The following is a 121,896-nucleotide window of genomic DNA, read 5'->3' as shown; positions in this document are numbered from 1 at the left end:
CACTACCATTCGCCTCCCGGCAACACGCGCTGCGGGCCCTTGTCCAGTGAAGGACACCAGACGTTATCTTTACCTCCGGCCGACGGGACCCGGCCCATTACTCATTCACCATGATGGTGCTAGGCTTACCCGTCAGCAATTTACCAGGGTACTTCGCAAAGCCATTGCATCTTGCGGGTACAACCCCACCGGGTTTTCTGCCCATTCCTTTAGAATAGGCGCTGCTACTTCTGCCATGCACCTAGGTTTGTCATCAGAAAGGATCCAGGAGATGGGGAGGTGGAAGTCGAACGCCTACAAAAGGTACATTCGCACGTAGGTCGATTCTGGTAGCAGTGCTGACCCCGGCCTTTTTTCATCTCTATTTTTCAGGTTACCGTTTCATCCGGGTTTGGATAGCAGGGCACAGTATTGTGCATTGGGCCCAGAGAAGGGCAATCGAAGTTGGTCTGGGAAGCGGCCTCGGCCTCCCAGGAAATGTTGAGGTGTCCTGGATATCCAGAAGGGGCATGCTGTGGAGCGAGTTGCTACCGATTATCCAAGCCCGGGCTGCTTCACTTGGCCCCCCAGATTTTCTTATTGTTCAGCTCGGTGAAAACGACCTAGCTTACCGCAATGCGGTCGACCTGAGGTTAAATATATGCAAGGATTTTGATGTTATGATGGACAGTTTTCCGAGGATGACGATACTGTGGTCCTCCTTGCTGGAGAGGCGCTGTTGGCATGATGGACGTTGCCCAAAAGCCTTGAACAATTCCAGGAGGCTCTTGAACTCATTCGTGGCCTGCAGAGTGTTATCATTGAAGGGCCGGGTTATACAGCACCCCACTTTGAAACGAAGTGAAGCAGCCCTCTATCGCGATGATGGCGTGCACCTTTCTTCTATCGGGAATGACACCTGGCTACAGAACGTGATTGCTGGCATAAGAGATGTCCTGTATGAGGTAGATTTTAATTAGGAGAACAAGAGAGTAGGGCCACACCTCTAGGTCAATAACTAATTAATGATTTGATATCCGATAATAAACTGACTACTAAACTACTAATTAGGGTTACGCTAATTTAACCATTTTGTTATTATAACATGTGAGCGGATTGGCGGCGAGCCTGGGGGGGCTCGAGTGGCGGTTAGGCGTTGGAAATTTGCATAACAATAAGATGGAGGAGGGGCGGATTGCGTCATCGCCTGCCCAAATATGGAGAAGTAATTCCGTTAAAGGATTCCGGGGGCGAGGCTTGGTCCAGAGCCGGGAGTCGCCAGGGCCGTAAGGCACGCCCCGTACGGTGGCCACAGGAGGAGTTCCGGTTGATCTGCATCGCCGGGTTCCTTCTGGTGGCTAACTTCTCACGGACTTCAACACACGGGTTGGAGTCGGATTTAGTCTGATAGGTTCCAACGCCTAAGCCAATTCCGCTCAACATGCATAATTAATAAAGTTGTGGCCTGAACCACCCAATTTAACCCTTAAATTCTGTGTCACGTGTCAATTATTTCACTGATCGGAGGGACTTGCTACACAAAGCCACTTCCGTGCTTTTGCCAGAGGTGGAATTGTGGGCAGCCCGACGAGCCCATTGCGTGGGGGCCGCAGTTGCAGCCCCCACGCAATGGAAGCCTCCTACTGCGTCACCCGCGCCCCTGTCCAATAGGGACGAGGGGGCGGGGCCGCGGCCCTTAAAGCTCCCGCGCGGCCGGAACTCCGTCTCTTTGTTCCAGTTCGCCGGAGGAACAGAAGCACCCGCCCACCCGCCCCTTAAAAAGAGAATAGGGGGCGCTGCTGCGGACCTGGTCGGTTGCCTGGTTAGTCAGTGGACCGGGTAGGACTTTTCCCATACTGGGCTAGCCATGATGGGTTTTTTGCCTACCTCGTAGCATGTCGTCACAACTTAGGCTAGGCGGTTAGGCGTTGGAAATTTGCATAACAATAAGATGGAGGAGGGGCAGATTGCGTCATCGCCTGCCCAAATATGGAGAAGTAATTCCGTTAAAGGATTCCGGGGGCGAGGCTTGGTCCAGAGCCGGGAGTCGCCAGGGCCGTAAGGCACGCCCCGTACGGTGGCCACAGGAGTAGTTCCGGTTGATCTGCATCGCCGGGTTCCTTCTGGTGGCTAACTTCTCACGGACTTCAACACACGGGTTGGAGTCGGATTTAGTCTGATAGGTTCCAACGCCTAAGCCAATTCCGCTCAACATGCATAATTAATAAAGTTGTGGCCTGAACCACCCAATTTAACCCTTAAATTCTGTGTCACGTGTCAATTATTTCACTGATCGGAGGGACTTGCTACACAATTTCTGTTTTTTTGGAAGCCGCCCAGAGTGGCTGGGGGAACCCGGCCAGATGGGCGGGGTATAAATAATAAATTATTATTATTATTATTATTTCCTTTCCCAGATCACAGTGTCTCTCTGTTACGTTCAATGTAAGACAATGTTGTGGCACCTTCATTTTTGATTGGTTTATGTGGAAATGATTCCATTTGGCTGTGTAACATTTGATGTTGTATTTGCAGTTCATTACTACTTTTGTTGTCGTTATGTGTTCTTTAATGTTGTCAGGTGTCTCGAGCATGGTTTGAACCAGGGCAGCCCAACTTTTCACACCAAGTCGGCAGCAAGAGCTCTTCAATATGGAACCTGTGGGCCGCACCCTGTCTTGCAGTGTGTGGGGAGGAGAAGCAAGACCAAACTTTGAATTCCCCTGGATAAGCCAGGTAAGCAAGGTGCCAGGCTTTAGGAAGAAGGCACAAGGCTCAGGCAGGGTCCTAGAATCCGTTCCACCTCCTTCCTCAACCTGGGAAAGTGCGAACTGGGTTTTGGGAAGGCAGTGGGAGGACTCTAGGACCCTGCCAGAGCCCTCACCTCTCCTTCCCAAAACTCAGTGATTACCTGGCTTTGGGAAGGCAGTGTGAGGGCTGGGGGGGGGTGTTGCCAAGGGCCACTGGAAAAGGCCTCGAGGGCCGCATGCAGCCCTTGGGCTGAGTGTTGGAGCAATCTGATTTTAATTATGGAAAGGCAGCATACAGATAAAATTAGAGTCGTACCTTGGATCCCAGACGCTGCAAACCGGGAAGTGACGTGTTCTGGTTTGCGAACTATTTTTGGAACCTGAATGTCCGGTGGGGCTTCCAATTGGCTGCAGGAGCCTCCTGCAGCCAATCAGAAGCTGTGCTTTGGTTTCTGAATGTTTTGGAAGTAAAACGGACTTCCGGAACAGAATCCCTTCAACTTTCAAGGTACAACTGTATATATATTGTGGAAATACCTTAAAGAAAATACAGAACAGAGGATGCAGAATCTGCACACTGTGCACATTATAAGAAACTGTTCTTTTTCAGATTTCACTTATGGATGACGCTGTTTATGGAACCCAGCGTTTTGGTTCATCTCTTGTGAATGACGCTTTTCCTCATTTATCCTGCTGTCAGGAGCTGTACCGAGGAAACATTTCTGAGCTAGATCATCTCATCTCCCTGGATCCAACCCCAGCACAGATTAACCCACGTCTTTCCAGTGGTACCACAACCCAGGCAGAGATCAAGGCGAGATGGGGGAAGCAGCATCTCATTTCTGCCTTATTATTTCCCAGGATTAAAGACTACGACAAACACAAAGCTTTTCCTTTTTCGGAGACGGTTCCCCGTTTTGAAATAAAACACTTTATTATTCCGCAAACTCAAGATGGAAAATAAAAGCACAATTCTTCAGAAAGAATGTTAAAAGAAATTGTTTCGTTAAGCCTCGTGAATAAAACTTTACTAGCTAAAAATGGAATAAAACACATTCTTCTTTTTTATATATAAAAAGTAACAATTAACATTAAACATGATTTAATGAGCAGACTTCGTTCATCCTTTAAGCGAAACTAGGCTACGTCTCCACAGGCCCACATCAAAGTTATTAAGCAGGCAAATCCACCGTTTGCTTCCATGGCCTTTACTTATTTCCGGATGTCGTCCGCTTCCTCCAGCTCTCTTTCCTGATGCTCTCTTTCCCACCTCATTTCTTTAAGCTCTTGCCTGTACTTCCGCTCAATGAATCGTTTCTGATGGGCCATCTGAGGAAAGTTATCTGAGACGAGAAGAAATGTTTCAATAAAGGCCAGGCATTCCAAGGGTTCATTATTCTATTACACGAGGCAGGATAAGGAACATTTCCAGCTACGGTCAGGTAATAAGTTTACTTATCGCACTCATGGTCAAAATTTCTGTCAGGGATGTGGAAATAGGAGACTTCACCCAAGGCTTCCCAGAGAGTTTAATGAATGAATAGGGTGCTAGGAACATTCTCCCCAGCCTAGTACAGATTGTACTTTGCCAAACCTTTATTAAGCATTACAAATACCTTGGAAGTCGAACAGAATCTGTTCCAGAAGTCCATTTGAGTTCCAAAATGTTCAAAAACTAGAGCGTGGCTTTTGATTGACTGCAGGAAGCTCCTGCAGCCAATTGGAAGCTGCGGAAGCCCCGTCGAACTTCCAAAAATAGTTTGCAAACCGGAAAACTCACTTCTGGGTTTGCGGCGTTCGGGAGCCAAAACGTTCAAGAACTAAGCTGTTCGGAAACCAAGGTATGACTGTATAGGCCACCATCAAACATCCATATATAAAAAATTTAAAAGAAGTGTGCTGGTTGTGCCAAAATGGTTGGGAGCCAGTGGCCTAACAAACACAGGACTTTGCCTAGGGACTCAGCATACAGCGGTACGGTAAACGTTTTAAGTGCATTATACAAATGTGCCCCTAGATGGCGCTGGTGAGCTAACGGCAAATTCCATATATAGATTTTAAACTTAATATCAACAATTAGAAACTGGCTATTTATTCCTCCATTTGAATATGCTACCCAAATGTACTTGTTGAGCAATTTGTGAGGCTCTACCATGAAACATTTTAGCGGGGGGCGAGTGGGGGGGGAAATGGAGTATCCTTATGAAAAATTTGTAAGAGATCAGAACTATGCTGGGAAAGTCTCCGTACTTTGGGAAGCTATCATTTTTCATCAAGGACAAGAAGGACTCTATCTGGTGCTAATCAAGATAATCTCCCCCATTACCACCATAATGGGCATCAGGGAGGGGCGGGAAAAAAAGCTGTTGAGCTCTTAAAAACCAATATATACAATCGAGAAGCCAACGGGAGTTAATATATACTGCTCGGCAAGAGCGGTGCGGAATAAGGTAGACAAACACATCATCCGTAGTGGCGATGCCAGGTGGAAGGTCGCCGACGAAAGCGATGTGGTGCCAGATGAGAAATTGCTCTTTGTGACTGACTCGCTAGTGCTGACGCAGAAACAGCTGGTGTCCTTGGGAAGATGAGGCTTTCGGGGACTGTATAGGAAACACAGCTGATGCAAGAGGCTGAGGAGGAGGCTTGAATGAAGGGCTCGGCCACTTCTGAACCCAAGGCCATCTCCATAAACAAACAACCTCCTCTTGCAGAAGCGGTTCCATTCCCCTCCCCTCCCCAGGTCTCTCTCCTCAAAAGACTGGAAGATGCCGCCAGCTGCTAAGTCTTTGGTACTCTTGTGCAAAGTGTGGTCCTTTTGTACTCTTCTTGCAGATCTGATGTACCAGACTAAGTGCCACTTATGGATGACAAAAGTTCGGTGAAGTCTCCCGCTTGTGTTTTCCCCAGAATCGCTTGAAAGCCCTCGTCCTCGTAAGATCTGAGCCGTCCTGACACACACGGTGGGTTTAAGAACCTCTGATGGTTTTAGACAGAGGTCTTCTGCTATGGGGGAGGGAACACTCCTTCTGCTATTTTGTCATCTTCCTTTCCATATTTCAGAGGCTCTCAAAATAATTCAGGGGAGCACAGAAAGTGAAAATCTTGCACGTGGGGCAGAGAGGCGAGACCCCACATGCCACTGTTGTCCTCCGTATTCGTACAAAAAAGGAAATAATGGAAAGAAATCATACCGTAAAAACGGACCTCTCTCAAGAGCGCACGTTTTAAATGCACCTGTTTTTTTTTTTTTAAAAAAATTATATTAATCCTTCCAAGACAGCGGCTGAAGGCTACTGACTGTTTGGCTGATGTAAGCAGATGAGCTCAACTCTTGATAGATAAAAGTACAGTGACTTTTGCCAGAGATTTCAACGAGATTAAGAGTTATCTGGGGTTGTAGCATAAAGATTTAAGCCCCTGTTTGGCAGCAGCTTGTGGGTTTTGCAATCAATCCTGCAAGGTGAGCGCTCTGGCCCCCATCTAGCAAAGCGCTGACTTTATTTTAATCACAATGCCTAGATCATGAATGTCAGTGGAATGACTCGTGTGCCTGAATTTAAGCATGGGCTTAAGTGCTTCGCTGGACCAAGGCCAGAGAGCTCAGCACTTCACTTGACCAACTCCCCGCCAACTAGGCCTGAAATATTGTGACTTTTCGGAGGGATTATGCTTACAGAGGGAGAGAGGGCTAGACACAGAAAGGAACACAGAATGGAAAAGCTGCCATCACTTTGCTGAATTTCCAAGGCTGAAACTGCACGCTAAATCACTTTACCTTGAGCAAATATGCTCAAAGCAAACGCTTGAAGGCCAGTTTTGTGCTTACTTGCTTACTGCCACATCTCTTCTTGAGCCCATGCAACTGACACCACATTTGTTTAAGGCCAAGAGTGTAAAGCACAATGTGCTCAGACCCAAACTACATGACTTAAAGGTCCCCTTACCACAAATAACCTTTCAATTTATGTCCATATCAGAGAGGGAAAGCAAGAACCGTCTCTGCATTTTGAAAAATAAAAGTGACCCACACAGATTTCCTATATGTTTAATTATAGGTTTTTGAATAGCCTAGATGATTATATTATTATTATTATTATTATCATTATTATTATTACCCCACCCATCTCCTTGACATCTGATGGGAGGACGTTCCATGTGGCCGAGAAGGCATCTCCCTCTAAGTTTCTTAACACTATTATACAACTCCACGGTGTGACCACATCTGGAATAATGTGTACAGTTCTGGTCACCTCGCTTCAAAAAGGATATAGGAAAAGGTTTGGGAAAGGGCAAACAAGACGATCAAGGGGCCGCAGCAACTCCTCCGTGATGAAAGCTTTCAGCAATTGCGGCTTTTCAGTTTAGAGGAAAGGCAGGCAAAAGGAGGCATGGCAGAGGGTGTGCAAATTTTTGTGTGGCGTGCGTTGGGAGAAGTGTTCCCCCCCCCTCTCTCTCTCCTAACATTATAACTTGGGCATCGTCAGGTGAAGCTCAACATTAGACAATTCAGGACAGGCGAAAGAAAGTACCTCTTCGCAAAGTGCATAGTGAAACAATGGATTTTGCTCCCACAAGAAGCGATGGCTGCAAACTTGTGATGGCCTTAAAAGAGGACTAGACAAATTAATGGAGGGTGAAAATACTCTTTAGCAGCTTCTTGGCAGACCAAAAAAAAAGGGGGGGGGGTCAGCAAGGGAAACCACCGGGCCTCTTGGGCTTGCTGATCGGAAGGTTGGCAGTTTGAATCCCCATGACGGGGTGAGCTCCTGTTGCTCTGTCCCAGCTCCTGCCAACCTAGCAGTTCGAAAGCACGCCAGTGCAAGTAGATAAATAGGTACCACTGTGGTGGGAAGGTAAATGGTGTTTCCATGTGCTTTGGTTTCCATCACAGTGTTCTGTTGTGCCAGAAGCGGTTTAGTCATGCTGGCCACATGACCTGGAAAGCTTTCTGCGGACAAATGCTGGCTCCCTTGGCATGAAGTGAAATGAGCGCCGCACCTCATAGTTGCCTTTGACTGGACTTAACCACCCAGGGGTCCTTTACCTTCTTCATCTTTTACCTTACTGTCTGAGGCAGTCTGCCTCTGCAAGTCAGTTGCTGGGAATCACAAGTGGCCAGATTGTTTTTGCACTTGGGTCCTGCTTTTGGACACATCTGGTTTGGCCACTGTGAGAACAAGATGCTGGACTAGATGGAGGGGCCATTGGCCTGATCCAGCAGTCTATTCTTATGTCCTATCATTTTTTCTTGTCCAATTGACCAGGTAAGGGAACAGGATATTTGAACATCTGGACTGTCTGAGGTGCACATTAAAAAAAACAGAGCTGATTTACAGATTGCAATGCTATCATCTATCTATCTATATCTATCTATCTATCTATCTATCTATCTATCTATCTATCTATCTATCTATCTATCTATCATCTATCTAATTCAATTTTCTGTTTTATAATTTAAAGTACTCATTTTTACATCCTTACAATATCAATGACTTCCCTTCTCTTTCCGTGGTTCATTTTGCATATCATAAATCCCTGCATATTTTCCAAAAACTATACCATTCAGTATTCCATTATTACATCCATCAAGATTTATTTACACTGTTGAATTTATCCTAATGGTGCCAGCGTTTTCAGCTGTACACAGTTATTTCCCATATGTCCAATAAACGTTTTCCAATCTTCTCTAAACGTATGTTCTTCTTGTTCTCTTATTCTATATGTTAAGTCTGCAAGCTGCGCATATTCTGCCAACTTAAGTTGCCATTCTTCTTTGGTTGGGACCTCGCTCGTTTTCCATTTCTGTGCTAACAAAACACGGGCCGCAGTAGTAGCATACATAACCTTTTTTTGACACCTGGGAATTTCAGCCTGAATTATTCCCAACAGAAAGGATTGCAATGCTTTCTTGGCTATCCAAGTTGGGTCATAACAGAGTCTGGTTTATTCTCTACCTGGAAATGCGATCTCTCATTTCACACGGTGCCACATAGCCCTATCTGCTTCTAGCCCAGAAAATCTTGTCGCTGTGGTCTAATGGTAGAGCAATTTAAAAGCCCTGGCCATTATAATAATAATAAAGTATTTCCCACGGCTAGCTTGTTGAGACCCACTTGCCAGGAAACTTGTGTAATGGCTCTGCCTCAGTGGGGAGGGGAGCACTTCTGATTTAATCCAAATGTGTGTGTTATGTAAGCTAATTTTCAATTCAAAATCGTCTAAAAGAAATTGGGGGGGGGGAGGTTGATGGGGATGCTTGTACTGACCCCACTCTCATTTGCTTGTTTTATCTGTACACCCCCCCTCTCAACCATAGGCAACGCTTGCACATTCCCTGCCCCAACCCCCGGAACGAAATAATCCAAGAAAGCCTCTTACATTTTTCCAAGGCATCCATTGCTGCGCACATCTCGGCTTGCTGAATGCTGTTTTTTTAAAAAAAGAAAATAAAATAAAGGAGAGAAAAGGGGGAGAAATCATGGCAAATGTATTTATGGGGTAAACTACAGCTTCCGAGAAGCAACACTCTGATGGCTCTGCTGAGACTAATTCTTCAAATAATCATTGGGCACTTGTTCCCATAAAAACCCTTCATGCACAGGCACACACACAAACCCGTTCCAGCAAGCTGTTTTTAAAACTTCAGATCAATACCACTAAGATCTTCCCCTTTCATAATTCTTCGGCGAATTGTTTTAATGAAAATATTAAATTTAAAACCAACCAACCAACCAACAGGCAAGCTCTAGAAAAATGGATGGCAGTATTACAGCAAACAGAACACTTTCCCGCTAATATTTTATTAGGAATTATTTTTATCTTATTCTTAGAATCAGTGCAGTCCAGACAAGGAGGTGATCAATGGAGAGGGAGAAACTCTTTAAATTTTATTTATCATGCAGCTGGCCCCCTCGCTGTGCAGTCTCTAAGATGCTTTTCTCATTCATCTTCAATACAAACCTACAAAGTGTGTTGTTATTCTTCCATTAATGGAATCGCAGGCTGGGAGAGACTAATCTGTCTGAAGGTTGCTCAGAAAGGCCATGGCTGAACTAGAATTCGAACCCAGGCCTTCTGTATCTGGGACTCTAGCCATGGAGCTACAGAGGGTCTCTGCAACATCTTATTTTGGCCACATACAGACTTAAATGGGAGTAGTGGGAATTCTAGCATTCACTTTCTTAAGGAGCACCATCTACATCACCAAGGGATTTCCTGCAGCTCTCAAAACACCTGTTTAAATAAATGTGTATTCAAAAATTCACCATACCTTGGTCCTTTACCGCATCCTATTCGTTCGCCTTTAAAATAAACAGCTACGGTGTATGTCCTGGCATGAGAGGGTCCAACTGTTTGCAGAGTCCTAAGTCCCAGGAAAGACAGTAACAACAACAACAAAAAGGTCACACTTTTGAAAGCAGGACTTACTAAGGGCTCTTAACAGAAACGTCCCATGTTTGCAAAGATTAATCGCAGGATTGCAGACGAACAGCGCTTTATGGATTATTTTACAAGGCACTGCAAACACGTCATTGCTTTAAAAGTGAAGTATTTATGTATGCTTGGTGTAGAATTATAGGCATTTACACTTTTTGGCAAATTCAGATCTTCGGGATAGAAATATAAGGTACTGTGACAAATGCTGTTGCTCTAAATGGCAACTACTGCAAATTGCCCCATCAGTAACGGAAAGTTGCAGGATCTGTCACTACTAACTGGGCAGCTTTCCCTTTGGAAGAAGAGTTTGATATAAATCTGCAGCCATTTTAAGATGAGAAACGAGTTCTCAAACAAACGATAAATTTGCTTCTCTTTCCCGTCTCTCCCTCTGATCCATCTCCAATGTCACACTGAGTATTGGTTCTACGCGGTATCAGTGGTTAAGGTACGTTTAGGAAATGCTTTACAGCGAAAACAGACAAATGGTGGTTTCAAGTCAACCAAACAGCCCATCCCAAATTGCCTATGGATCTCTAAATTCTTTCCACCTGCCAAAAAACAAGACGATCCGTTGCAAGAGAGGCGCTAGACCATTTGAATGTCAAAGTTTCATTACTGAGCTACACATTAAAAACAGTTCGCAATAATCCTTCCATCCATGCCAGTTCCCAATTTTCTGTCTCTTTCCTGTGGCCACAAAACAGAGTCCAGGAGGAAATGATACAACTTAAAGGGTGGGACAGTTCTCAGATGGATCGTCAAAAGATGGAATCACCCATCTCATTGCATCTCCAACACTTATCTGATTCAGTCTTATACATCTTAGCAAGTCTACTCGGAGTTAGAGGCCATCTGCATCTGTAAATCATTTTCAGGTAGTTCTCCTTCAAGGAATAACATGCTGTAAAAATTTCAGATCACTTTTCTGAAGCCCGCCCCCCCCCACCCCCCCAGAGATTAAAATCTATATTTTATTCAAATATATAAAAGGATGTCATATAGAGGAGGGAGAAAGGTTGCTCTAGAGAAGCAGACACAGAGCAATGGATTCAAACTACAAGAAAGAAGATTCCACCTAAACATTAGGAAGAACTTCCTGACAGTAAGAGCTGATCGGCAGTGGAATTTGCTGCCAAGGAGTGTGGTGGAGTCTCCTTCTTTGGAGGTCTTTGGAGGAATGCTTTGATGGTGTTTCCTGCTTGGCAGGGGGTTGGACTGGATTGCCCTTGTGGTCTCTTCCAACTCTATGATTCTATGTGTCCTATATCTATTGCCCAGTGTGTCATGGAGACTTCGACAAGCTCGTCTTTTGCTTCCCAGTCTAATAACATTTTAGATGGAAGTTTTTCTTTAATTTGTAAGAGTTCTTTTTCAAATTGTGAGCTTTGCTCCAAAAAACCCAGTTTTCCAGTCTATTTTAAATATTTCATGGAACTGATGATATTGTAGCCAGTCTGTAACATGGCTCCTTACACTTTCCATTAATTCCAGTTTAGGTTCCCCCTCTGTAAAGTATAGCAATTCCCTGTAAGTTGCCCACTGTCTGTCCATATTAATTCTCTTTACTGTAATAGCCTCAGTAGGAGATAGCCACAAAGGTGTCTTCCTTTCCAGCAGATTTGTATGTTCCTCCCAAACTCTGTACAAATTCTTCCTTCAAATATGGTTTGTAAAACTTTTCTAAATTGTCGCCTTCCCATACCACAGACATGCATACCAGTAAAATTTTAAATCATGGCCTTCTAGGTCCAGGATGTCTGCATTATCCAATGTAATCCATTCTTTTAACCAACATAGGCAGGGGCTCAGAGCAGCTTAGGGCACACTCTAATGCTGTCCTCGAAGGCTCCCTTCCCCACCCCCCAGCCTTTTCCAACATGGGGCTCCCCAGATATTTATGATTACATCTCTGGCTATGGGCCATGCTGCCTGGAGATAATGGAGGTTGTGGTCCAAAATGTCTGGAGGACACCAGATTTTGGGAAGGTTGTTCTGCCCCCCCCCCCAGGTGAAGGTCTGTAGATCATTCACATCTGTGGGAAGAAGTCAAGGCACAAGAAGTGAAGGCAAAAGCTCTGAATGCCCTGGTCCTCCCTGTCAGGAATCCTTCTGTAAGGGATGTGCACATTGCAATGCATCTTTCTGAGTGGCCCACCCTGGCAAGCACGTCCTCCCTGCCTCTGTGCGAATGCTCTGGCATCAGGAGCTTCTCCATTCTCATCCTGCTTCAGCTCAAGAACGGCAGAAACGGAGAACGAGCTGGAAAAGGGGAGGGTTCACACTGCCTCCCTGAGTCCACCGAGAGATGAATACCTGCTGCACTCTGGCCCTCTTTGCCCTGTGCCAGAATATTCCTCTTGCCCACCACTACGGGCGCTCTGCACCAGCAGCAGGCAGAAGGTAGATCTGGAGATCCCTGCGGATTCCGACAACTAAACAGCAGCAAAATAGCTCCTTGCACCCCACTAAATTAAACTGTCGAAATGAAGAAAGATGGAGGTGGCCGTGAGTGGATCTTTGGAGAGGCCTGTGTGCTTTCTTCCATTAAGCTGGAGAGCTCCGTTGGTTAGAGCGTGGCGCAATAATGCCAAGGTTGCAGGTTCGATCCCTGCATATTCCTGCATTGCAGGGGGTTGGGCTAGATCAGTGTTGGCCATAGAATCGTAGAGTTGGAAGGGACCCTTGCAGATCATCTAGTCCAGTGTTGGCCAAACGTGGCCCTCCAGCTGTTTTGGGACTACAATTCCCATCATCCCTGACCACTGGTCCTATTAGCTGGGGATGATGGGAGTTGTAGTCCAAAAACAGCTGGAGGGCCACGTTTGGCCAACACTGGACTAGATGATCTGCAAGGGTCCCTTCCAACTCTACGATTCTATGATCATTCTCTCTCTCTCTCTCTCTCTCTCTCTCTCTCTCTCTCTCTCTCTCTCTCTCTCTCTCAGACATCTCTATTCCTGGGCTCTGAATTCTTTAATATGAAGTGTATGTCTTTTGCACAACTTCTAGTTGAAGGATCTCAGGGACTGAGTTAAAAAACAACAACACCCAACAAAGCCGATCCTGCAAGCCTGAAGTCTGCCCACTCCATCAAACATCATGCTCTTTGCAGACAAGCAGCAACTCTGCTACCGATCCCAAATGACTCCGGAGAGTAACACTTGCAGGAGTGACAGAGTCTGCTTAAAGTTGCAGTTCCCACCCCCTGACTTGCGAACTGAGGCACTGAAACTATTTTGTGGGTGGGCGAATGCGAACTTATCGGCGAGGATCAAATTATCAGCCACCCACTGAATTTAGAGCCATCCCATCTTCCACACGCAGCGGGTCTCTTGACTACATTTGCGGCGCTTGAAGCCGAGTTCGAGATCGAAAAGGGGAAACGGCAAACTAATCCCTTCTTTAAACAAAAGGCAGAGGGTGCTTAATCCGAGTCATATGGAAATGGAGACAAAAATGAATGCCAAGCGTGGAGCTGAAAATGAGAGACCGGCTCACGAAGTTATAATTAGTTTACGCCAGGAAGGAGGAGAAAGGCTTCTTACTTATAGAGAGGGATGTCCGGCTCCTTCCCTTCAGTTCGGAGAGTTAAGCAGCATTGTTGGAGCTGGGATTTGGGATCGTTCCAGTCCTGGTTTAAAATGAATTCCTATAATGTAGAGAAATAACAGCAGGCTCCTATGAGAGGAGCAGGGACAGGCTGGAAACAGGATTAAAAACAGGAGTTTTGTCCGAAGTTAGTGTTGTTTTTAAGTTTATACCAAAGTACGTGCATGCAACAGAACAGAGGTTTTAATTATCATAAAGATGGGACTCGGTGGCAAATCCAGATTTGTTGCTGCGTAGCGTGCAAAACTCCTACCTTTAGTCGTGGAAAAAAGCAGACGTTCATAAAGGTGTGGACGTATTCTAAGTCCTTGTCTATGTACAGAGCAGCGATAAAGGCTGGAGGGGAGAAAAACCAAACATACGAGTAATGTTATTCGCTGGGTAAAAAGAGTTTACACTTGCAGAGAATCTCTGGTGCTCTCGAGGTCTCTCGCGGCAAATATCTCTGAGCTAAGGAACCGGGTGGCTCAGCTGATTGAATGCATCTTAAGGGGGGGAAAGGTGGCTTGGCGAACACAGTTTTTGACCGCCTTGGAAACAAGGTGAAAAATTTAACAAAGAGTTAGGAGGTGTGATAAGGTCCCAAGCACAGAGGGCACCCGAAAGGTGAGTGTCTCAAAAAGGGAAAAGAAAATGAAATAACAGAGGGGTGGGACCACCGATCGTCTGTATCATCAAATAACGCAGGTGGAATGGAATTCAGTCTGTGAAATTGCATGTTTGGGGACGAGCGGAAGGAACTCAGCCCAGTCCAGAAGCACATAAAAGGCTTAGGGAGGTCATGTTGCAGAGGGTGTGCTTCTTCTAGCCACTTCCACGGCTGCGAGGGTCAATTGACCTCATTTGGGGGAAAGGTTCCTAAGGGTTATAGCTCCACAAAAGTGTCTCTTGCTTTTAATTCCAAAGTGGGAGGTGTGGGCTGGTCATTGTGGAGCAATCTCATAGCAGTGTCTAATCTGCAAACGTACAGCTTCCATTTAATGTGGGATGAAGACACGCGGCCACGTTGATAAGTCTGCGGTCGACGAATAAGCACATCTGACGCTCAGAGCAGGATGCACCCCCTCCACATGCTGGCTTGCTAAATCAGGAATTGGTTATGTGAAGGAGGTCACAGTCCCAACAGCCTCTCCCTCCTTAAGACCCTTTAAAGTTGCATTACGCTAAGGGCGTCCTTCGTACAATTGAGAAGATGGTCGTTGCATGGTCTCACCAAGAACAACATTGTCCCCCGATTTACATGTGTCCACTCTGCCCCCCTTTGCTTCAAGCTCTCAAAACATAAATCCCCTGCGAGACCAGACTAGAATTAACCATGTCGTGAGTTTCATTCATGAAAAATGGAAAGCAAATAAATATCAAGCTACGTTTCTTGGTTAATGAAGCATTATGGTATGAACTTCTTTTTGTTCGTTGTTGTTGTTGTTGTTGTTGTTGTTGTTGTTGTTTATCTATTTTTTTATTTATTTCCCACCCATCTGGCTGGGTTTCCCCAGGCACTCTGGGCACCTTACGGGATATATAAAAATACAACATTAAAAAAACAGAATATCATATACAGGCAACAAAACAGGACCAATAAATCAATAGAAACCAATAATAACAATAACAACAACAACAATGCCCTCTTTTTTATGAAACAGGAGACCTCATCTCCTCGACTTACTCCTAAGAACCCCATTCACTCTCTTCCTTAATCCCAGACCCACTAAATGTTTTAACCGGACAGATCCTGATTGCTCCTTAAAAGCAATTGCTCCTCTAAGCAATTCCTTCCTTCCCTCCCTCCAGCCATGCAGTTCACCACAGTTGGTATAATAATAATAATAATAATAATAATAATAATAATAATAATATGATGATGATGATGATGATGATGATGATGATATAATAGACAATCTGGTGCCCCCCAGATGTTGCAGGACTACAAAACCCATCATCCATGGCCATTGCTAATCCCGGCAGAAGCTGATTGGTGTTGTATTCTAGAAAATGTGGAGGACGCCAGGTTGGCAATCCCTTCTCTAGTACAAGGTCACCGAAGAGCAAATCCTGAGCTCTGCCAGTAACCTCTCCTTGACAAGAGCTGAAAACTGAGTCACTGAGTTGTCAACATCTGCACAAATTAATGAAGCATTCTGAAGAGCTTGGGACAGAGTCTGGACTTCTAAATCCTGTGGTTTAGCCAGCAGACTATAACTTCTAAGAAATAAATCTCTGCAAAGTATACACTCTCAGTGCTTCGGATATCAATCACGATTGTTTGTGAACAACTTCCATTTACTAAAAGGATTTGGCAAGAGACACGGGACCTGCTCAACTCACAAAATGTATTAAAATGCTCTGGATGGAGATTAACTTCCTTGGCCCATTATTTATTGCCACTTCACTTGCACTGGAAGGAGAACCTTAAAAAAATAATAACCTTTTTTTAAAAAAAATAGCTGAAAGGGGATTTAAACTTCATTAGGGGGGTTTACGCTATCGTACCTTCGGAAGCAATGCCATTCATGAAACTGCAAATTGACTGTATTTAAAAATAAAATAAGAAAGAACTATTTCCCCTTTATTTCTGTAGTTGCAAAGGGGCATGTAAAAGCAGGTAATACTGAATGTTTGCTTTCCTGCCGCATGCTATGCAATGCTCATTATCTCTTTAAGATGGAGATAAGCCAACATGGTGCCTGTCCTCCAGGTGTTGAACTACAATTTCCAGCGCCCCAACCATTGGAAATTCTGGCTAAGACTAATGGGAATTCTAGTCCAACATCATCTGGGGGGCAACCATGTTGGTTGTCCATCTTAAGAGACCAAGAACAGGCTGCAGAATCACATATTCCCCCTCTCCAATCCTCCTTCCCTCTGGTGTAAACTCCTGCACAGCCCTACCCCAATGTGGTTCACTATGGCCAAAGTTAATAATAATAATAATAATAATAATAATAATAATAATAATAATAATAATAATAATAATTTATTCTTTATACCCTGTCCATCTGGCTGGGTATCCCCAGCCACTCTGGGCAGCTCCCAACAAAATATTAAAAGCACAATAAAACATCACACATTAAAAACCTCTATAAACAGGCTTGCCTTCAGATGTCTTCTAAAAGTCAGGTAGTTGTTTATTTCCTTGACATCTGATGGGAGGGTGTTCCACTCGGGGGGGGGGGAGCCACTACCGAGAAGGCCCTCTGCCTGGTTCCCTGTAACCTCACTTCTCGCAGTAAGGGAACCGCCAGAAGGCCCTCGGCGCTGGACCTCAGTGTCCGGGCAGAACGATGGGGGTGGTGACGCTCCTTCAGGTATACTGGGCCGAGGCCATTTAGGGTTTTCAAGGTCCGCACCAACACTTTGAATTGTGCTGGGAAATGTACTGTGAGCCAATGTAGGCACCAACATAAATCGACGGGTGCCGTAACTTTATGAATAGATTAAATGTAAATAAGTGTACAAATGTAAACAAATGTAAACAAGTGTACACGCCAATACCTAAATACACACAGGACACAGGTGGCGCTGTGGGTCAAACCACAGAGCCTAGGGCTGGCTGATCAGAAGGTCGGCGGTTCAAATCCCCGCGACAGGGTGAGCTCCCATTGCTCGGTCCCTGTTCCCGCCCACCTACCAGTTCGAAAGCACGTCAAAGTGCAAGTAGATAAATAGGTACCGCTCCAAGTAGTAAGGTAAACGGCGTTTCCGTGTGCTGCTCTGGTTCGCCAGAAGCGGCTTTGTCATGCTGGCCACATGACCTGGAAGCTGTACGCCGGCTCCCTCGGCCAATAACGCAAGATGAGCGCCGCAACCCCAGAGTCACGACTGGACCTAATGGTCAGGGGTCCCTTTACCTTATAGCAACTTTACCTTATAGCACAGAAACTTGCTTAAGGACTTTCTCGCTTCTGCTATCTGCTGTCACCTTAAACGTCGCCCCTAATTTGCTTTGGGAGGAAACAGAAGATGGGGGCACTCACATTCTAAAAGATCCGCCAGCGTCTTCGTCCGTAAGGCCACGGGGCGCTTGGTCTTGTCGTTTGTAATGGCGAACTCCTGCATGCCCAGTTCTTCGGCGACTTTGGCCTGCGTTCTGTTGTTGACCAGGGAGCTCCGCAACAGCTACCGACACAACAGAGAGGGCTCAGATAAGCACACCCCCAAAATTCTTGGGAGGAACCATTTCCCCAGCCGTTGCTTGGCAAAACAGGAGAAACCGAGTCACCTCTGCTAGATTTTGTTCCTACACCAAGTTGCCGCTCATGCTAACCACTTAATACCGGGCACCTTCTCCTGATGCTAATCTGTATGCTCGGTCCTTCAGCCCCAAAGTGACGCGGGAGAAGAGTTTCTCCATCTCTCCCCCTCCCGGCTGCGCCACATTCCTGCCAATCGAATGTCTGCTTTCAAATGGGAGGGAGGGGCGCATGTCCCTCTAATCCTTTTCGGCACGTCCTGCTACAGGAATCTGGAGATCACTGGAGCACCGGGCAAGATTAGTAGGTAAACAAGACTTGTTGCAGCCCTGATTCAGAAAACCTGGGTGGCTGGGAAGTCAGGGGAAGAGCTCAACAAAGGCATTGTCGGTGGGAAGAGTAGATGGGTGTCAAAAGAGGGTTCTCACCTGGGCACCTATAAGGAAGACACCTGGTGAGGAACTTACTAGAACAGGACTAAGAACACAGGTGAGAGAGAAGCGCCAGTGTGGTCTGAGTGTTCAATTTCTTGCATGGAGAATTAGGTTTAATTCCCTATTTAGCCACGAAGCTCACCTTGAGTCACACACTGTCTTTCAGTCTAGCCTACCTCACAGAGTTGCTGGGAGACAGAGGAGGGACAACCATGTTGTTCTGAGCTTCTTAGAGGGAGGGCTGTATGGAAACCAGATTGATGTTTTGTGGGGTGGGGATCCAAAAGTGACCCACTACCGCCTCGTTTTGGGGAAGAGGGGTTGAAGCACAGCTGCCCGCTTTGCATGCAGAAGGTTCCAGGTTCAATCCCCAGTAGGGCTGGGAAATCCCATGTCGGAAAACACAGACTGAAGCCGCCAATCAAAGTTGGCAATGCTGAGATGGAGGGACCTGGCTTGCCCTAATGCAGCTTCTCCTGATTCTACAGTTCCCCCTACAGAGCAGGAGCGCCGGAAGGAGTCTCAGAAAGATGTCTATGACAAAAGTGTCTCTCGCCAAGCGTAAACGAACTGAGAAAATGACTATGAATTGAAAGTGGAGACAATAGATGTACCTTTCCCTGTTGATCTGTTTCCTTTGTAACACACACACAAAAACCTCTAATAAAAATAATAAGAAAGAGGCAGGCAAAACACACCAAAGTGGTTCAGATGTAACACCAAAACATGGTTTAGGGTTACATAACCCTCCTGTTGTACCTGTTGTATAAGGTAAAAAGGTAAAGGCCCCCGGACTATGGGGGTGGCACTCAGCTTTCAGGCCAAGGGAGCTGGCATTTGTCTGCAGAAAGCTTTCCAGGTCATGTGGCCAGAATGACTAAACTGCTTCTGGCGCAACGGTCCACCGTGACAAATGCCAGAGCGCACAGAAATGCCGTTTACCTTCCTGCCACAGCGGTACCTATTTATCTACTCGCACTGGTGTGCTTTCGAACTGCTGGGTTGGCAGGAGCTGGGACAGAGCAACGGGAGCTCACCCCGTCGCGGGGATTCGAACCGCCGACCTTCTGATCGGCAAGCCCAAGAGGCTTGGTGGTTTAGACCACAGCGCCACCCGCATCCCAGAAATGTTGGGTGCTCCTTCCTGCCCACAGCACACAACTATCCTCTCCCTCCTTTCCTAGCTTGAGGCAATATGTAGTTTATCATTTGGTCCAAACTGGAAAACCACGGTTTCCGCTTAACCTAAGATTATACTACAATTTGTCTTAGGTCAGAAGCACCCGACTCGTGTCCAGCTTTCTGTTGAAGCAAGCTAATGGGCAGAAAATATGCCAAGCTCAATTTCTCTTGCAGACAGAAGTGTGCTCTTGCTTCCACTGTGCATACAAAGCAGAGAGCGCTCCTGTGTAACTCGCTAATGATGGCGGTGCCTAAGGTGCTGCTTACATATAATCCTCTCCAATTGTCTAAAGGATGTTGCAAGAGCCCCGGTAACAGGCGGTCGATTTACTGCTCTCATCCCGGATCCGTGAATATTATTACGGCTTCAGCCAATTTAACGTAAATAGACTTGGCAGCATATAATCCTCTCACACCGGGCAAAGAGAGCTGGTCCCCGGTGTGTCCATCGTAGGAGGACTGCAGTCTCAATTGTCAAAAAACGCAGCCACCTGTGGTGGCAAAGAATTAAGTACTATGAGAAGCGAGAACTGGTTGACAGGAAGAGAGGAGCCCAGCACTTTAATTAACAGCAGCCACTTTCCAAAAGAACAAGCATGCAACTTATTGTTAGGGCAACGTCCGCAGCGAACCAGCGGCTCGGAAAGCAGAACCTAATGGCACGCTGAAATTTGCATAGGATGCAAAGGCTGGGTGAACAGCAGAGGAGGTGAAGTTTTTGTGATAGATGGGACGATATGGGCGGGGGCTGGCAAAGCACGAGAGGGGCGCGAAACGGAACGTTAACGCACGCCCGAAACATAAAAGCAACTTTTGAAAGCTTCTTTCAGTCCGATCAGATGAAAGGGAGCTCAGGAGAGGGGGCAGGCCTGCTGATAAGGAAATTTAACATGTCATATTTATTCATCAGAAGACAGAATGGAGATAGGCTCCAATTATGCTTAAGAGAAGAAGGTCTCGGGCAGAAGGCAGAGGAAGGGGACCGAGGGAAAAAGTGGTGGGGAGGGAAAATGCGCTCGCTGCTTAAAACGTAACTTTGGTTAAACATTAAAATGCCCTGCCACATCAGCTGCAAGTTCAAAGAGCGCTCGGATCTTTGAAATCAGGGGTTAGCCTTCCTCGGAGCTACTGGCCGAGTGGAAATATGCAGAAGAGAGCAAAGGAGAGGGGGACTGGAAGGGATGGACAGCATAAAGTCAAAACTGGATCTTCTTTGTGCCGCAGAACTCTTTACAAAAAATATTCGGTTGCATTCAGAAAGAAATTTCTAGGAGAGACTTCAACTTCTGGCTAGCACAAAGGCGAATGATATAACATCAATATCTGGGTAAATAAACGAGAGTTTCCTGGATTGTAGTCACACTCCAGTTAGTGTAGCAAAACGGTGCCCTAACTATGAAGAAACTCAGATGTATAAGTTTGGCGCCAAATGACTCCTTAAACTGGGGTTACAGTTGTCCAAACAAAATGCTTGGTTGCCATTTTGGGGCCAGGCAGCTCAAAAGTCATATCTTCCAAGACAACCTTAGGGTTCCTTAAAGTCATCCTGATTGCACAGATAACATATAACGGATAGTATTCTACAGGGTGGGGCATCAGTGTGTGAAAACAGTCAAGATTCAAGGATCCCTGAGCACGCATCTCCAGATGGTGTAGACGTCTGGTGCCCTCCTGGCCCCCGGGCATTGGTTGCAAGTGGCCGATATCCAGGTGCAAAATGCGCCTGGCGAATTTCGAACACTGCAACCACGGCCTATCTCTTTGATTTGCTCTCGTTTAATAACAATGGTACTTATTTAAAGATTGGTTTGTCGTGGTTTTAAGCGGCTTATCGTGCCGTGCCCTGGAACCACGTGTGATAAAGGGAGGGACAGAAGCATGAATAGAAAAGCCTTTCTATGGTGGGGCTATTCGGCTAGGGGAGAGGGATTGATTCTAAAGGGCTCCCATTAAGTTCTATGGGGCAAGGTAAGCAAGCAGCAATAAATGTCTAGTAGAACGGTCGAGAGACCACCCGACACTTACTGAAATGAAGCAGATATTCTTAAAAAGAAAGGCAAACTTGATTTGATCGTTGCTTTGAGCTACCTATTAGCCCTGAACAACTCCCCCCCCCCCAAAAAAAGCATTCCTACAGACCCCATGTTCATAGTATCTGTCTACTCCAAGTGTTTTCACACACTTGCTAATGAAACAAGCGCTACTTCTAGTTTTGAGGTGGAACAAGTTAATCGCGGCGGTTATTAAAGCTATTGATCTGCTTTAAGGAAGAGAAGACATCACGCCTGAGTGGCATGAATCAAAACTTTGTTGATAGCGGCTGAATCCACATCTTCAAATTAACAAAACCTTATTAAGAGCAGGCAGAGCACTGAGGCTGCGGGGATTCATTAGGCCCAGAATAATTCCCTCGCTGCTTCTACAATTCATTCTCTCTTTTCCCCTGCCCTCTGTCTCTCCTGCCCCCTCCGACTTGTCAAGTTCTACTCCCAGAGAAGAGTGACAGGTGGCAATCTCACCGTTAGGTGGCCTTCATGATGATCCGGGAAATGTATGAATAAATACTCTGTGGCCACCAGCTGCATTATGGAATCCCCCAAGAATTCCATCCTCTGATTGTGGCCCCTGAAACAGAAAGAGGTAGAAAGCAATAAAGTTGATAAGGTAGAAAAAAACAAGTCTTTCCTCGCTATAGAAATGCTTGTGCATTGGACTCGCTTTGGCAGCACGTAAGCTATAATTGGAACGATTTAGCATGGCTCCTGCGCAAGGCATTTAAGGAGGAGCAGAATTTTTTTGTCCAGTTGGAAACGCTGGCAGCATTAAAGTAAATTTGACAGTATAATAAATACTGAAGATAGGAGAAGAGAATTAGATGGATATATCAAAATGTGCAGGAATGGCGCGGAAGTTAAATGAACCTTGAAAGAGGAGGGAAGCCAATAAATGTATGGTAAAATAAAAAAAGTTTAATTTGTGATATAAAATTTGAAAATGTAATAAAAATATATTAATATATAAAATATAAAAGTATACATAATTATTATAATTATAATTATACTACATTTAATAATATAATAATTATATATTATATTACATATAACAATACAGTATAATGTATTTATCTATATTAATATTATAATATTATAGTCGTATCTTGGAAGTGAAACGGAATCCGTTCTGGAAGTCTGTTCGACTTCCAAAACGTTAGGAAACTAAGGTGCGACTTCTGATTGGCTGCAGGAAGCTCCTGCAACGAACTGGAAGCCGCAGAAGTCGCGTCAAACGTTCAGGTTCCAAAGAACTTTTGCAAACCGGAACACTCACTTCTGGGTTTGCAGCATTCGGGAGCCAAAACGTTTGACTCGCAAGGCGTTTGGGATTCAAGGTACGACTATATTATAATATATACAGTGGTACCTCTACTTACGAATAACTCTACTTACGAATGTTTCTACTTACGAACGGAGCTCCGTCCGCCATCTTGGATGCTGTTTAGATAGGATTTTTTTCTACTTACGAATTTTTAGATAGGGTTGCTTCGACTTACGAATTTTTTCTCCCAATGCATTCCTATGGGATTCAACTTACAATTTTTTTCGACTTACAAATGTGCGTCCGGAACACATTAAATTCGTAAGTAGAGGTACCACTGTATATACATATACAATATATATATATACATACATAAAAATAACCGCATGTGCTCCCACCCCCCGCCCAAAAAAGTGCTAAACAGGCGATTCATTTCAAATAGGTTTCAAATATTTCTACAATATTTTTGTCCTCTTAGATCAGGCATCCCCAAACTTCGGCCCTCCAGATGTGTTTTGGACTACAATTCCCATCTTCCCTGACCACTGGTCCTGTTAGCTAGGGATCATGGGAGTTGTAGGCCAAAACACCTGGAGGGCGGCAGTTTGGGGATGCCTGTCTTAGATCATCATTCCTATCGCCCAGCATGACTTGTGAGTGGAACCATGGTCTCATGTTGGTTTGCCTTGCATTTTATTAGAACTCTGCCCTTCCCGTCGCCACAAGAACTGGAGTCTCCCCCCTTCAGGAAGCCACCCCCCCCCAACTCATAGAGGGTGACAAGAATGAAAACTTGAGGGGAGAGGGAGAACAGGTCCATTTGTTGGCACAGCTCCTTTCTCGGCACTCTGACCGCCTCGTTCTGCACCGGCTGCTGCTTCCGGGCAATGTGTTACAGTGATCCAGTCATGAGGTTGGTCTACCATGGTCAGGCGATCTCTATCCAGGAGCATCTACAGCTGGCAAACCGGACAAAGATGCCCTTTCGGAAGAGAACGTCTGAGATCCGTTTTAAAACCACCAGCAAACTTTTCAACGCATTCTCCAAGCCTATTTTACAGTTGAGTTTTTCGCATTTTATTTTTTGCCACTTGCTCTGTTTCATACACCGTATTTATTCGGATGCAATGCACACCTTTTGGGGAGCCAAATTACACTGCGGAAATTAGAGCGCGCATGAGATTTGATGGCGCCAGCCAATACTTTTTTGGGTTTCAATGTTTTGAAAATTGAGGTGCGCCTTAGATTCAATGGCGCCTTAGATTCGTGTAAATACGGTACGTTCTAAAATGAAATAATCATAAACTTTACGGGGGGGGGGGGAGAGAAAGAAATGCCCAACAAACTCACAGGGTCAGGTGGTTAAATCCGACAGTTCTCAAAGTGAAAGCCCGGGCCAGAAGCCGAACGTGTGTGAAAATTACTCCGATGGCTTCCTCGAACTCAGTCAATTTCTGGAGGACAGGGGATGTTTCAATCAGCTGTCGGTCAGTAGTGGACTCTTGCAGCTGTAAAGAAATACAAACGTAGAAAACAGCGTGAGCTTAGAAGAAAGATTTAAGGCCCAATTTAGGAAGCTGGAGCTGACAAAATAATGAACACTGTGATATTTACTTTGCATATTACCGAGGAGACATGGGGCCGAAACACAACAAAGCAGATTTTCAGCGGCTACTGCACATTATACTGGCACCTCGGGTTACAGACGCTTCAGGTTATAGACTCTGCTAACCTGGAAGCAATACCTCGGGTTAAGAACTTTGCTTCAGGATGAGAACAGAAATCGTGCAGCGGCGGCGCGGCGGGCCCCATTAGTTAAAGTGGCACTTCAGGTTAAGAACGTACCTCCAGAACAAATTAAGTTCTTAACCCGAGGTACCACTGTACTTTAATAAAGCCTGGACCACTTCTTTTTTAAAAAAACAGGTTGAAAAGCAGCAGATAATTCTGAAGCAAAAAGATCAAAGTCACTAGGGCCTTTGAGCTCTCTGGCCTTTCCTGCATACATTCAACAGTGTTATTTTTTATTAGCTTTTCTCGATTGATTACACCTTTTGCTATTTTAGTGATTTTTTTATTTTAAAAAACTGGCCCTATTCATAGTTTCTGTTGTTCCACTGTCCTGACAGTGGCTGTATGCTGAGGATTAGAAGGATATAAAGATAAATAATATTTTTTAAAAAGAAAAAGTCTTGGTTCAAATGTTTCCTTTATATACAGTCGTACCTTGGATCTCGAATGCCTTGGCTCCCGAACAAATCAGCTCCCGAACGTTCGAAACCCCAAAGTGAGTGTTCCTGCAGCCAGTCAAAAGCCGTGCTTTGGTTTCCAAATGTTTAGGAAGTCGAACGGGCTTCCAGAACATATTCTGTTTGAGTTCCAAGGTACGACTGTCTCTCTCTCTCTCTCTCTTCTCTCTCTCTCTCTCTCTCTCTGTGTGTGTGTGTATAGCAAGTAACTTCAGTATTTCACTATCAACTCCTCCGCCTTCTTTCTCTAATTTAGTATTTTCAAATTAAATTATTTCAGCAAGAAGCTAGCAATGACAATACAATGCTCATACTTTGGGGTTTTGCAGGAGCATAGTTAACATTTTTCAAAAGGGTTTTGTCCCCTTTTGCTGAGAAGTAGCTTTTCCAAGGGCAGATCCCGAGTAGAGAATTATTTCAGCCATCTTTTAGATTGAGTTTTCGCAACGGGAAAAGGTAGGGGATTTCAACTTCTTTGTGGCCCTTTCACAACATTGAGAAAGTCACATGCGGACCACCTACACAGGTAGTTCAGAACGGTGGGATTTCAGCATGAATCACCTACTGTGCTTTGTTATGCCACTCAATTCTCACAAAAATACTGAAAGTAGTATTTGTTTCTGATACTATTTGGGGTTGGAGGAAGAGAAACCACTGCCAGATTTGCTGGTGATCTCCATAATGTACGTGAAGGGGTTTGAGGCGTTCAAAAAATATAAACTCCAGACACACTTATTATTTAATGGTGTTGATAAATTTAATGGTGTTGTCACCCTTGCCATTGTTCTCAATGAATAGGCATTATTCCCAGGAAGCTTACTGTCAAAAGCAAGGATGACTTCAAACTAAGAAGGCCTGTGGATCACTCACTACCAGGGCTGCTGTCCAGGGAGAGAACTGGATCCCTGGTTCACCTGGGAGAGTCACTCCACAGCCTAGAACGGTCCTGATGCTGAGAGGAATCAGGAAGTAAGAGGCCGACCACGTAATGCTGTCTGCTACAAAGCTCCCATTTTTGTTGCACTCTTCCACTTGGGGAGGTTTTCTAGCAAGGAAGAGGGCTGGGTTATTTCCCCCCTTTTGCCACTAGACTATAAATCTGCCGCTCACCTGGTCCTGAGTGTGCCACCCACCTGCCAAATTACTGCCTGCCTGTTGCCTGAGGTACTCTGAAGTCCTTGCCCACCCTTGAGCCGGAGCTCTCGGCAGTTATTAGCCACAAAAGGAATTCACAAAGGCCACATGCTTGCTAGCTGTTCAGAGATGTCAGCGCAGCTGAATGCCGCTAAAAAGGCATCCTTGGGAACGGGGGGGGGGGGGTGAGAAATAAAGAAGAAGAAGAAGAAAAGCACTCTGAAATTCCTTAAGGAAAAGGGAGACACTTACTTGGAGAGGGTGCAGCGGATAATTAAGCCATACTTCCCGCAGGTCCTGCAAACATCGAGAGACGCTTTTAAAGCTCACGGGAGCCGTTTAACAAATTCCACATTGCTAAATAAAATGTCATTCTGCGAAATACTGAAATGGGCTCAGATGCCGACTCTGCTTTTTTGCGATTTCAATAGTGCCGGCAAGCTAATTTTTTGAAAGCGGGCCCTCTCGGCTTAAACTGCCGATAGCACATCCATTTAGTGCGTATCCGTTAGGTGGAAGAAGAAAACAAACACACACACAATTCTTGAAACAAACACACACACAATTCAATTCTCTCCCTCCCCCTTTTTTTGCTTAAAAGTTTAGTAAACAGGTTAAGCACCCCAGCCTGAAAAAGGACACCTGACATCTCAAAGAGAGGGGGAACCTCAACACAAACCCAGAAAACGCAACCACATAATAGGATTCTACTATACTCGAAGGCAGATGTATGCACAAAACCAATTACATTTTAACACCTGTTTCAGGGCTGAGATGCAGGCAGATGAGTCAGTGAACAGCAGAAGCTGTGAGCCCTGGCAGGATCAGAGCCAGAGTAGAGCAGTGGTGATTTTTTTTGGGGGGGGGGAAGGCAAAAGGGTAGTCACCCCGGCACAAAATTGTTGTTGTTGTTTAGTCATGTCCGACTCTTTGTGACCCCATGGACCAGAGCACGCCAGGCACTCCTGTCTTCCACTGCCTCCCGCAGTTTGGTCAAACTCATGTTTGTAGCTTCGAGAACACAAATTTCGAGAACAAAATGGTTAGGGATCGCCAAATTTCAACACCCGGTGCTGCTTCAATACAGCTGTGTGCTTCTGACACTTGGATCTGCTGAAAACGTCTTCTGCGTGTGAACCAGGAAGTGACCTTTCCAGGCAACGGAATGACTCTTCTTTTCTTATATTCGTGTGTGCAATCTCTTGGGTGGCGCATGAGTGCTCTGTCCGCTTCCCTCCCTCCCATCCCCTCGGCCCCGGGCTCTGGCAACCCACGCTACACCACTGGGGTAGAGAAGAAGAACTGCATGTGTGTGGTGAGGAAGCTCAGGAAGGCCGGCTACCTGAAGAGTCTTGTCTCAGCTGATCCTTCTCTTTCCCCGTGCCTTTTGCTTTTCACTTACAATCCCCATCACCTCCTCGACTTCCCCCACTCCTAGACACTTTCCTACCCCAAATAACGTTTAAGGTCCTTCATAGTTTGGGACCAGAATATTTCTCCCCCTTCACTTATATCTGTTTGATGTTTTAGATCTTCTCTGGAACCCTTTCTCCGAGCATTCCCACTGAGTTAGGGGGCAGGGCCTTTTTCAGTGTGGGCTCCCCAGCTGTGGAATGCCTTCCCCAGAGACACTCACTTTGTGCCTGCCTTGGTGTCATTCGGGTGCCACACAAAGGCCTTTTTATTCTCCCAGGCCCTTTAGCCTGTTTTTAGCCTCTGCAACATGGGTTCCTATGCTGTATTTGTGTAGTTTTTATTGTCGCTGAATATTAAATAGCTTTATTTCTGGTTGTGATCCCAACCCCCCGCAGCTGATAACTGCATTATAGGGTGGCGTTTAGATAGTCTTCAGGGTTTTCCAAACTTGGGTTCCCAGCTGTTTTGGGACTACAACTCCCATCATTTCTGGGAGCTAAGGATGATGGGGTTTGTAGTCCGACAGCAGCTGGGAACCCAAGTTTGGGAAACCCTGCTCTAACCAACTGAACGAATGACTGAATGGGTGTTTGCTGCGGCAAGCGGGGGAAAGAGGGATTGTAAAAGAAAAGTAGTGCCCGGGGGGGGGGGGGACAAACACTCCCTGCGCTGCTTCTGAAAATCACCCCCCGCACATCCCTGTTTTGCAGCAGAGCACACTTAATGACAATAAAAATAAAGAAATGTTGTTGCTATAGAATCCAGGACGTTCTGAAAAGCAGGAAGCCTTTCCGTTTTCCTTTGAAACACTCCCTTTAATGAACCACAGCATAACTCAAATTGATTCTGTAAGCAAGAGACGTGTCGCAAGGCGCGACGAGGCTACGGATAAAGTCATACCTTGCCGTTAAAGAGCAAGCGTCCAAAGAGCTGCTTGGCTTCCTCCAGGCTGCCCTCCAAGTAAACCGCCCCTGCGTGACAGAATTTGCCGTGAGATACGCATTAGCCGTGAGGTACGCATTAACATTAACAATTCAAGAGATTGCCCGGGAACGCAAGCTGCGAGCCTGAGCCAGGAAGAAAGCAAATGCCTAGATGCTCTGGTGAGAGCAGGAGGACAGAATGAGATTATAATTATAATTTCTTGAATTTATATACCGCCCTATACCCAGAGGTATAGGGAGAGTTTTCTTCTCTCTCTCTCTCTGGCAGGATCCACTGCTGGGTTGAGCCTTGTCCACAGCCATCATACAAACCCCGACAGAATTACCCCCAAGGGATTACCCCTCTACAGGGGGAAAAAAAGTTCTTCATACCTGCTGCAAAGGGAATATTTAAACAGCTTGAAAAATAACCAAAGACTAACCATTTTTAGCAGATCCCCTCTATCTCATCTCTATCTGCTATTCCCTCTGTCTCACCTCCCTGCTAACTAACTGTCCCCCTTAAGGAACAAAGGGATTTAGACTGACACAGACACACACACAAGAACGCACCCGAGTGGCCCTTCCTTATTATTCGGTCCGGGTTTGTGAAAGTCTGCTGCTTTGCAACGACCCCAACAAATGCCAAACAAAATCCAAGCTTCCCTTTGCCATGTCTGGGCCTATGCTCCCCCGGACCCCCTCGTAGCACGGTGCATACAGATGACCAAAATAAAAATTAATAAACCACACACACACACACAAGATGCCCTGGCTTCCCTTTGCCAAATAAACGGCAGCTAGCTCCTAGGAGAGACGGCCCTGCCCTTCCTTGTCCCAAAAGTGCTGGAATCATACCGCTCTCTCCCCGCCCCGTTTGTTTTTTTAAACGCTGAACACCAAAGCGCGTGTGAGAAGCGAAGCAGAGTTGGAAAGGACAGCTTCCCCCACCCACAAGCCCCTCATCTTGATCTGATGAAATGCAATACAGCCCAAGGCAGAACCCAAAGAGCTAGAATCTATTTTCTAAGGCAAGGCAAAACGCATAAGGATAAGATTCAGGCTGTTCTGTTATGTGTCATCCCATCTCTTGTGAGTTCTCTTTTCGTTTCCATCCCTCTTTCTCCTCGTCTCCCTTTTCTGCCAGTTCCCTCTATCTCTGCTGACTACCCATTCCCTTGAGTATACCTCCAGTATACCTGAAAGAGCGTCTCCACCCCCATCGTTCTGCCCGGACACTGAGGTCCAGTACCGAGGGCCTTCTGGCGGTTTCCTCGCTGCAAGAAGCCAAGTTGCAGGGAACCAGGCAGAGGGCCTTCTCGGTAGTGGCACCCGCCCTGTGGAACGCCCTCCCACCAGATGTCAAAGAGAAAAAGAACTACTAGACTTTTAGAGGACATCTGAAGGCAGCCCTGTTTAGGGGAGCTTTTAATGTTTAATAAATTAATGTGTTTTAATATTTCTGTTGGAAGCCGCCCAGAGTGGCTGGGGAAACCCTGCCAGATGGGCGGGGTATAAATAATAATTATTGTTATTGTTGTTATTATTATTATTATTATTGAGGAACGAAGGGATTTAGACTAACAAGAAGCCAATAGAGTATCAAACTGGGAGGCCAAGACCAGAAGACGAGGACCGAGTGGATCCAGCTGCCGCTGCCATTCTTACTTGCAGGGGCAAGGTGTGATGGGTACAGCCCCTTCCAAGATAAGAGTGGGGGTACAGCAGCAGGCACGGGGATAGCTGTTGGGGTGGCCTCTGGAGGTCATTGGGCTACAACTCTCATCATACCTGACCACTACCTTGGTTGGGGCTGATGGGAACCTACCCGGACCCTGAGATCATCTTCTGAGGCCCTTCTTCGTGTGCCTCCTCCTTGAGAGGTCTGGAAGAGGGTGGCAACATGAGAACAGGGTCTTCTCTGCAGTGGCTCCCCATCTGTGTAATGCTCTCCCCAGGGAGGTTTGCCTGGCACCTTCATTGTACACCTTTAGGCGCCAGGCAAAAACGTTCGTCTTCAACAACCAGGCCTTTGGTTGATTTGGTTTACATCCTATGTGGCTTTTCTGAGGGGGGAGGGCTACCGGGTTGTTGTTTTTATTTTGATTACGCATTTTGAAGTTTTACATTTTGATTTTATTCTGTGAACCGCCCCGAGACCTCCGGGTATAGGGCGGTATATAAATTCAATGAATAAATATAAAATAAAATTTAAAAATCAGACACTTCCTTGGAGAACACCATCCTAGAGAACATATCGGATACAACGAGCCCCTTCAGGGAGCCAAAGTATCATTTATCAATTAGCATTCACCGTTTATCAATGAGCATTTCTCCGCCCCCACCCCCTTCATTATTCTGACCGCTTTGGTATCCCGGGGTGTCCCCCCCCCTTTCACTATTTTAGGAGTAATTGATCCATTCCGTTTCTCCTTTCCTTTGCCTGTGACCAGAGTCCTCCCATTTCTCAACAACGTTGCTATGCTAATCTACCTCCCCCTCCTTGTGTGGCATCTTTCCTTCCTTGCACTTTATTAAACCGTCGTCCCGCAGTTAATAAAGCTGTCGTACTTAATGATTTTGCTATCTCTTATCGTTTTTCTTGTTTTGCTCTTATTGAAACATGGATTTCCCCATTAGATGATGCTACTCCTGTGGTTCCTTCATCCAATTCCTTCTTTATTTTCCCACTCGGCTTAACCAATTGGTTTTCAGCAGCAGATATGATAGGGTTTTTTATTTCTCCCCTCCCATTTGTCTGTTTCTTCTATACTTGTACTTTTGATTTTTTTAAAAAAAACAAACCACAATTAGGCATTCCCCCTTTCAATCTCTACTTAGATGCCCCATGCTGTCTGTTTTAGCCCTGCTTCTTCTTCCCCATCTGCTGCTGCCTCTCTTTCTCTTATCTTCAATACCCTTGATTCTTGCAGAATCATAGAATTGTGGAATTGGAAGGGACCCCGAGGGTCATTTAGCCCAACCCTCTGCAGTGGAGGAATCTCAACAAGATCATACATGACGGACGTTACCCCACCCCTGCTTAATAATAATAATAATAATAATAATAATAATAATAATAATAATAATAATAATAATATATTATTTATACCCCGCCCATCTGGCTGGGTTTCCCCAGCCACTCTGGGCGGCTTACAACAGAAAAATGAAATAAAATAATTGAACATTAAAAGCCTCCCTAAACAGGGCTGCCTTCAGATGTCTTCTAAAAATCTGGTAGCTGTTTTTCTCTTTGACATCTGATGGGAGGGCATTCCACAGGGCAGGCGCCACCACTGAGAAGGCCCTCTGCCTGGTTCCCTGCAACTTGGCTTCTCGCAACGAGGGAACCGTCAGAAGGCCCTCGGTACTGGACCTCAATGTCCGGGCAGAACGATGGGGGTGGAGACACTCCTTCAGGTATACTGGACCGAGGCCATTTAGGGCTTTAAAGGTCAGCACCAACACTTTGAACTGTGCTCGGAAACGTACTGGGAGCCAATGTAGATCTTTCAAGACCAGTGTTATGTGGTCTCGGTGGCCGCTCCCAGTCACCAGTCTAGCTACCGCATTCTGGATTAATTGTAGTTTCCGGGTCACCTTCAAAGGTAGCCCCACGTAGAGCGCATTGCAGTAGTCGAAGCGGGAGATAACCAGAGCATGCACCACTCTGGCGAGACAGTCTGCAGGCAGGTAGGGTCTCAGCCTGCGTACCAGATGGAGCTGATAGACAGCTGCCCTGGACACAGAATTAACCTGTGCCTCCATGGACAGCTGTGAGTCCAGAATGACTCCCAGGCTGCACACCTGGTCCTTCAGGGGCACAGTTACCCCATTCAGGACCAGGGAGTCCTCCACACCTGCCAGCCTCCTATCCCCTAAGAACAGTACTTCTGTCTTGTCAGGATTCAGCCTCAATCTGTTAGCCGCCATCCATCCTCCAACCGCCTCCAGGCACTCACACAGGACCTTCACCGCATTCACTGGTTCTGATTTGAAAGAGAGGTAGAGCTGGGTATCATCCGCATACTGATGAACACCCAGCCCAAACCCCCTGATGAGCTCTCCCAGCGGCTCCATGTAGATGTTAAAGAGCATGGGGGAGAGGGCAGAACCCTGAGGCACCCCACAAGTGAGAGCCCAGGGGTCCGAACACTCATCCCCCACCACCACTTTCTGAACGCGGCCCAGGAGGAAGGAGCGGAACCACTGTATGACAGTGCCCCCAGCTCCCAACCCCTCTAGATTGTCCAGAAGGATGTTATGGTCGATGGTGTCAAAAGCCGCTGAGAGATCCAGCAGGACTAGGAAACAGCTCTCACCTTTGTCCCTAGCCCGCCGGAGATCATCGACCAGTGCGACCAAGGCAGTTTCAGTCCAGTGATGAGGCCTGAATCCTGACTGGAAGGGATCCAAATGGTCCGTTTGTTCCAGGCATGTCTGGAGTTGTTCAGCAACCACTCGCTCAATCACCTTGCCCAAGAATGGAAGATTTGAGAAACTCCAAGGAAGGAAAGCCCACCATCTCTCTCTCTCTCGCAGGAGTATGTTCCACTGTTGAACACTTGCCATCAGAAAGTTCTTCCTGATGTTTAGTCCGAATCTCCCTTCTTGCAACTTGAAGCCATTGGTTCGAGTCCTACCCTCCGGAGCAGCAGAAAACAACCTTGCTCCACCCTCCACATGACAGCCCTTTAGATATTTGAAGATGGCTATCACTCCCCACTGAAAGTTCGATTTCCTTTTTTTTTTCTCTGCTGGTGTTCCAGAAGATTTTGTTCTTAACTCCCGGCTATGTATTTACTTCTGTCGGACTCCCTTACTCGTTCCTTTAGTGTTCCTTTTTCAAGCTGGTAGCCTGCAACTGTATTTTTCCACTCCCAGCTTCTCTTTCCCAGTTTAAGATCTCTGCCTGCCTTTCAGCTGTTTCTTAATGAACGATGCCTGCTCCTTTTCTGAAACTGAATTCATTTAAAACTGAATTTTTGATTTACGCTTTTGAGTTCTGGCTTTGCCCCTTCATCTTTTCTCTTTATTGGTTCTGTCTCTATTTCTCCTGAAGAAGTATGCATTGGAGGGTTCTTTTCGACTGCTCTTCCTTGTCTTTTTGCTAGAGCTAATTCTCACTGGTCCCAACATTTAAGCATCTCCCAGCATTCCTTTATTTCCACTGCTATTGCAAATACTTTGCTTACTTCTCTTATGTAAACTAGGTTACCGGAAAACACTTGGTCACCCTTTCTCAAAACTCTGGTCACTCTCATTTATTTTAAATCCTGCAGCTCCTTTGGTTTTTACCAAGGGTTTTCCTCTTCTTCCTGGTCTATCATAAGGCCTATAGGGAAATGGAAGCCAATTTAAACTTCTTTTTGTGGATGTTTCCATGCTACGGCTCCGTCTCATCTTCCTGCTTCTCGTTCCTCTATACTCTTCCTTGTTCTTTATGTTCTAAAGGCACTTTGCTCCTCATCAAACCCAAAATCTCAGCAGTTTCTCCTCACCTACGCTGTTTTTCTCGTTATTCCAGATCGTTGCAATGCCATCCCTCTTGTTGCTAGAACATCTCCATCAGATGTCATTTTTTAAAATAGCTTTTTGAGTCAGGTGTGCTAACCTCTGGTCTTTATCCATTAGTTAATCCCCTCCCCTGTCAAAGTTTCCCTTCCTATTATGTTCCTCCTTCTATACTGTCCAAGAGACTGCAAGCCTGCAGACAAGGCCTACTTAATTCCGTATACCGAACAGCACTTCGCTTTAAAACCGGTTTAGAAACCATTCCATTACTGCTACTCAGAATACTGTAACAAGAGCTTAAACAGAGGTCAGTAGAGCCCAAATCCAAATAAACATGCATTGGGCTTGTAATCTTAAATTCCACCAGCATAATTTAGCTTAATTTCGTTCAGTTTAGCTCATAAATGTTTTGATGACCTAGTATTTGTACTTATGCCAGAAGTCAGGTGCAATTCATCACAGTAGGAACCGGAGAACTGACTTGATGGATCACACCTCAGTCATACTGGTCCATATTCTGTCTCAGGTTGGACTTTCTTTCCTGGCTTCATAAACCACGATTTATGTAGCTGGGAATGAGCACCACGGCTGATTGCTCCTCCTTCATCTCATCCCTTCTCTTTTCCAGACGGGCACCGACTTCAACACTTCTGACTAGGAATGGCCGCCAAGACACCAGTTCTGAAAGACCTGCATTGGCTCCCAGTACACCTCCGAGCACAATTCAAAGTGCTGGTGCTGATCTTTAACGCCCTAAACGGCCTCAAAGGCCCAGTATACCTGAAGGAGCATCTCCACCCCCATCGTTCAGCCCGGACACCGAGGTCCAGCTCCGAGGGCCTTCTAGCAGTTCCCTCCTTGCTAGAAGTGAAGTTACAGGGAACCAGGCAGAGGGCCTTCTCAGTAGTAGCACCCACCCTGTGAAATGCCCTCCCACCAGATGTCAAGGAAATCTTTTTAGAAGACATCTGAAGGCAGTCCTGTTTAGGGAAGTTTTTAATGTTTGATGTTTTACAGTCATACCTTGGTTTAAGTACGCCTCGGTTTGAGTATTTTCAGTTTAAGTACTCCGCAGACCTGTCTGGAACGGATTAATCCACTTTCCATTACTTTCAATGGGAAAGTTCGCTACAGGTTAAGTATGCTTCAGGTTAAGTACGGACTTCCAGAACCAATTGCACTCATAACTCGGGTTAAGTACGCTTCAGGTTGAGTACTCAGCGGACCCGTCTGGAACAGATCAATCCACTTTCCATTACTTTCAATGGGAAAGTTCGCTTCAGGTTAAGTATGCTTCAGTTTAAGGACTCCATGGACCGTCTGGAACAGATTAATCCACTTTCCATTACTTTCAATGGGAAAGTTCGCTTCAGGTTAAGTACAGACTTCCGGAACCAACTGTGTTTGTAAACCGAGGTACCACTGTATTGTGTTTTAATATTCTGTTGGGAGCCATCCACAGTGGCTGGGGAAACCCAGCCAGATGGGCAGGGTATAAATAATAAATTATTATTATATTATTAATCCCTGGGATGTATTAAGACCCTGTTATGTTCAAACTGGGAAATTGACTTAATGTCAATCAACAAACTAGGCTGATAAGACGTGATGTGATTCTGTTGCAGGAAGTGAGAAGCGCTTGGCCCAATGCTCATTCCTGGCTTCATAAACTGTGGCTTGTTTGAACGGGACTTCAGAGTCCAAGGGAAGCAAGTCGCAGGTCCAGGTAACCACACAAACAGGGTTCAAAGATGGTATCTTGTCTGTTGTCCTGAGAATCTGATATTCAGAACGACGCTCCCCTCTGAAGAGGGGAATTCCATTTTGCTACCACGGCAAAGAGCCTTTTGCGGACTTATTTCCAAAGCGGAAATTCATACAGATACGGGAAATTAACGCTGGACAAAACGCACAATTAGCACGACAAAAGCCGCAGCGCAGGTATCTCACCTATCAACGCTTCAAAGCAGTTGGCCATTGCATGACGCAGATCTGATTCTCGACAAAGATCAGGCCCGTGAGCATAAAGCATAAATCGATCCAGCTCCAGCTTCTACAAAAGACCAAGACAGTTTCTGTAAGATGAAAGAGGCCCCAAACTGCAGACCAAACACACTATGGAGAAACACATGGATATGTAAACATTAGGGCATCTTCGGACTTGTTTAGTGCTGAAGGTCAAATTGGAAACACACAATGGCTTGGAGAGCCAAAGCTAACTGGCAAATTTACTTGCACATAATTATTATAATTTGCATGACATTTTGATGAATGTAGTAGATGCCAAATTATAGTTGATGGAAATGTTGCATTAATCCCACAGTACCCAAGCTCTGTAGAACAGTATCCTCAAGAGTGAAAATTATGTCTTGCCTTTTAAAATGTCTTTAGCAGTGTTAGAAACTGAGATATGAAAGCTAGGAGCTAAAAGGAACCTTAAACCAGGGTTATGGGCACAACAACAAAATTTCTAGGCATGCTTTTTTTAATAACAAGAATACAAAGCTGAAAATAAATGAACTGCAGCTAAAATATTATGTTCATTCTTCTCATGGTCTAGTCCTTCCCCTGCCCACCCCCCTAATATTCTTAAGAGGGTCTCTTCTCCTGTCTTCAAAATGTAGATGGAAGTGGGGAGGCAGAAAAAGGTCCTCCTTTCCTTCCACTCTGCAGTTTTAATCTGAAATTTTAGGCTCAGTACTGCGCCCAGAGCTCAGAAACCACTCACATCGATGAATTTCCCTGTTGCAAAATGCGCCTGGAACAATGGGAGTTTCAAACGCTGGTCTTTAGAACAGGATACAGAAATTGTAAGGTGAAATGTATTTCATATAAACGTATTTTGAAGTTGCCTCCTGGGTTCTGATGTTAACCCTATGCAGAAATTCTCTACGCGGGTAGAGAATCAGGATCATACCATTCTGCCCCAGTCACACTCCCAGCATACCCACCCTGTTCCCAGACCCTCTCAATACTTTGGATGCTACGTACAATAGAATCCAGTATCCCAGAGACCAGTATCTACATCACTATTTGCACATTCACCAAAGTTTATCTATCTATCTATCTATCTAATAATAATAATAATAATAATAATAATAATAGAATTTCTATACCACCCTATACCCAGAGGTCTCAGGGCAGTTCACAGAACACATTTTTATGGGTAAGAACTGCACAGATCAAATTTATAGTGTTGTATACAATGTTAGTCCTACTGAGTGCAGACCCACTGAAACATCAGTCGGTCTAGTCCAGGCATCCCCAAACTTTGGCCCTCCAGATGTTTTGGACTACAGTTCCCATCTTCCCCGACCACTGGTCCTGTTATCTAGGGATCATGGGAGTTGTAGGCCAAAACATCTGGAGGGCCGCAGTTTGGGGATGCCTGGTCTAGTCTGATTGAAAATTAGTTAAATACAACTAATATTGAAGCTCATATTTGAAGCTGAGCTGGCATGAGTCTTTTTCCTCGGCCTCTGTCGACACTGAATACCTGCTAAGGACTTTAGAAAGCTTTGAAATCAAAATCCTTTCACTTATCCGAAGAAGAAAAGAAAGTGAAGCTCTTTTCCCAAGTTTTTTTTTTTTTTTTTTGCAGCTTTGCTCTCAGGGCCATTTCAGTTGGGATGGGTCACATTTAACTTCAGAACAGTCAAATTTATGTTGGTCTATTTCAGCGCCAAGGCACGCATTTAGAAAACAACACACTGCTTCCATAGCGATTTGGCACTAGAAAGAATATGCATTAAACTGTTATTGAGTTTAAACTAACACCCCTTTTAAAAATAAAATTTAAAAAACCTGTATTTTTCATTAAAGTTCCACTTATAGCGAATTTTACCGCAACAATTCAGACAAGAGTCAGTGAAAGAAAACAACAAGAGGTACATCCATATAAAATGTCTGAAGAAAATGCGTCCACAGAACAACCCAAACAGTATAGAAATTTATTCATGTATGTGACTACAGCGGCAAGAATGTTATTTGCCCATAAATGAAAAAAAGAAGAAGTCCCGACAAAAGAAGAATGGATACCAAAACTTATGGAATACGCAGAAATTGTTAAACTTACTGCAAAAATCAAGATGGCATTTTTTTTCTATAAAAGAAAGGAAATGGTTTACTGAATATTTACAAACAAACTGTAAACAGAACATTGGCAGGTTTACTGTAATAAAAGAGTACACATTTAAAGGAGATGAATAAATGATTCAGTTAATTTGTAATAGGCAGGAAATTATATATATATATATATATATATATATATATATATATATATATATAGGAACCGCAGGAAGAGGGGGAAAGGAAGCTGAGCTTTGAAATGTTAAAACGGCTATCGGAATGTATAAAACTGAAAATCGTGAATGAAAAATTATAAAGGAGCAGAAAACATGTCCACGCTCCCAGGCTTAGTGCAGACTGGCTGCTTACAAAAAGCACTGTGTCCATGGAATTGAATGGATTTGCACACCATGGTTATGAAGAAAACAGCCTTGGGGGGAAGCCAGGGCTTGCAGCGATAGGGATGTAATGTGAAACCATGTGTGATATTCTTCGCAGGGCCGCAGGGTTTTCTCGGTCCTCTGCAGGCTGAGAGCTGTTCTTTGACCTAAAATGCCCAGCTCACCATCAGGAAACATACAGGTCAGCTTTCCCTGCTCTGCAACCTCAAACTGTCCTCATGATTTTTCTTTGGCATGCCCTATGTCCTTCCCCCCTCCCCGCCCCACTCCTTGTTGAATTGAGGTTGAATCCTGACAAGACAGAAGTACTGTTTGTGGGGGACAGGAGGTGGACAGGTGTGGGGGACTCCCTGGTCCTGAATGGGGTAACTGTGCCCCTGAAGGACCAGGTGCGCAGCCTGGGAGTCATTCTGGACTCCCAGCTGTCCATGGAGGCACAGGTTAATGTCTCCTTTGGCCTCACCGCACCATGGTTTGGTCCTGGGAAATGAGAAGGAACCTCGCTCGAAAAAGGAGCAAGGAAGGAGGAGAGGCTCGTTCAGATTTGCAAAGCAGGGTTTGCAGGGAGCCAGTGACGTAGCTGCACAAGGCCCCGTACGCTTAAGGAGGAGGAGAGAGAAAATGGCCTTTTAACAGGAGAAGGAAGGAGCAAGCTTAGTTAGAATAATGTCTCCTGAGTGCAAGTTTTCGTTTTGCTTTAACTCCTGAAGAATAAGAAACAGAATATACACCACAACAGAGGAATAAGGAAAAGAGGGAAATCAGCAAAATCTAAACAATGCCCTATTGTGCCTGTAAATTGTCCCTAATGATTTTATTTCCCTCTGCCCTAACAACACACAGCAAATTCAAACATGCCTCTGAGCACAAGAGAATAAAGAGAGAGAGGGAGAGGGAGAGAGAGAGACTGGTTTGTTACTACACAGCTCCACCTAGCTTTTTCGACATGTGAATGTCTTCACATCAAATCATCTGCTAATCTTCAAGTCTTAAAATCAGAGGCGTTCTGTAATGATGCTAATTCTGGGGTGGCAATACATTCCAGAGTTATTAGACTTCTCCTTTTAATGCATTCATTCTGCTTGGCAGAAAGCAGCTGAGGAATTTTAAAAGCAAGGTGGGTTGAAGAAGAAGGGACAAGGGAGATTTCCATAAACCCCTGCTTGTTTCCGGGGCTCATCAGAAAAACCCGTTCTCCACCCATGGAGGCGTCTACTGACCAATCTCTCATTTATTTCCCCATCCGTTCCCCCAGATTTGAAAAACAGCAATGAATCCTGAAAGAGACCTTTGTTGAAACGCCTGTACACTGTGTGCAGCATAAATACATTCGCCTATTTAGTTAATTACAGATGGAAGCTAAGGATCTCAGGGAATCATCCGTGTCCAGAATTATGTGTGTTTCACGTTTAATTTAAGATTTCTGCCAATCCCACAGCCCATGAGAGGCCAATCCAGAGGCCACGGGATATATTGGACCTTCCTCTCCAAGGCTTCACGCACAGAGTGGCAAATTAACAGGATTATTTTCCATGCCACCATTGCTAGGAATGGTAGCTGGGTTATCAAGTCCAACTCACAAACAAGGTTTCCCTTTCCACATCCTGAATCAACCTTGAGAGCCAGTGTGGTGTAGTGGTTAAAAGTGGTAGACTCGTAATCTGGGGAACCGGGTTCGCGTCTCCTCCACATGCAGCTGCTGGGTGACCTTGGGCTAGTCACACTTCTCTGAAGTCTCTCAGCCCCACTCACCTCACAGAGTGTTTGTTGTGGGGGAGGAAGGGAAAGGAGAATGTTAGCCGCTTTGAGACTCCTTCGGGTAGTGTAAGGATGACTCTCCAAAGGGAGCCAGCCCCCATCATCCTAACGTCCACCTCACCAAGCACAGGGAGCAGCAGTGGGTCTGAAGCAGACAGGGGGGAAGGGAAGGACTCGGAGAAAGAGAGAAACCAGCGTGCGGAATGATGGGAAGGCTCAGGGGAGGAGAGATGTGGGCAAGGGCTCAAGGATGCTGGAGAGCCCTTCCACTGCCCTAACAGGGAGGAGGCTGAGAGGGCATCGCTCCTTCCGGCGCAAGAGTTAAGGAGAGCACTGCAACGCAGGTCAAGGGGGAGGCGTTTTGGGGTGCCCCGACTACTTTGCTGGCGTAAGAACAGACGTACGCCATTGACGGATTCTGATTCGGACTGAGAGGTCATGTTTTAAGCTGTCTCTGCACTGTAAATACTTTGCACAATAAAAGTCTTTAAAGACAAACTGGACTCAAGCGGAGTTACTCTAGAGTAGCCACGACGACCCTCTGACAGGTAGTGATAAAGCAGGATATCAAATCCAAACTCTTCTTCTTCTTGAGCGGCTTTCAAACAAGCCAGAAAGACGGACCCACAAATTCTATAAAAAGCCAGGGAGATACCTGTGCCTTCTCTCTGCACAGCTAAAGCAACAAACAGGAGGCAAACTAACAACAACAACAACAACAACAACAACAACAACAACAACAACAACAACAACAACAACAACAAGACTCTCTGGACTGCAAAAGCAATTCAATAAGGTGTGCCACTTCAGACCACAAGACCAAATCCTGAATTTGGGGGACACCTCTATCTTGAGAGCTTTTTGTAGCTGAATTGGAGGCGTATAAATCTGAAGGTTAAAGAGAAATAGAGATGACCAGACCATGAGGAAATGCAAACCTGCCTGCTTTATATTAATGGCTCGAGAGACGTCCAGAGAATGATGCCGCAAACGTGAAGCTTGGATGGGCATTGTTGGGGCAAAAAACAACAAAGTGTGAGCAATTGGACAATTAAAATGGAAGGAGAGGGACTTTTGAGGTCCCCAAGAAATAAAAGGGAGGGGAGTCCATGAACTATGCATCTCTGGGAGCGTTAAGTGGCACTGGTTAAAGGAAAGTAAATGGAAAGATCAATTGTAAGCCCTTGGGGCAGTAACTAAGTCACTGCTATGTTTCCAGCAGCATCCAGCACATCCCTAAATCTTTCAGTAGTTTTAAATACGAGGCAGGCTCTGCTTTATGGCTGTGTTCAGAAGCAGCACTGGCGAGGAACAATTTTTAAGCATACAAAAGAGAGGGTTACAAACAGAGGTCTGGATTCTATTTTTTTTAAAAGAAAGAAAGATCTAAAATTGAGAAGCATGGAAGAAAGACAGAAAGCATTGGCTAAATTATTATGCCACCAACTAAACTGTGCGAAACCAGCAAAACAGTCAACTTGTGGCAGCTAATTGGTAAGAGAAGTCTCTTTGTAAACTTCCTCTGAAGCCTGAAATATTAGTCATTGTCACCAATAGGGATGACTTTCCTATTGCCGAAACCCATTGCGGCGGTTCTGACCTTCTCAACCTGATCTGCTTCGAACAGGTCTTCCCTTCCAACGTGCCATGACTGCTTTGCAAGGTTCTTTAAAACCATCGTTTCCTTTCACGAGCCTGTGATAAAAGCAGCTTGCCTTTTTCAGAACAAAGGCCCACCCTTATCATAAGCCACATTGACATCCTTTTACTGTGCAATGACCGTTTTTGTCTTTCTCCCACTTTCTTCACTCTCCATTTTTTTTTAATTACAAGCCTCTTTAAACTATCAACTCAGACTGAGTTACGCATCCCATTTTGGCATAGCTGAGTTGGCAGAGGACGAGACACTCTTAATTTCAGGGTCGTGGGTTCGAGCCCCACGATGGACAAAAAATTCATGCATTGCAGGGGGTTGGATTAGACCAGGCTTGGCAACCTTGGCGCTCCAGATGTTTTGGAACTACAACTCCCCTGACCCCTGACCGCTGGCCCTGTTAGCTAGGGATCATGGGAGTTGTAGTTCTAAAACATCTGGAGAGCCAAGGTTGCCTATGCCTGGATTAGACAATCCTACTGGTTCCTTCCAACTCTGCAGTTCTATGACATTAATAATAATAATAATAATAATAATAATAATAATAATAATAATATCATCCTGCCCATCTGGCTGGGTTTCCCCAGCCACTCTGGGCAGCTATATATGTGGCATATTGTATAAATAAATAATTTTCCCAATGGAAGACCAACTGACCGCACGAGTTCATTTTTTTTCAAGAACTCTCGCAATATTTAAATGACATTTTAAAATATATTACTATGTCAGCCCGTGTCTTTAGGCTGAAGACCAGGGCTGGGGGTTAATTTAATTATATAAATAATAAACAAACCCATAATGCTTTGTTATTGTTTTTCCCCTCCATTGTCTATTTGCTCCGGTCCACTTTCTCTACCACGTTACATAGATGGGACAATTGAGTTGTTGATGCCCCTTTCGTAAGTTGGGTTTGAAAGGGGACATACGTAATGTGAATTGTGCCTAAAAGAAAACACTCTGTGTATATTCCGAAGTATAGCTGGTACAAGCCGTCTCCCACTGAAAGCTCCTGATTAAACTCCTAGTTTAAGTTCCTATTTTTAAAATAAAATAAAATCTAAAGCACATTGGTCGCCACCCAGACGGGTCGTTGTAGTACACTGCAAGGCCTCAGAAGAACAAAGCGGCATTTTCTGCCCCCAAATTGTGGCCACTCATTTGGAGGCTGCTTCTCAAAATATCTTGACTCCAAGGTGCGCCCACTTGGGTCCTGTTTCTAATAAGGTATAAAACTTCGGAAGCTCTGCTGTCTACAAGGAGATTGCACTGCAACCCCAAGAAAAACACAAGTGTGGATTGGCCACCTTCACTTAATGAATCCATATTGACAATTCAAAGCCAATTCAAACTGTGATTTTTGTTGTTGTTGTTGTTACCTTGGCCAGCATGGCAAGATGTTGGTTCTGAACGATGGCAGTGCGATATGTGGCTAAGCCTCCTTCCTCTAGACTTGGAAACAGGTAGTATAAATGAACGCTGGGAAGAAAGGAGAAAAGGCACATCAAAATCCGTAAATCTCTCGATAGCAGAGATCTCTCACTTAACAGGTTATTTCAGCAACTGCCTCTCCCCACAAGAAACCACCACGAGGCAAAAACATGTTCATTTACTTAGGTGTTTGGTCCTTAATATGACACAGGAGTGGGGGAAGCTTTGGTCCTCCAGTTGTTGCTGAACTACAACTCCCATCAGCTCCCGCAAGCAAGGGTGATAGGCAGGGAATGTGGGATTTATAGTTCAGCAATATCTGACAGGCAATAGCTTCCCCACATCTGATGTGGAGGATAATTAAGTTATGGGTCGTATCGGTCATTAGAGCAGACTCAGTGAAATTAAGAGACATGATTCATTTAGCTTCATTAATTTCAACAGGTCTACTCTTGAGTGAGGTGTAGTTGAATACAAAGCTAGGTCGACGGCCTCCTTTTTGTGTTCATCCTTTAAGTTGGTTATCTTGGCCACACTTCTGTGGAAGCACTGGAAAGCAAGTTCCACTGAGTTCATCCTAGATTTTTTTTTAAAAAAAGGTAAAGGACCCCTGACAGTTAAGTTCAGTCGCAAATGACTCTGGGGTTACAGCGCTCGTCTCGCTTTACTGGCAGACAGTTTTTCTGGGTCATGTGGCAAACATGACTAAGCTGCTTCTGGCGAAACCAGAGCAGCACACGGAAACGCCGTTTACCTTCCCGCCGGAGCGGTACCTATTTATCTTCTTGCACTTTGACGTGCTTTCGAACTGCTAGGTTGGCAGGAGCTGGGACTGAGCAATGGGCGCTCACTCCGTCGCGGGGATTTGAACCGCTGACCTTCCGATCGGCAAGCCCAAGGCTCAGTGGTTTAGACCACAGCGCCACCCAGAAGTAAGAACAATGAGACTTCCTCCTAGATAACTGTGCAAAGGATTGCAGCCACATGGCCCCACTGACTTCAACGTGGCAGACTATTTCTTTTGTGCGGACTCGTACAAAGACCGAGGCGTTTTGGCTGCCAGAACTGCCCCTATGAAGGAATCACATCCGGGAAAGTTCTATGCTCACAGTGCCAATTTTCGAGCCTCAGAAAGATTACGTGTAAAAATGCACTGCGGAGGTTTACGTAAATATAAGTGCTCAGAGAGCTTGTTTTTGAGCATTAAATAAATCTGTCCTCCTTCAGCTCCTGCTATTTTCAGAGATAAAAGCCCACATAGGGTTTTATGCAAACCAAACAAAGCAAAAAGCCGCTCATCCCAAAGTAGTTGTTGGAAGGCACCGATGGCATTTTTCTTTTCTTCTTCTGTAACATCTTAACACTTTTGCAGCCTCTCTCTAAATAAGTAGACCACTTTCCCCATTACAAACGGACACGCCTGAGATCTGGAAATGAGCTTCAAATCTCCCACCCTGGAGTTTTGGGTGCTACCTGCTGTCACAAATGACACTTACCAAGGAAATGGCTGCTGTTTTCGCTAGGCTATAAAAAGTCAATTTTACATTATTTTTGACGGGTTTTTTGTTTTGTTTTGTTTCTTTCTGAGAAGAGCCTATGCAGGAAAAATGAAAGCCACCTTCCATTAACCGGGAATATGTTAGTGATTTATTCCAAATACACGAGCACGAAACTGCAAACTACCAAAAGGCAAAACGCCAAGTGCACCATTATGAAGTCGGGATTAATGAGTAATAACCCCACACTTGGGAGAGAGAATTCAAAGTTTATTTGCAAACACACTTTTTTGCTTGAGATTACAGTCGGAAAGATGAAGGAGCTCCGTGACAGGAAGATGACACGTTCCAAAATGATGTATTCCTTTTATTTGCCGGCTATAAACTTTGAAGCATTTGGTCCTAGACTAGCCATTCTCCAGAGCTGTTATGAGCAACTCTCAATTACATCTGACAGGACACAGTCATCAGCTTTTCATCTCAGAGTATTACATTTTAGGCCCTCGGCTGGGAATGAAACTTAAAATGAAGAAACGAGGCGTAGGCAGCTTCCTGAGCTGCAGCGGGGATGTGAATTTGGCAGACCAAAAACCTTTTGCATCTACGGTGTAACCTTGGTTTTCAAACATAATCCGTTCCGGAAGACTTCCGAAATGTTCGATAACCGAGGCGCAAAGGCCTGTCTGCAAATTCAACTCAGAAAATTGAAAAACACGCAGCGGAAGCTGTCCGACCTCCGAGGCGCGTTCGGAAATGGAAGGCGCTGTGAATACTTGAAATAAATCCATCTTTAAGCCTGCCGGCACCTACGCTTTGGCATTCCCCACCTATGGTCCGATAGGCATCTTCAAATTTGGCCACATGGAAGAGGGGACAAGCTTGTTTTCTCCTGCTCTGGAGGGTAGGACTTGAACCAATGGCTTCAAGTTGCAAGAAAGGAGATTCTGACCAAACATTAGGAAGAATTTTCTGATGGTAAGAGCTGGTCAACGGTGGAACAATCTCCCTTGGGAGCTTGTGGACTCTCCTTCCTTGGAGGCTTTCAAGCAGAGGTTGGATGGCCATCTGTCTTGGGTGCTTTAGCTGAGATTCCTGCATTGCAGGAGGTTGGACTAGATGACCCGTGGGGTCCCTTCCAACTCTACAATTCTATAATTCTATTGACACCAGGCAGGCACCTCCACTGTATTCCTTTTGGTGCCTGCTTAAAACATTTTTATTTAGGCAAGTATGCTAAGCAAGAAGTTACATGTGGTTTATTTCTTTTCAGCCATTTACTCGTCATCTGACTACTTTGTTTCTAGCTGTTTTAGTTTTTAAAAAGCTGATAATGTTTTATATTTTTTTGGGGGGGGAAGCTTACGGGCTGTTGTTGTTATCAAGCGGTATATGAATTTTGTTCAATTAAAAAAAATCAGAGCGCAACCTGGAAGAGGAGTATTGACTCACCTACGTTTCCTCAGCAGCCTCAAAGGCGAGGCAAGAGAAGCAGCTTTAGCAAAAGCCCTGCTAAATTGGTACAAGTGGAAGGCAAATCACTGGGAGAGTCAGCTCTCAACACCAGCAGTCACCTCTTTGAATTCTGAGCATGCAGCAGCGTGAGGTCAGCTTCCTCCTGGACATACAAAATTGCCAGGAGGCACATGAACAGGATAAAGTCCAGTCATTTCCCCACCTCCTTTTGGGGCTGCTGAACAACTAGAGAGCAAAAGGTACCAGTTGATGACAGAATATCTAGAATTGGATTTGGGTTCAATTCTGTGCTTAGTCCTGAGTGAACTGAGATACAGACAGGAACGTGCTTGAAGCATTTTGAGCACTATTTAAATTACTTCTTGTTTCTTTTCTTTTTTTAAAAAAAGACTTTTGTGTGGCCTATTTGAACAACAACAAAGCCAAAAGTGTGCATGCACACGAAAGCTCATACCAAAATAAAAAAACTTAGTTGGTCTTTAAGGTGCTGCTGGAAGGAATTTTTTTTATTTTGTTTCGACTACGTCAGACCAACACGGCTACCTACCTGTAACTAGAACCAATAAATTAGTATTTTTTTCTAAAAAAGAAAAAGAAAGGAAGGAAGGAAGGAAGAAAAGAAAAAAGACTTGATTCCCTAAGGGCCTCACTTCCGCATCTAGAAAGCAGTAATGACGCCAATTTAGCTTGCAAGAATACGAGGAAGATGGAAGAAATGCAGATTTTTGGCATGTTTAGCACACTGGAAGTGACACATGAATGTCTACTTTTTCTTATTAAAAAAGCAGAGGTCTTTGGTGTTTCAGAACAAAAATAAATAAATGACATCAGAGTTTTAATTGGCAGAATACCCTTTCAACTGCATGATAGCCCCAAACCACCAGGGATTTTTTTTTAAAAAAATGTTCTTTTAATGAGGAAGGTATGATTTTATAGCAGAAGGTGCATTAGGAGTGAACCCAATACTCACCTAGTTAAAAATTCAACCACGGCATCTCCCAAAAATTCCAGGCGTTCGTTGTGGTTGATCCTGCAAACAGAAAAAATGCAAGGATCGTTACACGTGACCCATATGAGCAATTAGCGATGGATAAACAAGAGCCGGTCAATTCCTTGGGGCGGTAAAGCAAAAAGAGTTAGGCTCCCACTGCTTTCGGTCTTCAACACGCCACCCTCCGATGCCCAACAGTGAAGATTTGGGTTTCTTCTGTGCGGCACAAAAAACCACAGGCAGCCAGAAAGGTAATAAGGCCGATCGTAATTCTGTGTCAACTTATTAACCAAAGGAAAAGATAATGATGTGCAATGGCAAGCTGAGACCAGCATTCGCGTGCCCTGCCATCACCCTGAATGATTTAAAGAGAGGCCTCCTCCTAGGCCATCTACAGGATTTTGGCACAGTGCCTTGCAAGAAGAAAAAAGAAAGCATCTCGCAGAGAGTTTGCATCCTCTGTTTGGTACGGCATTGTGCCCCCTCCTGATCCTGCACGCTCTTTCGGCACTGGCACGGAAAGAGGCTTGCCGGGAGCGCTTGGGCATTTGCGGGAAAGCAGGCAAGCCGAGTGTGTTCTTAAGGTGAGAAAGAAATCACTAACAAATCAGCAGACTTCCAGGTGGTTACTGCAAAGAGGCAAAAGGTGCAGAGGCCACAGAGAGGTTTACTGGGAGCAGTTCCAACCGTGCGACACTGCAATAAATAGCCTGTTGCTGGAAAGGCACAGTTTCCCCCAACTGAAAGCTGGGGAAACCCAGCCAGATGAGCGGAGCATAAATACAAGTGTCGGTGCTGACCTTTAAAGCCCTAAATGGCCTCGGTCCAGTATACCTGAAGGAGCGTCTCCACCCCCATCGTTCTGCCCGGACACTGAGGTCCAGTGCCGAGGGCCTTTTGGCGGTTCCCTCGCTGCGAGAAGCCAAGTTACAGGGAACCAGGCAGAGGGCCTTCTCGGTAGTGGCTAAACCGCTTCTGGCGCAATGGAACACAGTGAAGGAAACCAGAGCCCACAGAAATGCCATTTACCTTCCCACTACAGCAGTGCCTATTTATCTACTTGCACTGGTATGCTTTCAGACTGCTAGGCTGGCAGGAGCTGGGGCAAAGCAATGGGAGCTCACCCCGTCGCAGGGATTCGAGCCACCAACCTTCCGATCGGCAAGCCCAAGAGGCTCAGTGGTTTAGACCGCAGCACCACCTGCGTTACTGCAACGAGGCGAAAGGTGCAGAGGCCACAAATAGGTTGACTGGTAGCAGTTCTGACCATGCACCACTGCAATATCCTGTCTTACCTTCCAAGTCCCGGACTGCAGAATCCGGGACCGGCAGCCGTGTGACACCGGAAGTTGCGTCGACGTAACTTCCGGTGTCGCTTTGCCCTTCTATGGGCACCAAAAATGGCCGCCGCCGGCTTCAAAAGTAGCTTCTACGCATGACCGGAAGTGTGTCGACGCGACTTCCTGTGTCGGCGGCGGCCATTTTTGGTGCCCATAGATGGGCGGGGCGACACCGGAAGTTGTGTCGATGCACTTCCGGTCATGCGTAGAAGCTACTTTTGAAGCCGGCGGCAGCCATTTTTGTGCCCATAGAAGGGCAAATCAGAAAAAAAGGCTGCCAGCAGGAGAAAATAACGGACAAAAACGGGAGACGAAGTGATACGGGGGACCACCCGGAAAAGGTAAGTAAAAACGGGGGTTTCCCGGGGAAAACGGGGTACTTGGCAGCTATGTATCCTGTTGCTGGTAATGCACAGTTCTTCCTATCTGAAAGCTGCCCAGAACGGCTGGGGAAACCCAGCCAGATGGGTGAGGTATAAATAATAAATTTATTATTGTTGTTGTCATTAGCAGTTCTGTTCTGATCCCACTTGCTGCAGTAGAACGACGAGCTTGTAATTGCAACAAGTACCACCCAGAAATTATGTTGTTTGCGTACCTGGAAGGAGTAGGATCATCTTGTCCAAGACGTGACATGATATTGATCAAGGTGTTTATGCCTGGGGGGAATACAAACCAGGTGTTATTTAAAAGGTAACCCCCGTGTAAACAGGCACGTTTTCTTTTAAGGGTTCAGCACAAAAGTACCCCTCCAATAATGTGAATTATTTATTGTCATCTGAACAGTAAATGATCAAGCTTATGACATAGGTTTGTAGCAAGGTTAAAGCTTACTGAGAAATGATACATAATGAATTGAAAAGGATGTTTAAAATAACGTTTGTAAAAACTAACAAACTCAGAAGCTTTTCTTTCGGGAATGATAGGGACAGAGCTACCTAAACTGTATAGAAACTTATTCATGTATGCTACTACAGCGGCAAGAATGTTACTCGCACAAAAATGGAAAGAAGAATAAGTCCCAGCAAAGGAAGAATGGATACAAAAACTTATGGAACTTTTAATAAAAGAATGGAAATGGTTTATTGAGTATTTGCAGATAAATTGTAAACAGATAAGAACATTGGTAGGATTATTGTAATAACCTGCACTTGTATAACCTGCTCCTTGTACCGTGTTTCTCCTAAAATAAGACAGGCCTTAAAAATAAGCCATGGCAGGCTTTTCATGAGTAGAATAAATATAAGACATACCCCGAAAATAAGCCATACCGGGTAGTGTTGGGAGCAGGCTGCGTGAAGCCCAGGACCCGGCGGTGGGCGGAGCGCGAAGCTGGCAGGAGCTTCAGCAGCGCCGCATCGCGCGAAGCAGGCAGGACCCAGCAGCAGCCTCAGCCAGCGGCTGCGTGAAAGCCGGGACCCAGCGACGGGCGGCGCGCGAAGCCGCAGGAGCCGGCAGCAGCCTCAGCCGGCTGTGTGAAGCCCGGGACCCGGCGGTGGGCGGCGCGCGAAGCCGCAGGAGCCGGCAGCAGCCTCAGCCAGCTGTGTGAAGCCCGGACCCGGCGGTGGGCGGCGCGCGAAGCCGGCAGGAGCTTCAGCAGTGCCGCATCGCGCGAAGCCGGCAGGACCCAGCAGCAGCCTCAGCCAGCGGCTGCGTGAAAGCCGGGACCCGGTGGCGGGCGGCGCGCGAAGCCGCAGGAGCCGGCAGCAGCCTCAGCCGGCTGTGCGAAGCCCGGGACCTGGCGGCACGCGAAGCCCACGAAGCCGCAGGACCTGGCAGCAGCTGTCAGCAGCCTCAGCCAGCGGCTGCGTGAAGCCCAGGACCCGGCGGCGGGCAGCGCGCGAAGCCGGCAGGAGCTTCAGCAGCGCAACATCCCACGAAGCCGCAGGACCCGGCAGCAGCTGTCAGCAGCCTCAGCCAGCGGCTGCGTGAAGCCCAGGACCCGGCGGCGGGCAGCGCGCGAAGCCGGCAGGAGCTTCAGCAGCGCCGCATCCCACGAAGCCGCAGGACCCGGCAGCAGCTGTCAGCAGCCTCAGCCAGCGGCTGCGTGAAGCCCAGGACCCGGTGGCGGGCGGTGCGCGAAGCCGCAGCAGCCGGCAGCAGCCTCAGCCGGCTGTGTGAAGCCCGGGACTCGGCGGTGGGCGGCGCGCAAAGCCGGCAGGAGCTTCAGCAGCGCCGCATCGCGCAAAGCCGGCAGGACCCAGCAGCAGCCTCAGCCAGCGGCTGCGTAAAAGCCGGGACCCGGCGGCGGGCGGCGCGCGAAGCCGCAGGAGCCGGCAGCGGCCTCAGCCGCGCCGCGTGAAGCCCTGGGACCCGGCAGCAGGCTCAGCGGGTGGCGCAAGAAAGCCCTGTACCATACTTACCGGTAATAATGCTGTACCCTACTTAGGTAAAAAAAAAAAAAGACATCCCCTGAAAATAAGCCGTGTTGTGTTTTTTGGGAGGAAAAATTAATATAAGACGTGTCTTATTTTAGGAGAAACACGGTATTTAAAGGAGATTAATAAATGAGCAAACTAAGTTAATTTGGATATGCAGAAGATATTAAAAATAAATTTAAGGAACTAGAGAAAGAGGGGGAAGGAAGTCATTTTGAATTGTTAAAATGATTGTGAAATTAGTGAAATGTATAAAGCTGTAAAGCATAAATAAAATTTAAAGGGGAAAAAAAGCTTATAACATAGGTTTGTATCCCAATAGCTACCGCTGTATCCCAATAGCCAAGTACCTCTGTAGAATCAAAATCCAGCTGCAATTTCTCCAGTTCCAACCCTGTTTGGCTATTGCCCAACCTTTTTTGGCTTTGGGCATTCACTATGTGTAAAGTCCATCCTGTCCACACTTTAGTCTGGAAAGTCTCCACTCTCTCTTTTTTTAAGCAAACTATCCATTCAACTCAGATGACCATCTTAACTCCACAAACTTGGGAATATGCCCCATTGAATTCAATGGGATTTACTTTACACAACCACCCTGCACCCAGTAAAATAATGGGGACTGAACTATGAAAAAAACAAACAAACAAACACCAACCCTTGGGCTTGTTGGGCTAGATTTCTACATGCAAGCAACACAAGAACTCTGCCTCCTTTTGCCACCTCGTGGTAGAACAGCAATTGACATTAGGGCGATGAGAACGCAGCATGCGAAACTGACTCATGTGAAGGCATGCAAGGCTGCCACCTTGCTGAAGCTCACTAAGCAGATCTGGCTCCTGTTGGCACCAGGATGCATGACACATAAGTACAGTGGTACCTCGCAAGACGAATGCCTCGCGCAATGAAAAACTCACTAGAGGAAAGTGTCTAGCAGTTCTTTGTTGCCTCGCAAGGTGAAGCTTTCTATGGCCGCGTCTCGCAAGAGGATTTTTTTTCAGACGAATTTTTTTTTGCTGTCTGCCATTTGTTTCCGCAAGACGAAAATTTTCGTAAGACGGCACGACCCGCGGAACGAATTATTTTCGTCTTGCGAGGTACCACTGTATACTTGAAGGAGCATCTCCACCCCCATCGTTCAGCCCGGACACTGAGGTCCAGCTCTGAGGGCCTTCTGGCTGTTCCCTCACTGCGAGAAGCGAAGCTACAGGGAACCAGGCAGAGGGCCTTCTTGGTAGTGGCGCCAACCCTGTGGAATGCCCTCCCATTAGATGTCAAGGAAATAAACAACTACCTGACTTTTAGAAGACAGCCCTGTTTAGGGAAGTTTTTAATGTTTTATCATGTTTTTTATATTCTGTTGGAAGCTGCCCAAAGTGGCTGGGGAAACCCGGCTAGATGGGTGGGGTATAAGTAATATATTATTATTATTATTATTATTATTATTATTATTATTATTATTATTATTATTATTATGCCATGGGTTCCTCTAGGGAAGAAAGGTGATATATACAGTAGAGGAAAGGAAGTAAAATAGACGAGGAGAAAGAAGTGAGAGGGGAAAATCACGACACCAGCAAAACGTACCTTTTTTCCTCATATGCATATGGTGAACTTTCCTATCTCCATATTTGGGCTGGCGGATGCCGCAATTGGACAAAGAATTTCTGGCGTGGTCTGGATTCATCCCGAAGTTTAAGTGATGGCTTGGGTGAGTCATGGCCAGCTGTAAACGCGGCAGAATCCCAAAGCAAAGACAAAAAAGTCCTGTAAGCGTCCGCTGCTCATTCCAATCACTGCAGAGCTTTAAAAGGGACAGCTGCCGTGAAATTGTAGGAGCGCAGGACTACCCCACCCTGAGTTGTTCAAGTCCTCCACGTCAGTAAGCGCCAATAGCTAAACGTTGCAACTCAGTTCCAAAGACAACTTATAGTCCAGGAACATGTGGAACCGTCACAATAAGAGGCAGAGTTCGAAACTCCCATTGTCATTGTTCCGGGCACGTTTTATGACAGTGAATTCCATGAGCGCGAGCAGTTTCTGAGCTCTGAAATTTCAGATTGAAACTGCATATTGTGGGGGAAAGGAAAAGGCATAGACTTTTCAACACTTCCCATTTTTGCTCTATTTGTTCACTTGAAAGACTCTCAGTAATAAGAAAAAAGCAACAGAAAATTGCACGTGAGGATCTAATTGCTGCAGCCAATAACCATGCAAAAATATCAGGCATGATAAAATCTTTGCTCTTTAATGGCATATTGTCTGATACCTTTGTTTCGTATTCACAGGAATGCAGGTAGACTAGATCTAGAATACTTGGGTTACCTCCACCTTATAAACATAAACAGCTCCTGCGTCCTTCTCCTTATATTCCACCCCTCTCCATCCTTTCATTGACCCCCCTCCAACCTAGACTCATCTACGTGGGTCAGTTAAAACGTTAAAAATACATTATAAACATGTGACACCAGAGGGCACTGTAGAGCAATGGGAAATGGCATTGAGAGCTATATTGCTTTTTTTTTAAAAAGCGTTTCTACAGATCAGTGTAGATCCAGCCCCTCTCTCTGCTCCAACCCTGACAAGGTCCTCTGTGCACAATATGATGCCAACAGTCGGTGCTTCCGACTCATTCTTTGGCTCCCTGATTGGCTGCCTCCATCAGCCCCCATCTCCAGGTTGGCCTGGTCAGTTCTCTGGCTCTGCCGTCCACAAGCTAATGCAAACTTACCAGTGCATCTATTCCCTGCTCCCTTTCCCCCCGCCACAATGCAACTTCAAACACATGGGACCTTCAGCATTTGCTTACCTGCAATAAGCAGCGATCTTTAAAAATGTATCCTATCAGTTTATCCAGATGCATTAGACATTGATGGTAGCGAATGTGATGAGTCAAGACAGGAAGCATCATGGCATGCTAGGAGAAAGAATTGCCATTGTTTATTTACCCGGAACTTTTAGCCCTATGTTTTTTCAAGTAGAGTCATACTTCATGTTACATCCGCTCATTCGCCACCCCTAGCCCAGCCACCTCATCCACACAACTCAGATTTTACACAAATAAATAAAATGCATACGCTTCGTTCGCTAGGAATACAGAAGGGTATCCACTCACCTGACAGACATCAGAGCGGATGCCCGTTTTCCAGAATCCTTGGCTGCTCAGCTCGACGGTCACTTCGCGACGCATGGTGTTCTTCTGCCTAATCTTCTGCAGCGCTTCCTTTAAAGCAAAAAAAGGGGGGATTATCTCTGCAGGACCTGACCTGGGATAGCTCAGCAGAGCAACCTAAATTGCCCCTAAGTGCATTCAGAAAAGAGAGTCTTGGGTCAATGGGGCTTCTCTTGCTTGCTGCTTGGGACATTGGAGCAAAAAACGCTGGGGGGAAAAACAAGAATACCTGCCCACTCCCATGCATGAAGTCTAATGGCATTTGGGCCCTAGTGCTTGGGAACGAGTTCAAACACCTTTCTCATGTGAAAACAATACCATACTGGTCTGCTCTTCCCCTCCCAACCTGGCTTGTATCAAACTTGAGTGTTTCCTGTCTTGAAAACCTAGAGAGCTGCTGCTGATCAATGTACAGTGGTACCTCTACTTGCAAATTTAATGCGTTCCGAACGCAAATTCGTAAGTCGAAAAAAATTGTAAGTCGAATCCCATAGGAATGCATTGGGAGAAAAAAATTGTAAGGAGAAGCAACCCTATCTAAAAATTCGTAAGTAGAAAAAATCCTATCTAAACCGCATCCAAGATGGCGAACGGAGCTCCATTCGTAAGTAGAAACATTCGTAAGTAGAGTTATTCGTAAGTAGAGGTACCACTGTAGATGGTGCTAAGATGGACCGACAATCCAGCTTGATATAAGGCACATTCCCACGTTCCGGGAAAATGACTACCAGGTTTGTGCAAATAACACACTGGAGGTGTGGACAGGAGCCACGCAGAGCACCTCAAAGGCTTAAGATCATACCAACACAGAAAGTGCCATGGTGTGTCAGATCAAGTTTCACTAAGTCCGGCATGCTTTAAGAATCCCAGAATCTGACACTCTCGTGTGCTGCCTGCAAGTTTGCCAGAGGTATCTGTTTAGCCACTGCGATAACCGGATGCTGAATCTGATGGGCTTTGGCCTGATCCAGCAGGCCTCTTCTTTTGCTTCTCTCAGATCCAGGGCTATCCACCAAAAATTCATCGTTCCAGAAGCTCAGCCCTCTGTAGAGCTGGCCGATATATTGATAAATTGGCGTTCAGATCGCGATACCCATTTCGGACCATTTGAGCTGACAATGCATTGTGCCAGCTCAAATTGCCTGCAGACACCGTCTGGACCTTTGAGGAAGCCCCCTGCCCCTTGCATGAGATGGAGCAGTAATGGGGGTTGCTCAGCTGAAGACTGCTCCCCACCCCCAGCTGAGCAGATACGCCCCTCCAGTTTGCATGAGCCAGAGCAATATCGGGGCTTCGTAGGGCTGGGTCATGTATTTCAGCTGCTTCTTGCTCCCCTAAAGTGTGGAAGAAGAGGCAGCCAGGATGCATTCCAGATACCGTGATATATCGGCATATCACACTATTAAGCTGCTGATATATCACAATGTCAAAAACCAGATTATCGCCCAGCCCTCGTCTCCTGTCTCTTGGGTCTGTTGTTGAAAAAAAGGAAAACCTATATCTGAAAATCTGTGGCAGAGAGCATGAGGCAGAGCAAAGGAATAAATTAAAACGCCAACGGTCTAAATTGCTTTGGAAACAAAGCAATGATGCATTGACGCTGTGCTATTTGCAAAGGACCGTGGCGATATTTTCCAACACCCTCTTCAGCCTAAGGTTCAGGGTTCAAGTTTGAGCAAAGGCAACAGCAATGTAAGGAACAAAACATGGTATACAGACACACAGAGAAATTAGGACAGAAATAAAATAAAATGAAATAAAGTAGCTGCATACTTCTCTTTGCACAAGTTTCTGCTTATCCGCTTGTTTCACTTTGGGGCTGTTAGCCAGCAGATGGCGCAATTTCACATAACTCTTCCAGAGTTTTTGGTACCTGAGAATTAAAAATAATAATAATAATAATAAAAAGTTGGATGGGAGATAAATCACTCTTGATCCGTTTCCTTTTTGTTTTTAGTTAAGACGGCTGCCTAGTAATTCTCAGGTCCATACTGGAAAGAAATCCTTTCCTATCCTTATATGGAAACTGGCATTATCTTGAAAAGAGAGCATAGCCAACCATTTCCCAGCTCCGCTTCCAGCTCAACAAAGGTTGACAGGCCTTGTTTCTTTACAAAAGGAAGAACACATCATTGCTTGGATCACAGCCCATGGACTCGGGCATTTGGACTGTTCCCAAGACCAGGTTTTTTTCCCCCTTTACAAGAGACAGTGTCTACGTGAGGCGAACTACAAGGAGCTGCAGGAAGAATCAAGGAAGGTGGTGGGAGATTTGCTATAACAAAATGCAGCAGTGATGGGCAAAAGCTTGAATGGTAATGGAGGGAAACTTGGGCAGCCATTAGAAAAATTAACAGAGGATAAGATAAGGCTATCACTGGCTACCAGGATGGCCTCAGTATTAAGACTGGGCGATATATCAATATATCGCCTCAAACTGGGTTGAAGTCCCTATTATGATATCAGTTTCGTAGTTTTTGACCTGGCAATATATTGTGAATCAGGATGTGTGTGCACTATGCAAAAATTGCAATGTGGGGGGAAAGGTGAAGCCAGCCAGTGCATCTACATAGCTCCATCCTAATTTTAGATATTGTAATATATCTGTATATCACAATGTTTAGCTGGGGATATGTCACGAAGTTGAAAACCAGCTCCATCCTTATTTCAGATATTGTGATATATCAGCATATCATGATGTTTAGCTGGTGATATCTCACAGCTGAAAACCAGATATTGTCTAGCCCTACACTTCACCTCTACAGTGGTACCTTGGGTTACAGGCACTTCAGGTTACAGACTCCGCTAACCCAGAAATAGTACCTCGGGTTAAGAACTTTGCTTCACAATGAGAACAGAAATGGCACAGAGGCAGCGGGAGGCCCCTATTAGCTAAAGTGGTGTCTCAGGTTAAGAACAGTTTCAGGTTAATAATAATAATAATAATTTATTATTTATACCCCGCTCATCTGGTTGGGTTTCCCCAGCCACTCTGGGCGGCTTCCAACAGAAAAATGAAATAAAATAATCTATTAATCATTAAAAGCCTCCCTAAACAGGGCTGCCTTCAGATGTCTTCTAAAAATCTGGTAGCTGTTTTTCTCTTTGACACCTGATGGGAGGATGCTCCACAGGGCGGGCGCCACCACCGAGAAGGCCCTCTGCCTGGTTCCCTGCAACTTGGCTTCTCGCAATGAGGGAACCGCCAGAAGGCCCTTGGTACTGGACCTCAGTGTCCGGGCAGAACAATGGGGGTGGAGACGCTCCTTTAGGTATACTGGACCAAGGCCATTTAGAGCTTTAAAGGTCAGCACCAACATTTTGAACTGTGCTCGGAAACGTACTGGGAGCCAATGTAGGTCTTTCAAGACCGGCGTTATGTGGTCTCGGCGGCCGCTCCCAGTCACTAGTCTAGCTGCAGTATTCTGGATTAGTTGTAGTTTCCGGGTCACCTTCAAAGGTAGCCCCACGTAGAGCGCATTGCAGTAGTCCAAGCGGGCGATAACTAGAGCATGCACCACTCTGGCGAGACAATCTGCAGGCAGGTAGGGTCTCAGCCTGCTTAGCAGGTGGAGCTGATAGACAGCTGCCCAGGTTAAGAATGGACCTCCAGAACGAATTAAGTTCTTAACTCGAGGTACCACTGTACGTTGTTCCATCATTATTTCAGACATTGTGATATATCAGTGTGTCGTAATGTTTAGCTGGTGATAAACCGCAAAGTTGAAAACCAAATCTTGACCAGCCCAACTGGGGAACACAAGGAGAGTGCTCATGTCCCAGTCATGGACATGCCAAAGGCAACTGCTTGGCCCATGTGAGAGCAGAAGGAAATGGTTCTTAAGACGATAACAGTGAATTGACAGCCAAACATTTTGCAGATTACTCCCCAGGGAACAAAACAATGTTAATGACCCATCATGCAATGCACAAAACATAAGGGAATTGAGTCTTTAGGGAACCCACAGAAATTAAGAGGGGAAATTGGTGCTGGTTCAAGATAAATGGTCTACGGTTTACAATATAAGGATTTCATTTTAAAAGGCATGCATGCTTTTGAAACAAAATTAAAGGAATGCAGAAAGCAAAACGTTTTCACTTAAGAGAAGGGGGGAAAGAAAGCATTTCAGAGTCCAGAATTTCACTGTGCAGCGCAGAACAATTACTGATTTTTCCTCCCCCACCCTTTCCATCTATTCCCCAGAGTACTATCGCAGTGGGTGTTCGTAACTGCTTTAGCAGAAGCATTTGCTTCTGCACCTGCCCATCAAGAGCAAGGCTGTTAAGACTGCATTCAACCCCAGGCTTGACAATAATTGCTTACTGTGGGTCTCCAGCATAACTGAGTTGAGCAGGTCGTATTCCAAAGTGGACAATAATGGGGAAAGTAATCACATCAGGGTTGAACTGCTCACGATCCAATTGGTCAATGCGAACCGAGCTGGGTTTCTGGAGCAAGCAGAGGGAAAAGATCAAACAATTAAATTTAGGTAACAATGGCTCTATCGCAGGCATATATACAGTAACTTTACGAAAACGGCCTCTACGCAGAGGAAGAGCTGGCCCTGAAGACAGTGGGGCACATTCCATCTTCCACTGGCTCGTTTCCGCTCGGGAAACGAATCTGAAACCCAACCGTAGTTTCAAATCCTCGTAAAACGAGAAGTCAAGCCAGCTGCGGGTAAGGGAGGAGGGAGCACATGTTGCAGAGACTGGCTCCTGATTCGTTAACCACTACTAACAGCCCCTGAACGGACCTGTTATGGACTAGCGGGGAAGAGAGAGTTGAATGACCACACCTAGGCTTGTATGAAATGCAGCCACCTTGCCAGCTGAAGGATTTCTGTGCATGCAACAGGACTTTCCCCAGTGGCATAGCGTGGGTTGCCGGAGCCCGGGGCTGCACAGAGCGGGGTGGTGGGAGGGAGGGGAATGGATTACGCATGCCCATTCAACCGCCTAATGATGACCACGTCACCTGGGAGATCACAGCCGCAGAGATAAGAAGAGTCATTCCGTTGTCTAGAGAGGTCACTCCCTGGTTCTCAGGGAGAAGCCGTTTTCAAGGGAGCCCAGAGACGGAAGTGCGCAACTGTATCGAGGCAGCACTGGGGGTTGGAATTTTGCGCCCTCTAAAAATTTTGCGTCCGAGGCAACTGTCACTCTGCCCCTCCCCAAGCTACGCCAATGCTTTCCCTGCCTCCTCCCGCCCCATATGTACTACATCCTTCCCAAATCTGCTCCAGGGCACTGAAGAGTACGGGTGTGCAAGTTGGAAGATTATCTAGCTCTGCATGGGATACAATAAGACACACCACAGACAACGATTTTCCCACTTAGAACTTCCCTGGAGTTAAAAGCAAAGTCAAGAGACAACAGGAAAACCATCTACCAATGATTGATCCCACTGTTTACGCTGCACATCTAAGTGTTTACAGCGAGAGTGAATTGCTAAGGGTTCGTTACAGCTAAAAGGAGGAATATAACTGAGGAAATAAATCCGTCACACAAAAATACCACACTCCGTTCAGCTTTTCCTTGCACTACCAACCCAAACTCTAGAGCGACAAGGTAGGCAATGAAAGGGGCGTGTGCAGAAGCACTGCTTGAAGTGTGTGAAGGACTTCACAGAATTTAAAGGTATTCTAAAAACATTTAAAAGGTTAGGTACTGCAAGACGTCCCTTCTCCTTCCCGAGCTTGTTTAGCCTTCGCTCGGATATAAAGAAACAGAGAACCCCCCACACAAATATCTCTCTTGCTATTTATTATTGGTAGGAATTAAAATGTGACCTTGTCACGGAAGGAACGAGAAAGAGGACAAACAAACAAACAGTGACTATTCTTCTCCTTCCTCCTTGACTTATTACTGACAAAGAAAGCTATAACTACAAAACACGCCAATAAAACAGCTCTCTCATAAGCCTCTCCTGATCTTTCCCTATTGTGCCGAATGAGAACTTTATTGCTGAGCTCGACAATCGCAAGGCGAAACGTTCGGCGGCAAAAGCCAGGACGTTCCTATCATTCAAAAAAGAAGAAGAAGATGCGGCTATTGTGCAGCGTTACAATGGACACTAAGCCCAATCTCCATAGAATAAAGTGAGCAGAATTGTGTATACATCTGATACTTAGAAGACTTGTGGGATTCCTATGAAGTGTTGTTGGAGAAGGAGAAAGGTGGTGGTGGGGGAACAGTGTGGACAACTTTATTCTAGTGACACCCGACACTAAAACTTTAGGCACCAGGCCAAAAGGTTGCTTTATAACCAGGCCTTTGGTTGATTTGATTGACATCCTATGCCCTTTTAAAATGTGAGGGTTTTGGGGGGTGGGGGTGGGGTTATCGGGTTGTTGTTTTTATTTAGGTTATATATTTTGTGGTTTTATATTTTGATTTTCCGGTTTTCGAACAATTTTTGGAAGCAAAAGCCGAACGTTCGGTGTGGCTTCCGATTGGCTGCAGGAGCTTCCTGCAGCCAATCAGAAGCCGTGCTTTGGTTTCCCAACATTTTGGAAGTCAAATGGACTTCTGGAACAGATTCTGTTCAACTTCCAAGGTAGGACTGTATTGAGAATGTGCAACACTGGTACTGAGAGTGGTACCGAAATCCTCAAGGATACCATGTGCCAGGCCCACAGCCAAGGACACAGCCCTCTGGGAGCACCAGGGAAGTCTTCCTGTGCTGATCCAGAATGCGGCAGCTTGACTGGTGACTGGTGAACGGCCGCCGAGACCATAAAGCACCAGTCCTGAAAGACCTACATTGGCTCCCACTACGTTTCCGTGCACAATTCAAAGTGCTGGTGCTGACCTTTAAAGCTCTAGATGGCCTTGGCCCAGTATTCCTGAAGGAGTGTCTCCACCCCCATCCTTCACCCGGGACACCGAGGTCCAGCTCCGAGGGCCTTCTGGTGGTTCCCTCACTGTGATAAGTGAGGTTACAGGGAACCAGGCAGAGGGCCTTCTCGGTAGTGGCACCCGCCCTGTGGAACGCCCTCCCGTCAGATGTCAAAGAAATAAACAACCATTTGACTTTTACCCTGTTTCTCATATTTTAAGACATACCCATAAAATAAGCCATAGCAGGATTTTTAAGCATTCAAGGAATATAAGCCATACCCCGAAAATAAGACATAGTGATAGGCGCAGCAGCAATGCCGGCCGCGGCAGGAGGAGGAGGAAAAAATTAAGACATCCCTCGAAAATAAGCCATAGTGTGTTTTTTTGAGGAAAAAATAAATATAAGACATGTCTTATAATATGAGAAACACGGTAGAAGACATCTGAAGGCAACCCTGTTTAGGGAAGTTTTTAATATTTGATGTTTTATCGTGTTTTTAATACAGTGGTGCCTCGCTTAACGAATGCCCTGCTTAACGAAATTTCCGCTTAACGAAAGGTCTTTTCTAGCGAAGGTTGCCTCGCTAGACGAATTCGTTTTACGAAAAATTCGTCTAGCAAATCGCGGTTTCCCATAGGAATGCATTGAAATTCAATTAATACGTTCCTATGGGCAAAAAAAAATTTCAAAAAAATTTCAATGCATTCCTATGGGATTCGCTAGACGAATTTTTCGTTATAAGAAAAGACCCATGGAACGAATTAAATTCGTCTAGCGAGGCACCACTGTATTCTGTTGGGAGCTGTACAGAGTGGCTGGGGAAACCCAGCCAGATGGACGGGGTATAAATAAATACATTATTATTATTATTATTATTTGCACCCACAGATGCCATGTTGGCTTACGGCCCTAGATTACTACCTTTTATTGTCCTGCAATCATCATTGCATCTTAATGTTTTGTTGTCCCTAAGATGGCCAAACCATGCACTACTTTTGGGCAGCTGTCTTAGGCCACCAACAAAATAAATGACTAGATTGGGAGAGATGGAATTGATTGTGTTTCGGGGTTTGGGCACAGCACAAGAAAACTCAGTCTGAGAACATTTGCAGTACCATGCCAGGGCTGGTAACGATCATCCCCTTGCATTCCTCGGCATATTTCTGCCACTCCAGCTCCTCCCATTGTAGCATATTGGCAATCTCCTCTTCCGGCACCAATGGCTTATTACAGCGTAACAAATACAGCAGAATCTGGTGCATGGACAGAACTTCTTTCCCTCCATCTTCAAAGAAAAAGAAAAGAAAAAGGGCATATGATCCCAAACACTGTTTATAAAATGTTTCTAGAGGAAGCAGAAGTAGGCGTCCAAAGGAAGCAACAGCAGTCAGGGCCGCAAATGGCTACAACGAAAGACAATGGCTGAGATCCCAAACATTTCCTATTCATTGGGATTTACTCCAAGGTTAGCAGGGTTATGAGTGCAGACCGTAAAGGCCACCGGCACGTTTAGAAATTGGTGGGAATTAATTGGAGGCTCTGATCTGACTTTTTGTTTTCTAGATTTCAGCAGACTCACAAACTTACCAGAGTCCTTGCATGCTCCCAAATGCCATTTTGTGGGGGCTACCAACAGTTTGAACCTTAGGTGAGACTGTAAATCTGACCACCATGCATTATTACAAGTTTGGTGCGAATTCTTTCACACTGCTCAGCAGGTCGTGGCACAGAGGACCACTTTCGATTTAAAATGTGGAGGAAGTACAAAGAGAAATGTGTCGGCTGCCAGCTTGAAACTCTGCTTTCAAGGTTGGCGGTATCACTTTGTGACACGTCACCGACACCCTAGTTCACAAAACCAAGGGTCAAGGAGTTACTGTGTTAAATCAGCCCAATTTCAAGAGTACTTTCTCACTACGGCATGAGCACACGTTGGGAGAAACTAAAGGCAAACTGAAGGCAGCTCCATTTAAAAAGAAAACAGTGGTCTACCCAATCTTTGAAGGCAACATCTAAGGATGGAAACAAAACTTGATTACAGTCGTACCTTGGATCCAGAATGCCTTGGTACTCGGACATTTTGGCTCCCGAACACTGCAAACCCAGAAGTGAGTGTTCCAGTTTATGAACGTTCTTTGGAACCCGAACATCCTATGGGGTTCCACTGCTTCCGATTGGCTGCAGGAGCTTCCTGCAGCCAATCAGAAGCTGTGGTTTGGTTTCCGAACGTTTTGGAAGTCAAACGGACTTCCGGAACAGATTCCATTCGACTTCCAAAGTAGGACTGTATTGGGAATGTGCAACATTGGTCATACTGAGAGTGGTATCAAAACAATCAAAGGACCTAAGTGAAGACATTTCCTTTTTATTTGTTGGTATGAAGGAACATTCAATTGTGCCAATTTCCTGCCTGCAGTCTGATGGCATGATACGAGTCCAGGTACACAGGTCTGACCATCTCAGCAAGAGCTGGGCCGGTACCGGGCTGACGTACCAGTAACAACAAAAAAACTTACCTGGAAGAAACCTGACAAAACGAGGCATGAAATGAAACCGGGGGCAGGAAGGATCGTTGTTTTCTAACGAAGGACCTTCAACGAGAAAGTGGAAGCAATTCAAAACACAAGCCACGCATTTCACAAGTCTCCATCTTTGGTATTCTAATAAAACAGGCATCCCCAAACTTCGGCCCTCCAGATGTTTTGGACTACAATTCCCATCATCACTGACCACTGGTCCTGTTAGCTAGGGATCATGGGAGTTGTAGGCCAAAACATCTGGAGGGCTGCAGTTTGGGGATACCTGTAATAAAACATAAAAGTTTATACAGAGCTGGGCATATTACATGACTGCAGTGCAAAAGCAAGTTTGGTATTTAGGGTGGACAGTTCATTTTTAAAAAAAGGCAAACTTCTAGGTCTCATAGGTAATGATAGGATTAAAAGTGGGTGGGATTCCTGTTTGCCTTAAAATCCAGCACATGGCTCAGTGGTATTTTCTGAGGCCATGGTATACAGGCTCCTTCCCATATTTAATTTAGGCAAATGCATTCAACTTTGCTTAATTTCTGCAGGTCAGGAAGATTCTTCTCGGTGCCCAATTGGCTGCCCTGGTGCAGTACATACAATGCAAGGCATATACCTGCTGTCTCCCTATGTTATAATTCTCGTTAAAATCTCCATCCTCCTACACCACCCCCAGGACATGCAAGGCACAATCCTCTACTGCAAATCTGCAATGACAGATACACCAACAAAACACCTGAAATACAGCAGAGGAGCCTTGTGGCAAGGAAGACGCACTGGTGGGAAGGCTAGAACCGACTAGAGTCAAGAATATTATGTGTTCACAGACTTCCTTTTGGTGGCATATCACCAGCAGCCCCAGATTGGATGCCACTGGCAGCGTTTCATGATATTACGCTATTATAATGAGTGTACAAGATAGCACCGTCGGAATGTGCCTTTCCAATTTTGTAAAAAGAAAGGAAGGAAGGAAATAAATCTCATCATTCGTTCTCACTCGGAGCTAGGGAACGCATTTTAGAAAAGCAGAAGAAGCACACATCACAAAGCCTGCATTTCCTTAAACCAAGTTGTCAGGGCGGTTGCTGGCTACTCTCGAGCAACGACACTCCAAACCATCTTGTCTTTAGTACTTTTATTGTGAAAGCTATTTACAAGGCAAGAGCTTCATGAAAACATGTCTACTCAGTACTATCAGATTCTCCCAATGGCGCTTTTCGGCTCCTCCTCCAGCAGAGTAGTTTGGGGACCCCAAATCTCCTCCCCCTGCGTTTGTGAACCGCTGATCGCCTTAGTTCCGGGGTAAATTTGAAAGGATGCCCCTCTGCTGTTTCCCCGCTGGAACTCTCTGCTGGCCCCTCCTTCCTTGCTGATATCACAGGCTGCAGGTAGGGCTTTTGAATGCTGCCTGAGCCCGGGCCCGCTCCGTTCACTTCTTCCTTCCTGTCTCCTGTCCCTCCGCTGTTGTCCGAGCCATTCGAAGAGCTGGATTTGATGAGGGGTGGCTGTTCCCTGTAAGCCCACCCCCTTACACAAGTCTTCAGAGGTATATCAAACTCTACAATAAGCCTATATATCTCAGCTCAAGATTCCTCTGAGAAGCCCTTGGCTTTTAAAAACAAATTCTTCCTCAAGGCTCAATGGGGGGGGGGGGAGACAGCATGGGTGCTTTCATTTTGATCTTCCAAGGAAGATTTCCAACCAAAAAAAGAAAAATCCAGCATGCCACTTACGAAGTTTGCTACAATTTTTATTGCATCGTGCCACAGCCACATGCTCCTGTCTCCTATAAGCTGCACGGTGCCAACGCTTTTGCCGGGCGCTACGATCACAACTCATTGTGCACACCTTGCGGTAATTAAAATCTCAGAGGCACGCATCCCCCAAGAAACAAAGTCTCAGAGAACAAGCGAAATTTACAATAAATTTGTTGGGATGCTCAGTGCTCCAGCCAACCCGTCACTTCTCTCAGGTTATGCCATTTCATACTCCAACCCCAAAGAAACACTCGGCATTTGTTGGCTGCTAAACATGCCCAGTTTCCATTAAGATGACTTTTCCTTTGGAGAGACGCCTGTCTTTTTTTCCTGCTTCTGCAAGCCTTCAGAATCTACCAAACATGCCTGTACCTCCATGCAGTCTCTCGGTAGCTCCGATTTGGCAACAAAGCCATCCTAACTCATCACTTGAGTTCACTATCAGGACATATGATGATTTACAAAAGAGAGGCGGCCATTGTTGCTTTTTAACTTCATAAGCCCAGCTCGTTAAGGACGACATCCTCTCGTACACCAAAGACATGTCCTGGCGTATGTTTCGGTAAATATGGGCAATGAGATTTGTGTGTCTCTCAGTCACACCCAATGGTGTGCGAGATTCTAACCACCGGGACAAGTACTGAAAGGACGCTCTGAAATACCTTTTGGGTTTTCATTTTATCCCCTGCTCTCATCCACAAACACATTCTGAAACTCAAAAGTTACCGGTAAGATTCCAGTCGTAGAGTTCCAGGATATCTTTAAACAGGTAGGAAGAGAACACCTCTAGTCCTCGTACGCAAAAATTCTGGAAAAGGAAAAGGAGCCAATATTAAACTCAATGATCAATGTATGAGCAACATACCTAAACCCCGACAACATGGTTGGCGAGATTACAGGATATAATTTGGCAATAGTTCCTACAGTTGCTGCTTTAGGCATACTTGGCAAGTTAATACCAATGAGGTTCAAAAAACACAGGCAGGTCCTGCGTTCTGGAAGCTCGTTATGCAGAAACTCATTTATCCAAACGCGACGAATTAGTACCCAAACCTCGCTATGCAAACTACAGATTCAGGTATCTGTAACAGAGAGCTTTTAAAAAAAAAAAAACTTCCTGCTTTGCCTTTTGCTGGTTGGCTGAGGTTTGCAGAAGGTTTTCTTGCTTTCTGGGCTCCAAATACCATGGTTGGGAATGCGTTAGAAATTTCCGCGGAGGACTCAATGGAAATTGTTGGTTTGTTATGCTTGACGCTCGCTAATAGACGAGGGAACGCACTGTGTTCGGATGGCGGGATGTTATCGTGTATTATTATAATACTGTACGTAAATTATAGCACATACACTAGTAGAAAAAAACATGGGCCAGGGTGGGGGGACCCACAACTCCCCATTAAGGTGGAAAGAATCTAAAGCACAGGATTTTAATGTGTAACTTAACTTATGTATATAACCTGTTGCGACTACAACACCCATGACCCTTGACTGCCGGCAATGCGACTGGGTCATAGGGGAGCTGCAGTCGACATAATCTTGAGGACACCCCTTAGCGGTCTCTGGTGTCAACAATATTGAGTCAGACCGACAGTTTGACTTGCCGCAAGGCTGCTTCCTATGTTGCGTTTGTATGCCAGTGTTAGCCGTTGCCACAGAAATGCCATGTTAGCACTGCACAATTCCAGCATGACTCGCCGTAGGCGAGTGAGCAGTACAGCCGAGGGCTTTTCAGTGGCCACCTGTTTTCCCAGCAGTCGGCCACCAACAGGCGAGTACATTTTGAAGTCGCTGGCAATGGAATCTGCTGCAAAAGGGCAAATTTTCCAGGAAGAAAAACCCCACTGCCAATACAATGTATACCTGAAGGAGTGTCTCCACCCCCACTGTTCAGCCCGGACATTGAGATCCAGCAGCAAGGGCCTTCTGGCGGTTCCCTCGCTGCGAGAAGTGAGGTTACAGGGAACCAGGCAGAGGGCCTTCTCGGTAGTGGCACCTGCCCTGTGGAACGCCCTCCCACCAGATGTCAAGGAAATAAGCAATTATCCTACTTTTAAAAGACATCTGAAGGCAGCCCTGTTTGGGGAATTTTTTTTTAATGTTTAGTGCTGTACTGTGTTTTTAATATTTGATTGGGAGCCGCCCAGGGTGGTTGGGGGAACCCAGCCAGATGGGTGGGGTATAAATAATAAGTTGTTGTTGTTGTTGTTGTTGTTGTTGTTGTTGTTGTTGTTGTTGTTATGCACCCAGTGTGTGGGTGTGGGTGTTCCTTATTAAAAGCCTAAATCTAGACCGGAGGCAAAAATTACGAGCTCAGGGCTACGCCATAACTTACGGACTGTCAAAAGCCTTTCACTTGAATAAGCAGAAGAGATGATATATGTGGAAAGGAGAACCCCTCCCATCATTCTGGGAGGCTGCCGCGTTCTAGCTAAAAAGCTGATAAATCACCGCTGGCGTCGTAACAAGGCGTTTTCGTGGTCACAAATCAGCACCTCACAAACTGGGGGTGATTGTCCTTATGAATGGGCCGGGGAAGGAAATAAATAAAAGCAAAAACCCACGTGCCAATCTGGAAAGAAAGCGTTCTTCATTAAAACGGGCTCTTTCCCCTCCAGATGCGATGGGCGTGCCGCTCCGAAGCAAAAATACGAACAAAGGGAGGGTTACAGATAATGCGCACATATCCAAAGGCCGCTGTCCTGAAAGTTTGGAGAAGAGGCGGCCTCAGAGAGTACGCACATGATTTAGAGCTCGAGGGCCACATTTCCTTCTGGGCTACCTGCCAGGGGCCGCGTGCCAGTGGCGGGTGGAGGCAGAAGCCAAAGTGGATGGAGCCATGCATGTAAATTTCAATTTGGGCCTACAGTCTCGTTCCTCGAACCCCTCTCCATCCTTCACGGCCACTCTCTGACATCGCAAGGTGGGAACTGCTCGTTCAGAGGCAGCCACAAAGACCCCCAACCTGGGGTTTGCTGCTGCATTTGTAAAAACCAGCAGCGGGGAAACATGGCAAGGAAGAGAGGGTTCGACCCCTCTCCTGAATTCTCCCCATCTCTCTTTCCACCCTACTTAATTAGATTCCTAGGCATGTTTCTCAGGCAAATGGGGGGAAACGGCTACATTTAACAGGCTTCGGAGCTACTCTAGGGGACTTGGCCTTGTGGAAATAATTAACCCCTTAAACGGTGGCAGCTGTTCTTTCAGCGGGAAGGGTGGGCTCAGCAGAGGGATACACTCTGCGTTAAGTCGGGAATTCCCCTCCCTCGGATGGCACGAGGGACTGAGAGTGGCTGGCAGGCGGCCATCAACCACAGTTCCCAACCGTGAAATTTCGCCTTCAAGCAAAGGCCACACCCAATTCTATTACAGTCATACCTCGGTTTAAGTACGCTTTGGTTTGAGTACTTTCAGTTTAAGTACTCCGTGGACCCATCTGGAATGGATTTATCCACTTTCCATTACTTTCAATGGGAAAGTTTGCTTCAGGTTAAGTACGCTTCAGGTTAAGTATGGACTTCCAGAACCAATTACACTCATATTTCGGATTAAGTACGCTTCAGTTTGAATACTCCGTGGACCCGTCTGGAACCGATTAATCCACTTTCCATTACTTTCAATGGGAAAGTTCGCTTCAATTTAAGTACGCTTAAGGTTAAGTACAGTACAGACTTCTGGAATCAATTGTGTACTTAAACCGAGGTACCACTGTATTCAAGACCCCCTAGCGCTGGATATGGCTTGAAACGTGCCTGATCGTAAGCTGCTGTGATGTCACAGAAGGCTCTGGAGAAAAACCACACACAGGGCTTCGGCAAGCACCGTTGCCGTGAAGGGCTAGGTGTTAAGGTAGATTTCCTGAGCTCACCCCATCAGTTCACCCCATGCTAGTTCTGCTAAAGACAGCTATTTATACAGGGAAAGTTAGAAACCCTTCTCATCTTCACTTATATCGCTGGCAGATGTGGTTTACAATAATAATAATAATAATAATAATAATAATAATAATAATAATAAAGAAAAATAATCATGGCTCTGTGCTAATGAAGTCCAGGGGACAATCAAGGAGATGAAAAAATTCAAATCCTACTCCTATTCCCTGGGTTAAGTATTTTTTTACATTGTTGTAACGCTCCCTGAGACCTTTTTGCGAGGGTGAGAAGAAGAAGAAGAAGAAGAAGAAGAAGAAGAAGAAGAAGAAGAAGAAGAAGAAGAAGAAGAAGAAGAAGAGGAAGAAATCCTATGTCCTTTTAAAATGTGTTGGGGGGGTTGGGTTGTTTTTGTTTTTATTATGTATTTTGTGGTTTTATATCTTGATTTTATTCTGTGAACTGCCCTGAGACCCCCGGGTATAGAGCAGTATATAAATGCTAATGCTAAATAATAATAATAATAATAATAATAATAATAATAATAATAATAATAATAATAATAATAATATTGTTGGACAGTTTTGACAAAATGCTACTCTCCCTCGCAGCAATATTCACTTGGTGGTGCTAATAGACAAATGGCAATAGAGTTTACTTTCACGAGAACATTTGCTTAACTTGTTTTACACCTTTCATTAGTATGTTTTCATATCAATATTCCAGGACTGTACACCTTTAATCAGTAGTGCTCAACCAGCCATACAGTACGATCTTCTTCATAGAATCATAGAATAGAATAGAATCATAGAATCATAGAGTTGGAAGAGACCACAAGGGCCATCCAGTCCAACCCCCTGCCAAGCAGGAAACACCATCAAAGCATTCCTGACAGATGGCTGTCAAGCCTCTGCTTAAAGACCTCCAAAGAAGGAGACTCCACCACACTCCTTGGCAGCAAATTCCACTGCCGAACAGCTCTTACTGTCAGGAAGTTCTTCCTAATGTTTAGGTGGAATTTTCTTTCTTGTAGTTTGAATCCGTTGCTCCGTGTCCGCTTCTCTGGAGCAGCAGAAAACAACCTTTCTCCCTCCTCTATATGACATCCTTTTATATATTTGAACATGGTTATCATATCACCCCTTAACCTTCTCTTCTCCAGGCTAAACATACCCAGCTCCCTAAGCCGTTCCTCATAAGGCATCGTTTCCAGGCCTTTGACCATTTTGGTTGCCCTCTTCTGGACACGTTCCAGCTTATCAGTATCCTTCTTGAACTGTGGTGCCCAGAACTGGACACAGTACTCCAGGTGAGGTCTGACCAGAGCAGAATACAGTGGTACTATTACTTCCCTTGATCTAGATGCTATACTCCTATTGATGCAGCCCAGAATTGCATTGGCTTTTTTAGCTGCTGCATCACACTGTTGACTCATGTCAAGTTTGTGGTCTACCAAGACTCCTAGATCCTTTTCACATGTACTGCTCTCAGAATATGCATGAACCAAAGCGCTAAACTTTCTCGATGCGCCACAAAGCAAACACATGTCGTGAATCATCGTTCCCATAACTTACTTCGGGTATCATCTCCTCGATGAAATGAATTGTATAATCGATGTTAAATCGGATTACTTTGCACAGAGGAATCTGGAGAGACGAGAAGAAACACGCGAGAGAGAGAGGTTCAGTCTCAAAGAGCGATGCAGGCAGCACCCTCGCTGCATTCTCTTGCTTTCTTCTGATCCAAAATTAAAAGGGAGGTTGAAATGCATAAACCTTGAGGCAGCCAGCTGGGAAACAGCATGACAAGCAAGGCACATATGACACCTGTTAGTAGAGACTGCCATCTGCTGGAGGCCGGACTGCACCGAGCACAGATTTCACAAAAAAAGTAGTGCATCAATGGCTACAATGGGAAGGCTTAAACCTCTTTGGGACAGACCAGGGTGGATAAAAATCAATGGTGTTTTTAAAAAATCCCCCCCATCGGATCGGATCTTTTTGATTTAACTTGGAGTTTTAAAATAAAAAGCTTTTGGAGGAAAAATCTTTCTAAAGATAGTTTTCTATTTAAGTTACATTATGGCCCTAAGGCTATTCATCAGTAAATAAGGATTTGTTTTAAGTTTTTCATGTGCGCTAAACGCAGTCTTAAGGTGTTTTTTTTAAAAAAAGAAATTGTTTAACCACATCAGTTAACAAACATGGACACATATGCTATAATGCTATTGTTTTAGTTATACAAACTGTTTAAATTGTTATTAAGGAAATGATTATTATTTTTCTCCTTCCAATAAAGTACAGCAGAAATTTTGTCCAAATAAAAACAGTTACCGTAACTTATTAAACCTCACAATAATTTCATAATTATCTATCTATGTATCTGTCTAATAGCATAACCAAATCGGCAATTTTTGATATAACTGCAAAAACTACTCTGAAAATTTATTATTCCAAAAATGAAACCTTCATCTGGCTGTAAATATTAAGATTACACCAGTCTTTCTGTAAAAAAAATGATTTGAATCAAGTTTTACTGACTAGTGATTTAAATCGTGATTTAAAATCAATTTGATTTAAATCAAATCCACCCTGGGACAGACCATCTGAATAGGTCAATTATTGTCAAGACAAGACTATGCAGAGACTGATCACCAGTGGGATCAGCTATGCCACTGGTGGATCTGCCTTGCGTTAGGAAACAATTGTGGGTTAAACCACAGAGCCTAGGGCTTGCCAATCAGAAGGTCGGCGGTTCGAATCCCTGCGATGGGGTGAGCTCCCGTTGCTCAGTCCCAGCTCCTGCCAACCTAGCAGTTCGAAAGCACATCAAAGTGCAAGTAGATAAATAGGAACCGCTACAGCGGGAAGGTAAACGGCATTTCTGTGCACTGCTCTGGTTTGCCAGAAGCAGCTTTGTCATGCTGGCCACATGACCTGGAAGCTATACGTCGGCTCCCACGGCCAACAATGCGAGATGAGTGCCGCAACCCCAGAGTAGGTCACGACTGGACCTAATGGTCAGGGGTCCCTTTACCTTTAAAGCAAAAAAGGCAGGAGAATCTCACCTCCAATGAACAGATTTTTTTAAAAAAATGTTTAAAGGGACAAAGATTTCACGGGAGGGCTCCTATTGGTTTGATTTTTACTATGGAGAAGAAAACTAGCATATGCAGAAATTACAAAAGCCCTAGCAGCCATCCATAAAACCAGCTGGGCCATGAAAGAAAGGCTACTTACATTGGTGAGGGGAGTGTGGGCAAACATGGAAAAGCCTTCGAAGATGTACTCGTGGTCATCGTACTCGATCACAGTCGGCCTGTCTGTCTAAAGAGATAAGGGCAAAAGCCAGAGGTCAGACTAGCCTTGCAAATAAGGCTACAGAAGTTAGCCTGCTGAAATGCTTGCCGGCGTTCCAGCGACTAGCAGAGCAGCAACCCAAACTTCTGTTCCTCCTCCAATAGCTTGTTGAATTTCTATCCTGGACAACGGGGCTGGGCCCATAGCGGTCAGCAGGTTGGGACGGCACAGACCTGCCGACACAGGGGTCGCCGTGGTTTACCATGAGGTTGCGAGGTGGGGTGTGCAAGGAGACAATGAGCTGCTGGCAAAATGCAGCTGGGAGGTCAGGTATAAGCACCTTGGCGACTGCTCCTGGGCTTCCCTCCCCTGGTAGCCCATAGTTTCCATGCTAGGGGCAGAGGAGGGGTGGACCAGTGTCTGGCCTTGGTGACGGACTGGCTGGAAGCCAATAAACAGAACGCTGAGGCCCTGTCAGTGGGCAGCTCCCTAGACCAGATGGGTGGAAGATTGCCTGCTCTTGATGGAGTCACAGTCTCTCTGAATATACAGCTTGGAGGTGCTGCTGAATCCATCGTTGTCTCTTGAGGCTCAGGTGGCCTCAGTGGCGCAGACTGCCTTCCGTCCATTTCGGCCAGTGGCCCAGGCGTGCCCCTTATGCATCGGTAACCTCTGGGTTAGATTACTGTAATGCTTTATATGCGGGGCTGCCTTTGAGGATGGTTCGGAAACTTCAGCTGGTGCAAAATTGGATAGCCAGGTTGCTCACCGGGGCAGGACACACTGAGCATATTACACAGATCCTGGCTCAACTGCTCTGGCTGCCAATTAGTTTCCGGGCCCGATTCAAAGAGCTGGCTTTGACCTATAAAGCCTTAAATGGCTCATGATTGCAATATTATTATTTTTATGTTTATTGGAAGCTGCCCAGAGTGGCTGGGGAAACCCAAACAGTTGGGCAGGGTGATAATAATACGGTGGAACCTCGGTTTTCGAACGTCTCGGAAGCCAAACAATTCGGAACCCAAATGCCAAAAACCTGGAATAGCTTCCATTTTCGAATGGCTTCCAAGGTGCAATTCTCCATTTTTTTCAATGGATTTTGCCGACCACCCATTGATCCTCGGTTATTGAACGTTTTGGAAGTCGAACGGTCCTCTGGAATGGATTACGGTTCGAAAACCAAGGTTCCACTGTAATAATAATAATAATAATAACTACGGTATTACCTCAAGGACCACCTCCCTCTATGTGAACTGACCCGGACCCTGCGATCATTATCTGAGACTCTTCTTCAGTTCCTCCTCCACAAGAGGTCTGGAGGATGGCAACAGAAGAACTGGTCTTGTCTGCGGTGGCTCCCCATGTGTGCAATGCTCTCCCCAGAGAGGCTCGCCGGGCGCCTTCATTACATGTCAAGCAAAAACACTCCTCTCTACCCAGGCCTTCAGCTATTGAACAACCTTACAGCCTTTTAGAAGCGTGGGGACTGTTATTCTATTTCCTGCGATCGCTTTATTGCTTTTATTATGATGATGCTACACAAATCACATTTTTAATGTAGTACACTACCCTGAGATCTTTGGGTAAAGGGCAGTATATAAACGGAATCAATAAATAACAGCCACAACAAATAAATATGTCCAGCTTGCTTGCCACCTATGCCTGCCGGGCAGGGGCTTAAAATCAAGAGCTTCAAATAAAAACAGACGGGTCTGCTGCTTCCCCTGCTTCATATCATACTTACTAAAAAGTTTGTAGGCGGTGACACTGTAATGCGATAGTGGAATAATTTCCCGGCATTGTTGGTCATGGGTCGGCAGGGTTTAATAGGCTTTAAGAAACAAGAGGGGAGAGAGGAGGGGCAGGTGATTAGGAAAAGTGAGTGCCAATAAAAGGAGATAAAGCTGTCTTCAGCAACCTAATGTCTTCCTGATGTTTTGGACCAAACACTGCCTGCAGACACCAGGGAAGGTCGGTGTCCCTCCTCATTGAAGACCTTAAGAAAACTCTTATTTTCCTTGCTGTTTTCTTGAAGTGTGCTTTATTGGACTTAAGGTTTTAGTCAGCATTAGAAACCGAGATATGAAAGCTAGGAGCTAAACGGCACCTTAAACCGAGGTTATGGGCGCAACAACGGAATGTCTAGGTGCACTTTTTTATACAAAGCTGATAATGAACCACAGCTAAAATCTTATGTACATTTTTCACATGGTCTAGTCCTTCCCCTGCTTACCCTCCTAATATTCTTAAGAGGGTCTCTATTCCCATCTTTGGAGAGTAGCTGGAAGTGGGGAGGCAGAAAAAAGGTCCTCCTTTCCTTCCACTCTGCAGTTTTAATCTGAAATTTAGGCGCACTACTGCGGCCAGAACTCAGAAACCACTTGCGCCAATGAAATACTGTTGCAAAATGGGAGTTCTGAACACTGGTTTAAATAATAGCTTGTTGTTGTATTTTAATATTTTTGGGCACATGGTTTTATTGTCTATTTCTATGCTTATTTATTATTAAGTGCCCCCCTTCCCACCGTATAGTATTTTACCTGATGAGATGCTTTGATATCCCTTCAACCACCCTAAACGCATTTTAAGGAAATATTACCTCCTCCCCGGGATAAATTCCATGTCTTATTCCCGTCCGTCTGGCTTTCGCACTGCATTTGCACAGAGGTCCATCGTTCATCTGTCAAAAATGTTAAAGGAGGATATTGAGTCAAGATGCTTAAAAACAGGAAGAGGCGGTCTGGTTCGGTGCCTGAAAACGTAATGCCTTTAAAAGCAAATTAGCATGCACAAGTTAAGAGTCAATTTTTTTAAAAAAATTAAGCACATGGACTGAAGTACCTTAACAGACCACGGTACTTCAAAAGACTGTCTCGAAATGCTGCCCGAGTCAAATATTATTTACCCATGGAAAGTATTCTGCCGAGAGAAATAATTTTTGCCTAGGTTTCACCAGCCTATCACCAGCCATACATCAAGACTTTTTGAAACGTACAGTGCAGCCCTTTATGTGTCTACTCATATGTAAACCCCACCAAATTCAACGGGGCTTGTGAAAAAGTACATATGCATGTACTTTTTCTCCCGAACTTTGGTGGTTGTGTCTTGGCAATTTCGGATGTGTGCATACACAGCGACAAGAACAGGACTGAGAAAAGATTGAGCCGTGTAAAGTACAGGGGTGGTGGTCACTGGTTTGGGCAAAGTGACTTGATCCCCAGTACGGAATAACAAATTATTATTATTTATTGAATTTATATACCACCTTATACCAGAGGTCTCGAGGTGGTTCACAGAACAAAATCAAAATATAAAACCACAAAATATGTAATCAAAATAACAACGCCCCCCCCCCCCAAATCCCACATTCTAAAAGGGCATGGGGTGTCAATCAAATCAAACAAAGGCCTGGTTAAAAAGGAACGTTTTTGCCTGGCGCCTAAAGGTGTATAATGAAGGTGCCGGGCAAACTTCATTGGGGAGAGCATTCCACAGATGGGGAGCCACTGCAGAGAAGGCCCTGTTCTTGTGTTGCCACCCTCCGGACCTCTCGAGGAGGAGGCACACAAAGGAGGGCCTCAGAAGATGATCTCGGGATCCGGGTAGGTTCATATGGGAAGAGGCAGTCCTTGAGGTTTAGCGGTCCTGAGCCGTTAAGTGACCAGTTGCATAGCCGCGACACAAATGTTTAAGACTGAGCTTTTTTTGGCATGTACTACCTGTCCGGGGTCGTTGTACCACAGCTCCTCGTGCAGCCGGTCTGGGTGAGCCTTCTTCCGCTTAATTTCAGCGATGACGTCAAAAACCTCCGAATCCGAACTGCTGGAGCAGCTGTCGTCATCCGAGTCGCACTCAGAGTCGCTGGAGCTCCCTGCGTTCCCGGAAAAAAAAGTGACACCAACCTGCCCTTTTCCCTCTCCCACAAAACTGCGCATCGGCCGGAGGCTTCACCCCTGACCTGAGACTGGAGCGGCAAATGCCCCAGGGGCACGGCAAAGAGCAAAGTTTCTCTACTTATTCCTGGCAACACCTCAAGGGTACAGAGTGCTTGGTCACTAGCATGCAAGATATAATTTTCTAACTAACCCCGCTGCTTCCCCGATATCAAGCTTTTTCTTCAGGCACACGAGTTCCATCTCAGATGAGGCTTTCACAGAAAAGAGAACAACGGTGGCACATAAAAAGGGAAGGTTAGGCCACAGGGGAAACAGATAAAGGATACTTTGCCTATGCCTCATCTTAGAAGAGTGGGTTAGTGGCAGGCAATCTTTCAAGGGACAAATGGCATTTGAGGACCAGATTTGGCCTTTGGGCTTCCAGTAACCGATCCCTCCGAGAAAGTGGCAAGCATTTATTTCTGGGGTGAGCAGTCCTTACCGACATCCTCGTCCAGTTTGGTCTTGGGGGGCTCCCAGGGGGGCCTGGCAGCTTTGGCTTTGGCTTGCCGCTTGCCCAGCTCTTCCTCAAACTTCTCATATAAATCTCGGAGCCGGCTCGTTCCGACGACAGTGGAATCGCCCTTGCAATTGCAACCAAATGAAAGTTAAAAGGATTCCAGAAATCAGGAAGATGAACATTGTAACAAGGAATTTATAACTTATCTTAAAGACCATTGCAAACAGTTAAAATCGTTAGGATTGGAATATCACTTATAGTTTAAGGTTGAATTCCGGACATAATGGAAGAGATAAAGGATTTGGATTATCATAAAAGATGTGGGAGGAAATGATTAATAATTAGGACCCACAAAGAGGAGGGTGAAAGTCCAGGAGATTCCTTGGAATCTTGTTTTTATTATCTATGTTTGATAAATCTCTGTAAAATTTTAAGTTGAAAAACCAAATAATGTTTTAATTTTTTTTTAAAAAAAAAAGAAAGTTAAAAGGATATTCTGAATTGAAAATATTTCGCAAGGTCAATTTGCAGTCATGCTGACCCTCGGGAGTGTGTTTCACACACAACACACACACTCACAAATGCAACACGTCAATCACATGAGATGATTTACCGGAGATTTTATAACAAGCTGTGGTTTCTTCTGGACATTCAGAAAATGAGACAGTGTGTGATACACACAAACCTAGATCACACAGTGATCTTAATTCTTTAAGTGTCAGTGCTTACATAGCCAAAACAGTACAGTGGTACCTTGGTTTATGAACACAATTGGTTCCAGAAGTCTGTTCATAAACTGAAGTGTACTTTCCCATTGAAAGTAATGGAAAGTGGATTAATCCGTTCCAGACGGGTCCACGGAGTACTCAACCTGAAGCGTACTTAACCCGAAGCATGGGTGTAATTGGTTCCGGAAGTCTGTTCATAAACTGAAGCGTTTATAAACTGAAGCGAACTTTCCCATTTAAAGTAATGGAAAGTGAATTAATCCGTTCCAGATGGGTCTGCGGCGTTCGTAAACCGAAAATTCGTAAACAGAGGTGTTCATAAACCGAGGTTCCACTGTATCATCCATATACCAGAGAGGCATCAACAGGTTTAGAGGAACTACAAGGTTTGAAGTACCCAAAATATTCATAGATAATGCCCCCCCCCAAAAAAAAAACCACACACCCCACCCAGTTAACTAAGAAATGAGCATACACATTGGACACAGAATGTTGACTGGAGGTTTCAGGATGGGGAAAAAATAGATTGGGTCCCAAGGTAAGTTAACTTAAATTGGGTAGATGCCTACGCAATTTGGGGCAATTCTCTCCAAGCACTACATGATACAGGAAGCCAAGCCCTTCCCCCTAGAAGGGTCTTACATGGCGAAAGGAGGGAGGAGGAGAACTTTATTAAGTGATCTTGGAGTAGCTCAGTCAGTAGAGCATGAGACTTTTAATCTCAAGCGTTGTGGGTTTGAGCACCACCTTGGGCAAAAGATGGCCCTTCTGGTCCCTTCCAACTCTAAACGGTTCCTCAACGTACCACTTGATCCATGGGGTCGTTTGAGTAGTAGCTTTCCGAGTGGGTGCAGCGGACCCACACAGGCTTCAGCAGGTCCTCGTCATCTTCCTCGTTCTTTTCGATGACGGCCTCATCCGGCTCTTTGTCTTTGATGGAAGTATAGCTCTTCTCCCTGCTGGCATTTTCCGACCACCTATCCCGGTCATCTTCCCAGCGAGTTCTCTTCCGCTCTTGACTGGAAGACTGACTGCACAAGAAGACAAGGGAATAAACCATTCAGCTTGGGCAGCGAGGCTGGGCTCAATCGGTACATGTGCGCGAGGAGGAGAGATACTCATCAAAAGTTTGCTGCAGCATTCATGCATGAGGTCTGCTGAAAACTGGCTTTGTATCCAGCCAAATCTTGTCTTACCTTCTCTCTATACCATCCCCCAGGTAGGAAGGCGCAGTCTAACAAGAGGGTTTCTCAAACTTGGGTCTCCAGCTGTCATTGAACTACAGCTCCCATCATCGTTGACCACTGGTCCTGCTAGCTAGGGATGATGGGAGTACAACAGCTGGGAACCAGAGTCTGCCTAACAGCAGCTACCCAACGATAATCAACTCCCTCATCTTACCTTCCTGTCCTCTTGTGATCCTTCCTGTAAGATCTCTCAGTGGATGGCGATCGCCGGCTGTCGCGGTGCCTGTGTCTTTCTCGTTGTCGTTCCCTTTAAAGAATTAAAGAAGATTTAGGCCGCTGTCCTCAATGAGAGTAAATTCTAGTTCCATAACAATAAGAGAACCAGAAAGCTTAATAAACTGCCGAGAGCCCTGAGAGTCATTATGGAAGAGGAAGTGCCGCCATATTCTCTACCATCAGAGGACAATATTGCTCCTACCAGCCCGAAGGAATCAGGTGACCTGCCTAGCCAATAGGGTTCCATCTGCTCTTATAAACCTGACTCTGGCCTAGGTTTTCAGTCTCAGCTTTCGTAAATCAATTCGTAAGTCAAGGAAACCGCATCTAGCTGCGAACGGGTTTTCCGTTCGGATGTCGGAAAAATCGTAAGCGCGCAGCCACTTTTTCCGCTCGTAAGTCGAAAACGTCGGATGTCGAGGAGCTCGTAAGTCGAGGTCCCGCTGTAATAATAATAGGGGCAAGCAATACCAGGAGATAGGGAGAACAGGAGATAGAAAGTACATCAGCAAATGTCATGCACCCCATCCTCCTCTCCTGGTACATTTTCTCCAGAAAACAATGCTCTCAATTATTTCTCTCAACTCAGCATGTTTTTAAAAAATTCAATGAAACAATTTTACAAGAAGCAACAATCAATGCATTTGACTCAGACAAGGGCAGGCCCGTTCAAGGCATTTTGTTGCCCGAGGCAAAGGGCAAGTTGAGGTGGCCTCCTCAGTCTGTTTAATAAAGTTTTTGACCCTGGACAAGTGACGTTTATAATGAAACAAGCTGAAAAGTGGTTTTATTTCTCAAGGCAGTCACAAGGGATCCTCAAGGGATTTCCTACAGGTAAACTGAGCTCCTTCAAACGTGCTCACATTTGAAAGAGACCACAGAGGAAGGCAGGAGACGTAAGGCAAACACGTGAAATGAACTATTCATTCTCAGTTATGACCGTCCTGAAAAAGCTAAATTTTTCAGCGGAGAACATTCTTCTGAACTATATACCTATTGTATGGAAGTTAACAACAGGACAACAAAAATGGGATTCTATGTGCTCTATTGATGAATGGGAAGAATAAAGATATGATCCCCTTTAATAAATAGATTAACAATATGATAGCATTTGCAACTTATGGACTGCTTGCAGACGTAGACTTTGTTTGGACAAATATAACCATATTTTGAATGAGTTTATACAAAATGCAGTAGACTATTCGTATTTACATATGTATTATGATAATAATATCAAATTTATCTAAGAACGTATGAGGTAGAGTATATTTAATCTATTGCCTATACTCGTATATTGTTTCTTTCTACACATTTTTGTGCCTTTTTATTTTTCTTTTAAAAATATTTATCTTTGCATCCCTTTATTTCAGGCATCCTCAAACGTCGGCCCTCCAGATGTTTTGGCCTACAACTCCCATGATCCCTGGCTAACAGGACAAGTGGTCAGGGTTGATGGGAATTGTAGTCCAAAACATCTGGAGGGCCGACGTTTGGGGATGCCTGCTTTCTTTCTTTATAATTGAAACCTTTTCAATAAAAATATTAAGAACAAAAGAACAATGTAGCTCAATTATAGTCAAGTGATGCTACATATAGCACAAAACTCCAGCTAAGCATTTTATATTCAACAGCCAAAATCATGGTAGCTGGAAGCAGGCCAGAACTCACCAAAATGGAGTTCCATCATCTCTTTGATGCGTTCCGGGACCTCTTTGTAGTGGGCTAGCCGCCGTATAGCAGCCACATGCCATTCAGACGGAGAAGCATTCTCCCCCCCCCAAAAAAAGTGATGTTTTCTCCCTAAAACAACTTTGGTTCCCCCATAAAAAAGGTCAACAACTTAGGGTTGTCTGTCACAAAAAAGTGGGAGTTCCCGCACCTCTTTTTCTAGAAAAAAGCTCTGGCTGGAAGCATGACTATTATTATTTTTCTAAAGAGGAGGCTATCTCTTGACTTCTGATTTCCAACCAAATAATACACCAGTTGGGTTGTGTAATACATACAAACCATGAGTAAACCTCAAACAACTTCAATCCTCAAAAAAGCTCAACAACTTTGGTTGGCCTTCACACACATTCACTTCATCAAATCTGGCCCTCTTTGAAAAAAAGTTTGGGCACCCCTGCTATAGACAGACAACTCTTTTTACTCATGACAATAATTTTTTGGGCCCTTCTCTATATGTACCTTCTCTATATGTACACAAGAGGGATGTGCCAGAAGTGAATGTTGGGACTTTGACGGGGAAGCCTTGAGCGCAATTTCGGCTAAGCAACAAAGCTTGGCAAGCAACTGCGGGCCAACCATTTCTCGTCGAAAGAATTGTCTCCATGGCCAAACACATCCTACCAAACCTGGCCTCAAACTGGCTGACCTGTACCATTCATAACTTCTGTGACGGGGGGGCGTCCGCCCTCTGACGTAGTCCGATCGATGCCGACTGCTTTCTTGCCGCCGCCTATCGGGGCTCCTCCCTCGATCCCGTCGATCGCCGTGATTGGCGGAGCGGTGCCTCTCCCCGTGCCCGTGGTCCCGGTGGCGATGCTCCTCGTAGTGTTTACTCCTCTCCGGAGACCTCCGTTCAACCTGGGACTTCTCTATCGGATACTGACTAGCATTCCGGAAATTGCCACTGTTGTTGTTGCTGCCGCTGTTGGCGTTGTTGCCGCCGCCACCTTGGTAAGAGTTTGCATTGTGTGGGTAGCTGTTGAAATTAGGAGGGGGGAACGACTGCTGCGAGTAGGAAGGGGAGTACATGGGCTGGTAATTAATCGGCTGAGGCATGACAGGAGGCGGCATAGGATGTGGAACTGACGGAGGAGGCATCATGTAAGGAAACGCGTTTTGTCCCGCCGCACTGGTCGAAACGGAAGGGTTTCCGGGATTCGGGGCGGGGGGCGGAGTTGGTGGGAAGCAAGGAGGGAGAGGGAAGGTCTGCTTGACCTGGTGGCCCGCAAAAGGCGGCCTCAAGGGACACTGGGAGATGGCGCTCTGCGGCGACGGGGGGATGGGCGGCGGGTACGGGACAAAATCGGGCCTGGAAGGCATGTAGCTCGTGGCAGGAGGGCTTGCGTAAGCCGCCGTGGTCACCGTCGGCTGGTCATACTGATACTGAGATGAAGGCTGCTGAGGATGGAGCTGCCTCAAATTCTGGGGGCGGAAAGTCGGAGTCGGGGTTCGCGCCGTGGCTCCTCCTCGGCTTCGGGGGCACCCCCCTCGCCCGGAATGGAAAGACATTGTCAATCTCTGAAAAGAAACCGAAAAGGGAAATAAAAGGCTGTGCACCACAGATAGAATCATAGAATCATAGAATCAGAGTTGGAAGAGACCACAAGGGCCATCCAGTCCAACCCCCTGCCAAGCAGGAAACTCCATCAAAGCATTCCTGACAGATGGCTGTCAAGCCTCTGCTTAAAGACCTCCAAAGAAGGAGACTCCACCACACTCCTTGGCAGCAAATTCCACTGCCGAACAGCTCTTACTGTCAGGAAGTTCTTCCTAATGTTTAGGTGGAATTTTCTTTCTTGTAGTTTGAATCCGTTGCTCCGTGTCCGCTTCTCTGGAGCAGCAGAAAACAACTTTTCTCCCTCCTCTATATGACATCCTTTTATATATTTGAACATGGTTATCATATCACCCCTTAACCTTCTCTTCTCCAGGCTAAACATACCCAGCTCCCTAAGCCGTTCCTCATAAGGCATCGTTTCCAGGCCTTTGACCATTTTGGTTGCCCTCTTCTGGACACGTTCCAGCTTATCAGTATCCTTCTTGAACTGTGGTGCCCAGAACTGGACACAGTACTCCAGGTGAGGTCTGACCAGAGCAGAATACAGTGGTACTATTACTTCCCTTGATCTAGATGTCCCAAAGAATTGTCGCCACGGCGCCCTCTTTCCGTGTCAACTTCATAGGGAAGGGCTTTTCATTGCCTGTTATTTCAGATAAACTTTGCCCACGGGGGAACCCCCATGCACAAGGGAACCCCCATGCACGTCTGAATGTGCTTTTGGCCTCAAGCCGCAGCAGGGGAGGGGGATGAGCAGGACCAAAATCCTTAGCTATGAGCTGACTGAGCGGTTCTACTGTATTCCTAAAGCATTGCAGGGAGCAAGAAAAGAAACCCTTCTCTGAAATGCATGCCTCGTTTCTTTCCAAGCAGAAAGCAGGTAGACCGCAGCCTAGATCCGAGAGCAACGCATATCCATCAGGGGCGCAGCCAGGATTTTTGTTTTGGGGGGGGGATACCGGCCTTTTGATGCGGGGGGGTGGTAGAACCCCCGTTTGCTATGTATTTTTGTGTGTTTTTATTGATTTAGGGGAGCTGCCCCGACCTGCCGCCGCCCCCCCGCTTGACTCCGCCCCTGATATGCATGTCCCTTCTTTGCAAACAAAAGCGGGAAACTTACCTGGGAATAGTCGCTTCCTCGCTCCGAGACTTCAGGCACCGGCTGAGCAGCCCAGATCTAGACAAGGGGGGGGGGAATTGTGGGAAACCACGCGCACCGGAAGAGAAAAGTTGAGAGGAGGAGCAAAAGCGAAGCCGGAAAGGCTCTTTCGCGGAGCTGCCTGCTGGCGACCAGGGGAGGAAACTCGGCTGGTTGGCGACGCGGTGGGTGGTCCTGTGCACGGACTGGCGAGAGCATCCCGGAGATTCTTCCCGGCCGGCTAACGCTCTCGCTATCGGGGTTGCTTACGACGCCGGTGGACTCTGCTCCTCCTCCCTTTCCCGCCATGCTCGCGCGTGTCACGTCGAGATGTGTCCCCCCGCGCGCGCGCTCTCCCTCTCGCTTTGGAACGCCGCGGACGCCGGAGTTCGGCCTTTGGAACGTCGCGCCTGCCGGAGTTCGGAGGCCCGAACGTTGCGAAAGTCTCCGCGTTCGCTTTCGGAATCCTCCGCGCCTGAACGTTCGGTGCCGCTCAAGCAATGAGCAGCGACGGCGGGACCGCCGGACTCGTCCGTGCGTACGCGGCGCTGCCTGTCTGGGTGGTGGAGGATCACCACGAGGTAAGCGGTCGGCGAGCGAAAGGGGAAATCCGATGCGTAGCTTTCACTGCTGATGGTGCGATCTGAAGAGGCGTGCTTAATCGGGGGGAGTCAAGGGAGCTTCCCCCCCCCAGCTGCGCCTCCGAAAAATAAATAACAGGTTCTGCCCCTCCCCAAGACCTGCCCCCCAACAAAAACATTGGCTACACCTATGCGTTCCGCGTATAAGGTTTTGGTCCATCTAGCTATCTGTACTGACAGGCAAGCTCTACGTGGAGACAATCCTGCGTGTCTGGGGTTGAACAATCCTGCATGCAGTGCACATGCTTCACTATGGAGTCCATAAAATCACAGGATGGTAGAGTTGGAAGGGACCCCAAGGGTCACGGAGTCCAGTGCGCTCCAAGGCAGGAAATCTCGATGCACGGGTTCCCATACAGTTTGAAAACATACCTGACCCTGCTTAGCTTTGTAAATGTGTTAGGGTTCTAATGCTGAGACTATTGCAGCCCTTTCTGCCCCTATAGCAATCCTAAGCATTAGGTCCATTGGTACTCGTCGACAGGTCTGGTGCTGGGGCGAGCCAGTCAGATGGGTGGCATGTAAATAATAAAATTATTGTGGTTGTTATTACTGCAGTGCCAACCTTACCTAGAAATAAGAGCTGTTAAACTTGTGGAAAATGCCTTTTGAGTAACGCTGTGGTTGCGATAAAGGCAAATGAGTTAGCCACGAGTTCTAGCTATCCTTTCTTTTAAAAATGAAAGCCAAATAGAAGCCCCCATTTTCTGCATGCTTGCTGAACTACAACGTCTGGGTGTTTTGCAATAACTCTGCACCCTAGTCTTGCTTTCCCGCAGATGCTTCTATTGCTGTTGTTCCAGGTTCTTCCTTTCATCTACCGAGCCATCGGCTCGAAGCATCTTCCTGCCAGTGACATCTGCTTTGTCCATTTGGATTCTCATCCAGACCTCCTTATACCGGTGAACATGCCTGCAGATACAGTGTTCGATAAAGAATCTCTGTTCAGGTATGATCGCACAATCCATCTCCTTGAGGAGATGCGGTTTTCATTTTGCATGGGAGCCGGAGTATTGTCGAGCTGCTTCCTGAACTTTGGGGTGCTTTCCTCTTGGTGGGGCAGGAAATACAGCATGAGAACAAGCTCACCCCATGAGCATGGCAGCTGAGAGAGGGGAAGAAGGGAAGTCACTAGATATTTTAAAGTTTGTAAAATGTTTATTTTGAAACAAAAAATTGAAAGCTTAGTAAAATTTATTATATTTTTAAAAGAAAGCATTCTAAGTAATGTTCACTTCTTAACACAGGCTGTGTGTCACCTTTATTACAACGACATTTGTACCTGACCTTCCAAAAGAGCAACAGCTTTCTCAATCCATCTTTCTCCCCCTCTTGCAGTGAGCTAAGCATTGAAAACTGGATTATGCCTGCCGTCTATGCTGGGCACATTTCACACGTTATGTGGCTGCACCCGCCTTGGGCTCAGCAAATTGAAGAAGGCACCCATCATTTCTTAGTAGGTAAAGACACCTCCACCACTACCATAAGGTAATTATTGCTGGCACCTCTCTAAAGCTGTGTTAGATATAGGGGATGTTGTTGTGTGGTTCCATCTTAATGGTCTCGCGTTAGAGCCAGTGACAGGCCATAGCTGCCAAGTTTTCCCTTTTCTCACGAGGAAGCCTATTCAGCATAAGGGAAAATCCCTTTAAAAAAGGGATAACTTGGAAGCTATGGTGACAGGCAGATCCGCACTCTGCTTTGGTTGCAAGAAGTTTGGAAGTCAGAAGATAGGGAGTTGGGAGCTGGCTGGGGGCCGACTGAGTTTGATGGGGCGGTGCCCCATTTGCCCCACCAGATCAGCCTCCACTGCTGGTATGGAATTCTAGAATTATACAATTGGAAGGAACCCTAAGGGTCCTTGCAATGCAGGAATCTCAGGACGTGGTCCCCAATCTAGTTTGAAACCATACCGGACCCTGCTTAGCTTTGCAAATGTGCCAGTAGTTTATTGCTGCGCCACTGGGAGGGTTGTGTACAATAACAATGTCATTCTCCGCTTGGGCGCTTTCCAGAGCCAGTTGGCTACTTTGTTGTTGTTGTTGTTGTTGTTGTTGTTGTTGTTTCCCTTGTTTATTGAGTTCCATTTATGAATTGCTTCCTATGAAACATCTTGAAGCAATTTCACAGTATTTTGGCTACTTTGGGAAAGGGAATGCTTCTGTATGTGGGCCCTCGGTCTGTTCCAGCAAAGTATTTCTTGTGTCCTCATCCTTGCTAAGAATCACTGTTGTCACTATTCCAGGGTTACTTGCCCAGACGATTACTTCCTTTCCGACGGTCTGTACGTCCCTGCCGGCCAGCTAGAGGGCGAAAAGGCTTTGCAGCTCAGCGTCTGCCTCGTGGATCCTTCGGAAGCCGCTGGCACCCGGGAGGAAAGCCGAGCTGTGCCTCCTGCTAAGAAGCTCAAGTTAAGCGAGGGCGATGCAGCAAATATCCCTGCGGCCTCTTCGTCGAAGGACGCTCCTCCCCTTGCCCACAGCTGCGCGTGCGAAGAGGCCGGTGGATTCGAAAACAGAACCCCTGTGCGGGAGACAACAGACAGCCTCCGGGGTCAAAAGTATGGCCACCCAGTGCCAGAGCTCCTTGAAGACATCCTCCAAGCGATACAGAAGGGCTCTGCTTATGTTCTCGATATTGACTTGGATTTCTTTTCCGTCAAGAACCCTTTCAAAGAAATGTACACACAGGTAAAACTACCAGGCTGCAGCCTTTGGTCAATTAATCTTGTAGAACGACGAAGGAAATACCTTTAAAAGCATCCGGTGTTCAATTAAGGGTCCCTCTTATTTTTGCTGCTCGGGTGCAACTCATTCTGGGGGCAAAGCAGCACACGAGGGGCGGGTTGGAAAACTCTGGGAGATGCCTGAGTTTGCAGAAGTCCTGAACACCAACTGAAGGGGGGAAAGGTAACCCCCCAAACACCCTACTGAAGGGGGGCAACAGTAGAGTATTTTGGAGGGGCTCTGTTTGCAGGGCCCCCTCCACCTTCGCTAGTACGGGGGTGGGGTGGGCGAGTTGCCTCTTTCTCCCTGGAGAGAGAGAGACATCCCACTCACCCGCTCCCCCCCCCAAAAAAAGATAGATGGAGGGATCCCTTGGGATGAAGCCTCACAGGTTCCGTTCGCAGGGCTGCCTCTAGTGAAATGGAGCCCACAAATCGCTTCTGGCTTGCGGGATGGGGGGCTCCTTTAAACTTACATGTTCAGGGGTCTGCAGGTGCCTACCCCTCAATGGAGACACAGGGCTCGCTCCGATGGGGTTTGGGAGAGAGAGCTGCAGCAGTTTCTCCCCACACCCCTAGGGCTGGGGCCAAGGCAGCTTGCTTCAACATTGTGCTGTATCGCCAGATTGCGTGGTTCAGCTTGCTCCTCTCCTCAGCCATCTTTGCATGTACAGTGGTACCTTCGTTCTCAGACTTAATCCGTTCTGGGAGTCCGTTTGACTCCCGAAACCATTCAAAAACCAAGGCACAACTTTCGATTGGCTGCAGGAGCTTCCTGCACTTAAGCAGAAGCCGCGTCAGACTTTCGGCTTCCAAAAAACGTTCACAAACTGGAACACTTGCTTTCAGGTTTGTGGCCTTCGGGAGCCAAGACGTTCGAGTCGCAAGGCGTTCGAGAACCAAAGTACCAACTGTATATAATTTAGAACCCAGGGTGGGTGGGGTAAAAGCCGAGGACAGTGGGATGGTATGGATGAGACCAAAAGGTGCTTCCCTCCCTCACAGTTTACAGTCTTGTAACAATTCCTGCACCGCAGGGAGTTGGACAAGATCCTCCTCAGGGTCGTTTCCAACTCATGGTTCCATGAATGCTCAGATAGGACTCCTGGGAAAAGGTAAAGGACCCCTGGACAGTTAAGTCCAGTCGAATTTGACTAAGGGGTGCAGCACTCATCTCGCTTTTTAGGCTGAGTGAGCCAGCGTTTGTCCACGGACAGCTTTCTGGGTCAAGTAGCCAGCATGGCTAAACCGCTTTTGGTACAATGGGACACTGTGACGGAAACCAGGGCGCACGGAAACGCCGTTTACCTTCCCACCACAGGAATACCTATTTATCTGCTTGCACCAGCATGCTTTCGAACTGCTAGGTTGGCAGGAGCTGGGACAGAGCAACAGGAGCTCCACAACATCCTGTGGATTCGAACCGCTGACCTTCTGATTGGCAAGCACGAGAGGCTTGGTGGTTTAAACCACAGCTGGAAAAGCATGGGTGAACTGGCAGGCGAAATACAGCCGGGAAGAAAAACTAGCAGAAAATAGATAATGGTGTTTGAAAGACAAGATCTCATTTCGTTTGTACCGTATGTGGAGACTTGTAGTGGCATCCGCGTAAAGAAATCCTAAGTGGCTCGCTATTTTAATACTGTATCTGCTTCGTATCTGGGAAGCAGACATCGGCAAAAAGAATTTCACTTGCTCAGTTGTGGTTTCTCTTCGGGACGTAGAAATGTTTAAGATGTGAAAGGAAGGTGCTAAAGGCAGAACCGCTCTTCACATTACAGCAATAACAGCACAATGGTGCTATGAATAATCCCCCCCTCTTGTTTCCCCCCGCTTTCTTTCCTTTTTTAAATAGGAGGAGTACAAGATCTTGCAAGAATTGTACAGTTTTAAGAAGCCTAACAGCAATTTGTCAGAGGTATGGGCCGGCAATAGTTCAGTGGGTAGAGACTCTGAATCCCAGGGTCATGGGTTCGAGCAAGATTCCTGCTTTGCTGGGGGTGTGGACTAGATGGCCCTCGCGTTCCCTTCCAGCTCTTATCATTCTGTGATTCTATGTATGGTTCCATCCAATGCATTCAAGGAGGAGGAGGGGTGGTTCTACCTCAGTTTATAAGCTGCGTAGTGGGGAAGAGACGGGAGGGGAAAATATTTGGCAAACTTGGACTGCGATTATGCCAAGCTGATAGCCGTGAAGCGGGACTTATGAAATGTTTTCCTCGCAAAATGTTTATTCAGTTTTCACAGAGTTTTGCCATGGCTGTGACTTTAATCTGCCAAAGTCCATTTGCCAAAGGGAAACAGAGATAAAGAGACGCCTTTTTAATTCCCGCACACGCAAGACAATTTCTCTCCTGACTTGCTTTGGATTTTGAGGCATTTTTATTTATTTATGTAAGGTTTATGTTCAATCGGGTAGTCATTTGTTTGAGGGCATTCCCATTTTAGGAGCATTTGTTGGACACTCTCCCCCCCCCCCCAATAATTTAATTTCTGATTTAGTTTCAACAGGGAAACCAGTTATCACTTCACCCCTGGCCAGTGGTTGGTAATTAGGGGAGCAATCCTGCCCATAAGGTGGCAGAAAGCAAGCCAGCATAAATTCACACCAGCTCCAAACAAGATTACACTTTGCTGAACCATCAAACTGGCCCTGAAGTTGAGTCGCCAGGGAAGAGCCTCCGTCCCCCAAGCATGCTCTGTTTTTATATTTAAAGGAGGACTTGCTAGACTGTGTTGAGAATCGCGTCCACCAGCTGGAAGACCTCGAAGCAGCTTTTGCTGACCTGTGTGACGATGACACGGAGGAGAACCTGCAGAGATGGGCTTCGAGTCCTGGGTAAGGGATCTCGAGCGGCAGCTAAGAGAGTCACTTCCTTTCGGGTTGGCAGATGAATGGAGAGGGTTAAATAAGAACTTTTAAAAGCCGCCAGGGCTCCCCCGTCGCGGAACAGAGGTAAAAGATGGGGTTGCCAGTCTGGAAAAGGCTCAAAGGACAGTCTGTCCACAAAACAGGATAGCCGTCCAGTGGGATAAGACGTTGGGACACGACTTAAATAGCCATTATGAAACCAGGCCTGCACAAGCACTCAGCCATTCTCCTCTGTGCAGAGGGAGCTCAGTTCCTGTTGTTTAGCACAAAGAACGTGACGGCTTGCTTCAAACAGCCACCACGAATCAAATGCCCTTTGTGCCGCAGCAGATCTTTGCAGGTACTGCTCATTCCCCCATTTCTACCCCATCTTTTCAGCTTTCAGTCCCGCAAGTCAGCTCACACAGTGAGCAAAGGCCCGATGACACTTAACAGTGAGTAAACCCCATTGAATTCAATGGGACTTGCTTCTGAGTAGGTACAGACAGGGTTGGCGTTCTGCTGGCGGGTGGGGGGGCGAATGACTGAGAGGCATTCGTTTCCAGAATCGGCACGAACAGAACAAAGAGTTAAGAAGCCGTTTTGGCTGGTCGTTGATTCTATTATAGTGGGAACTTGCTGGGGGAACTTATCTTTGGACATGCACAGTTCCTACAAGAGACACAGAGAGGTGTTTAAAACCAGTTTTGCTTTTCTGTCCTTACTGGCAACATGTAGGGCACAGAGACTCTTACATGGGCTTTTACTCTTTTGGAATGGGGTAAATACTATATATTGTAACTGTTACACATTTTATGACCGACTTAAACAACTACTTGGCTGAGATTTATTGCTTCCAGGAATGTACTTATTGCCTCTTGTGTGCCACGGATCCCTAATTTGCTTCCAAGATAAGGAGCTGTGTTCTGAGCTGTTTTAAAGCAACCGCAGGCAAATGTGTTGCTGGATCCAGTGATTTATGATCTGGAGATCGTAAAGCCTTCAGCATGGCGCACCCCACAAAAGCTGCTCCAGAGGGAACCCCAAACCTCCAGAGCTGATCTTTCAGGTGCACCTTGGGAGGTTGGGCTAGAGGGGAAGAGGAAGTTTCATTGCACACAAAGAAGGTGGTAGAGCAGGAGACTTGTAATCTCGAGGTTGTGAGTTCGAGTCCCACGTTGGCCAAAAGATTCCTGCCTTGCAGGGGGTTGGACCAGATGAGCCTCGAAAGCCCTGGACTTGACATTCTTGGAAAATGCAATGCTTTTGTTGGTTGAAATAGTTCACATATTCAGCTGCAAGACGTTAGTGGGCATAGCATATGTGCAATTCTAAACAACAATTGTGCGCCCACTTAAATTACATTATTGTGCTTGAGTGATTTTTGTGTGTGCTGTTGCCTGGTTCTTGACACAGATATATGGATGAATTCAGCAATAGTTATCCAGATTCTGGGGGTGGAAATATCCCAGAAATCTAACAACCCTCATTTGCATAATGGCTCATTCCTAGTCTCGTTCATAACATTTGCAGAATATGATGCATGTGTGTTTTGTTACCACAGGATGAAACTTCTAGTCCAGCTTGTGCGTAGTTTGAAAAATCGAATGGAAACGCCTGATTATGAAATGGTAAGTCTGTTTTATCAAATTTACTTTGGGCCCATGGAACCAGATAGGGGCCACAACCTGAAAATCTTTTCTCGGCTCTTTTTGATTAATTCATTCATTTATTGCATTTTTACCCCACCCTTTTTGCCAAGGAGCTCAAGGTAGTATATATGGTTCTCCTCCTCCTTATTTAACCCCACACACCAACCCTGGGAGGTAGCTTGAGCTAAGAGGCAGTGACTGGCCCAGTGAGCTTCGTGGCCAAGTGAGGATTTGAACCCTAGTCTCCCAGGTCCTAGTCCGACACGCTAACCACTGTACCACTCTGGCTGGGCATGCAGCCCCTTTGCCCGAATTAGCAAACCAAGTCTTCCATTTGCGTTGGTATCAGAACTGGTGCCACAGACCAGCTCAGAGAACTGCACCAAGCCACTTTGTGTAATCCACCTTTCAGGTCCACCAGGCTGGGCTCACGTGCGATTACTCCGAACTTCCTCACCACATCAGCACAGAGCAAGAAATTGAGAGTCTTATGCAGGCCGTCGAACGTCTCTTGAGGAACTTGCCGAAGCCCACTCTTGTGACGATAGCCCGGTAAGATATGGTGGGGATGCTGTTTTGGCCCGGATCCTGTTGACCCTCGCCCACCGGAGTAGTTTGCTATTAGAATGAGTTGTGTCAGGTCCCGTAATTGTCAAGCTTCGGGGAATCTGATCCCACCAAGAAGCAGGGAAACAATAAAAGTCCTTACCACATAATTTATTAACAGAGAGAGACGAAGGAAGGTCGACTTCCCTGAATAATGCTGGTTGCTCTGAGTAAAGCACCTCCATCTCTTCTATTCTACGTCATCCCTGCATCAGCTAAGCTGAGCTTTCTGCTCTATCACCCTCAACGTCTGCCTGGTTCTGGGAGGAGGGGGTCAGGAATGCTTTCCAAAGACACTGAGTCTGTCAGTTGTCTCTCCCCTGCTGCTGCTGCTGCTGCTTCTTGCTGTTCCTCTCCCAATATTTCCCAGCTCCCCTCTGCCGCCTCTGAACTATGTCCTTCAGCAAAGCACTGTTCTAAATCTATTCCGTCCTCCTGTTCTCGGGAAGGTTCAGGAGAGGAGGAGGAGGAGGAGTTTGGATTTGATATCCCGCTATATCACTACCTGAAGGAGTCTCAAAGCGGCTAACATTCTCCTTTCCCTTCCTCACCCACAACAAACACTCTGTGAGGTGAGTGGGGCTGAGAGACTTCAAAGAAGTATGACTAGCCCAAGGTCACCCAGCAGCTGCATGTGGAGGAGCGGGGACACGAACCCAGTTCACCAGATTACGAGTCTACCGCTCTTAACCACTACACCACACTGGCAGTCCCCACCATTCCTCCTTAGTCCAGCCCCTGACAATAATGGTCGTCAGTTCTCAAAAGTGCAGTCTTACTGCATGTCCACCCAGAAGTACGGGCCAGAGAGTTCACTGGGCTGCGCACCCAGAAAAGCGTGTGTTGGGGAGCAAGGAACGTTGATATGAGTGTTGAAATTCTGGCTTGGAAAAGAGACCGATGCGAATGGGATGATTAAACTACAACATTGTGCCATGCAATCCCTCCTCCTTCTTTTTTTACAGATCTAGCTTGGATGACTACTGCCCCCCAGAACAAGTTCAGCTCATCCAAGAAAAGGTCTTGGATATTCTCCGCCTGGCGTATGGCAGCCTGGAAGTTCATTTAGAGTACTTGGAAAATTCCTGTCCCGCTGGAACAGCATGATTAGTTGAAGCAAAAAAAGAAAAAAAGAAAAAGAAATAGTTTCTCTCTCTGCGCCATGGGATCCGTTTGGAAGCAGACAGAGGATTTCTTATGAGGTTGGGTTGCGCTTGTGATAATCTCCACGCAGATCATTTTATTTTGTTTTTTTTCTCAACACAATTTTCTGCTGCTATTGATCCTCGCGTTGATGCCTTTTGGGTTTGCCTAGAAGAAGAAAAATGACTGGGAAATGGCCCTTCCTATACCTGTAGGAGTCTCCAGACTGAGCCAGCCTAGCATTTGAGGAAGAGATTTTGCTTTAACATAGTTGAATTCATTTTCCCAGTCAGTTGTGACCGAAAATACTGTACTGCTTCAAGATAAATTGCCGTTTGCTTGGAAGCGGTGACCATCCTGGCTTTGTGCCTCTGTTCCCGTTAGAATAACTTAACACAGTTTCATATTTCTGTCCCACGCTTTTTCAAAGTGACCTCATGAGGAGGTCCTGTTTTACCCTGCGAACAACAGCCCTGTGGTGTAGGTTAGGCTGAAATAATACATTGTCAGAGGGCACCCAGTTGAACAGGATTTAAATCCAAATGTCACCCAATGTCTTAAGCGTAACATCCCATCATCTTTGCCGCACTGGTTCACATCTGACACATTCAAGTTTTTTGGCACCTCTATTTTCTAGAACCCTAAGCATTCATGCTAGGAGGCAAGGCTTCGTACCTAAATATTTTGAGGGCAGGTTGCAAAGTGTGGCAGTAAACTGCTATTATTTGTGGCGAAGACGTACGGTTTTATTTTAGAAGTGTAAAAGATGCCAACGGGTAAGCGCCTCTTATTTATGTTATAGAATATTTTTAAAAGAAAAAAGTTGCTACTCCTGTGTCATTAATTTATTTGTTTACCACATTTATAGGCTGCCCAGTAATATTCTCTGGATGGCTTTCACTATCATCAAAATGTTACAACTACAAAAAAAACACCCAATAATAACACTGAAGTTTTAATTTTTTAAAAAAAGGGGAAATAAAAAGCCTAGCTGCTGCTCTCGCAGTCTTAACAGGCAGATAAGGCTAGTTGGCATCTTTCCTTGACGTCAAAACGACTCCAGATTAAGTGCCAGGCAAAGTTTCTCCTGCTGCTTTTTCCCCGCTTCTGCAACTGCTAGATTATATTTCTTGGAGAGAGTGATTATCTCCCGAGCATTCGATAATAATAATAATAATTTATTATTTATACCCTGCCCATCTGGCTGGGTTTCCCCAGCCACTCTGGGCGGCTTCCAACAAAAGATTAAAAATACATTAACATTTGAAAAATACACCATCCATCATCTTCTAGGAACTTTGGGTCCAAAGATTCTCCAATTGTCGGAGACAGAGAGACAGAGCAGGCGCATTAAGATGGATGTTCAGCGTTTATCGTGAAGCTTGGAAGAACTTGAAAGCACTGTGTCATCTCTGTAATCAAGGCGTGGTTATGGATACGTAGTCTTAGACTTCTCATGAAGGGCCTTCAATGATGGTTGCAGTGTCTGGGTTGGTTCAAATGAGGAGAGGTGATCCTTGAGGTTTTGCGGTCCTAAACCAGATTGGCTCTGGCTCTGGTTTCAAATGGGAATCTTTCCCAGCCTTTGCTGGAGGTTGAATTTGGGGTTTTCTCGTGGAAATCACATACTGTACCTCTGAACCCTTCCTTTGCATGCAAGTCTGGAGGAAGACATCAGGGACTTGCCCACAAAATACAGTGGTACCTCCACTTACGAAGGTTTCGACTTACGAAATCGGCAAACCCGGAAGTATTTTCGCCGCACGTGCAGCCTGCACAAAGTGCAAAATCGCGCTTTGCACATGCACAAAATGGACGCTTCGACATCCGAATGTTTTGGCTTACGAAGAGCACCGCGGAACGGATCGCCTTCGTAAGTCGAGGTACCACTGTACTAGTTGCCGTAATACCTGTTTCAGGAGATCAGTCCGCCCCTCCAACTATGTTAAAAAGAAAAGAAAATCAGGCACAAGTATTATTCACCTACAGTGCTGAGGCTACTCCCTCTCCCCGCTTAGTTGGAAACAGGAGGGGAAATTCTTCTTTTAAAAAACAAACAACTGTGATGGTCCTCGAGCATTATGATTTCAGAATGGTGGAATTGCAATTCTTTATTGGTTCAGCAGGTGGGGTGCTTTACACAGGTTATCGATTTGCGCCATCTCTCGGGGAGCAATGAGGTGCTTTGAGAAAGCACCTTTATAACTGCCTTATGTTCTGATTTAAGAGAGATTTGTAAGAACTACGCTACTAAGGAAAGGAGCAATCATCTCCCTCCGTTTAGAACACACACGCTGCACAAGGAGCGCTCTGGTTACTGTCAGTGCAGATCAGAGAAGCACAATTCCCACACCCTAAAACAACAACATATGTACATTGCAGACTGGTGATTGCTTGCTAAATATATTTGCCTTCTTCTGGGAAACTGGGGTGGAAACTGGTTGTGTTGGCCGACACTTGGGTGAGAGAGTGCATGTTTTATTTGGAGATCCAAGTTTTGGCGAGTTGGAAGGCTGGCAAATGACATGTTCACTTTTGCATTGAAGCTATTTGTTTGTTAAAAATTTGGGAAACTAATAAAAATTATTTGACATCTATTTACCAGCGGAATTGACATCCGGGGGGAATTTCCCAAAGGTGGCGCTTTTTTGTCCTGGATCTTAGGCAAGTCAATCGGAAAATCATGGTTTTTTGTGGGGGGGGGGGTTGAAATAGGGCAACCCTAGCAAGTACATATTTCTTGCAGAATCTCTGGGAGAGTGATTGCTCAACGTTGGGTTTTTTTTTGCAGCCACAGTTTGCAATGTATATCAAAAGTAAAGAAGAGTTGTACTTTACCTGCAGCGTTTCCCATATGCATTGATTAAAATGTTAATAGACTATCTTTCAGTCCTATATAAAGGGCCTCTCAGATTGTCGGTGATGGCAAATCTCTTTGCGATTTTTAAAATAGCTAGACTGTTAAGCCCAGGGATTTGCTATAGCCCATCAGGCATTCAGTATGCACAAATAATGAAACAAAAAACAAAAATTGTTTGAAGAAGATGCAGGCTGGTGACTGCTGGCACCCTGCCATACCTTCAGAGGGAAAAGCTATTTCTCACCTTCTGATGGATGTGTAGAATTTGGGGGTTTCCAGAATTGAAAAGGGGGAAATTGTTCCAACCACAAAACGAAGACAATGACGCGGTTTGCACTTAAGATTAAGCCAAGCAATGGAGAGGAGATCATGGCTTAAAAGTTAAAGGCACCCCTGACCATTAGGTCCAGTCGTGACCGACTCTGGGGTTGTGGCGCTCATCTCGCTTTATTGGCCGAGGGAGCCGGCGTACAGCTTCCAGGTCATGTGGCCAGCATGACTAAGCCGCTTCTACCTAGGCTTGTCATTTGCCTTGCTCCAGGCTAACCAAGGACCGTAAACCCCCAAACCGTAAAAGCTGCCCTTGTGGGGAAAACCCCTGTAGCTGGCAAAACTTGGAGGTCCCATTTGCAGGAAACAATTTTACCTGCATGAGGTTTCTTTGTTCTTTTTTGCCAATTCTTTTTCATTTTCCATCATTTCTAACCAATGGTCATCAAATTAATACAAATTGAAAAGCTGACCCCCCCCCCGATGCCCCCTCTATTTCCCTCCCTCCTTTACTGCTCCCAATAAAATAGCTTTTCCAACCATCATTTCTAAACACATTCATCCCTTCTCCCCTACACATTCCCTGTTCAGTTGCCAATTTCTGCTAAGAGGATTCCGTTGTGCAAAGGTTCAGGTTTTTGGGGCTGTTGGAGGCACCTAGAGTTGCACCGTAGCATGATGTGCATAAATCAGCATATTTACAGCCAGGAGAGAAGCACAACCACCTTTTTATTCATCACGCCAAGCTGTGGTTAAAGTAAGGGTGGGGAACCTCTGACTTTACAGATGCTGTTTGGCTACAACTCCCAGACTGGTGATAAGTGATGGGCTGATTGACAAGTCGGTAATCTTAACATTAAACCAGCTCGCTTAGGTTTTACGTGTTAGATTTGCATCCACTTCTTATTCCAAAGAATTAAAGAGAAGTGCCATATATCTTTGCTGAAAACAAACCACATGTCAACATTAGCGGGAACATGCCTCATTCAATTCAGTTAACTTTTCCACCTTCTGCTGAATTCGTATGTAATGGTTGTTTTGTTGCTTATTCAGTGTGATGGATTATTAAACAACAATCACAAGAGTTTAATGAAATTTGGGCTTTGTGTTCAGTAGACCTTTGCATTTTGTGGGTTTTTTCCCCTCTTTAAAGGAAAAAGAGGTGTCTCAACATTAGTAGATTTCTTAGTACAGAAAGCTTGCAAAACCTATGAACAAAGATGACATATTACAAAAAACAGAAAAATAATACAAACCTATTTTATATTTTGGCATTATCCTAGATGATAATTGTTTTTATCATAGAGGATACTAACTCATCCGGTGTTTTATCCCTTTATAAGAGTTCAGCATTTAACCTAACTTTGCAGTTATCTTTCTCCGACAGACCAATGCAAACTTGATTGCTGTTAAGGGCAAAGCTGCAGATACGATTGAAAAGCTGGTACCCTTAATACAAATTGTGATATCCTCAATACAATTCTGAAGTAAAGGAAAATTCTTCAGTTTCTTTTAGTTTTTAAAAAAAACCAAATTATTTATTTGCTATTGAATTGTTACAAAAAAATTACAATGAATATCTGCAAATCTGTTTGTTTTTGTAAGGAAAAAATACTCTTCCACTTTAAAGTACAACACTCAACAGACCAAAACTGAAACATAGGCAACATGTTTAACAGGAAGGGCCTACATGGAAATGAGTCACGAGATGGAGGGCTATGTTAAATGTCCATAATTCATTGACATACCAGTTCAAGCTCGTATTTAGCAGACCCATTTTCATGCTTACGGTAGATGCCAAGAAAGAACTGGCGGACATTTCTGCACGGATGAAACCTTTCTGTATAAAATTTCAGTCTCCACTTATTAAAAAAATAATAATTGTAAAACAGGGAAAGAAGAAAATGCCACTTTTTAATTTTACTCCTCTGGACTTTTAGCAAACATTACAGGGATAGTCAACATGGTGCCCACCAGATATTCTGCACTGCAGCTCCTAACAGCCCCAGCAAGCATGTCCAACATTCAGGGATGGTGGAGGTTTTAGTGCAACAACATCTGAACGGCACCTCGTTGGCTACCCCTGACATACTGCCATCACCTTTTCAAACCATCAGAGGTGAATGAAGATTTAGATGGTACACAGAAATAATAATAATAATTATTATTATTTAGATGGTGTACAGAAATATGGAAGTGATTTGTCGTTAATCAGCATTAGCAGTTCCTCTGAAGCAGGTATCCCCAAATTTCGGCCCTCCAGATGTTTTGGACTGCAATTCCCATCATCCCTGACCACAGGTCCTGTTAGCTAGGGATCATGGGAGTTGTAGGCCAAACATCTGGAGGGCTGCAGTTTGGGGATGCCTACTCTAAAGAAACTGGTTCGGTTGCACCTGAAAAACCATCTCTTAAAAAACAACAACACCTTATGTTATGTGCGAAGATCTTCTCTTCATTTTCAAGAGAAATTGGTTTTTTTTGCATTTTACTTTTTGCTCTTTTGTGCCGATTTTGAGCCCCCACATTACCCTGTGGGGGCGCCTGAGGCTCCCATTATAAAAAAGGGAGAGGGATACTCATGTACATTATAAAAAAAGGGCGGGAGGATACTTTTTTCTTTCCGTGGGAGATAACAGAAGAACCCTGATAGCCCGTATATCCGAATATCGGGCCTCGATCTCACTTCAGAAACAGGTACAATATTTGTGCGCAGACACAAATCCTCCAGCAAATAACGCGGCCCCGTAGTAAATCTTGTATTGATATGTAGTCAGTTTTAATCCAGTCATCTGGACTACCACTTAGTGAACCCTGACTTGCAACAATGATCAAAGTCCAATTCAACCAGCCTGGAATATGAATTCACCGTCTTTCTTCCTGTTGGTCAGAACCAGTTCCCAAAGTATTAAACAACACCCGATTTCTTTGGTGGGTGGGAGAAATGGATAGTAACTCTGTTCCAAAACAGGATGCAAAATCCTAAAAATAATCAAGTATATCGAATAGCAAAAAAATATCAACCAATATATAGATTGCCCCGAATTTTGACTGTGTGATGATGTTCAAGATTGGAACATGCATGGCTTCAAGTTGAACGGACTCTCCCAGGATGTCGGCTCTGTTCATCGTCTTAAAGTAAACCATATCCGTTCCCCTAAAGGTACCAACTTGGTTCCACAGGTATTTCACTCTCATTCAGTGCCCTGTCCCGAACGGCCAGTTCCAGGCATTCCACAGTAGGCGGATATGTTTCAAGTTCAACTTTGTTAGCAAACAGCTGGGCACCAGCCAGCAGCCACTTGAGGTCTCCAGTTGCATAGACACAAATCTCTCTAACATAGTGACCTGTCAAGAGATAAAAGTACTTTCATCGGAAATAAAGAAGGTCATATAAAGAAGTAATTAGATAAAAAGAATGAAGAGTGCAAAGTGAACTTAATGGGGAAATTGTATTAAATATTATGTAAATTGGTATTGATTTGTTTTTAAAAATGGAAAATAATAAAAATTATTTGGCATGCGTTATTTGTATATCATTGGGTTTTTAAAGGTAGAATTGATGTCTGGTGGTTAAAAGAAGCTCAACTATTTTGGGGTCTTCCCCAAAAAAATTCTTTTTGGGAGTCCTGGTTGTGGCAACCCTGTATTATGTGGGAATTAAACTCGAGCAGAGTTTTGCAGATGACCTGAATTGTCCACACAAAACACTGCCTGTTAAAAGTTTTTAAAAACAAATAACTTTTATTCAGCGGACTTGCAGTTGCAGACTAAACATATGATGCAGGTAGGTGAAGTAGGGGTGATTTAAGGGGTTTCCTAAAAAAATTGGCGTCTTCCTAAAAACATATCAACAGCTTTCGTGGTGTCCTGGTTTTTATTTTTTGAAATATGGTCTTGACCACTCCTTTCAGGAGCAGCGTTTTTCTTCATGAAAATAGGTAATCGGACCACTTCTCCCACAAGGCTTGGCTAAGTACTATCTTTATAATATAAGATGCATCTCACTACCCTCTTTATTTACATTGACCTGGGAGTTCTCCAAGCCACTAAGGTGGTAATTCTCAAGATCCCGACTGTGGAACACTATTCCATGAAAGTCAATGAGAGAAGTATGGCAGCACAAAAATGAACGCAGCTGAATGCAGGAATTGTTTGTATGCACTTTAATGCACAAATTTGGGTGCAAATTTGGTGTAATCTGCAAATTCATAACCTTGAACAACCATGCAAAAGGAGCGCCATTCAGCTTTCTCTCTGCATTTAATAATAATAATAATAATAATAATAATAATAATTCTACCCCCCCTTCCAACAGAAGGTTAAAAATACATTCAAACATCAGTTATTAAAAACTTCCCTAAACAGGGCTGCCTTCAGATGTCTTCTAAAGGTCAGATAGTTGTTTATTTCTTTGGCATCTGATGGGAGGGTGTTTCACAGGGCGGGCGCCACTACCAAGAAGGCCCTCTGCCTGGTTCCCTGTAACTTCGCATCTCTCAATGAGGGAACCGCCAGAAGGCCCTCGGCTGGAAGCGTGGTCATTCTCTGGATAGATATTAATAATACCCAGCTAGTAGTTTCTGGAACTGTGCATTGCCCAGGAAAGAAACAGGATTGTCCCAGTGCTGGTGTTTCTGAGCCTAGGCACTGCAAGTTCTGAAATGCCACAAGTTTGTTTCCGAACCTCTTTGAAGCCTTCATTTAACCGAAGGGGAAAGAGGACCAGCATAGGCAGAGGTCATGGGATACAAGAAGGGCCCGCTCTCAGTGCTAGACAGCAGAATGCCAAAACTGTGCGTTTACCGTAACATCTCCCAACAGTTCCGTTGATCCATTTGACAGCTCTCAGGTTGCCCTCTCGTCTAGCATTTGGCGTGGAGCCAGGGACATCTGTTATTTGGAGAGAGTGCAAAACCAAAAGATGAGCCTTGTGAGGGCAGAGCAATTAATCTTAAAAGTGCCAGATGGTCTACTGAAAACATGGACATTTCGTCATGCTTTGGGAGTTCTTATTTATCTCAGTTTCTCCCAAGGTAATTGACTTCATTTGAAATCCTGCCATTTGGTCTGCATCATCCCGGGGGGGGGGAGGGGGGAGGAACAAACCTGTTTTACAAAATATTATATAAATTATTTTCCTAAATTCCCAGGTGTACAAGCAGACTCTCTAAGCACCCCTATTTTCCAGGGATGGTCCCGGATTTACAGAAGCTGTCCCGACTTACGATTTGATCCCGGAATGTCCCCCTTTTCCTTAGGAAGTCCCTATTTTCATCAAAGAAATGCTGGAGGGTATGGTAGGCAGAGAAAACTCTGGGCTGTGTCTATAAATAGTGAAATTATTACTATGGGTTAGGACGTCCCTATTTGCATCAGAAAAATGTTGGAGGGTATGTACAAGCAGCTTCTGTTTTGTCCTAATGACTTGTGAATCCAGCTGTTAAACAAACAGGAACATCCCAGTAAGAGAATGAATCGGAAAGAAATAACATCTCTGGCCATTGGGCATGTACTGCCAGGATATCACCGTAGGTTTGAGGAATGGCGCCCCAAGTCCCTTCCAATTCTTGGCCCCCTTTGATGTTATATAAGAGGAGTTTACTGAACTAGTCAGACCAGTTTCTTTTTAAGATAGTGGCCTTCGCTGGCCACTTAAGTGTCCTCATCAACATCCCCAAAGAGTGAGCCAGGTTGCCAGAACGAGAAATAAGCGAGGGCACTGATACCTGAGCAATTGGATGGGCCTTGGCTCCGATTCACTTAGCTCTCCGGAAGAGAGAACAACAGGAGTGTGTAACATGCAAGCACTGGTCAAAACAGGCTGAAAAGCAGGAGGCACAAGGCTGTTTGTGGCAGCCACGGAGCGTTGACCAACTGGAGTCAGGATGTGGTGAAGGCATCACTTGAAAGGATGCAAGAATATGCAGCTGCCCCATACGGGGATCGAACCTGCAACCTTGGCATGACCAGCACCACGCTCTAACCCAGGCATCCCCAAACTTTGGCCCTCCAGATGTTTTGCACTACAATTCCCATCTCCCCTGACCACTGGTCCTGTTAGCTAGGGATCATGGGAATTGTAGGCCAAAACATCTGGAGGGCCGCAGTTTGGGGATGCCTGCTCTAACCAGATCAGCTCCTTGAGAACCTGTGCAACTTTAGATCCGACAACAAACCCCGGCCAACAAAATCAGAACCGGTTGGATGTCTGTGACTACGTACCTGGTATTCTACTGAGTGTCGCCCAGTATTGTTCGTCTGGACTAAAGGTGTCCCAGGACCATTCTAGCAAATCGAGGGCCCGCTCATCGGAGAAAATAAACTCCACAAAGGGCCTTGTTAGGGCCACGTACGAAGAGCCACGGTAAAGAGTCAGATTGTGGGGCACTTCTGATTTCAAATCCATGTTGCTCAGCATTCGAATCGGATATTCTGTGTCTTGACTTCCAAGACATACTTGGAAAGAATATTTGGTCCTCGCAGTATGAGGATCTGCAAGGGGAATGCCAGGTGTGATGTTTTTCCCGTTGAACCTTTTCAGCCGCTGGACAATTTCCTTGTTGGTTTTCAAGGGGAAGTCTTGGCCGCAGAGGTTGAGGAGATACTTCCACCGAACCGTCGACCTCAGGAGGTCCTTCATGCAGTTCAGGTCAGCCTGGAGCCTGCTTATCCCCGTGTAAATGACCACCTCCGCTTTGGACACGAGGAAGGCGTTGGGAAAGCAATCGACCAGCTTCTTCACATCTTGCTGGTACCTGTCAGGTGCCTTCTTATCCACGTGGATGCAGTAAACGTTGTGGGGCACGTAAATGGCTCGGAAGACTCGTTCAAAGGTACCAAATTCTTTGTGGATGGTGATGGTGTACGCTAAGGGGAAGCCGGCTTCCTCCGCAGACAGGGTTTTCGTGAGGTAGTGACTGCTGGCGATGTAATCTTTGCAGGAAGACGACTTCCCGAAAGAGGTGTTGAAATGTTTCCCCCAGATAAACGCTCTGTCCTGCTCTGCCAAAGACCGGCAATGATCCCGGAGGAAATCGCCTTCCCGAGACTTCTCCGACTGCCGCCGTCGTTTAGAGAGAAGGGGAAGCTGGCGATCCAGAAGAAGCAGAACTCCCAAGCCGCTCAGAAAAAGAACTGCAGAGATGCAACGAGCCTTCCAAGAAAGCATCGTCTCTCGGAAAATTAATGCTGCTTCTGTCGCAGCGATCGCCAGTAGAAGGTGCTCCCCCTGTGGCCCTCAGAGTTGTTAATTTGGCAAGGTGCTTCTGCTGCCCTGCGTAGTCTTGTTTCTGCCCACCGACCCAAGATGGCAGAGTAGCTTTTGGCTCAGCTTGGCTGCTAAGCTAACAGCTCTACTTGCCTATCCACAGGGATCCGAGCCGAGCACACCATCGGCCACAAAGGCTGGAGGGAGAGACTGGAACCCACCTCGGTTCTTCCGTTCTTCCCCCGAAGTTCAGTGGCTCCACCTCACCTGTGAAAGGGCACTGTGCTCCTGAGTTATGGGACAAAAAAGAAAACAAACCAATATGAAGCCTTGAAAATGTGATACTCCAGTAAGAAGGAGATGGGGTGGGTCAGAGAATAGCATGAAGAAGCAATGGGTTTCCTCTTAAGCAAGGGTGTTGAAAGCTTCCAGAGCGATTCCTTACTTCATTTTTTGGGGGGTGGGGGGCAGAGAGAAAATACTCCCGTTGCAAAAAAAAAAAATGTAGAATTTACATGTTAGAACAAAGATTGGCAAAACAAGGATGGGTGCTGCGTCTTAAAATATTTTGGTAATAAAATATATCAGTTGGTAGCTCTGAAGGGCCCCTTCATGGATCAATGCCTTGTCGTGGCGAAGGGGCTTGAATAACTCAGAGAAGCTATGAGCTATGCCATGCAGGGCCACCCAAGATGGACAGGTCATAGTGGAGAGTTTTGACTAAACGTGATCCACCTGGAGAAGGAACTGGCAAGCCACTCCAGTATCCCTGCCAAGAAAACTCCATGGACAAAGACAACAGGCATATAAAAGTTATGACGCTGGAAGATGAGCCCCTCAGGTCGGAAGGCGTCCAACATGCTACTGAGGAAGAGCGGAGGACAAGTACAAGTAGATTCAGAGCTGATGAAGCGGCTGGGCCAAAGCCGAAAGGACGCTCAGTTGCGGATATGCCTGGAAGCGAAAGGAAAGTCCGATGCTGTAAAGAAAAATATTGCATAGGAACCTGGAATGTAAGAACCATGAGTGGAGGTAAGCTGGATGTGGTCAAAAATGAAATGACAAGAATAAATATCGACATCCTGGGCATCAGTGAACTAAAATGGAAGGGAATGGGCGAATTCAGTTCGGATGACTATCATATCTACTACTGTGGGCAAGAATCCTGTAGCAGAAATGGAGTGGCCCTCATAGTCAACAAAAGAGTGGCAAAAGCTGTAATGGGATGCAATCTCAAAAATGACAGAATGATCTCGATACGAATCCAAGGCAGACCTTTTAACATCACAGTAATCCAAGTTTATGCACCAACTACCGGTGCTGAAGAAAGTGAAATTGACCAATTCTATGAAGACCTACAACACCTTCTAGAAATGACACCAAAGAAGGATGTTCTTCTCATTACAGGGGACTGGAATGCTAAAGTAGGGAATCAAGAGATAAAAGGAACAACTGGCAAGTTTGGCCTTGGAGTTCAAAATGAAGCAGGGCAAAGGCTAATAGAGTTCTGTCAAGAGAACAAGCTGGTCATCACAAACACTCTATTCCAACAACACAAGAGACGACTCTACACATGGATATCACCAAATGGACAGCATCGAAATCAGATTGATTATATTCTCTGCAGCCAAAGATGGAGAAGCTCTATACAGTCAGCAAAAACAAGACCTGGAGCTGACTGTAACTCAGATCATCAGCTTCTTATAGCAAAATTCCAGCTTAAACTGAAGAAAGTAGGAAAAACCACTGGGCCAGTAAGATACAATCTGAATCAAATCCCTTATGAATACACAGTGGAAGTGAGGAACAGGTTTAAGGATTTAGATTTGGTGGACAGAGTGCCTGAAGAACTATGGATGGAGGCTCGTAACATTATACAGGAGGCAGCAATGAAAACCATCCCAAGGAAAAGGAAATGCAAGAAAGCAAAATGGCTGTCCAACGAGGCCTTACAAATAGCGGAGGAGAGGAGGCAAGCAAAATGCAAGGGAGATAGGGAAAGATACAGGAAACTGAATGCAGATTTCCAAAAAACAGCAAGGAGAGACAAGAGGGTCTTCTTAAATGAGCAATGCAAAGAAATAGAGGAAAACAATAGAATGGGGAAAACCAGAGATCTGTTCAAGAAAATTGGAGATATGAAAGGAACATTTCGTACAAAGATTACCATAATCAAGGACAAAAGTGGTAAGGACCTAACAGAAGCAGAAGACATCAAGAAGAGGTGGCAAGAATACACAGAGGAATTATACCAGAAAGATATGGAGGTCTCGTACACCTCAGGTAGTGTGGTTGCTGACCTTGAGCCAGACATCTTGGAGAGTGAAGTCAAATGGGCCTTAGAAAGCATTGCTAATAACAAGGCCAGTGGAAGTGATGATATTCCAGCTGAACTGTTTAAAATTTTAAAAGATGATGCTGTTAAGGTGCTACACCCAATATGCCAGCAAGTTTGGAAAACTCAGCAATGGCCAGAGGATTGGAGAAGATCAGTCTACATCCCAATTCCAAAGAAGGGCAGTGCCAAAGAATGCTGCAACTACCGCACAATTGCGCTCATTTCACACGCTAGCAAGGTTATGCTTAAAATTCTACAAGGCAGGCTTAGGCAGTATGTGGACCGAGAACTCCCAGAAGTGCAAGCTGGATTTCGAAAGGGCAGAGGAACCAGAGACCAAATAGCAAACATGCGCTGGATTATGGAGAAAGCTAGAGAGTTCCAGAAAAACGTCTACTTCTGCTTCATTGACTATGCAAAAGCCTTTGACTGTGTCGACCACAGCAAACTATGGCAAGCTCTTAAAGAAATGGGAGTGCCTGATCACCTCATCTGTCTCCTGAGAAATCTCTATGTGGGACAAGAAGCTACAGTTAGAACTGGATATGGAACAACTGATTGGTTCAAAATTGGGAAAGGAGTACGACAAGGTTGTATATTGTCTCCCTGCTTATTTAACTTATATGCAGAATTCATCATGCGAAAGGCTGGACTAGATGAATCCCAAGCCGGAATTAAGATTGCCGGAAGAAATATCAACAACCTCAGATATGCAGATGACACAACCTTGATGGCAGAAAGCGAGGAGGAATTAAAGAACCTTTTAATGAGGGTGAAAGAGGAGAGCGCAAAATATGGTCTGAAGCTCAACATCAAAAAAACCAAGATCATGGCCACTGGTCCCATCACCTCCTGGCAAATAGAAGGGGAAGAAATGGAGGCAGTGAGAGATTTTACTTTCTTGGGCTCCTTGATCACTGCAGATGGTGACAGCAGTCACGAAATTAAAAGACGCCTGCTTCTTGGGAGAAAAGCAATGACAAACCTAGACAGCATCTTAAAAAGCAGAGACATCACCTTGCCGACAAAGGTCCGTATAGTTAAAGCTATGGTTTTCCCAGTAGTGATGTATGGAAGTGAGAGTTGGACCATAAAGAAGGCTGATCGCCGAAGAATTGATGCTTTTGAATTATGGTGCTGGAGGAGACTCTTGAGAGTCCCATGGACTGCAAGAAGATCAAACCTATCCATTCTTAAGGAAATCAGCCCTGAGTGCTCCCTGGAAGGACAGATCGTGAAGCTGAGGCTCCAATACTTTGGCCACCTCATGAGAAGAGAAGAATCCTTGGAAAAGACCCTGATGTTGGGAAAGATTGAGGGCACTAGGAGAAGGGGACGACAGAGGACAAGATGGTTGGACAGTGTTCTCGAAGCTACGAACATGAGTTTGACCAAACTGCGGGAGGCAGTGCAAGACAGGAGTGCCTGGCGTGCTCTGGTCCATGGGGTCACGAAGAGTCGGACACGACTAAACGACTAAACAACAACAAAGCTCTGAAGGGAAGCAATAGCTGGAGGTTTAAAAACAGCTTTCATTTCCAGTTCAATAATTTCATCTGCAATGATTTGAAAATTATCAACTTATCAATGTTCCACCTCAATTCTAAGTTCCTTTGGGCTTCAGAAAATAAATTAAATACAATAATACTCCAGTGGGATGTGGAAAGATACAACACAGGACAGGGTGGGGAACCTCAGGGTGGAGGAGGTGGGGGGGATTTCTATCTTTCTCCCCAAGTCTTGCCCTCTTCTCAGGGCCACATCTCTCGCTGGGCCTACCTGGCGCTCACCCCTCCCCCACCCCGAGTGAAACGTATACAGTATTTTGAATTTGAACCAGTGAACCACCAAACTGCATTTCCTTGTGTGCAACCTTCCAGTGGGATCTTGGTGGTGGCTGCTGCTGTTGCAGGACAGGGGTGGATGTGGTTCCATGTGGATGGATATATTAAGGGTAGAGCAGGATCTTACTTGCTTTTCATGGAGAAATGGGGAAGAGGGGATACCTCTGCCTTTTTCAGGGCTGCGCAGCTTAATGTGCACAGGGTAAGATTTGCATTCATTGCTCTACCCTTAATAAATCCATCCACACACTAAAAAGGTAAAGGGACCCCTGACCATTAGGTCCAGTTGTGACCGACTCTGGGGTTGCGCGCTCATCTCGCATTATTGGCCAAGGGAGCCGGCGTATAGCTTCCAGGTCATGTGGCCAGCATGACAAAGCCGCTTCTGGCAAACCAGAGCAGCACATGGAAACACCGTTTACCTTCCCGCTGTAGCGGTTCCTATTTATCTACTTGCATTTTGACGTGCTTTCGAACTGCTAGATTGGCAGAAGCTGGGACCAAGCAACGGGAGCTCACCCCATCACAGGGATTCGAACCGCCGACCTTCTGATCAGCAAAGCCCTAGGCTCAGTGGTTTAACCCACAGAGCCACAGAGACCTATTTCCCCCCCACCCCGAACTTACTGCTGCAGGGAAACTGGGCAGTTCTAGCGCACACACAAACAGCAAGGGATTCTCAAAAGAGACGTTGGAGGCTAATCCCAGCAGGGAAACCTGCTGAAAATCCTTTTTCTCAGGCCTGGACTCTGTTCAAGGAGCAGTCTTAGTTGTAAAACACTCCTTGCCCCGAGGCTTACAATCGAAAAGACATGGTGACACACAATGGGGAGAAGTAAGCTAAGGCATCATTTCTTAAAGTTGGGATGGGAGCGTCATATATATATAAATATGCATGCTCAACCCACAAATGCATTTTGCCCCTATGTTGCAGGTATGTTCAGCGGGTCTGCTTGTCTGTAACCCTGTTAACGTGTAAATTTTCCCCACTAACCCAGGATTTAGAGGAGACAGTCCAGGATACACACACACACACACACACACACACACACACACACACACACACACTGTATATTGTTAGCCCTGGGGCAACGGGGACAGACCACATTGGGCACCAGATCACATAGACTTGGCCAATACTAAAGCCGTCTTCCCTCGCATGTTGCAACTGATGGGAGGGTGTTCCGTTATGTTTGCACTTTAATGAGCAATTACTGTATGTAATTCCCACTTCTTGGACCAAGACATGAAACTGAAAGAGGTCTTGGGCCGGCAGCGGCAGCAGTTGTGTCCTGAACGCTGCAAGTTCAGCACACTCGAATCCTGGATCAGTTTGCAGCAAATAATGAATCACGTGATTTGAGCACCCCGCAGATAACAGGCATTATCTCGGCAATGGCGCCCTCCCTGCGGAAGGCCCTCCCATCAGATGTCAGGGACCATCAGATGTCAGGGAGGTAGAGAATTACACAACTTTTAGAAAGGCAGCCCTGTTCAAGTTTTGAATGTCTGACATTTTATTATTTTTAATATTTTGCTGCAGGCCGCCCAGAGTGGCTGGGTGGGGAAATAATAATAATAATAATAATAATAATAATAATAATAATAATAATAATAATTGTTGCTGTTGTTGTTTTGATGTTGTTGTTATTGATATTGCATTAATCTTCTGGAATTTTCCCCTCCCGGTAATGAGCTTGCAGCTTCCCTCCCTCCGGAAGATGAGAGCTGCTTGCTTTGCAGGAAAACTGAGTTTACTCACTTGCGCACTGCCAGGCCTCAGGGTCTGGATTCTCGCTTGAAAGGCAATAAATCTGTTGTAAGCCCACTGCCACAAACCCAGAACCAAACAGGGGAGCAGATGCCCAAGAATACGAGGGCGGAGTCTTTAGCTGCAGGCTTGCAAGCCAAAGCAGTGCAGAATTTAACCCCTTTCATCTTTCCATTGCTACAAATCAGCACAGCGGTTGGCCCTAGGCACAGCACAGGCTGCAGAAAACCGGTATTGGGAGGGGCTAGGAAGAGGGTGGCCACGCCAATATTGATCGGGTTTGAGCTGGGGCGATGGCACTGAGAAAGGGGTTCAAGCAGAAGTATACAAGTCACACCATTTCCATGTGTTACAAAAACACTGCAGCAGTTTGCACGTTAACTTGGCTGAGTCCTGCTTTTTGCCCCGGGGAGCACTGTGCATGATATCCCAACATCTATCTTGCATTAATAACCATTGCACACCGCAGGTTTGAGTCAGACCTTGGTGCTTCAATAATTTAAGTGAGTTTCATTCTGCCTGTTTGTGAACCTCTGGTGATGTTTCCTGCTGCTTTGCTGTTGTTGATTTTGCCTGGGCATTCTCTTAGATGAGCCAAAAACTGGCCGACTTTGAAGAAGTACCTTAAATGCCTCCCGGTTTGATTGCATGGCAAGAGGAAATGTTTTCTAGAAGAAATGAATGAGGCAAGACTTGGAATAATGAAGATGTTTCGGTCTGCTCGCAAGCAAATGGTTTCTTAGCTTGTTCTCAGAAACCCCCACAATATTTCTAAAGGTCAGTTTTCCTCACTGTGCAACCAGGACTGAGCTCTCGAATGAATGGAGCTTCCCTCCAGCCACCTCCAAGCATACAAAAAGCTACTTAACATGAAAGTCATGTTGCAAATGTTAATATTGCACAGTTTGAAGCGTCTGGAAGCATAATAATTGACTCCTTTTGGAAGAAATAATTGTCCAGGCCCATAAAAATATCATTCAAAGTTTACTTGCAGAACTCTTCAGAAACAAAATAATAATAATAATAATTTTTATTTATACCCCGCCCTTCCCAGTCAAGACCGGGCTCAGGGCGGCTAACAACAAATAATATCAACACAAATATAAAGAAACAATTCAGTTAAAACAACAGAATAATACAATGTTAAAATTCAATTTTAAAATTAAAAATCTATGAATAAGATAAAACCATTATAAATAAAACCTTAGGGGAGGGTAACCGTGGGGTCAGACTGCGTCAGTCCGAAGGCCAAACGAAACAGCTCTGTCTTGCAGGCCCTACGAAAAGATGACAAATCCCGCAGGGCCCTAGTCTCCTGGGACAGAGCGTTCCACCAGGTCGGGGCCAGTACTGAGAAGGCCCTGGTCCTGGTCGAGGCCAGCCTAGCCACCTTGTGACTCGGGATCTCCAATATGTTATTATTTGTGGACCGTAATGTCCTCTGTGGGTCATACCGGGAGAGGCGGTCCCGTAGGTACGAGGGTCCTAAGCCACCTTGGTCGAGGCCAGCCTAGCCACCTTGTGACTCGGGATCTCCAATATGTTATTATTTGTGGACCGTAATGTCCTCTGTGGGTCATACCGGGAGAGGCGGTCCCGTAGGTACGAGGGTCCTAAGCCGCATAAGGCTTTAAAGGTCAAAACCAGCACCTTGAACCTGATCCTGTACTCCACTGGGAGCCAGTGCAGTTGGTAAAGCACTGGATGAATATGATCCCGCAGCCGGGACCCCGTAAGGAGCCTCGCCGCGGCATTCTGCACCCGCTGGAGTTTCTGGGTCAGTTTCAAGGGCAGCCCCGCGTAGAGCGAATTACAATAATCAAGCCTAGAGGTGACCATCGCATGGATCACTGTGGCTAGATCAGGTTGAGAGAGATAGGGGACCAACTGCTTAATGCGGCGGAGATGGAAAAATGCCACCTTGGCTGTGGTTGCAACCTGTGCCTCCATGGAAAGGGAGGCATCCAAGGTTACCCCCAAGCTCTTGACAGAAGGGGCTGACACTAATTGGGCCCCAGCGAAAGATGGAAGTTGGCCCCCCCGCCCCATGTCATCCCGACCCAGCCAGAGGACCTCTGTCTTCGAAGGATTTAGCTTCAGCCGACTCCCACGTAGCCATCCAGCAACAGCTTCCAGGCACTTGGTCAATGTGTCCGGGGCCGAGGCAGGACGGTCATCCATCAACAGATAAATCTGGGTGTCATCAGCATATTGATGACAACCCAGCCCAAAACTCCGGACAATCTGGGCAAGGGGGTGCATGAAGATATTAAAAAGCATTGGGGAAAGGATTGCACCTTGCGGGACTCCACACACCAAGGAGTGCCGCGGTGACAACCCCCTCCCTAGCGCCACATCCATATATGATACATCCAATGATAATGATACATCCAATAATGTCCATGCAATATCTTCTGCTGTCCGGCACAGGCTCAGCACCTTAGAAAATATGAAATAATCCAAACAGACCTTCTCTACATCGCTTGATCCCACACTACCTGCAGGGGTGACAAGCAAATTAGTCCTAAGACTTTAGAAAACCTGGGTGTTTATTTCCCCCCCAAAAAACCTAAATGCAAACAGTATTACTTAAACTGGTTATAAATCTAAACATCACGTTCCTCTTGTTGAAGGTTTACATTTTAAAGGAACCCCTGGATAAATAGGTCGGCAGTGACTTGTTTCATTTTGTTTTTAAAAGGATATATAAAGCATGTGCATTATAGTATCTCAGAATGATGTGCAGGAAACCAAAAATAAGTACGGTATAAAACTTAGGCAGTGAAAATAACAGCTCTACACTAGAAGTTAGGGCTGCCATACCTGGGATTTCAAAGGAGGGATTTCAAGCTTTCGATAAGGCAATTGTGGCAGTAATTTCAGTTATGGCACATAGGGCTGCCACACGTCCAAATTTCCCCCAGACGTTACCAGGATCCGGGGGGGGGGGGCGACCGAAAGTTGGTGCTTTATCCTGGATCTTAGGCAAGGCAATCAAAAATTGGCAGGGGGGTGGCTCCACAATTTTGGGGTTTTAACCATGAGAGCAGCAAGTATGTTGTGTTGTGCTGCTGTCTGCAACAGTTTAGGTAAAGGTAAAAGACGCCTGACAGTTAAAGCCAGTTGCAGACGACTCTGAGGTTGCAGCGCTCATCTCGCTTTACTGGCCGAGGCAGCTGGTGTTTGTCCGCAGACAGTTTTTCTGGGTCATGTGGCCAGCATGACTAAGCCACTTCTTGCAAAACCAGAGCAGTGCACGGAAACACCCTTTACCTTCCCGCCGGAACGGTACCTATTTATTTACTTGCACTTTTCTGCGTGCTTTCAAACTGCTAGGTTGGCAGGAGCTGGGACAGAGCAACAGGAGCTCACCCTGTCGCAGGGATTCGAACCACCGACCTTCCAATCAGCAAGCCCGAGAGGCTTAGTGGTTTAGACCACAGCGCCACCCGCGTCCCATCTGCAACAGTTTAATCTGTGTAAAATGTACTAGCATTTACTTTTTGAAATGGGGCAACCCTCCTAGAAGATGATCAGTAGAGAATATTTAAGAATTTTCATGCAGAAAATACTTGTTCTTGTCGGAGCATGTTCTGCCTCATCTTGTAGAAGGAAGAGTCCTGAAACAATTCACATATGCTGCAAACATCTGACAACCTGAGTCCTGCTAATGAATCATACTCCATTGTACAAAAGGAGGTCATATACGAGACAATAGGGTGACAGCAAACTGAAGGGTAGTTTTGCTTTTTGTGTTTTGTAGTAACTACACTAGTGGCCAAAATTGTGGATATATTTTGGAAAAGGTGTACAGTATTTCCAAGCTTCAATGGCTCATAACACCTGATTGGCTCTCCAAACACTCATGCTCATTGGCTACATTCAAATGAAGGAAAGCTACTGCATACCGACCTAAGCAAGCTGTGCCTCCTTTTCTGGTTATCTGGCTATAACTTTTGATAGAATACAGATAATTGAACAAACATTGTTGCATTACATTCTTCAGTACATTATTTTTCCATTGATATATAATTTTATGGTATTACTCCCCCCAAAATGGTGTTTTGAGCCATCAAACCTCAGAAACACACTTTTTCCAAAAGGTTTCCACAATTTTGGCCACGAGTGTAGTGAGGTAAAATGTTTGAGAGGCCTCATGTCAGCCAATGTATTATTGTTTTCATTCTGTTATTATGGTCTGTATCCTTGTGTTTTTATACCCACACACTCACCTATGCCGGCTGCCACCTGAAGGCACACCTGTGGACCCATATAGGGTGATATATATATATATATATATATATATATATATATATATATATATATATATATATATATTATAAAACATCTCACTGACTGGGGTGGTTCTACCTGCAGCACTGAGCAAGAAGCAGCCCATTCCCAGGGAGAAGATGTCATCTGGCACGCAGCTAGTACTCATAACTTTATGGAATTGTATCTTCTTCTTTTTTAATGGATCTGTTGTCATTGTTGGTTTTATTTATATGCTGCTGTGTTTGATATCATAGTGATTGCAATGCTTGTTGTTATCTCACGCTACTGCGATTATTGCGAGTTGCTTTGAGCTCAACGTTTGTTGTCATTAAAACGGGATAGGGATATTAAATCGGATCCGAATCACAGGAAATTGTGCCGAATCTTGATTCTCATGGCGTTGAATCTGTGTTGCTGGAAGAACCGCAGTCAAAACGTTTCACCTAAAAGTATGCCTCACCCGTTGGCCTTGGGTCCCCAAATATGGTTGGATTACCGCCTCCCACCATCCAAAGCCAGTTTAACCAACAGTCAGAGAGAATTGCAGTCATCGTCCACTGGTGGTTGGAGACCCAAGGTTGAAGAACTCTGTCCCAGCCAACACCGTCAAATTTAGCAGTGAGGAGTGCATACAAATTTAATGGTATACATTTGCCAGCCAAACAGCAGGCAAATTAGAAGAGATTACAGCATGGCACTTTGGGTTTTTTATATGTCAAGCCGCAGCAGTTTGTGTATGTAAAATTGCCACTTGGAAATTACCAGTTCTTGAAAGGCATTTTGGATGGAGCCTCTTGTGATTTTGTGGGGTTTTTTAGTACGATGTTAAGGGCAATTTAACTGCTGGGTGCTGTTTTTCAGCTTTATAACAATCAGCTGAACTTTTATCTCTGATATGTAATTATTCTACTAGAGCGCAAATGGAGGGAATACATTTGCAATTCTGACAAAATCTTTCAGGCCGAGTAGTCTTCCTTTGTCTATGATATGCACTCATACGTTTGTATGAGACACTTAAAAGCTGCTCTTTATATCATTAGTAAATGTTCTTCATGCAGAAGGTGATTCCATTTTCCATTCCAACAAACGTAGGCCTAACAATCAGGATTCGACTTGCATCTGCCTCAAAGCAGCAAGCTTGGCAGCACATTAAAGGGCAGCAAGCTGTCAATTACTTACTATACTAATAACTCTTTTACAATGAGGAGCGCCCGCCGTGTGGATTTCATGCTTCGGTTGCCAAAATGTCCTTGACTTTGCCCAGTTAAAATCCCGTAACAAAAGTTGGTGGTACAAACTGTGCTTAGCACCCACCGCGTAAATTCTCTGACATCCTGTCTAGGACCTGAGATGGGCTGAGAGAAAAGCTGTGTATGTTTGAGGGCTGATGCGGACTTAGTTTTAAATGTGAAGATTCAAAACCACAAGATCCTGCATGTAAAGTTCGGGGCAGGGAGAAGGAGGAAGGGGGAGAGAGAGATGTCCTGCTGGTTGGTACTTGACTTGAGATTCAGGGATTAAAAAAGCACAACTGAAAAAAAGCTCTTAGGGATTGCTGGGAGAAGTGAGGTGGTACTTAATTCTTCTCTCATCCTCTGGCTCTTCCTTGCAAGCCATTTTTTCCTCAGCTGAAGAGCACATGGCTCAAGCTTTTTCCCCTTTTCTGAGTGCGTCAAATCATGTCCTCTTCACAGAGGGCACATGTTGCGGTGAGATCACTAAAACTGACCTCACCGTTTGTGTGGGTGGGATCGTTTGGATAGCCACAACAACCCGATTGGGTCCATTGGTTGCTGGGGTAATTCTGGCCAATGGGATTGAGAGAATTTGCAGCCGGGGGACCGCTGCATGTTGCGTTGAGCTTCCTCTTAGTGCCTCATGCATCGGATCACACCCCTCCTTTAAACACCATTGCAAACGATTAAAATTGTTCTAGTTACAGTTAATTTATTTTTAAGCATCATTGCAAACGATTAAAATTGTTCTCGTTACAGGTATTGTGTTGGTCTGTCATAACAAAATCAAAACAAAATAAAAAAATTCCTTCCAGTAGCACCTTAAAAGTAAAGGTAAAGGGACCCCTGACTGTTAGGTCCAGTCGCGGACGACTCTGTGGTTGCGGCGCTCATCTTGCTATATAGGCCAAGGGAGCTGGCATACAGCTTCCAGGTCATGTGACCAGCATGACTAAGCCGCTTCTGGTGAACCAAAGCAGTGCACGGAAACGCCGTTTACCTTCCCGCTGGAGCGGTACCTATTTATTTATTTGCACTTTGGCATGCTTTCGAACTGCTAGGTGGGCAGGAGCTGGGACCGAGCAACAGGAGCTCACCCCATCGCGGGGATTTGAACCGCTGACCTTCTGATCAGCAAGCCCTAGGCTCTGTGGTTTAGACCACAGCGCCACCCGCGTCCCTCCCCAGTAGCACCTTAGAGACCAACTAAGTTTGTCATTGGTATGAGCTTTCGTGTGCATGCACAAAAGCTCATACCAATGACAAACTTAGTTGGTCTCTAATGTGCTACTGGAAGGAATTTTTTTTTTTTTGGTTTCGATTAAAATTGTTAGTAGGATTGGAATGACGCCTGTAGTTAAAAGTTGGACAATGGTTTCACGGAAGATTTAATAGAATTGGTTTAACAGAGAAATTGCGGGGGGGGGGGGCGCACATTAACACGAGGACCCAATAAAGGGAAGGAGGGAAGTCAAAGGAGATGTTTAATTTGTTTTCTTTATGATTGTTTGTAAATCTGAACACCCAAATAAACTTCTTTATATTTATATTTATATAATATCTTTATTATTTGTACCCCACCCACCTGAATGGGTTGCCTCAGCCACTCTGCACGACTGAAAACAACCCATGGTCAGTAACCACGGGTTTTAAAGACAGTTCACATGTTCTGGCAAAAGTTAACCGAGATGCTGTTTTTCAACGAAGTACCAATCCATTTCTGAAATGCCATGCTCCAAAAACTACAGTGTAGAAATAAGCAATCCCTTCATAACTTTTTCCCAGTCTGTACAGCATGTTCTCTCTTCACACATGCACACCTCCCCCCCCCCCAGCGAAGTAAATGGAAAACTCGCTGACCAGATTCGTTCCTAATGTATTACAGCCTTTCGCTACATGAGAACAATGATGTAAGCTATTTTGGAAGAGTTGGAATGTACTTTCTCGTGCAGCTTCAGTACAAATGGGTCACGGTGCTCCGACACTTAGCCCTTCCATTTTTCAGCACCGGGTACATTTTCAGAAATGAACACCCCACCCCACAAACACAACCCGGCTACCAGAAAACAGCAAAATCTTGCCAATCTTTATTTCGGACATATCATTAAAAGAAATCTCACTATACTCCTTTGTGATACCATTACTGTTAATTTTGAAATATCGATTGATTTTCGGTGTGGCTGTTAGGAATTTCCGATCAGATCTCCGCATTTCCAGTATATGGGCCTGGTTCTACAATGGAGCTTTCCAGACTTTTGGTGTGGGTGACACACATTGTAGACACGCGTCATTTCACGACACAGTAATTCAGGTTTACCAGCAAACTGGAGGTTAAGGAACGTGGGGAGTATTTGGGTGGCACAGATACCCATTGCAGCCAGCACGCTAATGTGTTGCAACACACAATTTGGAAAGCTCTGTTCTACAGCAACCTACCTTTCTTATGATTTTCAATTTCATACATTTCAAGAATTTTACAATCATTTTTACATTTTGAAACTCAACTTCCTTCCCCCTCTTTCTGCAGTTCCTTAATTTTTTAAATATATATTTTTTGCATATTCTAAATCAACTTAATTTACTCATTTATTCATCTACTTTAAATATATACTCTTATGAAACTGCAGGTTATTACAACAATCCTGCCAGTTTTCTTACGTTTACAGTTTATTTGTAAATATTCAATAAGCCATTTCCATTGTTTTATAAAAAAAATATTGTTATCTTGATTTCTTATGTGGTGGTCTTGTAGTAAGGTTAAAGCTTACTGGGAAATAATATATAATGAATTGAAAAATATGTTTAAAATAATTTTTTTGGGGGGGGGGCAGAAGATTTCCTTTTGGGAATTATAAGGACAGAACTACTATACAGAATTTTTTTCATGTATGCAACTACGGTAGAGCGGCAAGAATGTTACTTGCCCAAAATTGGAAAGAAGAAGTCCCAGCGAAAGAAGAATGGGTACAAAAACTCATGGAACATGCAGAAATGGCAAAACTTACCGGAAGAATAAGAAATCGAGATAACAAACTTTTTATACAAGAATGGAAATGCTTTATTGAATATTTACAGATAAATTGCAAGCAGATAAAAACATTGGCAGGATTGTTGTAACAACTTGCAGTTTCATAAGAGTATACCGTATATGTAAAGTAGATAATTAAATGAGCAAATTAAATGAATTTGGATATGCTGAAGACATTTAAAAATAAATTTAAGGATCTGCAGAAAGCGGGGAGGAAATCACACTTTGAAATGTTAAAATGATTGTAAAATTAACGAAATGTATACCGTAAATTCGAAAAGCATAAATAAAAACTTCAAAAAAGAGAAGTGTGATTGGAACATGTCTGGACTCCAGTTCAGGCGACAGATTTTGACGACTGCTCTTCTGCAGAGCAGTTTTCAAAGAGGGGAAAAGTGAAAGCTATTTCGTAACTTTATATAACTGTCCATCCCCCCTTCAAACTACATAATACTGTTTTACCCTCTCTACATGCTCTGTCTCCAGAGAGAGAAAGCACACCTTTTTCACAAATTGCAGCTAGTTAGCTACAAACTGCATTTTTGTTCTGAGGTCCTCCTGGGTTTATTCTGGCCTCTCTTGGATTAAAGCGAGAGAGAGAGAGAGAGCTTTTTAAGAGAATCAATGTGCTGTTCTTGATACCTGCTCTAGCACATTAAGCCACAAAGCCATTCTTTCTCCCTTGGAGTGTTAGATCATAATGGTCTGGGATGGCACCTTCAACTTGGTGAGGTTAGAACAAGAAAATGGTTTCTTTCGTGTTTTTCTGTGAACTTTTCTTCTTCCACGGAAACGAAGTGCTGAAAAAAATATTATTATATCCCTCCTCTAAAGAGAGAGAGAGAGAGAGAGAGAGAGAGAGAGAGAGAGAGAGAGAGAGACTTATTGGTAAAGAGAAGACTGAAAGGAGGTATGATAGCCATCTTCAGATAACTCAAGGGCTGTCACATAGAAGATGAAACATGCCTGTTTTCTCCTGGTCTGGAGGGTAGGACTCAAACTAATGGCTTCAAGTTACAAGAAAGGAGATTCCAACTAAATAAGAAGAACTTTCTGACAGTAAGAATTGGTTGTTTGACAGTGGAATGGTCTCCCTCCCTCCCTTATTTTCGGGGTATGTCTTAACAACGTGCTATGGGGATTCAAATTGGCCACAACTTTATTAAGATACAGATGTAGGGAGACCTTGGCTCAGGCATTGGGCGTTATCCTTCCCAGTCCCCAGCCGGGGTTCTGGGAGGCTTCAGGGTTATCTACATGTATGGGGGTTGGGGCTGGCCATAGCTGCCAAGTCTGGGTCGTAAAGATCCGGGATCGGCAGCGTGCACATGACCGGAAGTTGCGTCACGCACTTTGCCCTTCTATGGGCACCAGAAAATGGCGGCGCCGGAAGTCGCTTCCGCGCATGACCGGAAACACGTAAAAGCGACTTCCGGCGCCGGCGCCGCCATTTTCTGATGCCCATAGAAGGGCAAAGCGCCACCGCAAGTCGCGTGACGCAACTTCCGGTCATGCGCGGAAGTGACTTCCGGCGCCGGCAGCGCCATTTTCTGGTGCCCATAGAAGGGCAAAGCAGCACCAGAAAAATGGCCGGGTAACAATTGCATTCTCCTCCACAGTCATAGCTGCCAAGTATCCCGATTTAAGGGAAAATACCGGGATTTTCCGCCAAACGGGAGACCGCCGGGAAACGGTAAGAAAAAAGGGGTTTTCCCGGCGGATACAGGATACTTGGCAGCTATGGGGCTGGCTCTGGAGAACATACGTTCAAGCAGAGAGAGCCCGCCCCCTGTTCGCCACCGCTGGAAGGGGGAAGTGATGATGCCTACTGGCATGGTCAAGGCTTCCCCCAATACCCCGCTCCTGTTGCCGCAAAGGGGGTGAGGTCTCCGCCTCATGCCCCTCCCTCTAGGAAAATCGCCAAAGAATTCCGCCCAAGGCCTGACACCGCCAAAGTTGTGACGTATTGCTACGGGAAAGGCGAAACCTGCCAATGCAGGAAAATTCCTTTCCGGCCCTTCAACAGCGGCCTTGACGTAGCAGCACCTGTGTATCTGTGGAGAAAAGGTTAACCTGCAAAAGAACATGAATGAAGGGTGCGGAGGGTGGGAGAAGCTCTGGAACCGACTGGTGCTTAGAGGTAAGATTCAAATTCTCTTTGTGTGAGCCGGACAGTCCCTCCCCTTACCTGGCCATCCCCTGGCAACACCTCCCCAGGCAGGATTGGACGCTGGGCTGGGGTAGGCGGAGACCCCTGGCATCCTACCTGGGAAGGCAATGCCAGCTCCGAACTACCAGGGAGTCGCCTCTGGGATCAGGGGGCTGCGCGCGTCCACGCAAAAGTCACCCCCCATTGATGTGTGGAGCAGTCATTCTGGATATATTCAGCAAATTCTGAACGTATGGCAACCCTAAATAGTCTATGTAATAACATTCACCTGCTTTTGCTGGGTTATTGTTTTGTTTTTGAGCCACCTGTTCTAAATCTTTCATCTGATGCCAAGACGAGGCTATTGATTTCGGAACTCTAATGAATTTTAGTTTATTTTCCCTAAACTATTAATGATGTTTTGTTCAGGAGTTATTATTGGCTCGAGTGGCAAACTGCTGGTAGCATTTTTACAAATCCGACAGGCATGCCGAGCACATTCTGAAGTGAGTTAGAAAAGCCAGCTTAAGCACTGAAAACGCTGGTATATATTTAGCTTCCTGCCTAGCCTGTTAGGAAATTAATAGGTTGGAAGGGGAAATTGCCATGGTCAGGCACGATGACTAATAATCCAATTATTATTTCCTTCCTGGGTAGTTCTGGGTACAGCAACAGCAGTGAATTATTCTAAAATTCTACTGAAAATACAGCAGGTCAGGTCAGAAACAAAAATCTAGACCTATGTCTGTCATGATGAGACAGTTAAAGGTTCAACAGGAAGACTATAGCTACTTCCTCTCAGGATTTTTTAAGGGAAGGGCTAGCATTTGCAGAATGCAGAAAGGTATATTTTCTTTTCCCCTTCCCTATTGGGAATATATATATATATATGTGTGTGTGTGTGTGTGTGCTTCAAAGGGCAGCTCCCCATTCCGCCCAACACTGCAGCAGCACTCCCGAAGAGAAGGAGCCAGGGGTGACTCAGGTCCAAAGGTGCCTTTATTCACAGTGGTGGGCTGCAGCTCCCTCTGGGCATCACCTTCAGTCCTCAGCGATGCTTATCCTTCTTGCTTGTCTCCCATCTGGTTCTTGCTGCTGTGGTCGTCTTACGAGGCTGGCCCTCCTCATCTAGGTTGCCAGACGAAGTGGCCCCAGACTTCCCAGCGATTTTCCCCTGGGCATAGGAGACAAACACAGATCAACAGAGTTGAGGGTGCAGCAGCAGTGGCCGTTGAAGGAAGCGGAGGTGGCAAGAACCCAACATCCATCCATCCATCCATCCATCCATCCATCCATAGTTCAACTTTATATCCAGGGAGCTCAAGGTGGTTTACGTGGTTCCCCCTTCCTCATTTAATCTCCACAACAACAACCCAAGCTCACCCAGTCAGTTTCATGTGGCCAAGTGGGAATTAGAACCCTGGTCTCCCAGGTCCTAATCTGACACTATGCCACCACTGGCTCTCAGGTGAAAGCAGGGGTGTGCCCATAACACCCCAGTGCTCCAAACAAGTACCTCTCTTTCCCCCACCATTCTCTCTGCTATTGCACATGGCTGAAGGCTCCCCATCCCTTGACTGTTGGTTGCATCCATCTACTCTCCAACAGCCCTGCCCTCCTCCACTGATTTAAAAGTCGAGAAGGCAATTCTTCACTCGGTTAAAGAGAAATCAGGAGGGAAAATTTGGGGTCCAAAGTTCAAA

At 45.6% G+C, this 121,896-nt stretch overlaps 4 protein-coding genes across 6 annotated transcripts in view; 1 reads left to right on the top strand and 3 right to left on the bottom strand.

The window, feature by feature from the left end:
- Positions 1 to 2,756: 2,756 nt before the first annotated feature.
- Positions 2,757 to 83,658, bottom strand: DROSHA (drosha ribonuclease III). 3 transcript variants are annotated; one of them, XM_035125176.2, is made up of 32 exons: positions 83,578 to 83,657; positions 81,546 to 82,417; positions 79,110 to 79,202; positions 78,514 to 78,739; positions 76,963 to 77,104; positions 76,305 to 76,456; positions 75,185 to 75,265; positions 74,330 to 74,416; positions 72,523 to 72,609; positions 70,858 to 70,929; positions 66,147 to 66,228; positions 63,655 to 63,729; positions 62,254 to 62,423; positions 58,619 to 58,743; positions 56,068 to 56,167; positions 54,238 to 54,345; positions 53,932 to 54,039; positions 52,710 to 52,848; positions 49,346 to 49,406; positions 47,387 to 47,446; positions 43,396 to 43,495; positions 36,089 to 36,191; positions 28,602 to 28,672; positions 26,538 to 26,582; positions 24,253 to 24,410; positions 22,107 to 22,212; positions 17,756 to 17,897; positions 14,035 to 14,117; positions 13,718 to 13,821; positions 10,003 to 10,095; positions 9,111 to 9,157; positions 2,757 to 4,072 (listed from the first exon to the last, which is right to left on the bottom strand). In XM_035125176.2, the coding sequence occupies exons 2-32, from the start codon at positions 82,406 to 82,408 to the stop codon at positions 3,942 to 3,944; spliced, it is 4,014 nt and encodes a 1,337-aa protein (XP_034981067.2). In that variant the 5' UTR covers positions 82,409 to 82,417; positions 83,578 to 83,657; the 3' UTR covers positions 2,757 to 3,941. The 3 variants fall into 3 exon arrangements, with proteins under 3 accessions (XP_034981067.2, XP_034981069.2, XP_034981070.2); XM_035125178.2 differs by having other exon boundaries at positions 2,758 to 4,072; positions 81,552 to 82,417; XM_035125179.2 differs by lacking the exons at positions 2,757 to 4,072; positions 9,111 to 9,157; positions 10,003 to 10,095 and adding an exon at positions 10,114 to 11,056 and having other exon boundaries at positions 83,578 to 83,658.
- A 75-nt stretch (positions 83,659 to 83,733) lies between these two features.
- On the top strand, positions 83,734 to 93,189 carry C8H5orf22 (chromosome 8 C5orf22 homolog). The gene is made up of 9 exons (XM_035125816.2): positions 83,734 to 84,176; positions 85,040 to 85,185; positions 85,575 to 85,724; positions 86,482 to 86,926; positions 88,817 to 88,879; positions 89,679 to 89,800; positions 91,377 to 91,443; positions 91,877 to 92,016; positions 93,036 to 93,189. Exons 1-9 carry the CDS (start codon positions 84,096 to 84,098, stop codon positions 93,175 to 93,177), a joined length of 1,356 nt encoding a protein of 451 aa, XP_034981707.1. The 5' UTR covers positions 83,734 to 84,095; the 3' UTR covers positions 93,178 to 93,189.
- Positions 93,190 to 99,483: 6,294 nt separating this feature from the next.
- Positions 99,484 to 103,514, bottom strand: LOC118090127 (N-acetyllactosaminide beta-1,6-N-acetylglucosaminyl-transferase-like). Its single transcript, XM_035125488.2, has 3 exons — positions 102,569 to 103,514; positions 101,150 to 101,236; positions 99,484 to 99,691 (listed from the first exon to the last, which is right to left on the bottom strand). Exons 1-3 carry the CDS (start codon positions 103,512 to 103,514, stop codon positions 99,501 to 99,503), a joined length of 1,224 nt encoding a protein of 407 aa, XP_034981379.2. The 3' UTR covers positions 99,484 to 99,500.
- A 17,727-nt stretch (positions 103,515 to 121,241) lies between these two features.
- C8HXorf65 (chromosome 8 CXorf65 homolog) overlaps positions 121,242 to 121,896 on the bottom strand; it is a 14,968-nt gene continuing 14,313 nt past the window's right edge. Inside the window, exon 6 of the mRNA XM_035125142.1 lies at positions 121,242 to 121,367. Within this exon, the coding sequence (XP_034981033.1) occupies positions 121,242 to 121,367 (126 nt within the window). The remainder of the gene's footprint in view (positions 121,368 to 121,896) is intronic.

This window comes from Zootoca vivipara, chromosome 8 (genome assembly GCF_963506605.1).
Source record: "Zootoca vivipara chromosome 8, rZooViv1.1, whole genome shotgun sequence".
NCBI lineage: Eukaryota > Metazoa > Chordata > Lepidosauria > Squamata > Lacertidae > Zootoca > Zootoca vivipara.
Note: the sequence above shows the minus strand (reverse complement) of the source record. Positions and strands in the feature narration are given on the sequence as shown.

Bases quoted from the DNA above. Each gene is read 5' to 3' on its own strand.
- DROSHA (XM_035125176.2), bottom strand. From the start codon at position 82,408: ATGTCTTTCCATTCCGGGCGAGGGGGGTGCCCCCGAAGCCGAGGAGGA. The intron at 17,898-22,106 runs GTGAGATTGCCA...TTGTGTCGGTAG, and splicing joins ATCATGAAGGCCACCTAACG to CTGTTGCGGAGCTCCCTGGT. The intron at 4,073-9,110 runs GTAAGAGGCTTT...TTCTCGTCTCAG, and splicing joins AATGGATGCCTTGGAAAAAT to ATAACTTTCCTCAGATGGCC.
- C8H5orf22 (XM_035125816.2), top strand. From the start codon at position 84,096: ATGAGCAGCGACGGCGGGACCGCCGGACTCGTCCGTGCGTACGCGGCG. The intron at 86,927-88,816 runs GTAAAACTACCA...TTTTTTAAATAG, and splicing joins TCAAAGAAATGTACACACAG to GAGGAGTACAAGATCTTGCA. The intron at 92,017-93,035 runs GTAAGATATGGT...CTTTTTTTACAG, and splicing joins ACTCTTGTGACGATAGCCCG to ATCTAGCTTGGATGACTACT.
- LOC118090127 (XM_035125488.2), bottom strand. From the start codon at position 103,514: ATGCTTTCTTGGAAGGCTCGTTGCATCTCTGCAGTTCTTTTTCTGAGC. The intron at 101,237-102,568 runs GTACGTAGTCAC...TCCAAATAACAG, and splicing joins GACACTCAGTAGAATACCAG to ATGTCCCTGGCTCCACGCCA. The intron at 99,692-101,149 runs GTAAACGCACAG...ATCTCTTGACAG, and splicing joins AACTGTTGGGAGATGTTACG to GTCACTATGTTAGAGAGATT.